General features: G+C 47.4%; 1 protein-coding gene across 2 annotated transcripts; it reads right to left on the bottom strand.

The window, feature by feature from the left end:
* Window positions 1–37,913: 37,913 nt before the first annotated feature.
* On the bottom strand, window positions 37,914–111,646 carry LOC142011603 (adhesion G protein-coupled receptor F5-like). Of its 2 annotated transcripts, none has more exons than XM_074991357.1 (21): window positions 111,347–111,646; window positions 88,458–88,587; window positions 74,366–74,429; window positions 70,507–70,668; window positions 67,240–67,413; window positions 65,866–65,981; window positions 63,898–63,956; window positions 61,945–62,093; window positions 61,091–61,303; window positions 56,177–56,392; window positions 55,011–55,175; window positions 54,631–54,840; window positions 53,434–53,646; window positions 52,173–52,325; window positions 51,552–51,757; window positions 49,082–49,261; window positions 45,913–47,316; window positions 42,636–42,677; window positions 42,479–42,538; window positions 41,572–41,656; window positions 37,914–38,047 (listed from the first exon to the last, which is right to left on the bottom strand). In XM_074991357.1, the coding sequence occupies exons 2-21, from the start codon at window positions 88,560–88,562 to the stop codon at window positions 37,971–37,973; spliced, it is 4,053 nt and encodes a 1,350-aa protein (XP_074847458.1). In that variant the 5' UTR covers window positions 88,563–88,587; window positions 111,347–111,646; the 3' UTR covers window positions 37,914–37,970. The 2 variants fall into 2 exon arrangements, with proteins under 2 accessions (XP_074847458.1, XP_074847459.1); XM_074991358.1 differs by having other exon boundaries at window positions 67,240–67,368.
* Window positions 111,647–144,179: the final 32,533 nt, after the last annotated feature.

The following is a 144,179-nucleotide window of genomic DNA, read 5'->3' as shown; positions in this document are numbered from 1 at the left end:
AATCTTCAAAATGGCCGTTAGCATGGCTATTTCGAAGATTTGTGCCAGTGTAGACATGGCCTATGTTCTGTACCAGCAGTGCTGCCTTTCGAGCTAGGTCCCTGGCCAGAAGCTGCTGCTCTGCAGCCTCCGAGTGTGGAATTCAGCACTGCCAGCAGCAGTGGCACACAAGGAAGAGAGGCAATACCATGCTGTGGCACCCTTCCTTCCTTTGTGCTCCTGGTGGCAGCACTGATTTTCTGGCTGCCCAGCTCGCAAAGAAGAGCCACCGCCAGCAGTGGCATAGAGGAAGTGGCAATACCATATGGTGTCACCCTTCCTTTTACCTTCCTGCTGGCACTGGCACTGCCTTCTCATGTAGGCACATGGCCAGTGGCACATGCTCTCTGGTCACCCGATGTGGAAGGCAGTGCTGCAACCAGCCATGGTGCAGATGAAAGTGTTGCAATACCACACCATGCTGGATGTCCTTCTGCTCTATTGTTGGTAGCAGCCCTGACTTCCAAGTAAGGTGGGGAGAGAGTAATGGCTGCTCGCTGGTCTGATGTTATTGGCTTTTGAGGTGAATGGGAAAAACATTTTTGCAACCACTGTTCTAGGTTTGCACCAAATCTTATACTAAGTGGGCCAAGTGAGGTGTCTACTGAAAGCAGATGATTTGCTGAATCTGTTTATACTGTTTATATCATTTTTATTTGTGAATTTATAAATATTGGCTCTGTGATTGTATTTGAAATTTTAGTTTCTGGGGGACCACAGCAGGAGGCGGGGCAGCCAGCCTGGCTTACCAGGAAAATCCTTGGTGAGGTTAAACTCAATAAGAATGCTTATAAGAAGTGAAAAGTTGGGCAAATGACTAAGGAGGAGTATAAATATATTGCTTGAGAATTCAGGGGAGTAGTCAGGAAGGCAAAAGCACAACTGGAATTGCAGCTAGCAAGGAATGTGAAGGGTAAGAAGAAAGGTTTCAACAGGCCCTGTTAACAGTAAGAGGGAGATCAGGGAGGGTGTGGGGCCCTTACTGGAAGAGGGAAGTGACCTAGTGACAGATGATGTGGGAAATGATGAAGTACTCAATGCTTTTTTAGCCTCTATCTTCACAGGCAAGGTCAGCTCCCAGGCTATGGCACTAGGCAGCAGAGTATGGGAAGGAGGTGGGCAGCCCTTGGTGAGGAAAGAACAGATTAAGAATTATTTAGAAAAGCTAGACATACACAAATCCATGGGTTCAGATTTAATGCATCTAAGGATACAGAGGGAGTTGGTAAATGTCATTGCACAGCCTTTGGCCATTATCTCTGAAAATTTGTGGAGATAAACAGAGGTCCTAGATAATTGGAAAAAGGCAAATGTAGTGTCCATCTTTAAAAGAGGAAAGAAGGACAATCCAGGGAAACATAGACTGGTCGGCCTTACCTCATTCCCTGGAAAAATCATGGAGGGGATCCATTCTGAAGCACTTGGAAGAGGGGAAACTAATTAGGAATAGTCAACAAGGGTTCACCAAGGGTGAGTCATGCCTGACCAACCTGATTAGCTTCTATGATGAAGTAACTGGCTCTGTGGCTTTGGGGAAGTCAATGGATGTGATATACCTTGACTTCAGCAAAGCTTTTGATACAGTCTCCCACAATAATCTTGTCCACAAGTTAAGGAAGTATGGATTGGATAAATGGAGAGAGCTGGCTAGAGGATCAGGCCCAATCGGGCTCAATGGCTCAATGCGTGGTTAGCTGTTGGTTTCAAGTGGAGTGCCCCTAGCATTTTTTCTGGGGATGGTATTGTTCAACATCTTTATTAATAACCTGGATGAGGGGTTGGATTGCACCCTCAGCAAATTTGCAGATGACACTAAGCTAGGGGAAGAGGTAGACATGTTGCAAGGGTACAGTTCTGGGGGGGCAGGAGGGAGTGAAATCCCAGAAGCCCAGACCTGTGTTCTAACTCCTCTTGGCCGAATCTTGGGCTCTATACCCCATCAGGGGCACAGTCCCTGCAGAGCCTCAGACACCTGGAGACAGGGTCTGATGGAGCAGACCTGGTGCATCACCTTGGCTCTGAAGTCCTCCTGTCTCAAGAGAACAAGGACCTGTCAGGGGCTTAATGTCCCCAGGAATCAGGAGGTTCATTGGCACCCTGGGATGGACTCATCTTCCTCTCTAGTGATCTGCAGTGTCAGACACTTCCCCACTCCCATTGCAGGAGGAGCTCCTGCCCTTATTCCTCTGCCTACCTATGACAGCTGTTCCTTAGCATCTGCTCTTTGGCAGATTTCTCTGCCTCATGTGGGTGGCCGTGTTGTTCCATTCCCATAGAATGCACCCCTGGGCCCACAGAATAGCAGGGCTGTCTGCAGTGGGGGTCAGTCTCAGAGGATATGGTGCGTTTTGACAGGGCTCCCATTACCTAATGGAGGACAGTCTGAGATGGGAAGTGGATAATTTTTTCTGGGGTCCCATTGCCTGGCTTCTGTCAGAGTCACTTTCTGTTGAGTATCTCAATGAGGGATAGCTATGTGGTTTAGCCAAGGCTGTGAGCTCTATCCTTGAGAAGGCCCTTTAGAGGTCTAGAGCAAAGAGATTAAAAAAAAAACTGTCAGGGATGGTGATTGACCCTGCCAAGAGGCATGGGACTGGATTCCATGACCTCCTGAGGTCTCTTCCAGATCTGTGAGATGTGTATCTCCCTATAGTGCTTCCCAGCTGGGTTTTCTTAGCTGTGGTGTGGCAGCAGTTTGCAGAGCTGGTAAATCATATCCCTGGAGAAGTCCTCATCAGAGACATGCTGTTCACAGACGATGCTGCTGTAGTGTCTCACACAGAAGACCAGCTTCAAAAACTGCTGGATCGGTTCTCCAAAGGGTGCAAGGACTTTGGGCTTACCATCAGCCTAAAGAAGACGAACGTACTCGGTCAGGATGTTGCTGAATCCCCATCAATCAGCATTGACAACTATATGTTAGAGGTTGTCCACGAGTTCGTTTACCTCGGGTCCACCATCACTGACACCCTGTCGTTGGACACTGAGCTAAATAAGAGGATTGGAAAAGCGGCCACAACTCTGTCCAGTCTCAGCAATAGAGTGTGGAATAACAACAAGCTGTACACTCACACCAAAATGCAAGTCTACGGAGCCTGCATCCTCAGCACCCTCCCTTCACTTTCTCCACACCATTCATGATTTTATATACCTCTATCATATCGCCCCTCAATCGCCTCTTTTCCAAACTGAAAAGTCCCAGTCTCTCTAGCCTCTCCCCATATGGGACCCGTTCCAAGCGCCTAATCATCTTAGTCGCCCTTTTCTGAACCTTTTCTAATGCCAATATATCTTTTTTGAGGTGAGGAGACCACATCTGCACGCAGTACTCAAGATGTGGGCGTACCATAGTTTTATATAGGGGAAGTATGATATCTTTTGTCTTATTATCGATCCCTTTTTTAATAATTCCTAACATCCTATTTGCTTTACTAACTGCCGCTGCACACTGTGTGGATGTCTTCAGAGAACTATCCACTATAACTCCAAGATCCCTTTCCTGATCTGTCGTAGCTAAATTTGACCCCATCATGTAGTATGTGTAATTTGGGTTATTTTTTCCAACATGCATTACCTTACACTTACCCACATTAAATTTCATTTGCCATTTTGCTGCCCAATCACTCAGTTTGCTGAGATCTTTTTGTAGTTCTTCACAATCTGTTTTGGTTTTGACTGTCCTGAACAACTTGGTGTCATCTGCAAACTTTGCCACCTCACTGCTTACCTCATTTTCTAGATCATTGATGAACAAGTTGAACAGGATCGGTCCCAGGACTGACCCCTGGGGAACACCACTAGTTACCCCCCTCCATTGTGAAATTTTACCATTTATTCCCACCCTTTGTTTTCTGTCTTTTAACCAATTCCCAATCCATGAAAGGATCTTTCCTCCTATCCCATGACCGCCTAATTTACATAAAAGCCTTTGGTGTGGGACCGTGTCAAAGGCTTTCTGGAAATCTAGGTATATTATGTCCACTGGGTGCCCCTTGTCCGCATGTTTATTAACCCCTTCAAAGAATTCTAATAGATTAGTTAGACACGACTTCCCTCTGCAGAAACCATGCTGACTTTTGCCCAACAATTCGTGCTCTTCTACGTGCCTTGCAATTTTATTCTTTACTAGTGTTTCTACTAATTTGCCTGGTACTTATGTTAAACTTATCGGTCTATAATTGCCAGGGTCTCCTCTAGAGCCTTTTTTAAATATTGGCGTTATATTGGCCGTCTTCCAGTCTCTGACAGTTTCTAAACAAACCCAGAGTGAAGTTTTGTTTGTTCCACACTGCTACTGAGAGATCCACCTTCACAGATAGGTACTGTGGTGGTGTAGTGGCTAGTGGTTCAAAGGATGGTGTGACATGTGTATGTAGGAAACTTTTACTTTTCTTTGCTATGTCTGCTTTATTTCTTTACAATCTGTGTGTTTTGCAGGGAGTCCCCTCTTATCAGGTAGTTGTCCTGATATGAGGAGATACATACTTTCTGCTTGGGCAGATGAGCTGCCACTATTGCTAGTACTTTGGAGAATACCCTGTGTGAAGTGGAGAGGCCAAAGAAAAGTGCCATGTACTGGAAGTGTTGTTCACCCACCATAAATCTGAGGTATTTCCTGTATACGGACTGTATGGCCATATGGAAATACACATCTTGAAGGCTGAGTCATCAGCCAGTTGTGGTACTGCAGCTGTGGACCCTTTATCCTGCCAAGTGGCAGGATAGGCACACATGCTGATGGGGTCAAGCATGCAGATTTGTTGGGCCAGCTATTTTGCCAATAGCAGGGCGTGATGTTTGTGCCAGTGATGCGATGGTTTTAGGTTTTTGAGATACATTAGTCTTAGGCTTGCCCATCCACTTGGACATGGAAGCCAGTACTTGCAACCTCTGGGGCGTATCAGGTGATGGTGGCTCCAGCAAGCTCTTGACTGGAACCCTCACAGGGAGAAAAACAGGCTTGAAATTGTGGAATCAGCCTCTTTTAGGTGAGGGGGGATTCCCTGTTAGCATCTACATTGATGTTTTTAGATGGTTTAGAAGTTGCAGAGCTTTCAGCTGGAACAGCAGCAGCTGCATTATCTAATGTCACCTTTGGCTACATCTATACTAGAATGCTATGTTGAAGTAGCTTATTTCGAAGTAGTGACATCAAAATAAGCCTCTTCAATGCGTAGTGTCCACACATCCTCCGAGGCTGGTGCCATCGACATTCAATGTCAATGTAGCGATGTGCAGCATCAAAAGGAGCCGCTCAGGAGAGAGTCTACACGCAAAAGCTGCCCCTTTCGAAATAAGGGGCCAGGAAAGCCTGCGGATGGGGTCACAGGGCAGATTAGCCCGTCCGGGGCAACAGCAAGCTGCTCCCTTAAAGGACCCCTCCCAAACGTACTTGGCCTGCACAGCATGAGGTCAGCAGAGCTGACACCAGAGTCACACACCCTGTGCATGCAGCCTTGGACCCGCAGCAGCAGCAGCAGCAGCCAGAAGCCCTCAGGACTGTCACCAAGGTGGAGCCGCCCTGCTTCTTGCTGCACAGTAGGCCGCCCAGCACTTCCTGGAAAGCGAGCCCTCCTCGGGGGATGAAGGGGCTGCCCCAGACCATGGGGTCCTCCTAGTCCCCCTCCCTCCCCCGGCTGGGTGCTCCGCCAGCTATGGAGATACCCCACCACCACAGACTGGTGGGAGCTCCTGGTTCTGGAGGGGTGGGACAATGACCACTGGCTCTGGAATTTTAGGATGTGCTGGCAGACATTCCTGGAGCTGTGCCAGTGGCTCACCCCCGCCCTGATGCACCATGACACCCGCATGCAGTGCGCCCTCACCATGGAGAAAAGGTTCACCATTGCTGTCTGGAATCTGTTGGACACTAATTTGGTGTGGGCAAGGCCACAGTTGGAGCTGTTGTCATGGAGGTAAGGAGGCCCAGCTGGGGACTCACTGGGAACTGGGGAGTCAGGGAAGGGGCCTGGGGAATGGGTGCCTGGGAAGGGGAGGGGGAGCCCAGGGGGGAGCCTGGGGAGGGGGACAGGGGAGGGGGAAGAGGGGACTAGGGGAGGGGAAACCCGGGGAAGGGGACAGGGGAGGGGGAAGAGGGAAAGAGGGGACTAGGGGAGGGGAAACCCAGGGGGTTGTGGGGGGCAGGCACACCCTGGACACTCTCACGGGTGCCCATGTCCTCCCCCTGCAGGTGGTCCGTGCTCTGAATGCCCTGCTGCTCCACAGGCTCATACAGCTGAGCTCCCTGTAATAGGGGCAAGCTCTGGGGGCAGCCCCTAGCTCAGTTGGTCATGTCCCAGGCCTGGGTGTAACCCTGCCACAGCTCCTTGACTTTACTCTTGATGTGGTCAGGAGTGTGGGCAGGGTGACCCCAGGCGGCCAGGCCCTCAGCCAGCTGGGCGAACGCTTCTGCATTCTGCCACTTGTTCCCCATTACCTGTAGCACCTCCTTCTCAGCCCAGAGCCCCAGCAGGTCTCAGAGCTCAGCATCCATCCAGGAGGGGCCCCACCACCTCTTCTCCCCCGGCTGGACACCTGGCAGCCCTGGGTGCCCTTGGGGGGGTGCCCTGGGGGCTCTCAGGGGGCTGGCTAGCTGCCAGGGGTGCTAGGTGGTCAAACTGGGGCCTCTGGAGGGTGTGCAGGGCGAACACATAAGGCTGCTGCTGCCTGCATGCTCTCAGCTTCCTGCAACAGGATATCCGGGTCTGTGGTGCTTTAAGGGCTGCTGCATGCAGCGACCACAGAGCCCCACAGGGGCTGCACAGCACATCTCAACCCCTCAGCTGATTGCCCCCATGGAGGACCCTGCTATTTGAAGTAGCGGGACACGGATCATCTACACACACCCTACTTTGACGTTAGATGTCAAAGTAGGGTGCTATTCGCATTTTCTGATGGGGATAGCGATTTTGACATCTCACTGCCTACTGTCGATTTCAACTTTGAAGTAGTGCACAGCACATGTAGACGCAATGTGCGCTATTTCAAAGTTGAGCTGGCTACTTAGAAATAGTTGGCTAGTGTAGATGCAGCTCATATGTAAGGTATAAACAGGATGTTATTCTTATTTTGTTTCTGTCTTACACAGGGACCTGAATGCCCAGCATGTAAAGGATAGTTTTGGAGTTTTTCAGGGAGTGCAAGGAAGTGTCTGTGGACTCCACAGGAGTTTTGGACATTCAAAATGGGAGTCTTCCAGTCTAGTCTGATCCACCTTTGGAAAATCAGAAACGTGGTGCCATGAGGCTCTCTTCATAACTACTTCCACTGCTTGGGAACATGTGGTGGTACAAGCAGACTCAAAGGAGACTGTAGGGCTGTCCTCGCTATGAATGAGCCACCATTAGTATTAGCTGTAAATTGCTCTCTTTTATTATCTAGAGTGGATTCAATAAAGGTAGGCTGTTGTTCAAATGTGTGCATGTATTTTGCCAGCAATGATGCATAGATTGATATACATAGCTGGAGGAAAGCAGAGGGGAAGGCCTTTCTACCCCAGCTATCAAGTTGCTACCACTCCCTAACGGGAGAAGTGGATTTAGTTAGAATCTGTTTATCCCTCTGGTTGGCAGCAGCAGCCATGAGGGAATTAGTAGGGGTGTATGTAAAGAGGAACTCCACACCCTGCAAAGAGACGTGTATTCTGTCTGCCTTGATGACCACTGGCAAAAGGTGGCTGGTGTTTGCCACATGAGGGTAATGCCAATTTTGCTGACAGCATAGGGTATGCTCATGAGTTTATGTTTGGTACCAGACTATGATGTTAGTGGAGTCTCCAGCATGTCGACCACCCTTCTAAAGAGATATTGTAATATTCTGAAGTCATCGCTTGTACATGGAGGTGGTAACAACAGTGTAACTGCAAAGGAGGAGAGCTGCAATTGAGTGTGTGATGAATCATAGGAGACATCATCACTGAGGAGCTCGTCTCACTCTGTTTGATGCTCAGAAACATCCAGAGATGAATTTGGACTGTGCCTTGAAAAGGGCTGAGCATCATGTTGACATTATTGTTGTGCTGGTAAGTTCTGAGAGGTACCCAGGGATCCCTGAAGGGCCAGGCTGGGAGCCACTGAGGCATCACTGATTGTAGCTGGTCCATTCCTTTGGTAGGGGAGTGATGCCTAGGCAAGACAATGTTTCACAGAGACACCACTTCCTCCTCACTGTATAGGGAGGGCGCGGAGCTGTCATGTTTGACAGATACAGCCTGGCCAGTGATGGAGAGGCATCAGTACCAAAAGGTAAAAGGCTATGAGTGAGGCATAGGTGGCAGGCAGTACTGCAGCTGCAGACATTTACCTTGTCGTGCAACAGGATAAGGGCCCACGCTGATAAGGTCAGTCATGGGCTCTGCTCAACCTGCCAGTTTTGCCAGTGGCAGAGGTCAGTAGCTGTGCCAGCAAAGCCATGGCTTTAGATTTTTGAGCCCTCAATTGGCCTAGGGTTGCCCACTTGTTTGGGTCTTAGAGCCAGGTCTTGTGACTCTTGGGGTGCAGTAGGAGATGAAAGCCCTGGCAAACTCATCTGGAGCCTCACAGGGGAATGGAGCCAGCTTGGTATAATGCGATTGTCCTCTCTTGGGTGAGGGGAATTCCCTGTTAGCATACATACCACTCTGTTAGGTGGTTTAGAGGATGTAGAGATCACAGCTGGAGTAGCAGCAGCTGCTTCTCTTACATCATTGTATGAATAGTGTAAGTGGGCTGCTGAGAAATATAGAAGCAGTAAAGCACTGATGCGCAATAACTGCTGTGCTGTGTACACACTGAAGCAAAACAGGGCTCACTCAAGAATATCTGGTATTCTCCGTGGCCTCCCCTCCTCCAGCCCCCTTCAGGCAAATAGAAGTCTCTAGTCTGGTAAAGATGGGCAGGCGAGAGCAACAAACTATAGGCAGCAGGAGCTGCAATAAGCCTGAAGTAAACAGAAAGGGTTAGGGATCGAGAGTGCCAGTCTGAGGTGGTCCTCTTCAGGTGAAAGGAAGAAAATGGAAACTGAAATGAAAAAAACATGTGTACAGCACTGCTTGGTGTTGGAGTAGGAGGCAGTGGTGTAACAGCCCTGTGTTCAGCCATTTTAGACTTGGGCTTTCCAGAATGCTTACCCCTTCTTGCCAGGTCCTCAGACCTTGAGGGAAGCTACAAATACTGCCCTGGTAAGTGCTTGTCCAGAGTAGCAGCGGGGAACAGAACTGGCTTAGACTTCAGGGATTGCCCTTCATTTATTGGAACGGGATTCCCTGTCAGCTGCCGAATGTGCTCTCCTCTGTTCGGAAGAGACAGAGCAGGCAGGTGATGCAGTGGACACTGTGCTGCCCTACATGGCCACTGGTGGTAGTGGCCCAAGTGGCAGTGAACTGTGCTGCACCTGCCAGGTAATACAAGCAGAGACAGAGTGCTTGTCTAAGGTGCAGCTGACAGTCTTAAAGAAAACGACGTTTGAGAGTAAAAAATAAATTGCTGTAATGTGTAAAACGCTGAGACAAATTAGGGCTCACTTGAAAATATCCCTTGTCCTCAGTGACTCCCCCTTCAGGCAAATGAAAAGGCTCTAGCCTGGTAAAAGCAACAGGCAAGAGCTGTAAAATATGAGCTGCAGCAGATGCTATAAAACTGAGGTAAAACAGAAAGAGCAGAGCAGGGGGAGGGGCTGACATATTTTCTCTGAGGTGAAAAGAGAGAAAAAAATGCAGCCAGTTGGTCTGGACTGAGGCAGAGGTGGTAGTTGCTGCCAGTGGAGGCATATGTAGCTTTCCTGAAGCTGACGCCTCGATAGCACTGACTGATGTGGCTTGCTTGATCTATGCCTCAGTTCTTCTGGCTGGGGTGGACCTGTGTTTCCTTGTGGCACCAGATACTGATGGTACCAGGGAATGCAGCACTGGTGGAGGAATATGTTGCTTTTCAGGAGCGGATGCCTCAGAGGTGCCCATTGGTGTGGGTCGCCTGGTCTCGCCCTCAGATCTCCTTGCTGAGGAGGACCTGTGCCTGTCTACACCCTGACATGGGTGGCACTGGAGGATGTGAGGCTCCCCGAAACTCTGATCCAGTGAAGTTGTCATAGCCTGGGAGCCTCTGTGGGGCAATGTAGCTTTTGCTGCACCCCCATGTCATTTGGTGTGTCCCCAGATGAGAGGGACTTTTGCCAAAGTAGTACTTTTAACCATGCTTCACGTTCCTTCAGTGCCTTGGCTGGCATACCCTGGCATGGGGGCACATAGAAATACTGTGATATTCGCTCAAGCATTCAAGGCATGAGGCGTGCCCTTCAGGCAAAGACATAGTGCCTGCACAGGTAACACAGTTGTTTGTAAATTCAGGCATTGAGGAAGTAGGGCGACTGTCTTTTTAAGACAAAGCTGCTTCCGCAAGAAAAAAAGCCACTGACACGGCTCCGCAGCGGCTGCTGATTGATTTTTTTTTGTGAGGTAAAAATGAATCAAAAATAAACAAGTATTAATAATCAGAGGAAAAGGAGGGATGCTAAACAAAAATCTTTGTTTTTCTTCAGTCAAGAAAGGAAGAGCTGCTCTGCGCCTGTCCACAGCTGAGGACGGTAGAAAAGGCCCTGACCAGGGCTGCGCCGTGCGCGTCTCTCTCCAGCGCGGTGATGTCACCGTCTGGCTCCTGTGCATGCGCGGCACATGGGGGGGTGGGCACTGCTCTGCACAGCTTTCTGATCCACAGCGCAGGGATGCGCTGACACCTATGTGGACCACGCTCAGGGAGCACTGGGAGGAGAGGATCCGATTCCCTTCAGGCCCTGCTGGTTCACTAGGAAGGTGTCTGGGCGTGGGGAGGGGTTAGGCAGTGGGTTGGAGATTGAGGCTTCTACTCCCGAAGCCGGCCAGGGTCCTGACTTGAATTTCCGTCTTCTTCCCTATCCTTGAAGGAGGCGGGGAACTGCCTAGCACTACACTGATGGCCCTGAGCAAAGATGGCCCCTGGGGTGCAGGCTAGGGGCTCTGACTGGAAAATGGACTTTTAGTCTCTCCTTTGTGGTTCCCCTCAGTTCTGAGGTAAAACTGCCCCTCGCCCCTCCTGACTGTGCTCACCTCCAGGATGTACTGGAGTCTGGCTGTGTCTGGGGACTCTGCCAGCAGGTTCCCCAGCACGGCCTGCCAGAGTCAGACAAGCCCTTGTGCAGAGCCTGCAAAGGAAGGGCAGCCATGGATCACAGCTGGGAAATTGTCTACTCCCTGTCACTAGCTCCCTGCTCAGCCAATCAGCATTGAGACTCTGAGAGGTGGGAGGCCGAGAGCTCTCACCAGAGGTCCCAGAGGGGATCCATCTCAGAGCAATTCCAGCCCCCTCTCTTTGGGCTGGCCTCCTACGAAGGCAGAAGTGGGAGGGGGTCTCTGAAGTTGCTCCTCCCCGGCCTTGCACTTCTGTCCTGCCTCGCTGACGTCAGAGTCTCTCCATTAGATCACCAAGTTCCCACCACCTTTCCCCAATAGACTGAGGTCCTGCACCAGGCCTTTGTGATATCACTGTCACATCCACCCCTCCCCTGCAAGGCTGCTGTTCTGCCTCCAGCCAGTGCCTTGGAACAGACTGACTGATCACAACACAGTGCTATCAAGTGGCCTATAGACCAACAATTGCTCATAGTCATTATTCAACAAGTACCTGAGAAGAACCGGCACATTAGAGAGAACCAGGAGCTGCACTGAGGCAGTAATTGCAGAGAAGCAATGCGATCACCCAAATCCATGACTGTTTGGGACTTTGTCAGTTTTTATTGCATTTTTTTTCTTTTTGGTCCTCTGTACTTATAAATGTCAGTCTATATTGGAAATCAAAACAAAAAGCAGTCAAGTAGCACTTTAAAGATTAGCAAAATGGTTTATTAGGTGAGCTTTCGTGGGACAGACCCACTTATTCAAGAAAGCTCACCTAATAAACATTTCTGCTGTTTTTGTTTTGCTGGAGTACAGACTAACACGGCTACCTCTCTGTTGCTTAGGACTTATTTGTCTGGTCTTAAAAGAGAAGAAAGAACCTGAGTCTCCCATGTTAATAGCCTCCTGCTTGGCCAATCAGCTTGGAGAATCTGAGGGAGGGGGGTCTCAGCAGACATCCCAAAGATGGCTGAGGTCACCACCAGACGGGATCGGTCTCAGAGCAATTCCAGCCACAGCTGTTTGGGATGGTTTCCCACAATGGCTACGTCTACACGTGAAGCCTACATCGAAATAGCTTATTTTGATGTAGCAACATCGAAATAGGCTATTTCGATGAGTAACGTCTACACGTCCTCCAGGGCTGGCAACGTCGATGTTCAACTTCGACGTTGCGCAGCACCACATCGAAATAGGCGCTGCGAGGGAACGTCTACACGCCAAAGTAGCACACATTGAAATAAGGGTGCCAGGCACAGCTGCAGACAGGGTCACAGGGCGGACTCAACAGCCAGCCGCTCCCTTAAAGGGCCCCTCCCAGACACAGTTGCACTAAACAACACAAGATCCACAGAGCCGACAACTGATTGCAGACCCTGTGCCTGCAGCATGGATCCCCAGCTGCCACAGCAGCAGCCAGAAGCCCTGGGCTAAGGGCTGCTGCACACGGTGACCATAGAGCCCCGCAGGGGCTGGAGAGAGAGCGTCTCTCAACCCCTCAGCTGATGGCCGCCATGGCAGACCCCGCTATTTCGAAGTTGCGGGACGCGCAATGACTACACGGTCCCTACTTCGACGATGAATGTCGAAGTAGGGCACTATCCCCATCTCCTGATGAGGATAGCGACTTTGACGTCTCTCCGCCTAACGTCGAAGTTAACTTCGAAATAGCGCCCAACGCGTGTAGCCGTGACGGGCGCTATTTCAAAGTTAGTGCCGCTACTTCAAAGTAGCGTGCACGTGTAGACACAGCTCATGAGAGCAACACACTCCTCTCCAGCACACCCACACCTGCACCCCATCAGCATCCTTGGTGGAGGGAGGGAAGAAAGGAAAAGCAGGAAAAAAATCAAGAAATGAAGACAAAGAGAGAGAGAGAGTGAGGAGAAGGGAAACAAACAGCCTGAATGATTTGACAGGAAAAACTAGTGATTACTATGCCTAGAATTCAGCTGGTCCCAGGAGGATCAAACAAAACAGGCACCTGCCTCCTTGGTGACTCTTACCTTTTAAACAGGCCACACAGTTGGTGGTGGAGAAGGAGAAAATGCTGACGAGGCTCCTTCTCAGGCTCATGTAGATTAATTCAAATTCACTCTCAGGCCCCAGGGAGAGACTGTGAGAAGGAGCCTGGCTGCTGCAAAGCCATGTGAGTCTCTGAGGTTGCTCCTGCCTTGGCCTCTGTCCTGCCTGGCTGTTGTCAGGGTCACTCTATGATGTCACCAACTGCCCACCCCACTGCTCCAATAGACTGAGGTCCTGCAACAGGCCTTTGTGATGTAACCACCACACCTACCCCTCCCCTCCAAGGCTGGTGTCCTGACCCTAGCCAGCCTTTTGGGATGGTTGAGTGGCTTCCCCTGGGTCATTCCATTTCATGACAGCTGAATCTGGGGAGCAAGCTGGCTGCAAAGTAAACCCCACAGGTTGCTCCTTAGGCCACATTCTGTCATTAATTAGTAGATGATAAGGCTGGACAGGACCAGAAGAGCACTGACACTGACCCCTGCATATGCCAGCCCTCTTGTTTGTCAGTAGCTAAGTTTTGATCTGAGCACACACCAGAAAGGCATCTAGTCACCATTAGAAGACATCTAGTAATGGAGAGTCGGTCACTTGCTTTGGTAGTTTGTTCCAAAGGTGAATCAACCTCCCTGTGTGGTGTTTCTGCTTTATCTGTAATCTGAGTGGTCTGGTTCCAGCCATTGCCCAGGCACTGGGTCTTGTTCTGCCTTTCTCTGTGCCATTAACCAGCTCTGTCCTACCCAACATGTTCTCTCCAGGAAGGCAGTTAGACACTTCAGTGACATCACTGCTCAGCCTCTTTTGTAGAAGCTAAACCCATCGGGCTCCTCCCAATAGCTCACAAGAAGGTGTTTTCCTCCAGCCCTCAAAACACTGAGTCCTTTTCTACCCCATCGCCAATTTTTCAATGTCCCTTTACATTGTGGCCCCTGAAGCAGGCTGCAGTGTCCAAGTTCAGTCTGACAGATGCTGCATCACCTCCCAGCCCTGCTCACTCTTTTGCTCCTGTGTCTGAGGATGGTCTTAGCCCTGTTCCCCACAGCATCACCCTGGGAGTGACTGGTGAGAGCGGTCATCTGAGATTGGTTTGGCATGCTCAAGTATGTATAAAGGGAGCGTCCGTCTCCTGAAACCAATGACTCGGCTCTTTGAGAACAGCTCAGTCAATTCATCGCTCACAACAGGGAGAAATTTTAATGCCAGTGAGAACCAAGGATGATGCTGGCAGTTATGACAGTTTTCCCGACCCCCACTCTGCCAGAGTGCCCCAGTGCAGACCTGCAACCCTCTGGGCTTTCCAGTGCCACCCTCCACAGCTGGCTTAATCTCCCTCATGCCCATTCTGCAGCCCCCGGCTGTCCCAGCCTAGGGCGCCCCACATGCATCTCTGCCAATGCCTCACAGTCCTGACCGGCAGACCCCTGCTATCCCATCCTCGGGCTCCCCCCACAGCTCTGCAGGTGCCTCCCAGTCCTACACCCTAGTCCCCCCACTGTCCCAGCCTGGAGCTCCCCATACAGCTCTGTCAGTGCCATCCCCTAGCCCCACACTACCCCAGCCTAGGGTTCCCCCCATAGCTCTGCAGGTTTCCCTCAGCCCCATCTCCCACTATCCCAGCCTGGGGCTCCCTATACAGCTCTGTGGGTGCCCCTCAGTCCCATCCCCTAGCCTCCACTATCCTACCCCTGGGGGAGATGTGCTTGGGCTCTGAACTTGCCCTGCCGTGGGAAGGAAGATTTGAGGCACAGTTGTGTGATTGTGACTCAGTGCTAACATGGACCCAGGGTGGTTTTCCAGCAATGCAGGATGCATGGTTCTGGTGTAGGGGTCAAGGAACCTGGCTGCAGGATGATCAAGCTAAGATCAGTGCTGGAACATAAAGACTGGCAAACCTGGAGGCTGCAGGACACGGGGCAGTGGGGTGAAGAAGACAGGAAGGTGTGAGAGGAAAAGAAAAAGACTGTTAAGAATTACGCCAGTGCATGTCTGGCTTTCCCCTCTCACTTTCTCTGCAGCCAGAGCATGGGGGCAATTTTCATGATGTCCATTTATTTGAGTGGTGCTTGGGGAAATTGGACAGCACAAGGGAAAAGCCGTAGTCTTTGTGTCTGTAGCACTGAGGGGAACTCCACTCTTCTGCACCTATTCCGAGAGCTCAGATTTGTGCTCTGAGGCTAGAAGGGCCCAAGGGCTGTGACACAAAATCTACTGAGCTGGGGCCCCCAGAAGAGTTAATCCAGCCCTGGGGAGGGAGACCTGAACTTCTGTGCCCCACCATGGGGAGTGAATGTGAAAGGAACCCTAGCACCGCGAGTTATGCAAGTAAGGTGAGTGTCTCATTTTCTTCTTATCAGTTGGGGGCCACATCGGTGAGGTGCTGAGTTTTTTCCTTCTCTCTTGCATGAGGCCTGACCAATTTTTCTGTGGGTCATTGGCCCCGATGTCAAAAGTGTTCCCCACCTCCAACGTAACACGTGGTGCGCTGCAGATGCATATCACCCGCTGCTGTAATTCCCTTTGGGACATTTTCACAATGTTTTATGATATATGAATGACTTATTCAGGGATCTCTGCGAGCTGAGGGTCAAGTTCCCAGCATGTTGCTTTCTCCGTCCACAGTACCATTCGTAGCCCATAATTTTCATGCCATTATTTAAAAACACCCATAAACCTGCCCAGTACTTTTCAGTCATCTCCGACAGAAGCCTGGACCATAGAGATCTGCACTGTTCTCCTGATTGTCCCAAACACAGGGCACATGATTCTCCTGTATTTCCAGGCCCTCAGGAAGAACCACAAGTAGGGACATGAGGCTGTCTTTGAGGACAGTTTGCTGAGGGACATATTGGAAACACAACTCCATCTTGTACTGGTGTTTGCACATTTGCAGCCATTTGAGCTCTGCTGCTGGGCCAGAGAAATGAGCACTGACTGGTCAGGTTGCATTGTGATGCAGATTTGCGATGACGAGCAGTGGCTGCAGACCCTTCAGATGTGAAAGACCAAATTCCCAGACCTGCATGTGCAACCCCTGTACCTAATGGGGCGATACCTCTTTAAGAGACCCCTGGAGGGGTGTAGGAGTGAGTTGAGTCTGGGTCATTGTTAAGTAGATTTAGCACTCTGAACTTAGAAGCTTTTGGAATTGGGTGAGGTAGTTGTGGGGTCTGCTCCAATAGGTTCTTTCGTTGCTGGGGTCAGACTCCATAAGGGAAAGCAGACAGGTCAGCTGCTGTTGTAAAGCCATGTGTGGGTGTGAGTTGGGAGATGCTGCGCTCAGGTGCAGACAGCAGGCTGGTGTCCCTCACTCTGAAGCACTTTGCAGCAGGTAGCGATGATGTTAACCCTCTACCAAGGAACATGGGTAATGTTAATGACAGCAAGGGGAAACCAGAAGGGCAAAGGACTTTTTCTGTCTTTAGGTGTATGCTTTGCATGTTGTTTTGCTGTTAGCCAAACTGTTCTAGTTAACTTTTTCAGCTAGTGTCATTAATCAACTTTTCTGTAAAGGTTGTAGTGTGAAAAGAGTCATTTCTATTTTGTTATTCTCAGCATTTGTAGTTTTTTGTAACAAAGTTTCATTTAAATCTGTATAATTGTGACTAGCCAATTACTCAGTTAAATCTGTTTGCTGGCTGTCTAGTCGTGATCTACAGGATAAAAAAAGTCTTCCCGGACTCCAGCTAAGTATCCTGATCAGCCAGTGAAGGGAATATGGTTCAGACTCAGCAAATTGTGCAGATTTGTTTATCAAAGACACTAACCAAGGCTTAGATGAACTAACCCTAAGCCTTTGGGAATGCTCAGTTTCTTCTTACTGTGTTTTGTGTGGACTGAACTGTTCAAGATTTACTTTTGTTTTCTCTTTGTTTTTTGCAGCTGTGAAAAAAATTTCTGTGGGTTATGAAATAGTTACGTTATGTTGTAAAAATTACGTGATTATTCGTTACTTCATCATATGATTTTCTAAAGTTATTTGATTAAATTATTTTCTTTAGTTCCTTTTGGGACCTGAATGTGAGGAGGCTGACCCTGTGCAATCCTTGCTGAAAATCCTTGGAGATGAACTCTGGGTCTCAAGCTACTTTATATGGGAATTTCTGAGGATTGCTCAGAGCTCACCTCTGAATTCTTTTGAGGAATATTGCAGTTAGTTATAAAAATATTATTGAATTTATATATTTTATTCTTATGGTAATGGAAACTTGAACCCAGTTAGAGTTAAATGCCTGTAGGACCATTTTAGTCAGTGATCTGTCCCATGTTGGGAGTTCAGCAGAAATCAAGAGTGCTAGTAGACTCTTTGGTCATGTGACTAATATGAGGTGGGTGAAGGGAGAACAAAAGGATATGATTCTCTGTGAATTTGCAGATCATGTTCTTATGATACACATAGGAAAAGAATCTGTGTTGCAGATGCTAGGGCATAAATGGGATGTAATTGCTATTCATTTTGAAATTTAGCCATTTATATCCTCTGGTTCAGTGTCCAGAGTACCTCAGTGCAGGAATCATGGATATTCTGTGCATTTTGATAGAGGGTTCAGGACTGAGACATAGGCATGATTACACCTGCATGTGAAAGACAGACGAGGTGTTTAACAGATATTATATCAGTTCAAGCCTGAGGTCCAGTAAAAACCTCTCTATTCCTGCTGCAGGACTCCTGATATCCAACATCTCTTGTTAGAGAAGGGGCTGAAATCTATCTGAGAAACTGTGACTGATGTGAAGTTTAAACTATAAAGTTTTCCAGGTAATTCACCCAGACCCAATCGAGAATTAGATTATCTTACCTGGCAAGCAAAACCCAAAGAGATGATGGAAGATAATGAGATTTCTGACAAAGTCAAAAGAGGGAAGATTATTGAAAGTTTATTTCCCCTAGCCTTGAAAGTGGCCTTAGGAGTTGGTGGCAAGAGGTCTGCTGTAGAATGCTTAGATATTTTAAAGACGGCATATGGAAGTGTCGCAAGTACAGCTAAGCTTACAGCTCAGTTTTCTGACCCACAACAATACACTAGAGAACCATCTTCTGCATACCTGATTAGTCTACATGAACAACACAAAAAAAAATAAACACAAGAAGTTTTGGAGGCTGGTGGCGTAAAAAATACTGAATAGACTCTTACATACAACATCAATCTTTTTTGTGGTTGTTGGCATGAATCTTTCTTAAATACACTTTTAATTAAAGGAATTATTTGTAGTGGTAGGAAAAAGAACATCTCTTACACCACACTCCTTTTTGAGGTGAGATCCATTGAAAGGGAGTACGCTGATAAACAAAAGAGAAAACTTTGACAAGACAGAGGAAAAAGGAAGGCCATTGAGCAGGGGTAGTGTGCAGTTGATAAAGTCATCTGAAATTACTTCCAGCACTGTGAGGGCAGGGGATAGACTTGATGACCTCTCTAGGTTCCTCCCGGTTCTAGTGTTCTATGATCCTATGAGTCTGTGGAGAAGTCCCTGCAATAGATTAGAAGGAGAAATATCTCCAAGCTGAGCAGCAGCTGGTGGTACTGCAGCTCACCCAGCCAGTGTTTGAAATGTCCGTTTCACATATGCATTTCACTCCTCAAAGACCTGAAGGATCTAACAAACACATAAAATCAAAGTTTAATATGTAACCCTTCTGCCAGGAGTTGGCAGCAACCAAGGCCGGGTTTAACATTTAGGGTTTCCTTTTCATCCATCTCACACAGAACTGGCTCAAGCCCCCACCCAGCAGCCTGGGAAATTCACACACCCGTGGGTGCCTCGGAGAGGCAATGCTTCCCCACTCGCAAGCACAGAGTCTGAGCATAGAAGAGAACTTTTCATAAAAGAGGCAGAAAGGTCAATTAGCATAAGCTTGGGAAAATACCACGCCCAGAGTTCATAACCAATCCTCAAGTAATTGTCCCAGCTCAAATGGATTGAACCATGTCCTTAGCCAGTTCAATACTGTAAACAGCCAATCCACACACCCAACCTTCTCTGTATCTCCACTTCAAATGCCCCACTTACAACTCAGTCCAGTCCGTGCATGCCCTGACACCTCATGCTGATGCATTCCCTCATGGAACCCTCATGGAATGCCACCTTTGCTCTGGTCTGGACTGCTGCTTACTCCTTGCCAGCTGCCACACGTGCCATCCATCACCCCGTCCATCGCTCCTCCCACCAGCTGGCCACCAGTCACAGTCTGCTGTAGGTTTGACCTAAGGCGAACCTGTGATTTCAGCTCTTAGGCTGTGGCCACACTTGGCCAAAACTTTGAAACGGTCATTTCAAAGATTACTAATGAGGCACTGAAATGAATATTCAGCATCTCATTAGCATTAGGACACTTCCAGCCATAGCACTTAGTGGCTACCCTCTGATTTCAGGCCTTAGCAGCTACACTGCGATCTCAGCTTACAGCATCTGCCACCATAGAGCTTTATACAAGATACAAACGCTAGTATCCAGCTCTACCTTCTAGCAGGTGGGGAGAGCTAGTTAAACCAGGCTCATAGCTATATGGCCAAGGCTTAGGCAGGGCCAAGGCACCCAGATAGCTGATTTAACCCATAGACCTCCCCCTTCTGCCTTATAATGCTTTAAATCAGGGGAGCCCTATGTAATCCATGTCTTATGTATGATGACTGTCCTGTCACCCACAATGACTTGGAGCATTGGTGAGATTTCACAATTCTTATACTGAGCGTTAGCATAATTATGATTTTACAACAATGTGTTTACAATACACAAAATCTCATAGGCTTTGTTTGCAAGGTATCACATATGCTTACCTTTGCATTCTCATGCAAATGATCTCTGGGAGACACTTTCCTCCCAGCCTTCAGCAGCATTGAGTTCCTGCTGGCACTTTCCTTACATGTTCCTCCCAGCTGAGAATTTGTCGTCCCGGCAAATCACACTTCTGATTACACCATACATGTGAATTCCCTTCTAAGTGTCTGGGAAAACCCACTATGGCTTCCAGAAGTCTGTGTGCCAGCTGTATTACATCCTCCCCAACCACTCCTGGTGCCTCATAAGTTAGTCTATTTACGGGCTTTATAACACTATCCTATTTGCAACTCTAACCTATTGAGCATGGGTATAACAGGAACTGTGGGAGCCTCTTCTGAGGACAGGAGCAAGGGGGGTCCTCCTGAGGATTCCCTTTGTCCTGGCATATGTCCTTGTATCTCTTGCTCATACACAGGGATATCCTGGACAAAAAAATCTCCATCTGCTAATTGAGGTGTGTCTATACATGCTTGGTTCTTCTCCAGACTGTCTGTAAGTGAGACAATTTCATCATCTCAGCCTTGTCTTGTAGTGGGAGGAGGATTTCCAGCCACAGACCTAAACACTTCTGCCTTGGGATTTAGCACTGAAGATGTTGAACTTTCCCCATGTTCCTGTGATAGGATCTGGGGACTCATTCCCATTCTAAGGTGCTCTAAGGGGGCCTCATCCTCTTCAGAGTCACTCTCAAAGGTGCTGGGTAAGGGTAGATTAGGTCCACAGTACCCACTGCCTGTGTTGTGTAGTGGATGTGGCCTTGCACTTTCTTTTTGCCCTGGTCTGATGTCATAGTCCGTCTCAGAAGGGGCACCAACCAATTCTCCCACTGGCAGTAGGAGATTTCTATGTACAGTCTTCATTGGCCCTGACCCACTCTCAGGTTTAATCTTGTAGACAGGCAGGTTCCTAAGTCTTTCCACCACCAGGTAGGAAGTTGCCTTCCATCTATCATCAATCTTGTGTTTGCCAGCAACACCTAGATTTCTCAGCAGAACTCTGTCCCCTGGTTGGAGGTCCTGCAGACACACTCTTGCATTATACCAGTGTTTGTTATGATTTGTGTTCTTGCAGACAGCTGCTGTAGCCAAACGGTAGGCATCCCGCAGCTTTTCCCTTAGTCAGGAAACATACTGTAGATGTGTCTCATAGCTTTCTCCATCCACTGACACCCCAAAGCATAGGTTTGGAGATAGTCCGGGTTCTCATCCAAACATCAGCAAATATGGGGTGGCTCTGGCAACATCGTTCTTTGTGGCATTATAGGCATGCACCAAAAAGGCAACAAGTTGACACCAGGATGCCTTCTGCTCTGGGCGCAACGTCCCCAGCATACCCAATAGTGTTTGGTTAAATCGTTCTGGCTGAGGGTCACCTTGTGGGTGGTAAGGGGTTGTCCTGGACTTTTTTATTCCTGCCACCTTCAGCACCTCCTTCAGGAGGCGACTCTCAAAGTCTCGCCCCTGGTCAGAGTGTATCCGAGTTGGGAGTCCAAACAGTGAAAAGTACTTTTTCCACAATACTCATGCTATGGTGATGGCTTTCTGGTCACATGTGGGGTAGGCCTGAGCATACTGGGTATAGTGGTCAGTCACTATGAAGATATTTCCAATATTCTTCCTATCCAGTTCTAGAGACAAGAAATCAATGCAAACCAACTCCAAGGGTTTGCTGGTCATGATCTTCTGCAGATAGGCTGCTCTAGTGGGCAGAGTTTTCTGTTGAACACATCGCGCACACATCTCACATTTCCTGAGAACATGCTCGGTCATCTGGGGCCAATAGAACCTATTGCAGGTAAGCTCAAGGTTTCTTTCCATACCCAACTGCCCAAAATCATTGTGCAGGACCCTCATGGCCGAGGCTCTGTACTCTGTTGGCAGTACCAGTTGTGTGCGCTGATTTTGCAACACCTACAAGACTTTTACCAAGCTTTTCTAAACCTACAATACCCATCTTAGGAACTGAAGAAACAGATTGACAGAACCAGATGTGTACCCAGAAGCCACCTGCTACAAGACAGGCTTAACAAGGAAAACAATCCTTCTGGCCATCATCTATAGCCCCCAGCTAAAACCTGTCCAGCACATCATCAGTGATCTACAATCCATCCTGGACAACAATCCTTCACTCTCATTAACCTTGGGAGGCAGGCCAGACCTTGCCTACAGACAGCCTGCCAACCTTAAACAAATTCTCACCAGCAACTGTAGACCACACCACAGTAACTGTAAACTTGGAACTAATCCCTGCAACAAACCTCGGCTCCAATTTTTCTCACATATGTACACCAGTGATATCATCACATGACCTAACCACTTCAACCATGCCATTTGAGGGGTCTTTCACGTGCACATCTACTAATATAACATATGTAATCATGTACCAGCAACGCCCCCACTGCAATATACGTTGGCCAAACTGGACAGTCTCTGTGTACAAGAATAAATGGACATAAATCAGACATCAGGAACGGTCACATGCAAAAACTTGTGGAAGAACACTTGAGTGTCCCTGGACACTCAGTAACAGATTTAAAAGTAGCAATCCTACAACAAAAAATCTTCGAAAGCAGACTCCAACGAGAAACTGCAGAGCTGCAATTCATTTGTAATTTGACACCATCAACCAAGGATTGAACAGAGACTGTGAGTGGCTGGCTAATTACAAAAGCAGTTTCTCTGCTCCTGATGTTCACACCTCTGCATTAGCTACTGATAATGGGCCACATTCTCCTTGACTGAATTGACTTGATTTCTCCTCTGCTGATGTTCACAAATCCAGATTAACTGCTGATAATGGGCCACATCCTCCATGATTGAACAGACCTTGTCAACCCTGGCCCTCCCCTTGACTTGACTCCCTCCTTTTCATAAACCCATATATTTAAACCATCCTCTGGAACACCCACTCAGACATCTGATGAAGCAGGTCTATACCCACGAAAATTTATTCTCCAAAATGTCTGTCAATCTATCAGTCTGGCTGTTAAAAGTGTGTATTTCAGCACTGCAATATATAGTGAAGGGACATTAACAGATTATGGCCCTAACCTCTGCCTCTTGCTTACTTTTCTGTATTTTGGGAGTGGGGTAAAGGGGGTGAGTAGACTTGAAACAACTGGCATCCTGTATCCAAACCCCCTTTTATGAAGCACTGGTATTATCTTAGAGGGCCTGCATCCTGTTGCTCACAGTCCAGCTCAGAGCCAAAGCTCAGAAGGAGCCGGTTGTCCAGTTTATTTTGGAGGGTGCAGAATCTTTTGAGATTTCTGTGCAGTTGAATCTGAACTGCAGGCCTGATCCCATCCTGAAATGCCACCTCATTTTAAACCTCTTCTAGAGCTAAAAGCTTATTTTATGGCCCGTCTGTAGAAGAAACCACTCTGAGCAAACTCCACGCCCCCTCCCACAATCCAGCAGGCAAGTATAATGGTATCAGCCCAAACACTTATGAGGCAGGGTGGATCTTACTATCCACCCTTACTATCCATCGCCGTATACATGCTATTATGTACACTAGCATTCACCATTAACCTCTCACGCTGGAATGGATGTGATCTCAGTTTAATATGCCTTTGTGAGGGGGGAGAGGAGTGATGCCAAGTCTCTAGCAAACAAAGGAATAACTCTTGTGGCCCTTCCCTTGCTCAGGATCAGGGTCAGGCTGTGGGCGGAAGAGGTAAAAACGGGTGCGAGAAGGCAAGGCTGCACACACATGGTCTGATTATGTATGAATCTCACACTTAGAAGGGGTTTGCTGGTTATATTTGTCTGGCTTATCATAGACCTTGCTGCAAACTGCTGAGTTGTCAGCTTATGTAAAAGCCTACCTTTGCAAGGTGACAGATTCAAAGATCTCTGTGTGTTTCTTGTCCCGTCCTATAAGCAGCATGCGGAAGAGCACTGAAGACTTCCATCCAAGAAACTCCTTGAAATGAACCAAAACCCTGGACCCGCACTCCCCTCACCTGTAAATGCAGTGCTGTGGACCAATAACATTAGACACAGTTGTGGAGAAGCCGGCTGTTACGTGCAGTATTTTTAATAATAGCCAATGCTTCTCACGTTATGTTTGAGCCTCACCTGCCTGGATGTCAGGAGTGAAATCCCAGGAGGGGATTGAGGGAGAGGCCCACAGAAACTAAAACCATGACACAGCTGGGACTCAAGGAGGAAACAACAGAATAGCGGTTGACAGGGGAATAGCCCTCGTCTGGCTCCTGCCAGGCTGAAGAGATTTGTGCTCTCCAAGGCTGAGTCTGGGATCAAAAGAATCCTATATCTGCAAAATGCTGGCCTTTGGGATGAGGCAAGGAAAGTGAGGGGTATTGCAGGATGAAAGCTGACACCTCCTGTGGTTGCCAGGCATCTGTTTTTTGACTGGAGCACCATGCTGAAAAATCGCCCTGGTGGTGCTAGTCCATAGCACAGCAGGAGCCTGGTGTTAGGACAAGGTGCATACCTACCCTGGCTCTCTCTGGTTCCCAGAAGCAGTGACCAGGTCTCTACAGCCAATAGGTGCAGGGAAGCTCTATACACTGCCCCTGCATGAAGCTGCCAGCTCTGCAGCTGTCATTGTCCAGGAACTGAGAACAATGGAAGCAAAAGAGGCAGCATCTGCACGCACAAAAGCAGTGTGCAGAGCCTCCCTGACCACTCCTGCATCGAGGGGTCACAAGAATCTGCGGTCAACTTCCTGGGATCCTTAGTATTGCTTGGAAACAGTACCCCAAGCACCCACATGTACCCCAGCCCTTTCTGCAACCCTCTCGCATCCTCATTTCTGCCCCATCTGGTTCTGCACCTCCAACCACAGCCCATGCACTGCTCCACATGCCCCATTCCCTTGCCCCAGCCTGGAACCCCTCTTGTACCCCAAACCCTCCTGGGCTCACCTCAGAACTGACACCCCAAGACAGAGCCCGCCTCCACACCACAACCTTCCCCAGCCTGCAGCCCTCTCTCTCCTGTGCCCTAAGCCCCTCACTTCTGCCCCGCCCACAGCCCACTCCCTGCCAGCCAGATTCATACAGCCCCCTCCTGTACTCCAGCCCCTGCCTCAGCCCAGTGAAAGTGAATGAGGGTGGGAGAGAGTGAGAGACAGAGGCAGGGGGTGAGGTGGGGGTGGGAGAGTAATGGGGGATGGGTTCTCAGAGAATGGGCTCTCCCAGCTCAAGTGATGGGAATAAACTACCTCCCAAGCTTGGGGCAGAGGGAGGCTAAGCACAGGAGGAGAAGTCTGTGTCTAAGCCTTTCCTGGTATTACTAAATGCGTTGTCCCTTTAAGGAATAAACAAATCATGATGTGTTTTGATTACTTTGTTTTGGTGTCACTGCAAATGGATGTCATCTGGGCCCCTGAAGGGAAACTCTCACAAGGGCCAAAACTGAATTAAGCCTGTTCATGGGCAGGACAGGCACCCAGGCACTGCAGCTCAGAGATCCAGTTGGAGACTGAGTGGACAGTGCAGTTCCACCACAAGAGACACCCTGTTGTCACTTGCACTCAAGTGACTGCAAGGCGTCTAAGGCAGGGGTGTGCAAACTTTTTACATCAGCCCCACTTTTTGTCCTAGCAATTAGCAGGGTCCCTCCAACTTGTCTAATGCAATCCAAACCGATGGAAATTTCGGTTTTGTTCATATGGAAAAACAAACAAACCTTTCAGCACATGTAAGAAAATAAGTTTGTAGAATATAAACACTTTATTAGTGGATATATAAAAGTGAATACACATACTTAAAAACAGTAACATATTCCAACATTTTTAATGAGATGGATGAGCCTGAAACCAAGCAGCTGATCAAGCTGTGCCTCCCCTTAGGAAATTTCACTCCACCAGAGGGGACCTGCTGCCCATTTTGTGCACCCCTGATCTAAGGCACAGTAGTCCTGACAGCTGTCATCTTTAAATAATATCCATCTCTGCTTGAGTTACAAACATGCAACCTGAGCTTCCCTGACCATAGTTTGTTTATTTTATGATACTGAGCATTGCAAGCCCACACACCTCAAGTCTCCTTTGAGCCCTATGCAAGCAACTTTCATTGACATTTAACACGGTAAGATACAGATGTGCACAGAAAGCATGGATACTTTCTCCTTCTTATACACTTTTAAGATACAAACTGTATATTATGGAGAATGTCATAGTACAAAAATAAAGCGCTCTTATTGGAAAGTATATAGACATTATCCTACAAAGGGAATGCATGAACAATTATGTCTACAAGGCTACATCTACACTAGCACACTACATCGAAGTAGCCTATTTCGAAGTAAGAACATTGAAATAGGCTACTTCGACGTCTATCATCCACACTTCCTCCAGGGCTGGTGCTGTCGACGTTCCACGTTGAAGTAGCAACGGGGAGCATTGAAAGGAGCCGCCCCGGAAGGAAATGTGGAGCGTCCACACACACAAGCGCTCCCCATTGAAATAAGGGACCAGCAAAGCCCCAAGCCGCTCCTTAAAGGGCCCCTCCCAGACACACTTGCCCTGCACAGCATGAGATCCACAGAGCCGACAACCAGTTGCAGACCCTGTGCACGCAGCATGGACCCCCAGCTGCAGCAGCAGCAGCCAGAAGCCCTGGGCTAAGGGCTGCTGCACATGGTGACCATAGAGCCCCGCAGGGGCTGGACAGAGCATCTCTCAACCCCTCAGCTGATGGCCTCCATGGAGGACCCCGCTATTCCGAAGTAGCAGGACGCAGATCATCTACACATGCCCTACTTCGACATTGATCTTCGGATGGGAATAGCGATTTCGACGTCTCACCACCTAACATCGATTTCAATGTCGAAATAGCACACAGTGCGTGCAGACGCGACGCATGCTATTTCGACGTTGTGCTGGCTACTTCAAAGTAGCTGGCTAGTGTAGACGCACCCCAAGAGATGAAGGGATGTAAAATAACACTGAGAGATGCTGAGCAGGAATTGGCCCCAAAGAAAAAACTTTTAAAACAATGGAATGGAGAGTGGTTATAGTTCTCCTAGATTTTTGAGTATATGTGATTATATATTTTTGAATTTAGACTTCATCTAGGGAAAGAAGGTTGAATTATCCAGACGGATGTTGGGTCATTTTCTAACAACATTTTCTGTTAGTTTATGTCAGTCCTTGAGAGACTGTGTGACTTTTAAACATGGGTTATATTTTTTCTTGACAAATTTACCTTTCTAAATGTAGCTGTTGGATAAGTGTGACTTCCTTGGGGCAATGTAACAAAACTACTCAAAGCTTACATGGCTAATATATGTTAGTGTAACAAAGAAATTATGGCTTAACGGTTTTCATAATTGACAGAAATGAAAGGTGAATTTTACAGTGTATAAACTCCAGAATTGTTGGGGGATTACTAATTCTGCAGGTGAGTTCCATGTAGGGAAATGTCTTTTACAGACAACTGCTGAGAGAAGCCAACAATTAGCCATTAGCTTCTAACACAGTCAACTGCAGTCACCTGAGCCTGTGTGTGTCTGTTTGTTTGGTATTTGGAGTGTTGAGCTGTCTGTTTGTTTGAAAGTCCGTGTGCTCAGGCTGGCAGTTGGAAGCTGTTAGCCTTGATTAGTTTTGAAATCTAAACTCTGCGTGCTGATTGGCTGAGCGGTAGTCAGAGGGAGGGGCTCTCAGGAAGGCCAGAGCTTTTTAAACCATGCTGGCAAGTGACCCAGGAGCTTGTGACCGGTGCGCTTGCAAACAGGGTGGTTGCTAACAGGAGGAAGTTTTGAGAGGGGCTCTCCTGGGCAAGGAGGGGGCAAACTACAGCACTTTCAGGTAAGTGGCTCCCTGGAGTGTGTGGGTGTCTGGGTTTGGGGGTTCTGAGCCTGGGTTTGTCTGTTTGTTTGGTGTTTGGAGTGCTGAGTTGTCTATTTGTTTGAAAGGCCGTGTGCTCAGGCTGGCAGTTGGAAGCTGTTAGCCTGGATTAGGTTTGAAATCAAAACTCTGTGTGTCGATTGGCTGAGCGGTAGTCAGAGGGAGGGGCTCTCAGGAAGGCCAGAGCTTTTTAAACCATGCTGGCAAGTGACCAGGGAGCTTGCGACCAGGGTGGTTGCTAACAGGAGGGGGTTTTGAGAGGGGAGTTTAGAGGGAGCTAGTTACTTCTACAGGGGTAAGGAGTGGCAAGATGGCGACAGCGGCGGCATTCCCAACTGCTGGCCAGAGCTGAAGGACCTGTGGCCCCCAGGGTGCAGCGCGGGCAGCAGGATGCAGGTGGGCTTGGGGGAGTGTGGGGCGCGGGGGGTGACACCGAGGGGTGTCGGTGGTGGGCATGTGGTTTGGGGGCATGTGGCACGGCTGTGCGGATGGCGGTGCACATGGAGGCTGGTGGTGGCACGCCTGGCTCAGATTGCCTGGGCTTTCAGGCCCAGTCCTGCGATCCCTGCATGCGCGGCCTACAGCAGCTCTGTGGGGCTTTGGGGGGCAGCCACAGCCAAAAGAGGAGTTGGTAGCTTTGGCAGGGACCCAGGGAGCAGCTGGGCCATGAGATCAGCTCCTTCCTGGAGGATGTGGGGCTGCAGCAGCGTGCTGATGGGTGCAGAGAGGCCAGGGGAGGGGGCGTCTGGGGGTGATGAGAGCTGATGGGGGGCAGTGTGGTGAGGTTTGGGGACATGGGAGTGGATGGGGGGCAAAGGGGCAGGGAGGGGGATCTGGGGGTAATGGTAGCTGATGGGAGGCAGAGGGGTGGGGAGGAGGGTCCTGGAGGGGTGAGGAGGTCATCAGGCCACGGGGAACTATGGGGACACATGGTGCCAGGGAGGTGCAAGAGGTAGTGGGATCGTTACCCACATTCTCCATGCCCCACTGCCTTGTGGGTTATCCTGAGAAGGAGCAAGGCTAAGGGAGTAAACCCTGACAGAAAATCCGGAGGGAAGTCCTAAGGCAGTTCTGTGCCAACTTCTGGCATTGACCCAGAGACTCCTGCAGCTGAGCTGGTACCAGACGTAGAGGTTATCTTCTCCTTTGGACTATATCAGAAAAGCTGAGATGGGGACACTAGCATCTGGGCAGCCCAGGGTCCCAAAAAAAAAAAATGCCCAGGCTCGCGCCTGGAGAGGTAGTTCAGCATCTCTTAACAGCGTTGAAACAACACGGGAGACAACAGATACCTGTTATAAGCTCTTGCTCGATTGGACTAGAGAACGAGCGCCGGGGTTGCCTTCGACGGTGGGAGAGATCGTTGCATCTCACTGGACAGTCACCACCCGCCTCAAGCTGGGCAATCGCCAGCCAGTAGGGTACTGTCTCGCCACAGTTCACCTGCCTCACTGGGTGCGTAAGGCTTAAGGTTCCCAAACCTGACAAGTGACTGAAATTTGAGCACCAGGTAAACCAATAAGAAAATCAACAAGAAAAGGAAACCATCAAAGTTTTAAGCTTGCTTGCTGGAATGTGTGGACCATGCTGACCAGTTTGACTGAAGATCTTCAGGACATCAGCGACACCCGAAAGACTGCTGTCAATGAGGAACTGAAGAGGCTCCAAATTGATATTGCTGCTCTGCAAGAGACGTGACTCGCAGATTTGGGATCTCTAAAGGAAAAGGACTACACCCTTTTCTGTCAGGGTAAAGCCCAAGAAGAACCCAGGGAGCATGGTGTTGGCTTTGCCATCAGAAACACCCTTCTACAAATGGTGGAATTAGTCATGGGTGGATCAGAAAGAGTCCTTCAGGTCATACTTCAAACTTGCGCCGGTCCTGTCCACCTGATCGGCACTTACACTCCAACCCTGTACGCCACAGCAGAAGTAAAAGACAAGTTCTATGACGTGCTTAGTGCTGCCATAGTGCAAATACCTGCTCGCAGACAACTGTACATTTTGGGTGACTTCATTGCAAGAATTGGAGCCGATCATGATTCATGGCCTTCCTGCTTAGGCTGCTTCGGTGTGGGAAAAATGAATGAAAACAGACAGCATCTGCTCGAACTTTGCACGTACCACAATCTGTGCATCACAAACAAATTTTTCCAAACCAAGCCACAGCACAGAGTGTCATGGAGACACCCACACTCGAAACACTGGCATCAACTAGACGTGGTCATCACTAGACGTGATAACCTCAAAAACGTCCTTCTGACATGCAGCTATCTTAGTGCCGACTGAGATGCAGATCACTTGCTAGTTTGCTCCAAACTCAAGGTGAGACTCAAGAAGCTGTACCACTCTAAACCAACTGGAAGGCCCCGCACTGCTGCCAGAAAGACAGCAAGCTCAGAGAGCCAAAAAGTTCAGAGAGACCCTCGAGGAGAATCTGCGCAGCAGCCCTGGGGGGTGTCAATGTGACATCCAGATGGCAGCTTCTGAGGGATACAATTTACAACACGGCCTTGTTGGTGTTTGGAAGAAGAGCTAGAAACACAAATGACTGGTTCGAAGCTAACTCCGATGAGGAGATTCCAGCCATCAAAAAAGCACACTGCACTCCTGGAGTACAAACACTCACCAAGCCGTTGTACCCTGCAAGCACTCAGAGCAGCCAGAAAAACAGTACAGCAGACAGCCAGGCGCTGTGCCAACAACTACTGGCTCGAGCTATGCAGCAGCATCCAGACCAATGCTGACTCTGGTAATCTCAGGGGTATGTACGAGGGCATCAAGAAGGCATTAGAACCCACCCAGAACAAGATGGCACCTCTGAAATCCAAATCTGGTGAAGTCATCTCTGACAAAGCCAAACAGATGGAGCTCTGGGTCGAGCAGTACTCCGAGCTGTACTCATGCAAGAACATTGTGATTGATACAGCCCTCAAAGCTGTTGAGCTCCTACCAGTAATGGATGAACTGGATCAGGAACCAACTGTGGACGAACTGAAGAAAGCCATTGACAGCATTGAGGTGGGAAAGGCCCCAGGCCAGGATGGTATACCACCAGAGGTAATCAAGTGTGCCACGGACACCCTCCTGGAACCCCTAAATGAGCTACTGTGCCTGTGCTGGAGAGAGGGAGAGGTTCCACAGGATATGTGCGACACTAACATTGTAACCTTGTATAAGAACAAAGGAGACAGAAGTGACTGCAACAATTACCGTGGAATCTCCCTCCTAAGCATCACTGGTAAACTGTTCGCTTGCGTCATCCTCGGCAGACTCCAGAAGATTGCTCAGAGGGTGTATCCCGAATCACAGTGCGGATTCCACCCAGATAGATCTACCATTGACACGGTCTTCTCTCTGAGGCAGCTGCAGGAGAAATGCAGGGAGCAGAGGAAGCCACTCTGTATTGCCTTCATTGATGTGACCAAGGCCTTTGACTTCATCAGCAGGAATGGACTGTTCAAACTCCTCCACAAGATAGGCTGTCTGCCACGGTTACTCAAGATGATCCAGTCTTTCCATGAAGACATGAGAGGAACCATCTAATATGATGGCACATTATTGGATGTTTTCAGCATCAGGAGCGGTGTCAAACAAGGATGCATCCTTGCTCCGACATTGTTCGGGATCTTCTTCGCACTCCTCCTGAAGCATGCCTTTGGATCTTCAAAAGAGGGCCTTTTTTTGCACACAAGATTTGATGGGGAACTGTTTAATCTTGCAAGGCTGAAAGCTAAATCTAAGGTGCGGGAAGTCCTCATCAGAGAGACGCTGTTCACAGATGACACTGCTGTAGTGTCACACACAGAAGACCAGCTTCAGAAACTGCTGGATCAGTTCTCCAAAGCATGCAAGGACTTTGGGCTTTCCATCAGCCTGAAGAAGACAAACATACTTGGTCAGGACGTTGCTGAACCTCCATCAATCAGCATTGACAACTATACGTTAGAGGTCGTCCACGAGTTCATTTACCTCAAGTCGACCATCACTGACACCCTGTCATTGGAGACTGAGCTAAATAGAAGGATCGGAAAAGCAGCCACAACTCTGTCCAGACTCAGCAATAGAGTGTGGAATAACATCAAGTTGTACACCCACACCAAAATGCAAGTCTACAGAGCCTGCATCCTCAGCACCCTCCTTTACAGCAGCGAGTCTTGGACACTGTATGCCTGCCAGGAAGAGAGGCTGAACATCTTCCACTTGCGCTGCCTCAGGCACATCCTTGGAATATCATGGAAGGACAGTGTCCAACACCGCCATCCTTGAGCAAGCTGGAATCCCAACCATGCACACCCTTCTCAGGCAGCAGCGGCTCCACTGGCTTGGCCACGTCCACAGGATGAATGATGGAAGGATCCCAAAATACATCCTGTATGGTGAGCTAGCCTCCAGCAAAAGATCTCCCAGATGCCCCCAATTGTGCTACAAAGATGTTTGCAAGAGGGACCTCAGGGAGGTAGGCATTGAGCCGGAGAGCTGGGTGGAACTGGCAGATGATCGCAGCAGATGGAGGAAGGAACTATGCAAGGGCCTTCAGAAGGGTGAGATGAGGATGAGACAGCTAGAGGAGAAGTGAGCCCACAGAAAGCACAGTAAGGACCTGCCAGACAACCATTACACATGCAACAGATGCAGCAAGGACTGTCACTCTCATGTGGGCCTTCACAGTCGACGCTGCAAATGATGATCCCAAATGGAACTACGAAGGGCGTGATCCAGGGTCTATGTAGACTGAAGGATGCCTACATCTACTATGTCTTATGGGACAGTGTCTTTTGTACTGGAGTATTTCAAAGCATTTTACAGCTGATGGGCTAAATCTGGTCTTTAGGCACATGCCTGAACAAGAGGTGGCACAGAGGAGCTCTGTCAAAGGTTAATATGCCTTTAGGTCACAGTTTCCTCCTTTGCCTCACTTCATTTGCTGACTTGGTTATGGTGGCCAAGGAGTTGGACTGATAGACCCAAGGCTCTGAGCATCTGACACCACATGCTCCAGAAAAGGAGGGAAGGAGCATATAATCCTGCTTGTACTCATGCATTTCGATCCAGAGTCCAAGCTATCCACGTGTGGGCCAAAGGGAGTTCTCACTATCCTTTCCCGTCTGCTCATACTTGTAATGTGAATCAGAATTGTTCCCTCCATTCCAACTTCCCAAAGGTCTTGGACCATTAATCAGTGAACAAATGTTTTGCTCCCAAACAGTTCCAGACTGAAGGCTATCACAGAATCATCTGTTAAAATGAATTTATGTATCACAGCTTCAGTGGAAGTGCTGGCTGAGGCTAACTGAGGGACACCACAAGAAATAACCATCAAGAGCAAACAAACCATTTCCAGTTGAAACTCTGGTAGGATTTACGTTAGGCAGGAGGATACAGTTAGGTAGATTGGTATTTGGCAATCTTGCTTAAAGTGACAGGTTTGTACTGACCACCAGGGCATTGGCTTGAATATCATCCAAAGCTAAGAACTCCAGCAGCCCTGTGTCCCTTCTCAGAGAGCTGACTGTCATGCCTCCTATTTAACATCACTGCCTGAAACACATTGGTTTTTATGTCGAGGCTTCTCATAAGGCAGGAAGGAGTCTCAGGTTCACCTCATTTGTGCATTCTGCCAAGAGCACAGGCAGAGTAGTGATGCCAACACAGACATTCCTTGCTGGGGGTGAAGCGGGGTTCAGGTCATCACCCCCTCTGCCTGGCAGGGATCCTTTGGCCAAGGAGTCTCTCCTGGCATCTTGTGGCCATGAGCTGGTGCTGCCAGGAGCTGAGACTTCTTTCAGTGTGCTGTACAGGACAGACATTCCATGCACCAGCTCATGGTGCTGCTTACTAGAATTTGGTCTGGCTGTTCCTTGGGAGGGGGGATGGAGGGATGTAAGAAGTCCTGGGATGCCCAGCCCTTGGCCTAGGGCAAGGCGGCCACCACAAGGGTTGTAACACTGGCCCGCACTCAGTTGGGGGCGGTCAGCAGTTCCCAGTACAATACAATACAGGCCCCAGCCCTCAGTCAAGGGCGGGGCAGCAGTTCTCAATAGTAGTACAATTCTGGCCTGGCCCTCAGTCCAGGGTGGGACAGCAGTTCACAATAGTATTACAATTCCAGCCCAGTCCTCAGTCCAGGGCGGGGCAGCAACACAAGGGGTCTGAGCACAGGCCCAGCCCTCAGTTTGGGGTGGGGCAAGAGCACAGGGTTTGAGCATGGGCCCAGCCCTCAGTTTGGGGTGGGGCAACAACACAAGGGTCTGAGCACAGGCCCAGCGCGGGCTGGCCCTGTCAAGGAGAGGGTAGGGGGTCGCAGGCCCTCCCACTCCACTGCGACCCGGCCCGGGGCCCTGGGGGTCGCTCACACACGACCATGGCAGTGGGGATCCAGGCCGCAACACACTGCCATGGGTTCGGGAGCGTCATTCCCCGGACCACTTCCTACCTCTCCCTCCGCTGGCAAAAGGTCTCAGTCCATCTGGTCGGGGGGTCCCTCTAGGTCGGTCTCCTCCAGGTCGTCCACCTTCGGGTGCTCCGGCCAGTCACTCATATCAATGTCATTGGGATAGTCGGGCGGCGGTAGCACAGGGGACCCGAGGCGATCCTGGGCCGGAGGGCTGTAGGGATCCGCCGGGACTCTGGGGCAGACCGCTTCTGGGGCTTCCTCCAAGGCGGGTGGCCTCCGCCGGCGTGAAGGTCCTGGCAGGTCTGGGAAGTCTGGGTAGTCCCCCTGGGGCATCTGGATCCAGGGTTGTTCGGAGCCGCTGGGGGCTTGCTCCTCCGGCCTGGCCGGGCGGTGACAGGCCCTCTGCCCTTGGCGCCAGGGAGCTCGTGCAGGCGTGTCCTCCCTGCCCAGAAGCTCAGGCTTTAATGGGTCCCGAGCCCTGCCCTTGGCTCTTCTAGCCCTGGGCCCCGCCCTCTGAGGGGCAGACCTCTGGTGTTCTGGCTCCAGACCCGCCCACCAGGGCCTCCGCGCAGCCTCCTCGGCCTCTGAGTCAGCAGGAGGCCATACTGACTCACTACAAGGGACATTTGAATCAAAGTGACTATGCGGCCAGAGCAATGCAGGCAGCAACACTATTGCTTGAGTACAAGACCCCTGCTTAAGGGTGGTCAGGCCATGCAGACTCCCACTCTTTTCTGCATCCCATGGTACGTGAAGGAGGTGCAGGGTGCCTTTGACACTCTCTTCACCTTCTTGCTTCCCCTTAACTGGCACCACTGAGGCCACATGGCTGCAGAATGTATCATGCAGTGTAACTGTACTATACACACATACATGGATCAGTTGTCTCAAGTTCACCATGAGGGACTGTCCCTCCCTGGTGTATGAAACTACAGACCCGCATTGCCAATACAGCGTAGCTACTTCATGGTGGATTAGTGCAAACAGAGCATGCAGGGTGGGTTTCATGTGTAACAAGTGTACAGATGCTTCTGAAAGGCATCTCTACTAGCATGCACAATAGTTTCAGTGCACATGCAGTACAGTTAAAACAGGCTCAGTGTTATAAAAGGGGGATCACATTCATGGCACCATGACCATCCTAGAAATAGGACTCTATTGTAAACCAGGCTATTCGCAGATATAGAAGGTGATGGAGTTGTGAGGTGAACAGAGTTGCAAGGCTAAATCCTCAACAGTGTGCAACTGCAGTGCAGTGGGAACCACCGGTGCCCTACCCAGCCCCATACCTTTCCTTTCTCATGCTCAGTGTAGGATTTATAGGGTAGGATTCAGATGATCACTCAGTGTCTTTCCATTGACTTTAATGGGCTTTGGATCAGGTCCTTAGTGCCCTTTACAAATACCTACTGAAAGAAGCCAGCCATTAGCCATTAGGTTCTAACACAAACAATGGCAGCATATTTTATACCGTCACACATCCCATGTGGTCTACAGGACCAAAGCATAACATGATCTCTTGTAACAACTTATCTCTAACACAATATGGAGTACTTTTACATATGCAGCATCTTTCATATGTGACATACATTATGTCCACATGCTTTGGAAATTGCTGTTTCCTTGCTAGCAGGGAGTGGGTATGATCAGCCACATGTGATGCTCTCTGATAGGCAGACAGTGCACTGGGCTCAGCTGTGGAGTCCCATTCCCAAAGGCCAGAAAGCCTGTATTACAAAATCCACCGTCGCAGTGAATCTGCAGGGGATTTGGCAGGTGGGCACCTAGAGGTGAAAGTGGGTATTGATAGCAGCTTAAGGTCAAAAAGTGATCACAACAGGGCAGGACTGGTGTTTTCACAATGCCACACCACTTGGCACCAGTGTTCCCTGTAAGCTGAATGCTTGGGTGGCTGCCCAGGAGAGATTCAGATACTGCTCAGCTGATTAGTAGCACAGCCATGGCCACCCACGGGTGGCAGCAGGTATTTTGACTGGTAGTGCACTTACCAAGATTTATTCCACCCATTAGAGGGAATACTGCGTGGCACTGCTCCTACATAGCAGAGAGTGCTCAGCTGCTTGTCTGAGGCAGCCTTAGGGAACTTAGGCAGCAGGGCTGAGGCTTTTGACTGTTATCTTCTCCCACATTCTTCTGCTGGGATATACTCGTTACATATTCTCCATTAGGTCCCAATTCAGCAAAACACTTAAGCATGTGTTTAAACCTGTCCCTGCTCAGCAAAGCCCGGAAACACCCTTGATGTCAGTGAGCCTGAAGGAAACACACATCTTTTGAAATGATGCACATCTTTTGTGCTCCTGCAGCTCAGGGATCACTTCTCTGGCATAGGGTCTTTGTTTTCATTATAAGCAGAAGTAATTTGGCAAGCATGAAGCTGTGCTCTCGTTAAAGCAGGGTCCGTCTCCTGTTAGCCATTAAAGCTCCAACCCATTTACCATACTGCACACCTATTCTAAGCTCTGACAGCCACCCTGCCATTTCAAAGATGAACTTTCACACTGAAGGAGACATGAAAGCAAAACTAAGTTACTGTTGGTATAAAGAATTTGCTTGACCTATACTTCTCTATTTCCCTTCAGCTATCACCCCACACCTTTGCACAGCAGTGACAACTCTTTCCCCACAACACATGTTCCACCCTATGGTACAGTCACAGAACCAAATTCATCATGGGACACATGGGCCTAATTTACGTCCTCTTATCCAAAACTTGAGTGAATTTGTGAAACCTTTATGCCAATTTTGCCTGAAGAATTCCTTTTATTGAAAATGAGGTTACTTGGCCATTAATGTTTTGCAAGTGATTCTCATATCCTGTGGGTAAGACATTAAGTTCTGCAGCTGTGGAAACAATTGAGAAGCTACAAATTCATCAGGGTAATGATAACTAACATAGCACTTTCCTACTGCCTGGCATTCAAAGTGTTTTATGGTAGCACTGATCCTTCAAGCCCACCAATTTTGGGACTACCATTGTTATCAAAGGAAGATCACCAACTATCTCCTGAAATGTTACAAACCAACAAAGAACAGTGAATTTTGGCTAGGGATATAAGGTAAACCATCCTGTTCTTAGAAAAGTCCTATAGAGGGTCTTCAGTGTTAAATGAGAGCAAAAAGCACTTAGTTTTTTCGTTTTTAAGTCACATCTGAAAGATCTCCCAGAAGTAATCACCAACTCCAGGTCTTAAATGGTCAGCTCTCTGAGTTAATCCTTCTGGGATTTGAATTTATCATTCCAGGGAGTCTAGATCAAACAAGCATAAAATGTAGACTACTAAGCCATCAGCCCCCTACAAGAGCAAATAATAGGGAGAAGATAGGCCTGGAGCCTCCCTGTATATATGTATTCATTTGGCATAATTCAGAAAATCAACAGAGGAAATGATTAGGACTGTGTTAAGGTTAATGTAGTGGAATTTCATGGCTCAATCCTGTATAGCGCTGACCACCTCTTTTTTGATACTGATGCCTTCAGCTGTCACATACATCAAGGGGAGCTTATCATAGGCTGAACCCTGTGTGGAATATTTTAAAATTTCTTTGAGCATTAATTGTCCCTTTAACATTCCACACCATGAAACTTCCATATATATTAAATAGAAGGGATGCTTCTTAAAGAATATGACAAAGAGCAGCAGCCTGGGTGAAGTCCACTTCTCTATGGTTCATAGAGATTTTTTTTCTTTCTTTCCTTTGATATATGGCTCACTAAACGATTCAGGTCCCTTCACAGATCCTTGGTTCAACATTTGCAACTCGTCACTGAATCGAAGAATATGTGCTGGAGTTGCATTCAGAAGATGAACAAGTTTCTGTGGAAGAAATGAAGTATTTTCCTGAAAAGAAAACCAAAATTTTGGATTTGATATACAATACACTAAACTGGTTATAGACCCATCTATCAATACCAAAGATTCCATCTGCATTGAGACTATGCCATGGACCACAAAAAAAAAAAGACTTGTAATTTGCGTGAGATGCTAACATAGGCAGATTGCGTTGACTCAGATTAGATTAGATTATTGCAAGTGACCACTGACTTCTGTTGTGCGCATTTCAGATACTGATATAAATTCTGCTCTTTGTTACACTTCTTCAAACTGACTGAGGCCAGGGCCCTAAAGTGGGTGTCCAATAATAAATTTCTCCATTCATATTTAGATAAGTCTAAATGATCTAATCATTCTCTCTGGCCTTAAAAGCTATGAATACTTAGGTAGCTAAATAGGTGACTTGATATTCAAACTGCCGAGCACCCAGCTCCCATAGAAAGCAAGGAGGCCACTTACGTAGGTGCTGGAATATGAATGTGGGAACATAATTTTAAACATTCATTTGGACAATCATGGATGGGCATTTAAAAAAAATAGGATAAATTCTGTTCAGTTGTACTTGTGCAATTCTGTGGCTTCAGTAGGCCCCAGTACGTGACTAAAAAGACACTTTTAAAGCATAAATGTCCACCATTTATTAAGAACCCTCATTTACTGCTATCAGCCCAAACCTTCTGTCATCTTCTCTGAGCTATAGTTGAATTAAAAAGTTTGCATCTAGAGGCACCAACTTATTATGAATTTAATTTAGAACAATACTTCCCTGAGGATTTGTCTCCACTACTTAGTGGATTGATGCAGCGATAGATCCATTTTCTGTCAGTTTATTGCATCTGCTGTAGACATGATAAATCGATCTCTGAGCTTGCTCCTGTCAACAACAGTACTCCAACAAGATAAGAAGAGTAACTGTCATTGACAAAAGAGCAGCCCCCATCAACCTTGCTACACGCAAAACACCGTGGTAGGTATGTCGATTTCACGTAAGGTATTTTTAGCTGAAGTAGACCAATGGTGCTGGTAAGCGTAGACAAGGACTAAGTATCTGATAAATTAGCCTTCATAACATTGCTACCAATAGCTAACAGGTGCTGTTTTCAGATCTTCTCACACCAGGTGATACAGTATAGCTCAGTGCTACATAAATTATACCACTTCATGAACACAAGACCATAATAATGGGCATGCTTGGTCAGATTGCTGGTCCATCTAGCCCAGCATCCTGTCATGTGAGAGTGGCCAGTGCCAGATGCTTCATAGGGAATGAACAGAAGAGGGCAATTTATAGAGTGATCCATTCCAGTTGTCTAGTCCAGGCTTCTTGTAATCAGAGTTTTATGGAAAACCAGAGCATGGAGTTGTGTTCCTGACAGTCTTTGCTAATGTCTATTAATGGATGTATCCCCCATGAAATTATCTAATTCTCTTTCGAACCCAGTTATACTTTTGGCCTTCACAATATACCCTGGCTGTGAACTCCGCAGGTTGACTGTGCAGTTCATGAACAAGTACTTCCTTATGTTTTTTTTTAAGTTGCTGCCTATTGGTTTCACTGGGCAAACCTTGGTTCTTGTGCCAAGTGAGGGGTAAATAACGCATCTTTGCTCACTTTCAGTACACCATTCTGTTAGCTTTTTTTTAACTTCCATTGGACATTGAAGCTTGATGTTCTCCCTCCACAAGACTTTTATCCACCTCAACAGTATAAAGACTCTTGGCCTGGGTATGGGACCATTAGTTGCTTCTAAGATCTGCACGTTGAGCATACTTATTCAGTTCTGAAGAGGTGGCAGTATTTTCAGTCTTCTGAGATTTCAGGCTCGCACAAAAGTAAATACAGTTATACATGACCACCAGTTTGCTGCTGACTATGCATTGTTGGACATTCAGTGAAGGATGCACAGGAGCTTTTTGATTGCTTTGTTACTTCTCACCACTTTGGACTCACAATGAGCCTCAAGAAGACAGAAGTTATGCCTCAGCCTGTTTGGAAAGAGCCCAGCACTCCAGTGATCCCTGCTGCTCATACAGTCACTAAGGCTGTTGAGAAGTTCTGCTACCTTGGAAGAATACTGTCCTCTAGCACAAAAATAGATCAAGACGGCTCTGCTCGATTAGCCAAAACCAGCACTGCCTTTGGAAAATTGACCAAACACTTACAGAATGGCCATGGTATTAAATTCCATACCAAGGTAGCAGTTTATCAGACAGATGCCCTGAATATCCTGCTCTATGGCTCAAAATCATGGGCAATATTCCTGCACCATGTTTTGAAACTCGATCAGGTCATATGTGCTGTCTGAGGAGGATTGCCCACCTGAACTGGTGGGACAAAATTTCTAATATGGACCTTCTTAAGATGTGTGGTGTCACAGGCATGGAAACAATGCTTATGAAAATACAGTTTTGATGGATTAGTCATGTTATGAGGATGCATGATACTCAGATACCAAAGATGGTCTTCTGTGCCCAGCTTGCTCATTGAAAGTGCTCTAGCGGTAGTCAGTATAAGCACTATATGGACATCTTAAAGGACAATGTGAAATTATGCAACATAAATCCTAACAATCTCGAAACTCTGTGCTGGCTGTTAATTGCTTTGAGAGTAAGTGTATCCAAGCACTACAGGAAAAGTGTTGGATCTGAAAAGAGCACACAATGCCTGCGGGTTTTTATGTGACATCTGTAATTGGCTCTGCTGATCTAGGATTGGTTTAGTCCTCACAAATAGTGTTATGGAAGGTGAGATCCATCGATTGATGGCTCAGTCCAAGAAGAAGATGTACTTCTCAGTCCACTTAGCTTCTTGAGTTCACAGAATCATAGAATCACCAATTTGGAAGGGACCTCAAGAGGTCATCAAGTCCAGGCCCCTGCCACAAGCAGGATAAACCCCAACTAAGTCATCCCAGCCGTGACTATGACAAGCTGGGCCTTAAAAATCTCTAGGGATGAAGATTCCACCACCTCCCTAAGCAATGCATTCCAGTGCTTCACAACTCCCCTGGTGAAGTATTTTTTCCTAATATCCAACTTACTCCTCTCCTTCTGTAATTTCAGACCATTATCCCTTGTTCTGCTATCTGTCACCACTGAGAACAGTTTCTCTCCATCCCTTTTAGAGCACACCTTCAGGAAGTTGAAGGCTGCTATCAAATCACCCCCAAGTCTTCTCTTCTGCAAACTAAATAAGCCCAAATCCCTCAGCCTCTCCTCGTAGGTCATGTGATCCAGAGTTCAGCTACTCTGGTCTCTAGAGCCTGTATTGAGTCTCTGAGGGACATAAGCTGCTTGAGATGATGGATTTCTTTAGAAAAATGTAATCTAATTAATATTTAAATAAACCTAGTAAGTCAGCTCTAGCTTCCAGTTATACTACTGTAAATCCAGTCATTCCGCTGGTTTCAGCTACTGGAAAATGGAACTACCATATGCAGTTACATAGACAGACACTATTTGAAAAGGATTTGAAAGAAAACAAAAATGCCCTCTTTCGTACTTGTTAGGATGTAGCCATTGTCACATACCTGATTTGCCCATGACGTTGTTTAGTGTTCCAGAGAGAGGAGAGCTCATGGAGAGCACAGGAGCAGAAACGTCCAGGGTCCCTGACTGTAAGATGGAAACTAGTTTTAGTCAAAAAAGGGGATCATTTGCTTTAGCTACATTTTAAGACATTATGGCTGGGTCTACATGTGCCCCTTCCTTTTGAAAGGGACATGTTAATGAGCAGGTTCGAAGTATGCTAATGAGGTGCTGCAATGAATATTCAGCGCCTCATTAGCATAATGGCGGCTGTGGTGATTCGAAAGTGCAGCATCCCCTGGTCTGGCTATGGTCTGAAGAAGTGGGTCTGTCCCACGAAAGCTCACCTAATAAACGATTTTGCTAGTCTTTAAAGTGCTACTTGACTGCTTTTTGTTTTGATAGCGTATAGACTAGCATGGCTTCCTCCCTGTTACTATATCTACAGGCTATTTGTAAGGTGCTTAGGCGAGCCTCACTACCATGGACCCTTAGAAATTCTCTGACTCCCTGAAGCTTGTGAAGCTCTATTACTCCCTGTTTGTAGTCAGTGGACACTTCTCCCAGACTCAGGCACTGCATTTGTTTCTGTGGTCCTTTCTGTGTGAAAAATACAGTTCGGTGAAATGTTTTGAATTAAAAAAAAAACACCCACACTTAAAATATATTTTGAAAAGGAAAAATGTTGATTAAATTTCCTCAACTATTGTTTTTGATAAACTATAGATCAAATTCTTTTAATTTAAAGGCTGATATTTTTTAAAAAAATCATTAATTGATACCCACAACTTTGCTTTTTTGAGAACGTCTAGTAAATAAGTAAGAGTATTAGACAGGTTTTATTAAAAATGCATCATAGACACTGCAGAGTACTATAAAGTAACTATGAAATCCATTCTTAGGATTAACCTGTGTCTGCTGAAAACTCCATTTTCCAAACAAATATTTCTTCAGCAAGGCTTCTTGTACCTGTATTTTACAAACAATCAATCAGTTAATTCATGCAGTCAATTCAAATGATAAGCTCATATTTGTCTCAGGTGCAGCACATTAGCTGAATTCTTACCTTCTTGTCCCTGAGCGTTCCAAACAGCAGAATGAATAGTCCCTATAAAATATGATATTAAAATATAAACAATGTATGTTCTTGTCCATATTTAATCACACTAGAGCATTCCTCTCCTACCATTTCTCTGCCTTGATTATTTAAACTAGAAGATCTTCATGGCAGGAGCCGCTTCTTGCTACGTGTTGGTAAAGAACCTAGCACAATGGGTTCCTAATCTTGTTTGAGGTCTGTAGGCACTGCTGTAATGTAGATAGTAATAATAATTCAGCTCACAGAGGTGACACAGATCAATACAGCCTTGCAATATCCACGTTGTCGTGGTCCTTGTGTGTTTAAATAATCTCGTTGTTCCTGGCAGTTGAGAAGAGGGTGCCCCGTTAAATAACTCATTGTGAATTTATAATGCAGTAGTACTTGTTCAATGTTTCCACATTAACTGCAATTCTTTTCTAGGCTGTCACTGGGTAGATAATATGTTGATATCAAAAAGTAGTGAGCAAAGTGACTAGGGATGTAAAATTTTGAAGACATGAGAAAACATACATTTTTCTCTCATTTCAGAAATGAAATTTTCTGAAAAATTGGAATAGCTGCAGTAGTTACTTGCTTATTAAAATTAAATTTAATTTACTTCTGTAAGAATGCAAAATGTTAAGGTCCATGTTATGTTCCTAAATAGAGCAGCTTATACTAAAATGACTTATAAAGGAGAATTAATGTCCAAAAGGAACAATGCAATTAGCTTGAGATACATTCACAACACATACAGTTCACACGTGTAGCACATATAATGTATCTATAACCCACAAAAAACAATATTAGAAATAGATCAGACAAGTGTGTTACTACTTCGACGTTGTAAATGGATTTGATGCACTTGATGATGGAAGCAGGGACACTTAAACAGAGTTAGGCAGAGGAGAAAGGAGATGGGATGGGGGAGTACAGTACAGGTTGTACCTCTTTTATCCAGCACACTTGGTACCTGACCTGAGCTGGATAACAGAATTTTCTAAAGGAGGGAAAGTCATCTTCCCGCAGCCCCTGCAGCCTGCTCCTGATTTACAGAAAGTCTTGGCAGCCAGGTCTCAGCTTCTGGCTGTGCCTGCGTCCTATCAGCCACCATCCACCTTGGCTCCCCCCTGCCCACAGATCCAGGCAGCTGGCAGCTGTTCACAGCCACTAGCCCAGCTGCCCACTGCCCTCGATACTTGCTGGCTCCCCATGGGTCCCATGGCTCCCTTCCAGTCCCCCCCACTTTCCTGTGGCTCCCTATTGACCTCCTTGGCAATCTGCCACCTCCCTGCCAGCCCCTTCCAGGTACCTGCTGGCCCCCCTGCATTCCCGCAGTTTCCTGCTTGTCCCCTGCTTGCTCCCTGCCAGCTCCCGCTGACTTCCTGTGGCTCCCCCTGGCTACCTGCCAGCTCCCCACTAACTCCTCCCAGCTCCCCGCCAGCTCCCTACTGACTCCCACAGCTCACTGGCTCCTCACCAGCTCTCTGCTGGCTCCCCACAGCTCCCCCGGCTACCTGCCAGCTGCCCTCTTATTGCTCCCATAGCTCCCCACCAGTCCCCCATGACTTCAAGGCTCCTTGCAGGGCTCCTGCACTACAGTGCTGCCACCCAGCCAGTTCAAAGCTCAGCTACATTCCTGGCTTTTGGTCCCTCAGCCCCCAAATGACGTAAGTGCGGATCAGTGTGACTTATAATGAATTTGCTTTTGTGATTTAATTAATGACATATATGTGAAACGACTTATAGTGATGTGACTTACAATGAGGACCACCCATATATGTATAATTTAGTTATCACATTAAAAATTACTGGTTGGTATATTTATGAAATAATAAGTATAATTTCTATTGTTTTTATTCAGGTAATAATAACACATACATCTAGAAATATGGATAAGTCTCAGCTGGACTCCAAGGTATTAAGGTGTGTTTTTTGCCCAGAAAAATGTTTTGGTCATTTTATATACTTATTATGTGAAAATATTTGGCAAGCCACAAGGGCAGCAGTAATGATTTTTTTTTTATAAACATGACTCTAAATTATATCATTGTTAATTCAGAGAAAAATATTCTATTTAATAGTCCTTTTTTGAATTTTTCCCAAAATTTACAAATTTTCCATACTGGGCAAATGAAGGAAAAAACAATCCTCACAATATTTATTCCAAAATTTCCTTTCCCCTTCTCCCTCAAATGCTTATTTATGTTATGTTCTGTTTTAAAAGGCATTTCACTAGGGGAGTCTGAGTGCTTTCAACATATGAATTATTTGTTGGCAGAGCTGTGTAGAGAATGAGAATTCCATTTCCTGGAGAATTTCATATTTCAAAATGTTGGGGTATTTTCTTATCTTCAAAGAAACCAAAAACTCCAAAGTGCTCCGTGAAAGGGAACATGGTCCCAGCTCTACAGGAATCTGGTTTCTGGGGATGCCATGGAGCAGAAAGCCCTGGGCAGAATCAAAAGCAGAAAGAGAACACGGACCCAGAATTCCCAGGTTACCTCATTAACTGTTAGAACTTATTCTGCAAATAAAAATCTCATCTCATGACTGGCAGAAAATAGTCAGATGGGTTGGCCCATTTCAGTTGTTTACTTCCCAGCAGCGGGTCCAAAAGCAGCTGTAGGCCCCAGGGCAAAGTGTAAGGTGGGCCCCAGCTCTGTGCCCCAGAAGGGGCGGAGCCAAGAGCAGTCAGCACTCAACACCACTTAGATTGCAGTGTTGCCCCTCCCGTCACCCTCAGCCATGTACAGCCAGAGCAGTGCTGCTGCGGCAGTTCAAAGTGTCCCAGAGCTCCAGCTGCCACCTTTACCATACTGGGCCTTGGGGCAAGTATACACTTTGCCTCACCCCCATCAGCAGGCCTGCTTCCCACTTATTAGTATTGCTCATCAACTTATAATGTCCAACTGCCATTCTACAGTCCCTAATTATTTGGAAATGATAACCTCCTAAAGTGGCACTTCAGAAAGTGGAGTCTGTTGGTGCCTAAAAATTGGAGTACAGCCTTAACCATAAAGGATATACATGCACAAAGTAGAGCGGTTTGCCTAATTTCAGGAAAGAATTATTCCACAACATATTGGCAGAGACTTTGGGGTTAGGGGTGTCACTTTCATCTGCAACCTGTCAGTAAGAAAAACAATAAGTTCCCTGTGTCTTCAGGAGCATGAGAGTTTCAGTGTTCCCTGTCTTCTCTTTCTATGAGTCTGTGTTAAGCGATCCTGAAAAAGTAAAGCAGTGCATACATGTTACTCACCTGGAAAGCATTGAGGAGATTAAATAGTATATGTATAACAACTGAGCTCTCTTCAATCATGATTACAAGTCCAAATCCCCAGGTGAAGCCTAATAGTGGCGTCAGAATGCCAACACTTTTGATGGCTTGAATCAAGGAGCTCCTCTCCTGCTTGCTTGGCTTGTCCCCAACAACAGGCCTGAGTATTTTGACTATGACAACAACACCAGCGATCAAATTCACAGCCACAATGATCAGTGCAGGTAAAACAAAGGCAAGGAGAGCTTTGCTTTTCTCCCAGTTGAGCCAGCAAGCTTGTTCCCTCTTGTAAGCGTAATGTGGCTGAGTGACAGCTATGGTGATGACTGATATAATGAGAGGACACCCATAACCCAAACAGAATACTACAGTTTTCTGGATGGTCTTGCTAGTGTCATGTAAAATGAAGACCAGGTGATAGAAGATCATGAGGCCCATGGCAAGCATCCAGAAAAAGACACAGAGGTAGAACAAGTGGATGAAAAAGGTGGCAGCTATGCAGACACCTTCATTCACTGTCTTCTTTCCATTTAGCGTGGAGGCAGCAACAATGAACCAGATGTCTGCAATCAGAAGAGACACAGCTATGTTCAAGATACAGACATGACGCATGTAGGAGGTTCTGTTTTTGGTCACATATTTCCATACCAGGGATTCAATTAAAATGCAGACCACCAAACTTGTCACAGATATGTACAGACCGATATAGGTAATGTAACTTAGTGCTTGTTCAGTTGCGTTAGAATATGCAGTTGTGTTGGAATCCATGTTGGGTGACATAAGAATTGAGAATGAACTCAAATGATTGCAGGTGCAAATGACACTGCTTCCGGTATCCGTAGATTCACAGCCGGTGTGATCCCATCCTCCTACACCTTCTGAGAGGGAGAAGTTCCAGAAGACACACTTGGGATTTCCCAGGGAAGCATTGCTTTTGGCAAAGGTCAGATTGATTTGAAAGTCCTGTGTGAGGTTTCTGTTCACGGTTGTTGTCATCACCAAGCCATTGACAACATCTGTCTCATTGGACTGGGGCAGAATGTATTTGAGTGTAGAGAAAGCCACACTGATGATGGTTGTGTTTGCTTCCAGCCTCTGAATCTCATTTGCACTAATGAACACATTACCACTGAGGTTTGCTGAAGTAGAGAAAATAAAGCTTGTGTGATAGTCCGATGTGCTGTTTTCTGTGATAACTGTACCTTGCAGCTGAAGGTTGCTGTTGATGATAGAAGGAATGGCATTATCAACTGGCTGGAAGGACTGGGAAAATTTCTCCACTGAATTCAGTAACTTGGTACTCTTTTGTGTTTCCTGGTTGTTCAGTTTTTTCCAGGAATCTATTGTGGAATTGCTGACAATAATGTCCACTGTAGAGAGGAAATTCTGTAATACAAAGCTTGGTGTTAATGAAGTTTTTTACGATCATTGCTCCTACAATAATAATGTCAAGATGTTCTGAAATCTGTCTTGCTAGCCCGGCCTCTTCTTTTGTCCAATTAATTCCTCAGACATTCCCTCTGGATGTCCTGTCTCAAGTTAGAGTCACTGGAAACAGGTGTTCATCTTTCCTTTTAATGCTGCTACTTTTTTACCTGGCTCCAGCCCTGACACCCAGGTTTGCAGCCTGTGTGTTTATCTCTGACTTGTCTCCTTTTTGCTCAGACATCCAGGGTTTTTAGCTGTGGAATCAGTTGGTGTAAGGCTCCTGTTGAAACTTGACATTCCTTCCAGCTAGGTAGAAAGTAAACCCTCGATATTATGGACCCCAATTTAACGGATTAAGGAAGCTGACATCTGCCAGCTCCACCCCACCCCCCGCCATTCCCAAAGTCTCCTGGGATCCATAAAATTCTAAATCCACCAGTCCCACTACCCCCCAAAAAAGTATGTCAGGTGACATACCAGAGCTACTGCTGCTGGAGCGACCACGCACTCCTCCCACCAGGGGTGGGGCAAGTATTGGGGCAGATGGCACTCACCTATGCGCCCCATCACTGGTGGGAGGAGCACATGGCAGCTATGGTGGCTGCAGCTCATCCAGGCCGCAATGGAGTCTCCAGCCATTGTGGGTCCTGCTACCGCGGCAGAAGTGGAATTTCTGGCCACAGTTGCGCTCCAAACAGCGATGGAGTCTCCAGCTGCGGCTCCAGTGGGTCTCCAAGCCACGGCGTCTCAAGGAGCAGCGGCTCTGGTGAGTCGTCTATATTTTTTTGTAGGGGAGACTGGGGCTGGGGGAGCCTGGTGGGAGTGGTGGGCGCGACGCATATACATAGTAAATCCTCAGATTTAATGGAATTTCGTGTTTAACGGACACCCCTCTCCCCCATTAGTCCATTAAATTGAGGGTTTACTGTATTACTGAAAAGCAGTCCTGTCCTCTCTAACGCCACTCCATGTCTGTTCCTGGTTCAGCTCTTGCAATTCACCTTTTTTTATTGTCATTTGCTTTCCCTGACCTGATCATGACTCTTCCACATTTAATATTCTCGGCTTTCCCATACCTACTCCTAACATATCATTCCTCACCATAGCTTTCTCCCAAATCTGCCATGCACATATTTTCTTAACCTCAACTGCCTTCTCCATTTCCATCATCTCAGTTTCATGTGGCACTTCCCCGCCCAGTAACTTATAACTTCTCTATGAACACAGTAATTTATTGAAGAAGCAATCACCCAGTTCCTGCTTTATAAATCTGAGGGAACTATCTTGACTTGATTAAATGTGTGACCACATCATCATAACCTCTGTCCTCCTCCTCTACGTGCTCCACTCTTTGTTATACTCACTGGAAGATAGTCTTAATTTTAGACAATCAGCTCAGCGTCAGAGACAGCATCTTCTATGTTCTGTAAACCTCCTAGCACACTTCTAGATGTTGTGCTGGTAGTAATCTTTTTCCCTCCCGTTACTTCAACTGTGTCACCCTTTTCATGAGCCTTTTCATATAAGAGTGAAGTTCATGGACCTCATCTTCAAGGCCATTCATAATCTTGCCTTCATGTGTGCGTTTGTTCTTACTGCCTTTTACTTTATCACTCCCCAGGCTCCTTCCTAGTCCATGCATTAACTGTTCAGGGAGTACAGTCCCAGCTGATGCAGAAGCCAAATAACCAACCAACTTCTGCAAGGCTTAACTGTAACTTACTTCCATTGCGCGTGGTTCTGTGTCTGTCACTTTCTCTGAAACCAAATCCAGGATGGTAATTAATGCCCCCAGGTTTTGAGGCGAATTGTTTATTTCTTGTTCTCCCTGCACTGCTCCATTGCGAAGATTCTCAAGATATGTTGGTATCTGTGCTGTTGTCTGAGGACCAGACACCAAAGACTAGAATAGAAGTTAGACATGATGTTACATATTTGCAATGCCCCTGGGGCTTGATCTTCACTTGAAATACACTGTGAGTATATAGGAGAAGTGTAACTCCCCCACCAGTCTGGACGGACAGAGGAAGAGGTGATTTCTAAATGAGAAGAAAAGGATGCAGCAGCAGCTGCTGTTGTTTCTGTTGGGGGGTTGGTCATAGACTCATAGAGCAGGAAGAGACCTCAGGAGGTCATCAAGTCCAGTTCCCTGCCCACAATAGGGAGCTGTTTATGATGCCAAAAGCAAAAATGGGAGTGTTTCTACCAACCACTCAACCAGACACCTTGCAGTGGGAAGTATTTCAAGACAGGGATTAGCTGACAGCAAGGGATAGCCTGGAACTACTTGTGAAGTGTAGCCAGATGTGCCTGCAAAGAGGGACCACTGTTAATGATCAGTGCAAAGGTCACAGCAGGACAGACCATCCAGCCATGGAAGTGTGAACAGAGGACAGGAACATGTTCATGGGTATTGCAAGCACACTGATTCACAGGCAGCACAACAGTAGAACCAAAGGCAAGGAGCATGCATTCTGCTAGGGTGGGACAGCCCTGGGGAAACTTGTCTGTCTGACTTTGCCATAATTGTGTGCCTTACTTCCTCTGACGGCTCTGTCTTGTGGTGGCCCTCGCTAGCTGTGGAGTGCCATTAATGCTCCAGTCAGAGCTACTCATGGTACATGTGCTATATACACTCAAGGCAGATAAAAGTCTGACTATTAACTGCTAAGTGTTACCTATTTTTAAGGTAAGTGGTAGCAGATTATGCTTGTGGCCCCAAGGTTGATTATGTGTAGTATAGCACATCGACTGTGAAGATGTGCATGGGACAAAGCCTTGATTCAAGACAACCCTTAAACACATGTTTAAGGATGTGCTGAAGTCTTGTTAAGGTCAGTAAGACTTCAGTATGTGCTAAAGGTATGCATGTGCTTAAGTGCTGTCCTGAGGGGGAATGGTTTTCTGAATCAGGACCTTTACACCAAGTCAGAGAGAACTGGACAGTCCTTTTTCCATGCTGCTTTACTATCTTGCAGACTGAGCCAACATTTCTCCACCTTTTCAGTGCATTTAGAATACAAAATTTGCAATATTTTGGTATCTTTACTGAAATGGAACTCAGTGTAATTGGTTTAATATCCAGCAGGAGGGATCTGTCCATTAAACCAATTAAATTGAATCCCATTCAGCATGGCAGGGCAGGGAACTGCCCGTGCTGCAGGTGGGGGGGAGTAGGACAGCTGGAGGGACCAACACAGAAGAGCCAGTGGCAGCCTGGTAAAGCAGGGTGCAGAGCGTGTGTGATGTATCGGGGGCAGTCTGGGGCTGAGAGGGATTTAACTGTCACCTCCAAGTACCATGCCCCTGCAAATAGTGACACCCATCCTCCCTACCCCTGTGCAAAGCACCACACACACCCATCCTCTGCGCACAGCACCACCCACACTCCTTGATCATGTACACACAGCACTACCACAGATACCCTGCCCTGTCTGTGCACAGCATTGCACACCTCCTGGCCCTGTGCACAGCACCACACTCTCCTTTGCTCCTGCACACAGTGCCACTGCCATCAGCACACTCTATGCACAGCATTATCAGTGCTTACACACACACACATACACTGACATTACACACAGCACTACTATACACACCTGTCCTGACACCTGCAAATATACTTTTTCAAATACATATTGATTGTTTTATTTAATTTCAATTATATAAATTTTAAGGGCGGATCCAGATGAAATTTTCATGGGATGTAAAAATGTTCAAGGAGGGTAAAACAGAATCGAGATTTATTAAAAAAAGAAAAAAATTCCCAGGGGAGAAAACACCTCTCCCGCCCTGCCTGCCCCACCCCCCCACTCAGTTTTGAATCGCCTTGGGTCACAAAGTCTTCCTGATTTGTCAGAATAGGTCACTGTCTTGAAAAGGTTGGGAACGGCTGCCTTAGACTGGAATAGAATTTTCCTTGCCTCGCATCCCCTGTCCCTTCAGTTGCCTTGATAAACACCACATCAGGTTGTTCTAAATTATTCTACCACTCAGAATTCCCCAGAGCCCATGGAACAAAGAGTTTATTACCTGTCCTTGAAAGCATTTTTAGTTGAACAGTTGCATTTCTCTAATACTGAATGTCTCTTCACTTGGCTAATACACTTGAAAAATAGAAACAAATTGAATGCACCTTCTACTCTTTATTTAATGCTACAGGAAAAAAAACATGAAAAGAGCACAAAGTTTGTTACCTCAGCATCACTGAACAGGGTATTTAGTTGGTCAGATAGGCAGCTGTTACTAGCAAGATTCCAGGTTTTGTTAGCACACACATAGATTAGGTTTCCTCTGATGGGGTTGCTCCTGACATTCACATATTTGGAGATGGGGCATGGTTTTATTATCTGTGTTCCTTGCTCTCCCACATCAAAGCCATCTGTGCACATACCTTTATTTTCTATATTAAGAAAAAGAAATAACTGCATGACATGGAATAGAACTGAATCATGGGAGATGTAGTACAACTACCACGGCCAGCCTATAGAGAATACCGGGGGCTTGAGGAAAAAGAACTATAATTCCATGAGGCATGAAGGCAGCTTAGATGGCATCAGAGATCACTGTCAAATTGTGCGAAAACAAAACACCTTGTTTCGGTTTTCAAGATTTTAGCAAAATTGACCTTTTCTTAGGAAAACCGTTTTATATACAAAAAAGAACGTTACACAGAAAATTCCCAACCAGCTCTACTTAGTGCTCATGCTGCTGCTATTAAGCAGCCCCCATTGAAACTACAAACGTCCTTTGATTTGGCAAGTATTTTAGGCTTGTACATTCAGTTGGTGTCTGTAATTAGGAAGCTTTCTTCTCACCTTTTATAACAGTTAGTCTCATCGGTGGACTTGTGACCTTATCCTGAAGGCGATTCATGAAGTCACAGAATACTGTTATTACATTTGTCACTGAGCTGCAGCTTTTTGTATAATTGTATGAATAGCACCTTGGGTTTCCTTCTCTTTCAGGCACTAGAAAGAAAGATTTCGGGAGTGTTAGTGTAATACTTTGGTCCCCTAATTAGAGTAGAACAGGAAGTGCTTGTGAAAAATTGCTTTCTCAACCACTTACAGAACAGCTTTCTGAGCCCTTCTAGGCATCGTCTCCTACTATTTCCAGATCTGACGAAGTGGCTCTGGTGTCATTTCCGCAGGCTTTGTGCTGTGCAGGCTGCATGCATTTGGGAGGGGCCCTTTAAAGGAGCAGCTTGCTGTTGCCCCAGAAGGGCTAGTCCGCCCTGTGACCCCATCCGCAGGCTTTCCTGGCCCCTTATTTCAAAAGGAGCTGATTTTGTGTGTAGATGCTCTCCGGGGGCCCCTTCCGATGTTTCCCATCGCTACATCAATGTTGAACATCGATGGCGCTAGCCCAGAAGGATGTGGATATACTATGCATCGAAGTAGCTTATTTTGATGTCTCTACGTTGAAATACGCTACTTCGACATGGCATTCTAATGAAGGAGTCAAAGCTGGGATTGGGGTGGCAGTTTGCAGGATGGGTGGTAAAGCTGGGGGATAGGGATAACTTAACTTTCTAACTGGTAAAAATCATTTGGTGTTTGCTGTTCTCAAAATAGGGATGACAAAAAGTACAGTTTGACTTTATTATCTTTTATATATTTATTAAGGACTGTCTCATAGTCACGTGCATTGTGGCTCTTGAAGTATTGATTTTGTAACTGAATTTGAAAAAATGTCTCTTATTGCTATTTTGATCGCAGGCTGCTGCTTATGGAAGTAAATGACAGAACTTCCATTAACTCCAACAGGACCAGGGTCAGACCCTTCAAGACTAAATTATGGGAGTGCACGATCTACACTGTGGCATGAACAGAAAGACACGTCTAGGAATCAAAAAGGTGACAATCCCAAATTAGACATGATAAAATGATTAGGGGCAACAAAGCACAAGGACATGAAGAACCTGGGTTACAGTAACAAGATAATACATTTGAAAACTACTTATACTATTTGTTCACCTATTGTGGGTATCATAGAAGAAGTGAATCTTATGGTGGCTATCCACAATTATCCACAACATTCAATACTGTTTTCAGAGTAAAGCATTAGCTTTCTTACCGCCTTTAAACTCCCTTTCTTCAACAGTGAATATGACATTGTAGTTTTCCATTCTGGCTGTACAGCATCTTAGGACCCGAGGTGTGTTGCATTGTATAACTCCTTGAATGGGATCCAGTATAATATGCTGCTTCAGAGGCAGAGGAACAATCTCAACTGTTGTATTAGCAGAACTTTGGAAAAACTTCTGAAAGAATGTGCAAATATAGGTGCCTGCAAGCCATTAAAGAAAACAGGCCTCAGCTGAAAGCCACTGAATGCAGATTGATGATCTGGTAAAATACCTATGTTACATTTTTATGAGCATGGTATATGTCTCTGGGGTTATGTCTACACTAGTGCAAAACTTTGAAATGTCCAGCAGATAGGAAGAAGGGAATTTTGAAGTTGGCGGGGTCCTTTCGAAAAGGACCCCCATCTGGATGAGCCACGCTGACGTGAAACATGGCCATTTTGAAAAGCCACGGCTGGTGGCGTACTAGTCAGGTGCTGAATATGCATTTCAGTGCCTCATTACTAACCTTCAAAAAGGCTATTTGGATGGCCATTTCAAAGTTTTGTGCTAGTGTAGACACGGCCTGTGTGGCTGTTTATGGAGGCTTGTGTGCCATGAAGACAGAGATCAGGAAAAGAAAAATGATGACCTAAATCAGAAGTGTACCTGCAAGCACTCAAGCACAATAGCCAGGTTAGTAGATGCCTACTGAATTGTGCACTGCAGGAATTGTGTAGATGCCTTTCTGAATTGTGCAGGAACTGACAGTGCTCCCTTCACATAGAAAAATTGTACTACTGAGACAGGACGTGAAAGATGCAGGCTCAAATCCCCACTCTACCTGATTTGCAGATAGGATTTGGATACAGGTCTCCTACCACTCCTGTGAGCATCCTAACCTCTGGGATACGGCTCTCTCAATCCCATTTGTTGGAACTGTTCCACTTTGCATGAAATACTTAAAGTAATTGAGAGAGTCACCATGAGACTGACACTAACCTGCTGGTCAAGGTTGGGAGATACAGTATCCATCCTGTTCTAGTGACTTCAGTGGGACCACTTGTGTGATGAAAGCTGAGTCTGTGGTTTAAGTGTCTTGATGGACAGGGGCTTAGGTGGAGTTCTAATTTTCAAATGGTTGGCAGTATCACCTACCTTCCCATTCTGCCCAAAACAAACTGTGGCGAGATACCTTCACTTACCATTCCATTGCTGAGTTGCACTCATCACTGTGAGCATGGACCTGGCTTCGGTGGATGAACTCGTGCTGACATATAGCCTCGGGTCTATAATTTTGGGCCCGATTTGCCAGGTGACGTGGTCATATTTGCTCATATCACTGATGCATGTTAGAGAAAATTTGCGTCCCTCAGAAACTTGAACTTTTGTGCTGGAGGATATTGCTACGTTTGCTGCAAAATATAAGATAAATGATACATTATTGTTATTTATTCTTTGCCTGTGGCACAATAGGTAAGCAGTGTGCCATATGGAGAAAACAGAGCCACAATCCGTTGCGCAAGGCACTTACACTCAGCTGTGTGCAATCAGATTCTAGCAGCATTCATCAAAGGCTCCTTACCTATTCGTAAAAAGGTCACTTGGATGCTTTTACTTGTGACGGTGCCATTTTGCCTCCTGAGCTCACACGTGTATGTTGACTTGGTACCAGACAAGTCACTTGGGCAATGAGACTGATTGGCTTGGAGAGTGTACACAGTGCAGTTTGCTGTGACGCTGGTGGTTCCTATAATCAAATAAACATTCCCAGGGCTGTCACTGCTGTCTGGCTAACCCAACAAGTAAAGCCTGTAGATACAGGATTTGTCCTGGCCATGCAAACCCTCAGTGTAGGTACACATTTTGAAAGTGAGACATTTTAAACTCACTCATCCTGAAGTCCACACTCAGCCTTTTCTTGGGCAAAAGCCACAGTGGACTTCAGGACTGGGCCAATGTGCATACCTAGTGGTGACTCTTGACATTTGCCCATTAACTAAGACACCCATTGGCCCAGTTCTACAATCCTTACTCATCTTGGGCACCACATACTCCCTGAGTCCAACAGCGCTGTCTGGGTGAGTGAGGAGAAGTCACAGTTAGTAAGCGTTTCTGACTCAAGCCTGAGAGAAGTATTTTGAGTCAGATAATCACAGTATTGGCAGATTCACAGCGTTTCTTATAGTAAGCAATGGAAAGTAAAAAGAAATCCTGCAAATATTAAAGCCATCTCTTTATCTGAGAGGAAACTAATATTTTGAAGGGCCACCTTGTAGCTCTATTTTGGGTGTCAAGAGAGGAGGGTTAGACATAATCAGGGCCATCCTTAGGATTTAAAGTGGTGCCCCTGAGCCCAATGGCTACTGAAGTAGGGGTGGGGAAGATTTTTGTAGAGATGTGATTTTATAATCTTCAGCAATACACTAAAAAGCTATTTTTAAAATAATTTCTAAACCAGGGGTAGGGAATCTACAGCCTGTAGGCCAGATTTGGCCTGTAGTAGCATGATTTGATTCAGGGTCTGAGGCTCTGGGCTGGGCTCCTGCCTCACAGGGGTTCAAGCTGCCACTGGCACTCCAACCTGGCTGTCAGGAGAGTTTTCACGGCTGGACCATCAGTGTCCACTTCCTGCTGGGGGGGCGGGGCAGGGAGTCCTGACCTTCATGGGCCTCATCCAGGCAAGCCGGGGCCAGATCTGGACTTCAGGCTCTGCCTGTTGTATGTGAGACTGAATATGTTCTGTCTTACCTGAAATACCTATTGCACCATATTGTATCCAGTTTCTAGTGAAGAGCTGTATATCTCTATCAATGCAGCAGCTCAACAATACTGTGGTACCGTTGCATACAACCTCAGTGTTCTTTGACGGCACAATATTAATTGGCGTGACTGTTATATTGTTTGTTGCTGTAACTGACACTTTGTAGCGCAGAGTGTGGTTTGTGAAAATGCAAGTGTAAGAACCTGCAAAGGAAATACAGTATCTTACTGCTGAGAACTCATTTGCCTTAATCTGCTAAAGCAACAGAAATAGGTTCAGCTATTCACCCCCAACCCAATAACAGATTTGTGTCATGGGTCCACTGCAGGAGCTATGTGTCATAGGCCCATTGGAACAGTGGTATGGGTTGAACCTCTCTAGTCCAGCTCCCTTGGGACCAGAATGGTGCTAAAGCAGAAAATTTGCTGAACCACAGGATTTCGGTATTATGTAGCACATTACCAAAAATTCCACTGCTTACTGAGCTCTCAGGAGACACTTAGGCATAAGTTACAGCTAAGTAACAGCACAGAGCACTGATACCCAGAACTGGTGGCTGTAAACAAAGTTCATGGGACCACAGGAAACTTGGCCAAACCCACGATAAGGGGTGTCCAGCTACTAAAATCACACTGGATTATGGATGTTGCTAGATGAGAGCCTCACATACTAGAGAGTTTCAACCTGTATTTTAGGGAGAACTGTGAAGTACTGCACATGCCTCTTATGTCATGTACTAGTAGTATCAGAGCTCCCAACTCTGCCCCTCTGTCTTTTTTCTCTATCATTGCTGGTCATTCCAATTTTTTCTCTGTCCCTCAAGCTTGCAGCCTAATCATCTCTTCTTCCTTCCAATAAATAGTACTGTGTTCATCATCATCATCATTAATACCCGTGGGCTCAGCACCCATTGGTGTCTGATGCCTCTCTCACTATTAACTTCCATCTTTCCCTGTCCAGTGCAGAGTGGCTTAGTTTCTGTAGACTAGCTCCACACCAATCTACTATATCATCTGTCCATTTTCTGTGGGTCTGCCTCTTTTATTTGAACCATCCATTAAGCCGATTACCAGGGTCTTGATTTTTCATTCATCATTGATTCTGTAAATATGCCCAAATAGTTGCAGTCTCCATTTTATAACCTTCTGCAGCAGGTGCTCTTTTGGCTGTATCTTCCTATATAATTCCTCATTGGTGACCTTCTGCATCCATCCTATTCTCAGAATCTTTCTATAACACCTCCTTTTGAATGCCAATATTCTTCTTTGCGAATCTTTCTTTATCATCCATGTCTCACATCCATACAACATGCTGCTGAATACAAACATTTTCAAGATACTCAGCTTCATTCCTAAGATAATCACTTTACTTTTCCACATCTTATCCATCGCCTTCAAACTCACTATTGCTTTTGCTATTTTAGTCGCTATTTCCTTCTTACAGTTTAGATCATACGTTATGGTGCTCCCCAGATGTATGAACTTCTCTATGTTTTCTAGTTCAATACCATCCACACTGATCTTCCTTCCTATTTCCTTATCTCCAAATACCATTGTTTGTGTTTTATCGATGTTCATAATCAATCCGTACCGCTTCCCTTCTTTGTTTAGCATCTGCACCATTTTCGCTAGCTTTTCCTCATCTTCCTCAATGATAACTATATCATCTGCGAACCTCAAGTTGTTAATTCTTTTCCCATGCACAGATATCCCTCCTACCTCTTCCTTGATCTTGTCCATCACTCTCTCCAGATGTGCAATGAAGATACTTGGTGATATTTGATCTCCTTGTCTCATATCTCTACTTGTTTTAAACCAACTTTCCAACTCCCCACATATTCTCGCTGCTGCCTCCGTATTGTCATTGATATCCTTCAACAACTGTATCAGTCTGCTATCCACTCCATACGACTCCAACACCACCCAAGTCACTTTCTGATCTATACTGTCAAATGCCTTTTGAAAATCAACGAAGCAACTGTATACATTCTTGTTCTTTCATCCAGCTTTCTCCACTACCAGTCTTAGTGACAATATCTGCTGTATGGTACTTCTATCTTTTCTGAACCCTGTTTGCTCATCTGCTATATGTTCTTCTATCTGTGATCTTAGTCTCTCAGTTAGTATCATCAACAGCACCTTGCCTAGATGACTCGTTAGGGCAATTGTTCTGTAGTTCTTGCACTACAATGTACTTCCTTTCTTGTGTATTGTCACTAGCACAGATCTTGTCCATTCCTTAGGCGCCTTCCCTTCTTTCCATGTTTTATTACATAGTTGATGTATTTCCTGAATCATGCTTTCTCCGCCATATTTGATCATCTCTCTCTGGATCTTATCATTTCCAGGGCTCTTGTTCTTTAGTCGTTTCGCTGCTTTTCTACTTCCTCCTTCGAAATATCGGTCTTGCTCTTGATGCTTGGTGAATATATCTCTTTCAAAAAAAAAAAGCAGTCAAGTAGCACTTTATAGACTAACAAAATAATTTATTAGGTGAGCTTCTGTGGGACAGACCCACTTCTTCAGACCATAGCCATACCAGGGTCTGTCCCACAAAAGCTCACCTAATAAATTATTTTGTTAGTCTTTAAAGTGCTACTTGACTGTTTTTTTGTTGTGATAGTATAGAGACTAGCATGGCTCCCTCTCTGTTACTATATCTCTTTCAGTTCTTCAATCAGTCTCTCTGAGACACTCAGGTCCAAGTATGCTTTGTGTAGATCAGTGCAATATCTCATTCATCATTTCACAATCTTCTCTCTGTTCATGAGCACTTCTTCATTCTCATCTTTGATCACCATCTGCTTCATTTGCCATTTCCTATTAATATCCCTAATTGTTTTGTACACCTCCCTAGTCTTACATTTATCATAACACCTCTCTATATCTTCACATTGCTCCTCTAACCATTTCTCCTTATCCTTTCTGTCTGCTTTCCTTACCTCATTACATTTCTCCCTATATTGCTGTTCCGCCATTTCAGAAACATCTCTTCTGATCTTCAACTCTCTCGTCTCTTGAACCAACTTCAGTGTCTTCTGAGTAACCCACTTCTTATTGATATTCTCTTCTTCTGGAACAGTCTGCTCAATTGACTCTTCTATAATGGTGGCTATCTCTGCGACTCTCTTATCTAGGTCTTTCTCTGTGGCAATATTCTTAATCTTCTCTTCAAGCACTGCTCAATATGCATTCCCTGTTTCTTCCTCACATAGCCTCAGCATATCTCTTCTTTTCTTAAACTGTGTCTTATACTTTCTTTGAGTTTTATCTTGATGTTTGTGACCACTAGACTGTGGTCTGAGTCTATATCTGGTCCTTGGAAAGTTTGGCACTGCTGTACTGATGTTATCCATCTTGTTATCAAAATCATATCTATCGTGTTCTTGGACTTCCCATCATTCAATCACCATGTCCATGTCCTACAGTCCTTTTGCTGAAATTTCATGTTGCAGATCACCATCTCATGCTCTGTAGCAAACTCTAGTAGTCTCTCACCTAATTTGTTTCTTTCTCCATATCCAAACCTTCCCTTGACTCTCTCCCAACCTTCCTTATCTGTTCCAATATTCGCATTCCAATCTCCTCCAATGATCAACACTTCTTTCTTTGGTATCTCCTCTACCGTCTTTGTCAAGTCTTCACAGAATAGCCCAATCTCTTCCTCCGTTCTGTCTGACGTGGGTGCATATGGCTGAATGACTGAGATGTTGAACAGTTTTGCTTTGAATCTCGCTACCATCATTCTGGCACTCACCGGTTTGTATCCTAATAATGCTCTTCTAGCTGTTTTGCTAAGAAGGAATCCAACTCCTGCTTCATGCTTCGTTTCGTTTCCTGACCAAATGACTTGGCAAACTGCATATATCTCCTGATCCTGTCCAATGCATCTCTGCCAGTCCAAGTATATCGCATCAGTATCTTTCCATCTCATTCCAAAGCAACTGTAATTTTCCAGTTGCCCACAGTGTTGGGACATACCATGTGCCAATGGATAGCATATGTGTTAGTTGTAATTTTCTTTCGGTAGCCAACTTATCAACCTAATCCCGATCTGTCCATTAGTATCATGGTCCTTTTTTTCTGGGCAATGTTCGAGCAGGCATCTTTTATCATTTAGTTGTACTGGCATCACATTTCATTCATATTGTTGTTTGACGGTCAGCGCATTGACACTCATCTGACCAACCCTCCTCCTTCATCCAGGCAAGGGACTGGCATGGAGCTTGTAGAGGATTAATGGAGGAGTTACTGAGTTCTCCTCCTCTTCTTCTCCACAGTCCATCTTCCCCTACTATTTCCTTTATCAGTCCAACATACCACTTACCTCGACCACTTCTCTGGCTTCCTGAACTGTCACAAGCCAACTTACCACTACAAAAATCATCTACATTGCCTGTATCTTTGATCAGATCAAGCCCCTCCCTCACTCTGATGGAAAGTGCTGCCTAATATTACTTAGCAGTTTACAGAAGTTTGCATCTGTAGATCTCAAAGCTCTTTGCAAAAAAGTATGTACCATCACCTCCTTTTACAGATGAGGTGAAGTAGCCTGATCAAGGTCACATAGTAGATCGCAGTTAGAGACTCCCTGTCCAGTCTGTTACTTGCCTCCTTAGTACTACACTCTAACAGATCGCCTATTTTTAAACAGCTCTCCAAACAGTTACCAAGTGAATTTGATATGGAACTCTAAGCTATTAATAATTATACTATAATAAATGCAGTAGGCTGGCACTGCTATTTAGAAGCAGATTCATTAAAGAAAATGAAAATATGGGAGGGAAAGGTACCTTTGTCCTTCTGTTTTAAATAAATAGAATCATTGTGTTCTTTGTTTCTTTTCCAGTTACAAAGAATATACTTGCATTTACAGCTTTAGCAAGAGGGATTCAGCCGTACCAGTATCATCCTGTGTAACATATTTTAATGTCAGAAATGACGTTGTAGTTTCATTTATATGTTGTGTATATATTGAACTCCAGCTGCTATTTGAGATGAGATGTCCAGAATGGTACCAGGACATGTTCTTTATGCCCAACTTTGTAGCACATTTCATTTTTACTGTATCACCAGAGAAAACGTCCTCAGAGGTCCCAAGTAAGCTGATTTCACCTAGCAAGGAAAGGAGAAGCTTGTATTATTTGTTTATTACTTCTGCTGGCATTTACCTAGCACCTGCCCTCTCAAAGGAAGCCTAAGACACGTCGCAAATTATACATATTGTACATTATTCATTATTGTATATTATACTTTATTTGTATTATCGCAAATTATATCTGCAATGACATGCAGCCGCCTCTGGGGTGCAGACCGTCAGCTGGGTAGATGCATAATACACAGCAAGAATAGTGAAATTTGCAACATGCACAGAGGAGATAGGTGTTTGGGGCCCAAGGTGCTGAGCAGACTCAGTTTTGATAGGCCTTGGGTTGCAAGTTCTTGCCTCCATGATCTCTTGTGATGAACAGTACAATGTTCAGTTTGTCTCCCTAGAAGAGGCTAGCTGGTCTTCATTGTTGTGGGGACAGCATTCTTGTTCTCAATAGGAAATGCTGTGTGCTGCACAGGCTAGCACAACTGGCTTGTTCATTTCCTCCATGGGAGCTGAGCTGCTTTGAACACCTGATTCCAAGTGCTTAATGGTATTGGGCATTTCTACAAATTATTCTTCCCAATATTGCTTGTATTACAAATGTTTGTTCACAAATTTTAAAGTAAAATTCATAGCACATATACTAGAGCTGAAATCTTACCTGGTATTTCTATTGAATAAAGAAAAGAATTAGGGTCTAATTTATATGATGCATCTATTGAGCGTAGTACATTTCTGCTAGCACATTCAATTTGGGTGAATGTTTCTGGGGAAGCTTTGACCTCATAATCCACAATAACATTTCCATTCCTAAACAGAGACAAGAATTGTAAAAAGAGTATTGAGTCTAAAACCTGGAACTTAGGTAACATTTCTGATACTCAGATCTGTGAACAACCACTATTGAGTCTCTACAACCTCTCTGGGAAATGTTAATGAGGTTACTTACCTTTTGCTTCCCATTGGGTGAAATTCCTTCCTGGGCAGAGATTCAGTGCAAAAGCATACCAATGAGTTTAGTCCTATTTTCAGGGATAAAGTGCTTCCCGTACTGCTTCAGGGCCCTGGATGGCACACACATCGCCATCTGGGCCCCGGAGCACAGATACAGGGCCTATGTAAACCACAAGGGCTACCACTCAGTGGTCCTGCAGGTGCTTGCCGACGCTAATTGTCTCTTCCAGGACATCTGCATGGGCTGATCCGGCCGCACCCACGACGCCAGGGTGTTCTGGAACTCAGGGCTGGGACGCTGCATGGCCTAGGGGACCTTCATCCCCCGGAGAGAGCTCCCCATCAGGGACACCACAGTGCCACCCTGCATCGCGGCGGATGTGGCCTACCCCCTGCAGGCCTGGCTGATGAGGCCACATACAGGGCACACACTGCCTAGCCAGGACGCTTTTAATGAGTGTCTGAATGGTAGACTGGACATTCAGCCACCAGAATGGATGTTTTAGTTGCCTTCACACTAGGTGGGATGTGGGCCGTCCCAATGTCCCAGCAGTGGTCGGGGCCTGCTGCACTCTGCACAAGCTGGTGGAGGTGAAACACAAGCCCTTCATGCAGGGATGGGCCGCCGAGGGTGAGTGTGGGTATAAATAGCCCCCCTGCTGCCAGGCCCAGCAGGATGGGGTGCAGGTATGAGAGGCCCTGCACCAGGCCTTTGAGCACGTGCCATGGTAACCCCCTTCTCCCTGCACACACACACACACACACACACACCCTGCACACATGCACACCCACCACCACACATGGAGAGAGGACAGAGGGTAAAAAGCAATCATAAACTCTTTACTGAACATAAACTGTGCCCCTCCATGATGGAGAGAACTATTTACAGGCAGGAGAGGGAACAGCTAATGGAAGGCCGGGGGGTACTATTCACAGGGGCACAGTGGCCCTGGGTGAGCACCCTGTGGGTCCCGGGGGCCAGGTTCGAGGTGAGGGACCCTACCCCTCAATGGGGCTTGATGGCCGGGATCCCCATTGTGCGCGTCTGTCCCTTCCTCCTTGTGTCCGGGGTCCCCTTCAGGGCTGGGCTGGAGCCAGCGGCACATGGAGGTGGGGGGCAGCTGGGGCACAGTCCCCACTATCTCACCAGGGTCAGCACAGGGGTAGCGGGGGGTGCGGGGGCGAGGCCTCCAGCTGGCCGGCCCTGGCCAGTAATGTGTGGGCCAGGTGCATGAAGCGGGCTGGTGGGAGGTGGGGTGGGAGCAGGGCCTCAAGGTCAGGCTTGTGGGGGGGGTGCTGCTGTGTGTGGGGGTTAATGGGGTGGCGTATTGGGGCACAGGAGAAACTGAAAGAGGGGTGGGAGGGGAGGGGATGGGGAGTGTGGGAGGGTGGCGGTGGGAGCGGGAGGGCAGGTGCAGGAGTGGCGCATGACGGGGCAGCGGCTGGGGCCAGGTGGCTCACCACTGCCTGAGTCAGAGTGTACAGATTGGCCGCCACCTGGTCCCAGGCCTTCCACTCCATGGCGAGCCACTCCTGCTGCACACCCCTTGGGTCCCATAGGGTCACCGTGTGGGCTGTATCCCCCACCTCCTCCTCCCAACCCTGGTGGTGCTGGTGGATGGTCTGAAATAGAAAACCAACACAAAAGCAGTTTCCTTACCTGAATCCGGTAACTTTTGCTGATATGAAATCTGGCAAAGATTTGTAGCTAGCAATAAACTGAAAAGGAAAAAATATATTGCACAATGGAAAACCTCTGTATGGTTTTTTTTTTTCTGGAAGCTTCAAATTTATCATTGGTAACTGGAGAGATGATTTGATTTCAGCGAATGGAAAGCTTGAAGGCAGGCTCTGAGACAAGGAGGCTCCTTTCATTTCTACACTATGATTTACACCAGGCTGATGGTGATTAGCATGAGGGCAAATAAGCTGACATTTTTAGTGCCTGTTATCCTGAAAGATCCTTAAATACTAAGCGTAGATGTGCATAGATGAAGTCAACAGGAATTTCGCAGTTGAGGGAGCCAGTTCCTGCTTGCACTGAGAATCTATCTACCTGATGTCCTTATCTGGCCAGCATTACTGTTGAATCAGTATCTTTAATGTACTTATCCTTACAGTGCCACAATGAGGTGGAGAGTGTTATTATGGCTATTGGATACATGGGAAACTAAGGCACACATATGCCAAAAGCCAGCCTTTTCAAGACAGTTAGGCTCCCCAAGGTAACGACTTGCATAGAAACCTTTCTAAAAGCACTGATATCAAAGGAAGTTAGGCACCTAAATACTTCTGCACATCACACCCGCTGCTGACTTTGGATAGCTCTATGCTGCAGTCTGAGACACGACTGCCATGTGGGTACACACACCTGCTAGCATTACCCACACTGCCATGCCTCAGACTGGCGGCATAGAGCTGAAGATACGTGCTTCCGTGTGAGCTAGCAATGTAGGTATGTATCTAGAGTCTCTGATGTGCTTGTGCAGACCACTTTGAAGCCTCTGGCACCACATCAACCCATCTATTTTTAGCAGCAGTAACTCAATTAAGGGTAGCGCAGCAGCAGTCACATCTCTGCCTGCAGCATACACATATCGTCAGAGGAGTGATGAGAGTGCCAGAAAGGTAGTTACTATATTAAATTTTAAGGAATTAATAGATTCAACTTTGTGCCAAATGGTGCATTGTTCTGAGATGTGCTCTCTAGGAACTACAGAAAGACCCTTAACTCACCTCTGTAAGCCACTAAACAACCCTGCGCCAAGTGAACGATGGATCCAAACACACCCAAACCATCGGGCTGTTTGAAATTTAAACTCAGATCTGGAGCTGTCGCAAATGGCCTTGCTGTTCAGAAGAAGGTGGAACAGTGCCCTGGCTCTGAATTCTTTCAAACTTTGTGTTAGTCTGGATTGGGACATAGTGACATGGCCCCTACCTCTGCCACTGGGGCTAGCTAGAGAGGATCTAAGCCAGATGAATATATCAGATGTGGAAGGTACTGTCATCCATTCACAGGCATCTTAGCTATGCCCAGCGGAGGTTGTGTGGCTTAGTTAACAGAGCACTGGACGAGGTCTTTCAGAAAACCTGATTTCTATTCCTTCATCATCATCATCATCATCAATAACCGTGGGCTCAGCGCCTGTTGGTGTCTGATGCCTATCTCACTATTTCCTTCCATCTTTCCCTGTCCAGTGTGGAGTGGCTTAGTTTCTGTAGACTAGCTCCGCACCTTGCTCTACTGCTATATGGTTTTGGCCAAGCCACTTATTCTCTGCATGCTTCAGCTTCTATATCAGTAAAACAGCCATAAAGATGCTGACCTACTTTGTGAAGAGGTCTGTGATCTAGAGAGGTAAGGGGTTTGATAAGACCTAGGTTTTCCTATTACTATGTTTGACCAAAGCCAGAGTATGTTCCCCCTTTGCCAAACTTTTGTATATCTTACAGGTTTGTGGAGAACTCCCGTATTGTCAACCAGTACAGTTATATCTTCCTACCTCCTACTTAAGATAATGTTCTCATCCCACAAGTAAGTCCACCCATTTGGACATGAACAGTCCTCAGATTATATAGAAAATGGTTTTGCAAATTAGTTTGATTTTAAAAGCCAAAGACGTACAGCATCTTCCAAGTCTCTTTTGTATTTTCTGTACAGCTCAGACGAGGGATTCCTGAGATCATTCTGGAAGATGACATTTAGCGTGACTGACATTTTTATTGAGATGGCAAAAATATCTGTAGCAAAACAAACAAAAAAGTAAACAAAAGTGCTTTGAACAAGAAAACATTAACAATCAAATTCTTTCAGAGTGAGTTCTTCCCCAAATAGAACTTTGGATCCAGCACACCTGAACCTTTGGGGTGTCTGAAATTCAGACGTGTCTGCATGGGATGTTACCGCATAGCAAACTCGGGTGCAAAGCTACTATGCAGTAAGGTCTTGTGTGGACACTGAGGGTACGCCTACATAGCAGCCCTATTTCAAAGCAAGAAATTCCAGAATAGCTGTTTTGAAATAGGGCTGCCACCCTTAAAAGCTGTGTCTACACTAGCACCCCCCTTTCGAAAGGGGGATGCCAATGAGACACTTCAGGTTATGCTAATGAGGCGCTACAATGATATGCAGCACTTCGTTGGCATAATGGCATCTGCGACACTTCAAAAGTGCCATTTTTTGATCACTCACCACTCACCTACATGGGGTGATTTTCAAAAGGGCCCTGCAGACTTTGAAATCCCCTTAGTCCTATTTGAAATAGTGTGTGCATAGGGTAGATGACAGTAAAGTTATTGCAAAATAAAAGCCGTTATGTCAAAATAACTTGGCTGTGTGTGGCGGTAGCCTGGAAGCCCTGAAGTGTGCTTTGGCTACTACAATATGTAATGTGGAAGAAGCCAAAACGAACTGCAGGACTTTTAGTGTGCCCGTGTAGACAAGCCTTTAGCTGTAGATCTAAATGTCTCAAAAGCCATATCCTGGGTCTGAATATTTCCAGACTTTGGGATTATGCTAGATCTGGATAGGAGGTTGGCTCATAAATCATGACATTAAAGAAAAGATAATAGCGGCTTCTTGTTGTTTGTATTCTGTTTTTGAGCATTTAGGGCTCACTCTGCTCATATTTTCAAGCTTTCCTCTGCCATCACAAGGATTAGAAATTTATTTGTTGTAGTGAAATCTGAGGTTAGCATGTAATTACATGACACCAGAAGCTGGGACTTTAAGCAGAACCCCAAATAGCCTGTCACCAAATAGATACTCCTGAAAAAATCATGAGTGCCAACAATGTTATCCCATGATCTGCATGGAGCCTAGTGGACCTTTTCATGCTGGGAGACGTAATTTTCAGGACACACTTTCCTATTAAAAATAACAGCTGGAGTATATTGTGCTTGATCCATAAGTCACATTTCAGACAGTCCCACTGATGCATAAAGATCATGTCTGTCTCCTGATTATATTTCATGCTATATGAGGCAAAGCACAACTTACTTCCATGGTGGAAATAGGATCCTTCAGAAGGCAGTTGTATGATACAGCCACATATCTCCTCTTCTGTTGGGATGATACTAGGGCAGACTGAGCTGGCACCACATACTGCAGTTGGCCATCCATAACCACCTTCACAAGAACACTGGATCACACTATTATTGCTGGGACTGCATACTAGTATAAAACAGAAAGCCTGTGGTGATGGTGTCTTATTCATAAAATTTTGCATAGCAAGGTGTTCCCTTAAATATGTCTACCCTGCAGGATGTGTATGCAAAAGGTTATACAATAAGCTCTGCACCTTACACATTCATTAGCAAGATATAAGTGTAAGTATCTGTTGCCCAGAGAATCCTGTTATGTTAGTTACAAGCAGTTAAATAAGAAGTGATGATAGTGTCATTAGGGACTAAGTTTGATTCATTGTTCTAAGAGTTATGTTTTGTTTTCAATATACAGCATGAACCAGGATGCAGGGGGAGCCAGCACCATGATTCAAGTGGCGATTAGGGTTGACTGCCCATTGCACTCTTGGTCCTGCCTGTTCCGGGGTCAGAGTTGGACCTCATTTCCATTGTGCTCCAGGACCCACAGTGGCTATTGGCTGCACTGGAAATGAACTGCGTATTACCCTGTTTCAAACTCTTGCATCTGTTGTGTTGAGGCTTGGATCAGAATGTTGAAATAGCCCTGCAGATCTATGACAGCAGTGATACTTTTAAGGTAAGAGGCTTTGCAAACTGCCTAGGCTAAAACAAAACAGAATATATCATCTAAACTCTTTTCAATTATGTGTTGTAGTGTTTGTTTCTAGCAAGATATTGAATCATAAAGTGATAACATTCTGATCACTATCTTGAACTTCAGAATTCAGCATAATTTCAGTGGGCACTATCAGAAAAATGATCAAGACATATATACTTTATGTCATGAAAAATCTTAAGTCCTGGTTTTCAAAGAGCATAAACCCATTTTAGGCTATTTCTGAGACACTGGCTGATAAAAATCAAAGTTAACTTTCAATGAAACACCATAAAGCATTAACAACATATTTTGAATAAACAAGATCACGTGGACAAAACACACGTGGAACTAGTACACGTCTTTTCAGTGCTCCTTGATTGGAGATTAAAAACAAACAAAAAAGCAGGTGTTGCATAACTGCAAATATACGGTGTCACGGGGACTGCCCATGATTTATCAAAATTGGCTTATGAATATGAGTATGCATAACTCAAAGGCACTTCAGGTAAAATGCATCACACAGCATTTTTAAAGTTACAGCATGCTGAGTGTTTGTATGCTATTTCTGTGCACGTATCACTCTTGTATGTGGAGTTAGAAATATGACGTGTGGATGTATTTATAATTCTAAATGAGCTTATGTGGGTCATTACTGATATACTGGAAACATAATGGTGTGGGAGTCAGGATAACAATCTGTAAGTGGTTTTGTTTTCTTGTAAGCCCAAACTGTGGGTGGTCACACCCACACGTGACCACACCCCCTCCACTGGAATCCATCTTGAATCTGGCATTCTTCCATAGGGATGGGAAGACTAAACAAAGGGTCCCTGCCTTGGGGAAAGAGTATTTAAGGAAAGGAAGGCTTTTGTCTTCAGCTGGGTTTTGAAATTACCTCCCCATTTCAAGAGGATACACATGAAGAAACCTGAAACCAGCATACTCTAGAAATCCGTGGAGAGAAAGAACAACTCTGTGTTGAAAGATATTACCTGAACCAAGGACAATGGGTGAGGAACACTGCTGAAACAATTTCTCTTAAACTGGGTCTACACTACAGAGTTCTGCTGACAGAAGAGACCTTCTGTCAACAAAACTAGGGAGCATCCATGCTACAAATGCATTTGGTTGAGAATCTCTTGAGAGAACGCAGCAGTTTTCCCAGAAGAGTTCTGTCTTGACTGCATGAGGCATAGCGCCCCACCAACAGATTCTATATATCAACTAAAAAATTAGTGTAGATGCACCAGGGGGCCTTCTGTCAACAGAGAGGCCTTCCGGTTCACCAGGCCTGTTTGCAGAGGCCTTCCGGTTCACCAGGCCTGTCTGCCCTGTCTGCAGAGCTTCTGGCTGGCTGGTCTGTTGACAGAGGCCTGGGCAGTCTGGCTGCTCTCTGACAACAGAGGGAGTTGATGGTGCAGCCTTTATTAGGTGTGGACGTGTTCTGTAGATAGAGGTTCTGTTGGGAAACTGTTGACAGAACTCTGTAGTGTAGGCACAGCTATAGTGTATTAGGCTTAATTACTGTATTTTGCTTATTGTGGCTTTGTGATTTACTTTTATGAGTCTGTTTTCACTTGCAATCATTTAAATCCTTCTTTTTATACTTAATAAAAACACTTCTGTTTATTATCAAGCCCAATGTAAATTATCATTACCTGGATGGGGGGCAGGGGAGAGAAAACACTGTGTTTATCTCTCTTGCATTGATTAAGAGGATGAACTTATCTGCTTTCTCTGTGTAAAACTTTTATACATAATAAGATGGATTTACTTGGGGGTTTGGTCCTCTCTGAGTCTGTTTTCCAGGGTCTTATCAACAGCCCTATAGCTGAGACCTCCCAGAGCTGAGTTGATTCCGTATCTGTGCTGCTCTCTTGGGGAACTGTTACCCCAACTCTGTGCCTTGGCTGGGGAAGACCAGAGCTGTCCCAGCAGGATAGGGTGGTGGGGTGCCCCAGAGGGCAGGTAGGTTGGCTCAGTTTTATAACCAGCACATTGGTAACAGCCCCAATGGATCCCCTGTGATCCCACCCATTACACACAGCGTGTTATATAATAGCAACTGGGGAAATAAAGGTTGTTTAATTCTTTGCCTGCTAATAATGTCCTTTGAAACTGGAATGGGAAGAAAAATAGGCTATGAAGTGTGTGTGATTTACATCCCAAATGTCATTAGAAGGAAGTAAACACTTTGAAAATCAGAACTGCTGCTTCCTTGAACATAGTAGCAAATCGTAATACCTTTAGTATTGTGGCATTAAATCATAACAGAATGTTTTAGCTCAGGGTTTCTTAGGCTCCCTCCCTTCCTTCTGCAGTGTCAGTGTTCTGTAAATGTGGAATGCAAAGAGCAGCAAGGGCCACTGTCTGTGAATTTTTCTCTTTTGCTGGTCTCTTCTCCATTTAGTAGGTGAGAGACTCCACTCTGCCTTCACTAATCGGTATGTGCAAATGTGAAGGCAGTCCAGTAATTGACAAACCATTGAGTTGTTCAGGACATCGGAAGAGCAGCCTACTCACCTCTAGCAATGTTGATCCTTGAAATGTTCATTGTTGCTTCTGCAGTGTTTACTAGGATGGGGAATTTAAGATTTGTTACATAATTTGTCATGGATTTCCAAAGAGATGAATCTGTAAAACTGATCTGAATGACAACAGTGTATTCCACAGGGGGACGGTCAACTGAAAAGAAAAAGGATGGATATGCTGGATTACATTATAATATCTGAAGGCTCCAGATTAGCACCTGTGCTCTAACAAGACCTAATGAGAGATTTAGCTAAGGCAAATAACTGTAACATTAGCCCTTCTTAGGCCATGACTACATTACCCAGAAGATCAATCCACTCAGGGTCAACCTTCTGGGGTTCAATTTTGTGCGCCAGGTAGAAATACATGAAATCAACCTATCAGAGGTCAGTAGTCAACTCTTGTACTCCTCTATCATGAGGAGTAAGGGAGGTCAATGGAAGAAACTGTCCCGTCGATCTTCCTCAGTGAGGATGGCCAAGTAAGTTGATTACAGATAAGTCAATTCTAGCTACACAACTGCTGTAGCTAGAATTGCATATCTGCAATTGACTAACATGACTAGTGTAGACCAAGCCTTATTCAGCAGCTCTGCCATGTGTTTGTCCTGTCTTCCTGCTTTGCTGACAGAGGGACCAGTCATTGTTTCTGAGTGGGAATACAAAGTCACTGGGAGTAACAGTAACTCTATTTTAGCGGTTTAGAATCTTATCAATCCTGAGTAAATATCCATTGGCCTAGATCTGCTAAGGGGTTCATTCCCCCTCTCACATTATTTACTTGGCTTACGTACCTGTATAATGAGAGTCTGAAAGAGCACTCCCCTGACATCTAGTGACACACTGGGAGAAAAGGCTTCAGGAGAAGACCAGATTTGTATAGGCCCACCTACTCTGCCAAGGTGCACAGAAGGATGGCCCTGCTTTGCCAAAATGATCAGTCTAATCACATAGCACTCATAGTATCAGATGCCATCAGGGACATTTATTTCGAACACATCACCAGATATTGGCAACAGTAGAAGTGAGGAGCTGGGGTGCGGATGAGGTGGTGCGAAGTAGGGACAGTAACTGAAGTATTTCCCTGATGGACTGTGTTTACTGAGGGCAACAAACAGAAACTTCTCCATTCCTGAGTGACAGTCTCACTGCTAGATTTGCTTTCCACAAGCTACTCTTTATGCAGTCTGGACCCAAATATTTGGATGCTAATATCTAAACTGTATTGCGACATTTTTTACCGAAATTTGGGATATTTATATATTTACAGATTCTGTCGCCTAAAAAACCAGACTTAGCACCATGTGCCAATTAAAGCCAGATATATGATCTCTTTTCCCTTCAAGGGCACCAATTTGGGAGGTCAAAAGGGTCTGCAGCTGCATGAACCAGGTTGCTTCTTGCTCTTCTTCCCCTTACCCTGACTGTCAGGAGTGAGGTGAAAGTATACAGCTTGTGTGAATTACTCCTCTGCTCTCTCTCCTCACTAGCTGGGAGTGAGAGCAAAGCACTCAAGACCTGTGTCAAGTCAAGGGACTGGGAAGAAGAGCAAGCAGTGACCTGGTACACATGGCTGCAGCCCCCCTGCCCTCCCAAAATGGAGCCTTTGTTTACCTTAACCTGAACATTAGATAATTTTAACATTAGCTTTAATTTAAAAATTATGTTTGAATGCAGGGTAATGCAATGTTCTTTTCTTTCTTGTATGACGAAAGGGCAGCAGAACTGTGCTTAGCGTCTGCTGAGAGAGGGAGTCACCCTAAAATGAGCTGCGCCACCTGTGCATGGAATTGGGGGGTATCAAATCCTCATGCCAATGAGAGGAAATAAGGACAGCAAATTCTAAAGTGGCTGCCTAAAGAGGTCTAGTCACCCCTGACTCTGCTCCTCTTCAATATTTAATGGCAGAGCAGACAAGCTCAATGGAGAATCTGTTTTGTTTTTATCAGAGAGGTAGCTGTGTTAGTCTGTATCTTCGAGAACAAGAAGTCCTGTGGCACATTATAAACTAACAGATATTTTGGAGCATAAACTTTTGTGGGCAAAGACCTACTTCATCAGATGCATGAGTGCAGGGATGGGGGTGGGGTTCAGAGGAGTATTTAAAGAGGTGGGGGTCCCAGTAAAAGTGAGGACCAAAGCTGACGAGGTCTATTCAGTCAGGGTAGAAATGGCCCATTATCGGTAGTATACATCAAGAGAGGAGAAAAAACAAGTCAGATCAGTTGTGGGTGGGGGATGTGGCCCATTGTCAAATTCTAATGTGGAGCTGTGCACTTCCAGAGCAGAGAAGCCGCTTTTGTAAGGGGCCAGCCACTCCCTGTCTCTGTTTAATCCTTGGTTGATGGAGTCAAATTTGCAAATGCATCGCAGCTCAGAGATTTCTCTCTCCATTTGATTTTTGAAATTTCTTCCCTTTGTTTTTGTTTTCCCCTTGAGCAGATGTCCATACTGAGCATGTGCAGAAGCTAAGCCTTATACTCTGTGAGGAGACAGTGAAAGACAACATAGAGACTTCAGTGGCTGTGAGGTTCCTCCTTTCTGCTTCCATCTCTAGGAGCTGGGATATGTGGTGGAGCCAGAGAACCTGAGGTTGCAGAAGAAGCAAGCAGCAGTGGACTGTGGGCAGCAGAGTAGCAGAATCTGGGGCACAAGGGGCAGCAAAGAGTGACGGCAGCGACACAGCAGCCAGGGGTGGCATGGAAGCAGCAGCAACTGAGAAGCAGCAGTGGAGAGAGAGCAGGAGCTTGGAGCAGGGGCAGGGGAACCTGCCCACTCCCGGGAGGAGGGTGAGAGGCAGGGGCAGCTGGGCTCTGGGCAGGGAGCTGCGATGAAGCTTGCAGCCCCAACGCTGCCCCTCTTCAGTCAGTGGAATGCTCGGGGGCTGTGGGGGGGGAATAAGCCCCACCAGCAAATGGAGGGTAATGTGGCTCTCAGTTAATTGTTGCGGTGGCTGTAAGTTGACTGCACACAGGTCAACTCAGGGCTGCCATGTAAAAACATCCTTAGTGTGCAGTCAAGGGCAGTAGATGTCATAGGCCAGGAAAGGCCGTGTCCCCCCAGATAGCCTGGCGTGTCCCTGGCCATGCTCAGCCTGCAGCCTGCTGCCTAGGACTTGGGGAGCCTGGGGCTGGCAGGTGCCTGCTCCAGGGCTGGGATTGGGGGTGCTGCTGGCAGCACTGCCTGCCCTGCACTCTGGGGCTGGGCTTGAGGGGGTGGGGGAGATCAGCTGCAGCTGTGTGCTCCCAGGCTGAGACTAGGGGGCAGCTGTGGCTGTGTGCTCCAGGGCTGGTATTGGGGGCTGGGGGGCTGGGGCTGAGTGCTCCCAGGCTGTAGCTATGTGCTCTAGAGTTGCACCAGGGAATGGCTGTGGCTGTGTGCTCCAGGGCTGGGGTTGAGGGCACTGCCGTGGCACTGCCCAGTGTGGGGCTGGGGTTAGGGGCATTACAATGGCACTCTCTGCCCTGTGCTCCAGGTCTGGGCTCAGGGGGCTGTGGTCAGGGAGTGCAAGAGGAGATGAAAAGGGAGAGGTAGGAGTGGGGTTTCAGGCGGAAGGGGAGGACATGGGGGGTGGGGTTAGCCTCCCCACACTGCCACTTCACCCGCTGCCCATATGTGCAGTGCAGAGCTATGCCACGTGACCAAGGTCAGGAAAGGCGGGAGGTATAAGCCATCCCTTTGGGGAGCGGCTACGTAGTACCATGAGTTCAGTCACTTTCCACTGTGACTGGCCACAGGCTTGCACCACAGTGATTCACATGCTCGCTCGATCATTGCCGCTCGCTATGTCTAGGAATGACATCCCAAGAGATGTCAAAAGGAAACCTGCTGTGACACCAGTGTTTACATACCGTTTCGCTTCTGCCTGTGCAGCTCTCCTGGGACATTCTTGGCCGTTCCATTTTCACTTGCTGGCTGGAAGAAGAAAGCAGTTGTCTGAGCTTTTATTTTATTGTGTTTATTTTACCTGAGCTGGTGAAAACTGAGAGGACAATGGAACTCTGCCAGTCTGTATCAGATAAAAGTTTTGTCCATCGTGTTTTGTACACACTTACATGGGTTAAAAGCCACCAGTGATTTCATGCTAATACACTTACTTCTGCTTATGCTCTTATATTTTAATTGATTACTTGCACACTCTCCTTAAGTGTCTCCCAGGGTGAAATTCACTCTTGCACAGAGGCTCAGCACATGGTCTTGGGGTCCTTTGCGTGTGAAAGCATCCTATGTACTTTATACAACAGATACACAAACATATTCCCTGTTTCAAAGGTTCTATCTATACTAGCAAGTTTTTTTTTTTTTCAAAAAGCCAGGTCTTTTTGAAAAAAACACAGAGTGTCTACACACAAAATGTGCTCTATTGATCTGAAATTGAAAGGACACGGCTCTTCTTCTGGTGACCATCTTCCTCTCCCAGATGAGGAAGAGTGCCTTTTTTCTGAAAGATATTTTTGGGAAAAAATGTGTGTAGATGCCCCGGGGGCCCTTTTTTCAACAGAACAGTCCTCATCGCACTGGATTTTTCAATCCCAGGCCCATTCTTTGGAAAGAGCAGGGGCTGTGTGACCACGCTCTATCAACAGAGCAGATCGATCTTTCAATCCACTTTTTTGTGTGTGGATGCGCTGTTTCAAAAGAAGCTTTTTCAGAAGAGATCTTCCGGAAGACCTTCTTTTGAAGGACAACCCTAGTGTAGATAGAGCCAAAGAGTTTTGTACCCTAGTTTAAAAAGTGACATGACCAATTAAAGTCCCACTCCACAGAGGGCATGGGGAAAGGAGTGACAAAGTTTACAGTAATAAGATCATGCTGTTACTCACTATGTGATCATATTTAAGGTTCCATTAATTGTACGCTTGTGGTAATGTAACCCACTTTTGTAGGTAAATCTTAGCTCATTTATAGTCAATAATTTATGGTACAAAAAAAAACTGTTTTGTACAGAAAGGTCAGTGTGACTGGGTTTGCTCGCACTCTCGTTAAATTTGACAGCAAAAAGTATTGGCCCCGCTGCAAGGAGCATTGTGGTCATAGTTATATGTGGAGTTTAGATGGAAAGGGATTTAGCAACTATGAGCAACCAAGTGAGATGTCCTTGTAACCTGAGAGCCTCCAGCCTGTCAGACAATGACAATCAACAGTGACAATGTCAGACAATTGACACAGAATCCCATCTCATTTTTATTACAGAGCCAATCAAATCAGATCATCTCCTGCCATGCACCTGGAACGGCTGGAAACGCAGAACACCAGGGATGGCTCTACTCACACCCTATGGACAAAATAGGATAAAACTGTCCATTTAAACTTACAGAACTTCACAATAATCCTCCCCACTTATGTATGTAAGGATCTTATGTGGTCTCATCACCACCGTATCTGTGTTTCCCCTCCCCTCTGACAGGACTGCTAAGTTTTAATGATCATTTCCTGTTCCGTTGGTGTGGAGACCTAGAAAGTGCCCACCTGAGCATGCTGGTCCCGTGCTCCAAACATTCTCCTACAGAGAACAGGAGGTGGTGGATGGCCTGGGCCTGTGGGGAGAAGGGCCTCAGCAGGCACAGCTCAGATCTAGCTGAAGAAATGTGGACATTTAGAAGCACTTAGATCATGGGGGAAGAGCTACCAGAGGGACCTGGCACAGTGCTGACTAGAAGCCAAAGAGCGAAGTCAGGCTGGAGGAGACCAGCAATGAGCACAGAGAGGCTCCAGCTCATCAGCATGCAGCATCTCGAGTGTGAACCCTGCCACACCTCCTCTGCTCATGCTGCTGGGGCCAGAGACTTGCCTAGCTCTGTCCAGGGAGTACTTAGTGTACTGGGCATGAGGGCTTGGAGTCTGAACTCCTAGCTCCGGGAGGGCAGCAGGGAGGAGATTGGGGAGCATATCATTCAGAGATCATAGCAAGCAGTGCATTTGCCATGATTCACTCACAGTGTAGTTCAGACAAGGGTGCCAAAAACAGAGTGAGAGGAACAACACAGGAAACCACATACATTGCTGGGGTGATCATTATTGAAACAATCTCTCAAAGCACCACAAGCCGTACAGATCCCTGTGTAGTTCTTCTTGTATTCATGGAATCTGACCGCTCAAAAGCAGCAGCCAGGTGATCCACTCTGCTCTCCAGGCTAGCAAAAATTTCTTTCTCTTTTTTTTCACAGATATTACAAAGCACGTGGTGAACAGTTAAGATCTTGGGATTTTTTTTTTCCACTGAGGTCCAAATTAATAACCAGACTGCACGAACACCCCTTCCAATGGCCACAGGCACTTTAACCATCATTCTGCACCTGTTGCACTGATTTGTTCAAATGCTTCTTCCTGCTGTGCAGATGTCCAGTGCCCAGCTTTGGAGCCACGGGAGCAAGGGATTGGTTGGGTCTCCCAGGATCAGTACGACAAGAAGTCCGGTGGCACCTCATGGACTAACAGATAATTTGGAGCGTAAGCTTTCGTGGGCAAAGACCCACTTCATCAGATGCATTAGTGGGGAGTGGTTTCAGAGGGGTATTTAAAGAGTGGGGTCCCAGTAAAAGGGGGGGCCAGAGCTCTCCAGGTCTATTCAGCAAGGTGGAAATGGCCCGTTATCAGTAGTACATATCAAAAGAGGAAAAGACAAGTCAGATCAGACAGGGGGATATGAGCCTTTGTCAGAGTGTGATGGGGATCTATTAACACCCAGGCAGAGAAGCTGCTTTTGTAAGCTGCCAGCCACTCCCAGTCTCTGTTTAATCTTTGGTTAATGGAGTCAAATTTGCAAATAAATTGCAGCTCAGAGATTTCTCTGTCCATTTGATTTTTGAAATTTTTTGGTTTCAGGAGTGCCACCCTTAAATCTGCCACTGTGTCCAGGGAGATTGAAGTGTCCCGCCCCACCACCACAGGCTTGTGCACATTACTGTTCCTGATGTCTGATTTACGTCCATTTATTTTTTTATGGAGAGACTGTCCAGTTTGGCCAATGTATATTGCAGTGGGGCATTGCTGGCACATGATAGCCGCGTATACACGTGCACGCTACTTCGAAGTAGCGGCACTAACTTCGAAATAGCGCCCGTTGCGGCTACACGCGTCGGGCGCTATTTTGAAGTTAACTTCAACGTTAGGCGGCGAGACGTCGAAGTCGCTAACCTCATGAGGGGATCGGAATAGCGCCCTACTTCGACGTTCAACGTCGAAGTAGGGACCGTGTAGTCGTTGCGCGTCCCGCAACGTCGAAATTGCCGGGTCCTCCATGGCGGCCATCAGCTGGGGGGTTGAGAGATGCTCTCTCCAGCCCCTCAGCTCACTGGTGGCCGCGTGGAGCGGCCCCTTAAAGGTTCCCTCCCCCTCCCTTCCTGTGCAGGAAGCTGAGGGAACGTGCAGGCTGCAGCCTGCACACGCGGCCAGCCTGCAGCTACCTCAGCCCCCCACCCAGCTGCGATGGCTGCCCGGCAGCCCCCCCAGCGCCCACAGGGGACCCCCCCCAAGGGGAGCCAGGGCAGCCAGGCTGGGAAGCGGCAGCAGGGCCCCTCCTGGACAGAGGCCGAGCTGCGGGACCTGCTGGGGCTCTGGAGCGAAGAGGAGGTGCTCCAGGTAATGGGGAGCAAGAGGCGGAACGCGGATGCGTTCGCTTGGCTGGCCGACGGCCTGGCTGCCCGGGGTCACCCTGCCCGCACTCCTGACCACGTCAGGAGTAAGGTGAAGGAGCTGTGGCAGGGTTACTCCCGGGCCCGGGATGCGGCCAGCCGATCTGGGGCCGCCCCCGTCACTTGCCCCTTTTACAGGGAGCTCAGGGACATCCTGGGCCCCCGGCACACCTCCTCCCCTCCGGCCACCCTTGACACCTCGGCCGACGAGCCCCAGCTGGCCCTGCAGACGGAGTCCGCCCCGGAGGCAAGCCCCGCACCCCAGGGCGCCCCCCCCCGCCCCCGGAGGCCACCCCCGGGACATCGCGGCAGGAGGAGGAGGAGGAGGAGGAGGGGGGCTCCTCCTCTGCAGAATCCGGGCTGCAGATCCTCCTCCTGCCATCCCGGAGCAGCAGCAGGGCCTCCGCCCCCCGGGGATCTCTGGACCGTGGGAGCAGACCGACAGGTAGGTACCCCCCTCTGGTGTACACCCCTGGGCTTGAGGGGCGGGGGTAAGAGATATGTGTCCAGGGCCCCCCACATGCTCACATGGCCATGGTCCCAAGGACAGCAGGGCCATGTCCCTCACAGCAGTGCATCAGCCCCTGCCCCGCCCCCCACCCCGCATGACAGTGCCATGGCCCATCCCCGGGGCAGGGGGGAGCGGAACCTCGAGGGGCCCCCGGGAGGAGGGGGTGGGACACCCCGCAGCAGCAGCATGTGATGGAGTTGGGGGAGTGCCAAAGGGAGACAGGCTACATATGAGCAACAAGAGCGGAATAGCTCCCAGGGGCAAAGAAGGATCCTGGGGCTACAGCTGGCAGGTGACACCTCTGCCCTGAACAAACAGGAGGGAGGAGCCGAGCTGGCTTGGACTTGGGGGGCGAGGGCGGGGCCCACAGGTAGAGGCTAGGGGAAGGGAGAGCTGGAAGGCAGCCAGCCTGAGGAGGGGGAAAGCTGCATCCCCGAGGGGCACCCCTTGGGGGTCTTCTCCCCAGGATGGGTTCGAAGGACTGTCTCTTCCGACAGCTGGTGCTGTCACTCCTGGGAGAAACTGGGCATCTGTGGCCTAAGAAACCTCTCCTGCTGTCAGACCCTGCGGGGTGAAGTGAGAGTCGCTCCCACCAGGGGACGGGGTGCAGGGCAGGGGGACCCCTGAACCCCATCCATCACAGCAGCATCTCCCGCGGACAGGGATGGGGAACCTGCAGCACAGGGCTAGGGGGACAAAGGCCACGGCTCGGGGCCCACACTAACGCCTGTCTCCATTCTTCTTCCCCCCCTCCTCTCCTGTGTCCTGCACCTGCACCATCAGAAGGACCGGAAGAGAGCGCTGGGACCATTGCTCCAGGGCAGCCCCTCGGCCGAGGACTGACCGGCCCCACGGCGGGCTAGACGGCGGACCCCGCGCCACCAACAGCCGACGGCGACGGACCCCCAGCTGCTGGCCATCCACCGTTGGCAGCTGGAGGTCGCGGAGAAGCACTTGCAGCTGCAGGAGCGGGCGCTGGCCTGGTGCCAGGAGGCATGGAGGGCCTACATGGAGACATTTAACCGCTTGGTGGACTACCTGGCCCCCCATGCCGCACCGGCCGCCGCATCGCCCGCCCTGCCTGCTCCTGCAGCCCCACCACCAGCTGCTCCGCCCGTCGCCGTCCCGTCCACTGTCGCCCCGCCACCCACCGCCGAGGGCCGGAGCGCCGAGGGACCCCTGGAGCCACCTGACACTCGCCAGCCATCGTACCTTCCGGTCCGGCCCGCCCCCACCCAGCCCCGGACAGGGCTGCGACCGCGGCGGGGCTCTCGGCCGCCCACACCCAGTGCCGGGCTATAGGGGCGAGGGGCCTGGGACATGGCCCCCCCCCTTGTATATAGTTGGACCCTGTTATTTTCTGCCCCCGGTTTGCCCCGTCCCCCCCATGTAAATAGTTCTCCCCTTTATCCTCCCTGGTTTTCTTTTTATTATTGAGGACAGTTGTTTCTTTGTATTGTTTTATTTTTGTACATATTAGTTTTTTTCAACATGTTTGTACGTACTTTGTTTTTGGTTCTCATATTTACAGTTAAAAAAAAAGGGTTCGGAAAGAAAAAAAAAAGTTTAAGTTCAGCCACAAGTGCGTGCTGTCATTTGTCCAGGACAAGTGGGAGGGGGGTGCGGTGGGGTGCTCCATGGTGCAGGTGTTGGGGCAGGAGTGTGGTGGAGGAAGGGGCGGGCAGTAGGGGGCCTGGGCAGAGTTCACTCCGCGGCCTGTTCATCAAAGTGGGCCCGCAGGGCCTCCCGGACCCGGGTCCCCTCGGGGTCCACCTGCCGACTGGGGGCAGCAGGTGGCTGGACGTCTGCCCTGCCGGCCTCCGTGGCCCAGCCCTGGAAAAAGGTGTTCCCCTTGCTCTCTACCAAATTGTGCAGGGCGCAGCAGGCACCCACAAACTGGGGGATGTTGTTGGGGCCCGCATCCAGGCGGGTCAGGAGACATCTCCAGCGTCCCTTCAGGCGGCCAAATGAGCGCTCCACCACCTGGCGCGCATGGTTCAGGCGCTGGTTGAAGCGCTCCTGGCTAGCAGAGAGATGGCCCGTGTAGGGGTGCATGAGCCACGGCCGGAGGGGGTATGCCGCATCTGCGATGACGCAGAAGGGCATGGTGGTGTCCCCCAGAGGGATCTCCCGCTGGGGGATGTAGGTCCCTGCCTCCAGCCGGCGGCACAGGCCCGAGTTCCGGAAAACCCGGGCGTCGTGGGTGCTGCCAGGCCAGCCCACATAAATATCCTGGAAACGTCCCCGGCTGTCCACCAAGGCCTGGAGGACCACAGAATGGTAGCCCTTGCGATTCAGGTATCGTCCTCCACTGTGATGCGGGGCACGGATGGGGATGTGAGTCCCATCCAGAGCCCCAAAGCAGTTGGGGAAGCCCAGGGTGGCAAAGGCCGCGATGGTGGCATGTGGGTCCCCCAGCCTCACGAGCCTGTGCAGGAGCATGGCGTTGATGGCACGCACAACCTGCAGAGAAAGCACATGGGACAGCACCAATGAGGGGTGAGCAGGGTGTGCGTGGCCCTGCCCTGTCCTGCCCTCCTCTGCCCTGGCCCCCCTGCCCTGCCCTGCCCTCCTCCGCCCTGGCCTCCGCTCCCCTCCTCCTCCCCTGCCCTGGCCTCCCCTGCCCTGCCCTGCCCTCCTGTGCCCGGGCCCCCCTCCCCTGCCCTGCCCTCCCCCCGTGGGTTCTCTTACCTCCATGAAGACAGCCCCGACGGTGGCCTTGCCGACACCAAACTGCTGGCCCATGGATCGGTAGCTGTCTGGAGTGGCCAGCTTCCAGACAGCGATGCCGACCCATTTCTGCACTGTGAGGGCACGCTGCATGGCGGTGTCCTGGTGCCTGAGTGCGGGGGTGAGCCACTGGCACAGCTCCAGAAATGTCTGCCGGCTCATCCTGAAGTTCCTGAGCCAGCGGTCGTCGTCCCACTCCCCAAGCACCAGCCACTCCCACCAGTCGGTGCTGGTGGGGTAGCTCCACAGCCGCCGGCGTGTGAGGCGGAGGCGGGCGGGCGGGGTGCTGCAGGGGTAGGGGTTGAGCCCTGCTGCCCTGGGGGCATCTCCTCCTCTGGGGCAAGGAGGTGCTCAGCTGCCTCCCGCATGGCACGGAGCAGGGCAAGCCCTGCTCCTGCCGGGAGGGCTGGGTGGACCTCTAGCTGCTGCTGCTGCTGCTGCTGCTGCTGCTGCTGCTGCTGCTGCTGGGGGTCCATGACTGCGTCGCCTGGGATCTGTGTGCCTATGGCTCCTCAGACCGCGTGCTGTGCAGGCTGCATGTGTCTGGGAGGGGCCCTTTAAGGGAGTGGCTAGCTGTTGCCCCGGAAGCGCTAGTCCGCCCGGTGACCCTGTCTGCAGCTGTGCCTGGCATCCCTATTTCGATGTGTGCTACTTTGGCGTGTAGACGTTCCCTCACTGCGCCTATTTCGATGTTGGGCTGCGCAACGTCGAAGTTGAACATCGACGTTGCTGGCCCTGGAGGACGTGTAGATGCTATTCATCGAAATAGGCTATTTCGATGTCGCTACTTCGAAATTAGCTACTTCGATGTAGCATGCACGTGTAGACGTAGCCGATGACATATATTATATTAGTAGATGTGCAGGTAAAGGAGCCCCTGATGATATGGTTCATGTTAGGTCCTGTGATGATGTCACTGGTGTAGATATGTGAGCAGAGTTGGCAGCGAGGACTGTTGCAGTGGCTAGTTCCAGGCCTAGAGTCACTGGCTTGTGATTTGTAGTGGCTGGTGAAGATTTAAGGCTGGCAGGCTGTCTATAGGCGAGGACAGGCCTGCCTCCCAAGGTCTGTGAGAGTGAAAGATCATTGTTCAGGATGGGTTGCAGGTTACTGATGATGCGTTGGAGAGGCCTTAGGTGGGTGAAATTGTCATCCAAGAGGCCGACAAGAGAGGTGCTGGTGTCATCATGAATAGGACAGACTACCAGAGGAAGGCTGCCAGGCAACTCTCCAATACAACATTCAACAAGCCTCTCTCTGTCTGAGGAGCCCACGGAAGAATACACAAAGAAACTACAGCTTCTGCTGAAGACCCTCGCTATAAAAACACAGGAACAGATTTAAACAGACACACCCCTTGAACCCAAACCAGATTTATTGTATCAGCTACCCAAGATCCATAAACCTGAGAATCCCGGATGCCCCATCATCTCAGGCATTGTCACCCTCACCACAAGCTTGTCTGGATATGTGGACTCTCTACTTAGACTCTATGCTACCAGCACCGTCAGCTTTCTGTGACATACCACCAACTTCCTCAGAAAACTACAATCCATTGGTGACCTTCCTGAAAACACCATCCTGGACACCATGGAAGCAGAGGCCCTTTACACCAATATCCCACATGCAGATGGACTCCAGGCTGTTAGGAACATGATCCCTGATGAGACCAAGGCACAAATGGTGGTGGAGCTTTGTGACTTTGTCTTCACCCACTAGTTCAGATTTGAGGTCAAATTATACCTTCAAATCAGTGGCGCTGCTAAGGGCACCTGCATGGCCCCACAGTTTGCCAACATGTTTATGGCTGACCTGGAACAACGCTTTCTCAGTTCTCATCCCCTAGCGCCCCTCCTCTACCTGCGCTACACTGATGACATCTTCATCATCCGGACCCATGGGAAGGAGGCTCTTGAAGAGTTCCGCCGTGATTTCAACAGTTTCCACCCCACCATCAAACTTAGCCTCGACCAGTCCACACAAGAGATTCATTTCCTGGACACTACTGTGCAGATAAGCGACAGTCACATTAACACCACCCTATACTGAAAGCCCACGGAGCGCTATGCTTATCTACACACCTCTGGCTTCCATCCAGAGCATACTACACGATCCATTGTTTACAGCCAGGCACTAAGGTACAGCCGCATTTGCTCTGATCCCTCAGACAGAGACAAACATCTACAGGACCTTTACCAAGCTTTCCTCAAACTACAATACCCACCTAAGGAAGTGAGGAAACAGACTGACAGAGCCAGACGGGTACCCAGAAGCCGCCTGCTACAAGACAGGCCTTGCAAGGAAAACGAGAGAACACCGCTGACCATCACGTACACCCCCCCCACACACCTAAGGTCTCTCCAACACATCATCAGTGATCTGCAACCCATCCTGAACAATGATCTTTCGCTCTCATAGACCTTGGGAGGCAGGTCTGTCCTTGCCTACAGACAGCCTGCCAACCTTAAATCTTCACCAGCCACTACAAATCACAAGCCAGTGACTCTAGGCCTGGAACTAGCCACTGCAACAGTCCTCGCTGCCAACTCCGCTCACATATCTACACCAGTGACATCATCACAGGACCTAACATCAACCATACCATCAGGGGCTCCTTTACATACACACCTACTAATATAATATATGCCATCATGTGCCAGCAATGCCCCACTGCAATTTACATTGGCCAAACTGTACAGTCTCACTGTAAAAATAAAAATGGACATAAATCAGACATCAGGAATGGCAATGTACAGAAGCCTGTGGGGGGAACACTTCAATCTCTCTGGACACTGTGGCAGATTTAAGGGTGACAGTCCTGAAACAAAGAAATTTCAAAAATCAAATGGACAGAGAAATCTCTGAGCTGCAATTTATTTGCAAATATGACTCCATTACCCAAGGATTAAACAGAGACTGGGAGTGGCTGGCCCCGTACAAAAGCAGCTTCTCTGCCTGGGTGTTAATATCTCCCCATTACACTCTGACTATGACTCATATCATCCCGTCTGATCTGACTTGGTTTTTCCTCTTTTGATATGTACTATTGATAATGGGCCATTTCCAGCTTGCTCAATAGACCTTGTCAGCTCTGGCCCTCCCTTTTACTGGGACCCCACTCTTTAAATACCCCTCTGAAACCACCCCCCACTCTTGCATCTGATGAAGCAGGTCTTTGCCCACAAAAGCTTATGCTCTAAAATATGTTAGTCTATAAGGTGCCACAAGACTTCTTGTTGTTCTTGAAGCTACAGACTAACACGGCCACCTCTCTGGTACAGGGTCAGTATGGGCATTTTAACATTTCCTGTGGTGATTTTGGTGGTTTGGGATGAAAAGTCTCTGCTTGCAGATTTCTGAACAGGACTGACTTTTTAAGGACACGTGTCATGCACCTTCTCATCCCATCCCATGTTGATGTCAGTTAAAATGTCCTCAGTGATCCACCAGTTTCTGTAACACCATGGAAAAATAGCCTTTTCTGCTTGGCTACACCTACACTCGCATTCCTCTCAAAAGAGGCATTCAAATGAAGGAAATAGATTTTTTTTTTTTGGAAGAAGTGTTCATTCGAAAATTGAGTTTATTTTCAAAACAGCTATGTCTACGCTGCTTTTCTTCTTTTGAAAGAAGATTTTCTAAAGAATAATATGCAAATGAGATGCCAGATATGTAAATCAGTGCCTCATTTGCATTTTTTTATTTCCTTCATTTGTACGCCTCTATTGAAAGAAGAATGCTAGTATAGAGGTAGCCCCTCTGTATCATGTGGCAATGTGGTTTTGTCCAAACCTGCTTGTCAGGTTTATTTCTCAGGACCAGATGGTGCTCCGTCATGTTCATTTACTGTATGACTGCAAACAGCAACTAGGCATTGTTTGTTTCTAAAGCTTCCAGTTGTTTGCTCCTGCTTTTCTAGAGATGGTGGGAACTTCTGAAAAGATGCAGAAAATATTATGGGATGCAGATTAAATTATCCTAAGGATGTCAATGCCATGATAAGGAAAGCAACAGCTGCATTCTTAAACTCTTAGAATCCTTGGGCTGGAAAGGACCTCAGGAGGTCTTTTAGTCCAGCCCCCTACCCAAAGAAGGATCAAGCTCAACTAAGTCATCCCAGCCAGGACTTTGTAAAGCCAGGATTTAAAAACCTTCAGGGATGGAGATTCCAACACCTCTCTAGTTAATGCAGAGCTGGAAGGGACCTCAAGAGGTCACTGAGGCCAGTCTCTTGGCCTCTCAGCAGAAACAAGCACCATCCCTGACAGATTTTTTTTAATCTATTTGCCCTAGACCCCTCAGTGGCCTTCTCAAGGACTGAGCTCACAAAGTCAGTGCTCAAACCATTCAGCTATCCCTCCCCTCTGTTCAAGACTCTCCATCCCATATGGAATTCACAAATAATATCTGCAAAGACCAAACTTTGGATTTTCAAAATGAATGTGAAGAGTGTGCTCTTGTATGGATGCGAGTACTGATGTTTTAAAAAGTCTTCAAACCACAAGCTACAGACATTCATGAACAGATGTCTGAGGTACATCCTTCACATCAAACGTCAGAGGCGCTTTGGAACAGAGCAGGACACTTGGGCTGTGTCTACAGTAGCCCAAAATGGCCACATTTCGAAGTTTACTAATGAAGCACTGAAATACATATTCAGCACCTCATTAGAATGCTGGCAGCCGCAGCACTTCGAAATTGCCGTGGTTCACCGCTGCACAGCTCATCTGTATGGGGCTCCTTTTCAAAAGGACCCCTGCAAACTTTGAAATCCCCTTAGTCCCATAAAAAAGGGAAGAAGGATTCGCTCGAAGATGGGGTTTACTTTCAAAAGAGCATTGTCTACACTGCTTTTCTTCTTTAGGACGAAGCTCTTTTGAAATTAGAACATGCAAATGAGGTGTCAGATATGCAAATCTGTGCCTCATTTGCATTTGTATTTCCCTCATTTGCATACCTCTTTTGAACGTGGAATGCAAGTGTAGACAGAGCCCTAGTTTCACAGCTGGAAATTTTGTCCCAAGACAGAGTGAAGTGGGAGATTTGTAGATGACCTATGCTCCACACGGAGTACAAAGGTTAAGAAGTAGTAGTAGTAGTGGATGAAATTACACGAGTGAGAAAAGTGCATCCTGGGACATCCATGCTATGTTCTTCACCCATGAGGCCTTGCCATAACACCCAGTGCTAGATGCTGGTGAGTTGCGCTGTGGGCTAGCTACCACTATGAGCTAGCTACTAGAGCTACGCACTGCTCTCTGCATTAAAGCCCTGCTAGTGAGGATGCACTGTGCATATATAAGGAGCATAGTATGGACATGCACAACCAATTTAACTACTGAGGCAGTTGTCTGTTGATTTAATTTTGTAGCATAGAAGTGCCCTGAAATAGGAACACTGGCCAAGGTCTAAGGGGCTCAGTGGGGTCCAGGAGAGAAACCTAGAGCTAAGGATATTGGCACTCAGCTGAGTTTTTTTTTTTTTAAATCTTGGGGTCAGGTTTTCTCCATCCCTATGGCAGGAATACTGGGTTTTATCAGCTCTTTCTGGATCCTGGCAAGTGAAGGACCACTTGGCATCCCAGATAGTTGAAACTTCTTTGCTTCAGTTTAGGTAGCAGTTCAGACACCGATTTCACAGGCCATCACTAGCATATGTGAGCCAGAGGTGAGATGGCACAGGAGACACAGAGCTTACAGGACAGCATGCGTTAATTGTATATCATGCCCTAAAATGTATTGGCACCATTCTCAGTGGTGCGTGAAAAAAACAAGCAGTGACACAAAAGCAGGTAATTTCCATCTTTGCCAGTATGTGGAACTTAACTAAAACCTTTATTTACAGAGCTGGCGAATAGCCTAGCAACTCTTAACAACATCTTACACAGAGGAACAATCTGGAGTGTGATTAGAGCTTGTTCCTTCTAAGATTTCATCAGTGCTAATTGTAAAGATTCCCAGCACATATAGTGCTGCACCAATAGGGATTCTTCCTTTCTCCTGGCTGCATTTCAGCTCTAACAGTTACCTGATGATTACGTAAGCTCCACTTCCTCCTTCAGTTTGAAGTGGAGAAAGACCTCTTACATTCCTAAAGGATCATTTTTCTGCTGGGCACTGCTAACCAACTGACATGTTGCACCAAGAAGAGAATGCAATTCAGGGGCCGTGTCTACATGAGCCCCAAACTTCGAAATGGCCACGCAAATGGCCATTTCGAAGTTTACTAATGAAGCGCTGAAATGCATATTCAGAGCTTCATTAGCATGCGGGCGGCCGCAGCACTTTGAAATTGACGCGCCTCGCCGCCGTGCGTCTCGTCCCTACGGGGCTCCTTTTCGAAAGGACCTCGCCTACTTCGAAGTCCCCTTATTCCCATCAGCTGATCTGGTCAAGGAAGAACAGGGACATAGGGACGAGCCGTGCGGCGGCGAGGTGCATCAATTTCGAAGTGCCGCGGCCGCCCGCATGCTAATGAAGCGCTGAATATGCATTTCAGCGCTTCATTAGTAAACTTCAAAATGGCCATTTGCGTGGCCATTTCGAAGTTTGGGGCTCGTGTAGACGTAGCCAGGAACTGGCTTGTTTTCAAAGCGCTTTGGGATCCTTGTAAAGTGGCTTGTTTTCAAAGCGCTTTGGGATCCTTCTGGATTAAAGTTGCTATGTGAATAATAAGTGTGGGGTATTGAAAATTGTGTAAAAATGTCAAGCTGTTGCATTACATCCTAAAGGATCGCTTGGTGCTCCTCACCCCTAAGGAAAGTGACTCATGTCCTTTGCAGAGGGCCAACTTAGAGTACAGTGGGGTGAGCTGGACTTCTCTGCTTTAGGGAGCAGATGGCTTTGTCTCTCTCTCTCTGTTTTGCAGATTCCCAAACATTGTTCGCTGACTATACATGATTGAAATCTAGTAACTCCTCTTGTTCTTCCTTGACCAGATGGAGACCTATTAGACTTGTGTTCCGATCCCACTCTCCTTTGAGACTGATGGAAGGAAAAGTGCTCCATACAAGTTAAGCCTTGTTGTATATGACCTAAAAAATCACCCTCAAGTTGGAAGGTTACTTACTGAGTAATGGATAAATAGGTCAAAATTGAAGTCCTGCAAAGCATGGGAAGACGTGATGATGATCAGAAGTAGGAAACAGGAGACTGTAATGCCCAGTGGTGGCATTTCACTCAGTACTTTAGTGAAGAACCTGAAAAAAATACAGCAAAAGGTGAGGATTTTTCTATTGAGTTATGTATTGAGAATCATTTATAAACTCCATGGAGAAGAGCTATTGTCACCTCACCTCTGTTTCATCTCCCACTCTTTGTCTTCTGTACTTAGGGTATGTCCATACTTACGGGAGTGCATCTACTCAGCCTCTAGTGGCAATTTAAAGAATCTGGGGCTGTGGCCTCCTTCACTGCAGTGCTGGAAGCTGGGAGCCCTGGGTCCTTTTGAATCACTGGGCCTTGGGGCAGCTGCTTCCTTTGCTGCACCCTCTCAGTGGGTCTGACAGGAAGAGAGCAGCTAAGAAACGTCTGTGTCGCTGACAGGGAAGAAGAAGGAGAGAGCTGTAGGAGGTGAAGGGGGAAGGCAGGGAGGAGCAGATCATGTCTCTTGGAAGGAATTGGTGAGAGCCTGTGTGGAGACAAAGCTGAGGCAGGAGGAAGAGAGGGTTCGAGGGGCGAGTCAAAGGTGGGACTGCAGGCATGAGAGTGGATGAAGGGGGAGCAGCTGGCTTGCTTAGCTGGAAAAAGGCAGAAGTGAAGGTGAGGAGAATGAATTCAGTGTAGGAAGTCAGACGGTGCTAGCACTGCTGCTTTCTGTGAGAGCAGGTGCGGAGGGAGTGGGTCCGGGGGGAGAGCTAGTCACATTGGTGCAAATCCAGAGTCACTCCACTGGAACAGCTCACTCTGCACTTACTTTGGTAAGACAGAGCTGGGGCCAGTGATGCCCAACTATACAGACGTGCTTGCCGTTCTGTCCTATGGATGGTGAGGAGCTGCTGTTCTGAGTGGCTCCTTCTCTGCAGACGCTATGGAAATCATGAGAGACAAGCCCAGCTCAGTTCCTCATGCTGTGCACCAATACCAATATAGGAAGCAGCATCTTTCACAGCAAGCCAGAACCTCTGTTCAGTGCTGATTGTAAGGGCAGAGTGCTCCCTGTTGACTAGCAAGCCCCACTTCATGAAGGCCGTGTCTACACTAGCCCAAATCTTCGAAATGGCCATTTCGAAGATTACTAATGAGGCACTGAAACCATATTCAGCGCCTCATTAGCATGCCGGCAGCTGCAGCTCTTCAAAATTGCTGCTTTTTGCTGTTGTGCGGCTCGTCCAGAGGGGGGTCCTTTTCGAAAAGACCCCGCCAACTTCGAAATCCTCTTATTCCAACTTCTCCCCCTTTATCCACTCTCCATAGGAATAAGGGGATTTCAAAGTAGGCGGGGTCCTTTTGAAAAGGACCTCCCTCTGGATGAGCCTCACGGCAGCAAAAAGCAACAATTTTGATGAGCCGTGGCCACCGGCATGGTAGTGAGGCACTGAACATGTAGATGTAGCCAAAATGTTACGGAAGTGCTTGGACTCTCCCATCCCACTGTTGAATTAGCCCAGACCTGCTTGACTTGGGAGTATGCCAGGCCCACCACACGTTGAGGCTGCAGGCCACACAAACTCACATCCAGTGTTCGCTGTGAGCCGAGTGCTTGGACAGCCCCTAGGAGAGATTTAGGGACCACCCAGCTGATTGGCAAAACACCAACAGCCACTCACAGTGGGCAGCACCTGTTTCTAAAGGTGATGCCCATCCGCCCATGCCTTTGGGCACATAACAAAAGTTATTCTGCTCATGTTTGGAAAAAAATAGTCTGCATGCCCACATTCTTTGAGGTCTGTGCAATTATGTGTAGGCATATGCTATTAAGTGACAGAGACACTCCAGACGGCCCTAGGTGACAGGACTGTTCTCTCCTATACACAGCCTCCCGAACTTATGAGGATTCTCACTAGCAACCACAGGCTATACTACAATAATACTAATCCTGGAACTTTTCCTTGCACAAGACCCATTGCCAGCTTTGTCCATATATCTATTCTGGAGATACCATCACTGGACCTAACCATGTTATTCACAGAATCATGGGCACATTCTCCTGTTCCTCAGCTAAAATCATAAATGCCATCATGTGCCAACAATGCCCACACGCTATGTATATTGGACAGACTTCAAACAGTCTTCAACAAAGAATGAATGAACACAAGACAAACATCAAAAAACTCCACTCACAAACCTGTCAGCCAGCATTTTAATGGAGTGGGCCATTCTGTTAATGATCTGAAAGTCTACGTTTTACTGAAAGGGAACTTTAATGATTGATTACAGAGTGAGTGCTCAGAACTCTCATATATATTCAAATTCGACACTAACACGTGGTTTCAACCAGGACAGCAATTACCTGGCCCATTATAAGGACTCTTTTACACACTTCATTTTATCTAACTCTTGACTTCCCCACCCCACCCCAACGTTCTCCCTCCCCTCTGCTCATCTGTTTTTCCAACTTTGAGAACAATTTTTCTGATTTCTCAATCTTGATAACAATTTTTGGACCTCTGCCCTATATATATTGTCTGTTCTGGTATGGCTGTTATCTGAAGAAGTGTCTGTCCCATGAAAACTCATCACCTAATAAATTATTTTGTTAGTCTTTAAAGTGCTACTTTACAGCTTTTTTTGTTTTCATATGCTATTAAGTGTAAGCATATAAATAAATCCTCAAAACATAGACAAGTATAGTTATTACCAATACTAATAAAACCCAGAGATCAGGGCTCTGTGCAATACACTGTACAAACATACAACAAAGAGGCATTCCCCGCCCTGAAGAGCTCACAACTGAAAGAGATAAAGCAAACAGATGGTGAGTGGAACCAATGCTGATCATCATGAAAACCAGCACAACAGTGCTCGAGGCTAGACTGTGCCTTGTGCAATTTTCGTTCCTTCTTTCACAAATTTGTGTGCAGCCACAAATGCTCTGGGCCAGACTCTTTGTCCAAATGCATCATCAAAGCAGCCACATAACTGAGAACAAGCATCCAGTTAGCTGTATCTTTAGTAAGTGCCTCCCTCTTGTCAAGGCAGTCACAAACTCATTACATTATTAGTGCATTGCATATATTTCTGTATTAAGTAAACACTGAGCTGTTCATTTTAATTATCCAGTATAGCAAAATGGGTGTTTACAGTTGTCTTTTAATTAAGCAAATTTTTTCTGTGTAGGAAGGTACAAAGAGCTTTCATTGCTTTCTTCTTTACACAGAAAAGTGTAGTAAGAAAGATTATTTTCCTGCTGAACAAGTGCATTGTTTTGATATTCTTTATTTTAATATTTCTTTCCAATACATTGCATGATATAACATACCATTAATAAACATGGACCTAAATTTCCTGGGATTGCACTAAATGTGAAATTAAGCAAAATTACAAGGCAATGCCATATAAGCAAATTAACAAAACCACTGGTTAAGGTCAGCAAAATGTGCTTATCACATTATATCATTCATGTTGGAATAGCACAAAATGAAACTGCAGAAAAGCATTACAGTAGACCCCCGACTCATGCCTCTTCAGCTTGCACATATCTTGCATTAATGCAAATAAATATTAAAACTCAGATTGAACAGTACACCCTGAGATGTGTGTCATTTGTGTACACATGCAAACGCCTTCCAAGTTGAGTTACGCGCTCCTGTGGTTGACAAGTACAATTTTGGAGGCTTCTTTAGTCTCTGTGCCATCCTCAGTTAGGAGCTTCCACTAGAAGCTCCTGTCACAGGGACCTGGCCAGGGCTGGGGATCCTGGCAGTTATGGGGCTGGGAGCTGGCTGGGGCATGGAGCCCCACCAGCAGCTCCAGCTCCCGGGACCTCAGCTGGCTCCCCACTCCTTCCCCTTACCAGCATTCCCACAGCTGGGGCTCCTGGTGGGGCTCCGTGCCACAGCTGGCTCCCCACTGAGGGGCTGCTGGGGCCACTGCCACCGTCAGGGTCCCGAGGGCTGGAGCTGCTGGCAAGGCTCTGTGCCCTGGATGGCTCCCAGGCTCGGGGCCGATGGTCCCCCCTACCATCCCCCTGGCAATCCCATCTGGGGCTGCCAAGGCACTGGTATGACATACACCAGCACAAAGAAAGCACTGGGCTAAGAAAAGTAACTCCCACCTCAAGTTGTGCTAAATTCTACTTACACCAGGTTTCCCAGGAATGCAGTGTAGGTGTAAGTCAGGAGTCTACTGTATTTCTGCGGACCATGAATTTTCTCTCTCAAATGCCTGCTGTATCCACAGTAATGCCCGACAGCCTTGTGTTTCAAGATTGCTTTTAGGAATAATAGTGATTTATATGTGCCTGTAGGCGCCCGGGGCTATGGCAGTGCCCGTAGCTCCGGACGGGACCGCAGCCACACCGGCTGTCCTGGGAAGCCCAGCCCTCAGTTCAGGGCGGGACAGCAGCCCGTCGAGGAGGGGAGGGGGGGCGGGGGTCGCAGGCCCTCCCACACCACTGCGACCTGGCCCGGGGCCCTAGGGGTCGCTTACATGTGACCACGGCAGTGGGGATCCAGGTCGCTCCACAGCACCATGCGTTCTGGTGCAGCGTTCCCCGGGCCACTTCCTACCCCCACCTCCATCGGGGCAGGGTCCCAGTCCACCTGGTCAGGGGGTCCTGAAGGGTCAGCCCCCTCCAAATCGTCTACCTTTGGGGGCTCCGGCCAGTCAGTCATCTCCACATTGTTGGGGTAGTTCGGTGGCAGTAGCACAGTGGGTCCGAGGTGATCCTGGGCCTGGGGGGCTGCAGGGGTCTGCTGGAACTCTGGGGCAGGCCGCTCCTGGGGCCTCGTGGTTGCTAGCCGCTGCCTGTCTGGCTGGGCCTGGGGTTTCCTCCAAGGAAGGGGTCCTCTGCTGGTGTGAGGGCTCCAGCAGATATGGGAAGTCCAGGTAGGTCCCCTGGAGCATCTGGATCCGTAGCTGTCCTGGCTGGTCTGGGCCGCTGGGGGCTTGCTCCTCCCGACTGGCCGGGCAGTGGCGGGCTCTCTGCCCCTGGCGTCCGGGAGCCCACGAAGGCGCTCCCTCCTCGCCTGGAGGCGCAGGCTTTAATGGGTCCCAAGCTCTGCCCTTGGCCCTTCTCGCTCTAGGCCCCACCCTCTGAGGGGTGGGCCACCGGTGTTCTGGCTCCGGGCCCACCCACCAGGGCCCCTGCTCAGTCTCCTCTGCCTCTTAGTTGGCGGGAGGCCACAGCGGCTCACTACAGTGCCTTATTAAAAAAAAAACCAGTGGCTAGAGGTAAGAAAACTTTTTAGAACCATTTTGTCAGCATGACAAAGCGAAATCAAATAATGTCCTTGGAGACTGAGAGCACAATGGGAGAACACAATAAACATCAGTATTTTCTTACTTCCTTCTCCCCCCCCCACGTGTAATCTAGATCTAGTTTTGCTTAGTTTTGTCCCCAAAACAATTCAAACAAGGTCTAAGCAACATCTAAGCACTTTAATTTAGGGTTCCCTAGTCCTTCCTACCTCCTCTCGCAAACATTGCTTTTGTGTTTCTTGCATTGTGACCATGGGTGACTAAAGTCCTAACAGAGTTGGGCAGAAATTGATTTTTTTTCCTGCAGAAAATTTCTGCAAAACCAAAAAGTTGCTTTTGTCTCAATTTCAAGCAGAACATTTCAGCTGTTACTGGCAAAACAGAGAACTAGAAACCCCAGCCCCATTTTGTTTTCAGCAACCCGAAACAGATCCTCTAAAAATGCATCAAAGATTTTCCAGAAAAGCAGACAGCTTCCACACATTCACTCAGCCTCCCAGTTTTAGTTGGAATAAAGCTTTGGAGAGAAATGTTTGATTCGCCCTCACTCTGACTTTGATGCAGACGTGTTGGCTGGCAAGGTGTCTTCACTCTTCCCTCCAGAGTATAAATCATCTTCTCACCATCTCCAAAGTTCAACAGCTCAGAAAGCAAGAGAGACACAACTTTGCTTCCATTTCCTGCACTAAAACATGCATGTTTGCTGCCAAATCACTGTCTGAAAATAAATCTGACTCTTGGGTACAACCTAATCCTAGAATACATACACCAAGGAACCAGTTTGGGCTAGAAGAGGGATAGTCTGACTCTCCATGAGCCAAGAGCTCAGTGTCAATGAGTCTTTAACATATCAGAGGGGTAGCCATGTTAGTCTGGATCTGCAAAAGCAACAAGGGGTCCTATGGCACCTTATAGACTAACAGAAATGTAGGAGCATAAGCTTTCATGGGCAAAGATCCACTTTGTCAGAAGCTGCGTCTGACAAAGTGGGCCTTTGTCCACGAAAGCTTATGCTCCTACATTTCTGTTAGTCTATAAGGTGCCACAGGACCCCTCTTTGAGTCTTTGAAGTGCCATCTACAAACCCAACCTCTTTCTGTCCAATGAAACAGCTGTAAATGAAACCCGGGCAAGTAATCTGCTTTACCCGTCCAGTTTTCCATGAGACAAGCTCCTTGAATTTGATTTGTTCTGTCTTAAAAGTCTATCTCCGCTCATCTAGCTGTCTGCTCCCAGCTCAACATGTTTGATGAACTGGTTGGATTGTGATTGTTTCCTAAAAAATGGCTGGGGTTTGTGGCTGGGACTCCTTTTAAAGCAACCAGAGAGGCATTTGTCACAATCAACAACACACCAGACACTTAAAGAAGTTGTTTCCTGATATGTCTTATCAAACAACTGTCTTTTTCCCTACACAAGATCCAACTTCTCTGAAAATCACTCAATAAGTGGTCTGACTTGTTCCGTCAGCATGACTCACTCCGGATTAAACAAAGAAGGGTGAAAATGGTAATTGACTTGAGAAAATGAGGTCTGTAATTGCAATAGAATATGTGCTACCTTTCATTTAATTGACAAGGGGAAACTATAAGAAAGCCACACTCATAGACCATCAGGCTGGTTGTTTTTAAAAATTTTCAGAGTTCGAGCAGTCCTGTACATAACAGGAATATTTACAGGTTGTTGAAACATCAGCAATGTTGCAGCTTGCAAAGCAGTACCATGTTTAACAAAAACCCAATCCCAGCATTCCCAGGGGCTCATGCTTCTAGGGAACTGGCTGCCATGAGCTTACAAGGCTTTGCCTTATGTATGCACAAAACACAACTTTGTAACATGACTCCAAGTTCGTGTCATAAGCATCAGGGGAAAGAAGCCTCCACCATTAAATCCAATGTGAAAGCATTAACAGGAGCTGTCAGGGCTAATGGCCAGACACACCTTCTAAGTGAGTTTTCCTTAACTCATTCATAATTTACAGTCACGTCTCTGGAGGCAGTGCTTGTTCCAGTCTTCTACCTTTTCAGACAGATCTGACTGGGTTACAATTTGGATGAGGCAAGCCACAGAAATCCCATGTGCTGGAGGAAGGGTTGTCGATGAGTCTGGAGGTAACAACCTGGTCTCTGAGTTGGCTGGTGTTAATTTTAAGAATTTCTGTAATGGCCACGAGCCAAAGATTACCATGGGTTATACTGGGCACTGCCCAAAGCCACAGCCTCAGAGCGCTTAAACATGAAAAAGGTGCAAGAATAGATTAAGAGCTCAGGCTGGGACTGTGACATACCAGCAAGCGAGCATGGAACACTTCAGTTAATCTTTGTTAATGCCACAGCTTGCTGGTATCAAGAGTTAACAGTGAAGTGAATGCTCAACATGGTGTTTGGGAATTCTCCTTTTTGTCGGTCACTCGATCACAAGAAGAATGTCTTCCTGTCACCCTCCTAGTTCTGAGTCCATTGATGACTGGCCAGCACGATTCTGAAGCCGCAGGTATTATCGCAGAAAGGGCAGGTGATAGTGGTTGTTGGAGGGATGTGGAGCAATTTTTGAACTCTTTTCTCTTTCTCCCCCTCCTCATCTGCGCTGTGGCAGGACCTCTCAAATTGCTCCACACCCTCATGGATTACTGTTCTCCAATGGGGACTATCTTGGGCAAGGCTCTCCCAAGTCTTGACACCGATGCCATGTGTTTTCATGTGTACCTTCAGCTTGTCCTTAAATCACTTTCTCTGTCCCCAAAAGCTCCTTTGTGCTACCTTCAAATCAGAAAACAGAATCTGTTTTGCAGGGTGCTGATCAGACACATGGACCTTGGGACCAGTCCAACAAAGCTGTTGGTGAACGATAATGGCTTCAATTCTGGTAATGTTCAGCTCTTCCAGGACACTAGTGTTCAGGTGCCTATCCTCCCAAGAGATATTTAGGATTCTCCTGAGGCAGCATTGGTGATATTGTTCAAGTGTCTTCAGATGATGCTTGTTTGTTGTGCAGGTTTCGTATGCGTACAGTGGTGTTGGAACAACCATCGCATGGTATACAAGAAGCTTTGTCTTGGCACAGATGTCCTGGTTCTCAAAGACCCTTTGTCTCAAAGACCCTTTGGGACACAGTGCTGCTGACTGCCTCATCTTCAACCACTGTGCGCAGCTGGGGCAGTTTTACTCTTTGGTGCAATAGTTACCTGCCCTTCATCTCTATGTGCACAGTCAAAAGCGTCACAGCAGGTGGATGAACTGCAGCATGGCCACTGGGCCACTGGGCCTGTAGCATCTCCAGGGGGCAGCAGAGGTTATGGAACTGGTCCAGATGGGCAGCCAAAGCAGCTGCCTGGAAAACTGCATGAACTTTTGGACATGATACAGGAGACAGAGCCCCTCTTACTTGCGCTGCTCCCACCCATAAACCAAGGCACTGAAAAGTATCAGCCATCACTTTCACTGTTGCCTCTATGGGCATCATTAGCTAGATGGGGGTTACTTTGGAGCCCCAGCTATTTAGGAAGCATTAGCTAATGGGTGATTTGATGAACACTGTAGTGGCCAGCAGCAGATAGGTGTCTCATTAAGAAACTGGTTCCATCCAGGTTTTCCAACCAGGAACAGGAGAGAGAAATTAAAGTTGTGTGGTGCATGATACTGAATGCAAAAGCCACTGTCCTCCAAAGCTTGATATGATAAGCACCACACACAATCAGCTAGCCTGGGGTGGGAACTGCGTCAGTCCTAGTTTGCCTAACATTTGCTAAATCGTTTTATTTATTGTTTTCAAACTGCTGTTTTTTGTTCCCAGACGCTTGCTCGCATGCAACACAATTCATTGTGTTCTATTAAAGGAAGGAGAGAAAAAGGCTGCAAATGCTTTGATTTTTATCAGGCTGGTCCAAATCCAATGCTCAGTGAAACAAGTACATTGACTTCACTCAGGCTTGCAATGCCTGAATGTCTGTTTACATAAGACAAGAAAAACATAAGAACAGCCATACTGGCGCACACCAGAGGTCCATCTAGCCCAATGTCTTGTTTTCCAACAGTGGCCAATGCCAGGTGCCCCAGAGGGAATGAACAGAACTTATAATCAAGTGATTCAGTTCCCCCCCCTCCCCCCACCCCTCCTGCATTACCATTCCCAGCTGTGGACAAAGAGAGGTTAGGGACACCATTCCTCCCCATCCCGGCTAATAGGCATTGATGGACCAATCTTCGGTGAATGTATCTAATTCTTTTTGAACCGTGGTAGAGTCCTGGTCTTTACAATGTCCTCTGGCAAAGAGTTCCACAAGAAGTTGTGTGTTGCATGAAGAAATACTTTTGTTTGTTTTAAACCTGTTGCCTATTAATTTCATTTGGTGACCCCTAGTTCTTTTGTTATGGGAACAAGTAAATAACTTCTCCTTATTCACTTTCTCCCCACCAGTCATGACTATATAGATCTCTTCCAGATCCCCCCTTCATCTCCCCTTTTCTAAGCTGAAAAGTCCCAGACCTTTTAATTGCCCCTCATATGGCAGCTGTTCCAGACCTATGATGTTTTGTTTCCCCTTCCTGAGCTTTTTCTAATGCCAAGATAGTTATACCTGTTAGCCTGCCTAGTTTGACTTTGTCTCCTATGGCACAAATCACTGAGACTGGGCCTTCCATGTGAGGCTTCATTTGCTGTGCCTCTGGAAGGGTTCCCTATAGAGGGTCTGGGCTGTAAAATTCCTGACAGGATCCAGATCCCAGTTTCCCCCAGAGTCTGGATTATTCTAATGTGGGGTTCCCTCAGTCTGACCCTTTGACACTGTTCCACTGGGGATAAACGATAAAAGGCTGCCCACTTTTTTGCTGGAAAATTATTGAAATGTTAATTAGAACAAAATGTTGTGTTTGGATTCATTATAGTCTTATCCTATAGAAAAATCAAGATAATGAAGATGAAGTGCTCTGCCACTATCAGAATATTTCCTGTTAACATCATCATCATCATCATCACCATCATCATCATCATCAATAACCGTGGGCTATATCTTCACATTGCTCCTCTCTCTTCTGATTTGGAATGAAACAACTTTAATATATCGGCTTTTCCTGGGACAGAGGAAAGCTGCTTTCCAGCCAGCTCCTATCAGAAACACGTGTAACTGGCATAAATTCACCTCTGGACCAGAGGGGAGATAGGTCATTTTTTGTCCTCTTTCAGGTGCCTAGTGGTGCTGTCCATACTAGCTCCATGCAATCCCTGCACCCACCAAAATGTAAGCCCTGCAAGTATGATCGGCCCTTACATGGTGGTATTAAGGCAAGTGAATGTTTCATGAGCCCTGCCGCATACGTCCCACAGTGGACTGTCATAATCTGATAAAATGATGGCATAGCCTGCTGACTGACACTCCCCTTTATTGCTCACCATTCGAAAGGACCTAGTGTTGCTCTAAATAGTTCATTGTTTTGTTACTGAATTTTATAAAATCACATCTGTTAAAAATCTGTGCGTAGAGTTTTACAATCTGAATACTCAGCTTTAGCCTTAAAGACTTGGACCTTCAGACACATCGGTTCAAAAGACCATCCTTGTCTAAAATACACATTTTAATTACTATAATACAAAAACCTACTTCCAAAGAGTTCAGTTATTTCTCTCCATCCCTACCCTCCTTTTGCCCTCCTGTTGAAAAGAGCTCTTAAAGCAGAGATGGGAAAACCTTTTTAGGTCAGGGACCACTAGCCCAAAGAAAAATCAGTTGGGGACACAAATGTGACCCCTCCCCTGACTGTGAAGCAGAAATAAAAGGCATTCACCTCACTATGCTCAATGCTCAATCCAAAGGCCTAGGAGGACTGGGGCCGGTAGATTTTGTGGGCCCAGGCTAGGCTCTGGGGTATGGCCAAAAATGAAGGGTTCAGTGCATGGGAGGGGCTTCCAGGGAGTGGAGTGAGGTGCACAGCATGTGGTCTGGACAGGAGGAGGGGTGCAGGAGTGGGCTGGGGTTGGGAAGGTTGAAGGGAGGAGCAGGAGTAGTGTACGGTGGGGATGAGGGGTCTGGCCAGGAGGGAGGGTACAGGATCAGGCTGGGGGTGAGGGGTCTGGGTGGGAGGGAGTGTGCAGGAGGGTTTCAGGATGCGGACAGTGGCTGGGGACCAACCAGGCCAATGGGAGTGATGGTGGGGCAGTGCCTGTACAGAATGCTTCCCTGTAACACAGGAGCTTTTTCCCCCTGCCAGGGAGCTACTCCACCCCCCCACCCCCATCAATCTGGATCCAACCACAGATTGCTTAAATTGGGCCCATGACTCATGGGGCTCTCCCTACCTCACAGTGGTGGAGCTGATTTCCACTGGCACGCCAGCCATGGTAGCCCCCTGTATGGCTGGAGTGCCAGTTCTGGCTTGCACCCCTGGAGAGGGAGGGAAGTTTACAAGCCATAGGTTCTCCACCCCTGCCTTAAAGGGACAAAAGACAGTTATCTGTTCTGTAACTGATGTTCTTCAAGATGTGTTGCCTATGTCCATTCTAAGTTGGGTGTGCGCTGGTGCATGCCCAGTCGCCGGAAGCTTTTTACCCTAACCAGTAACCACAGGGTCGGTGCGGCACCCCTTGCAGTGGCGCCGATATGGTGACCAATATATGCATTGCCCAACCCATCCCCCACTGCTCAGTTCCTTCTCGCTGAGTACTCTGACATAGGGGAAGGCGGGAGGGTTTTGGAATGGACATGAGCAACACATCTCCAAGAACACCATTACAAGTTAGGTGAATACATGCCAATACCTAGGAGGTGGGGTTGGAGCCTCAAATGGGCTGTGAGACAGCCCTTCCTACGGCAGCATCTTCCAGTGCATGTTGCATCAAAGCATAATGTGCTGTAAGCATATGAACTGAGGACCAGGTGGCCACCCTAGAGATGTCCTGGATAGGCACTTGCACCAAATATGCCACAGAGAATGCCTGCACTCTCATGGAGTGTGCCCTAACTGGAGTGGGAGGAACCCCCGTGAGCTTGCAACACTCCTTGATACACATCACGATCCAGGAGGCAATCCGCTGGGAGGAGACCGGAAGGCCCTTCATCCTGTCATCAACTGCCACATTCTTCTAAAGGGCCTAGTCCTGTCCATATAGAAGGCCAGCACTGTTTTAACTTCCAAGATATATAAACATTGCTCCCTTGGGGAGGCATGGGACTTTGGGTAAAATACTGGAAGGGAAATGTCTTGGTTAACATGAAACGCAGAGACCACCTTAGGCGAAAATGCGGGATGAGGTCTCAGCCTAACCTTACCCTTGTGAAACACTGTGTATGAGGGGTCCACTGAAAGTGCACTCAGCTCAGACACCCTCCTGGCTGAGGTGAGTGCCACCAAAAATGCTGTTTTGTAACTCAGAAACTGCAGAGAGCAGGTAGCCAGGAGTTCAAAGGGGGCACCAATAAGCTTGGCTAACACCAAATTTAGATCCCACAGGGATAGTGGTGCCTGAACCTGGGGCTTGATTCTGTCTAAACCTTTCAGAAACCTTTTGGCTATGGGGTCTGAGGACCCAGAAGATGTTCCATGACCCAGGTGAAAGGCTGAGATAGCAGCCAAGTGCACCCTAACCAAAGAGAGGGACAAGCCCTCCTATACCAGACCCCATAGGTAATGTAAAACCAATGGGACGGGGGCTTGCCAGGGAGAAAGCCCTCTGTGAGACACCCACACCAAAAATTGTTTTCACTTAGCCAAATAAATCACCCTCATGAAGGGTTTTCTACTATTTAACAATACTTCCTTTATGGGATCTGAACAGGCCAGCTCCCCGTCCCTCAGCCACGGATCATCCATGCTGTGAGATGCAGCAACTGGGGACTGGGATGATGCAGTCTCCCCTCTTGCTGTGTCAGCAGGTCCAGAACTCCAACGGCCTGGCCCTGTGCCTCGTGAAATGCCCACAGGGACAAGAAGGACCACTGCTGAATTGCCTACGAAGCTGGTGGCCAACTCTTATTGTCCGAGCAATGACTACAGTGCCTGCAATGGCTATGGTGCAACCTTCTTGAGCTCCCATTCTGTTCAGAGCTTGAGTAGAAGGAGTCCAACTCTGATGTCAATTCAGAATCAGATGACCAAGGCAGGCCCATTGGAGCCAGCGCCAATGTCATGAGCATCAAGGACGGTGCTGGTGCTGGAGTATAGGGCACTTGAAATTGCCCCGCAGTCTGCTGGGTCAGCACCGGAGCTCTCGGCACCGAATATGGTGTTGGATCTGGTGTTGACATGAGCGCAGAGGATGGCGCCAGTGTCATGCCCAAAAGCCCTGATCACTCCATTTTAGTACTATAGCACCTGTCCTCCACAGACAGAGAAGGACCCAGCACCATCATCTGAAGGAGTCCTTGTGCTGCTTGAAACACCTCCGGTGCTGAGGACAAGTCCAGCGCCTATGAGCTCCTGCTCTGCACCAACTTCAATGTACGCACCTCCTGCCCTTTGTCAGCAGGCGCCAGAGCCTTGGACTTAAGGCCACCCTCTTTGACTTCGGTGAGCGATACCTCTTGTGCCTCATCCTCTTCATTGGCACTGGACATTGACTCCTATAGCACCGAGAAGGTGATGGTGCCTGCACCTGCTCTCGGTGCTGGAAGTCCTTAGGTGACACTGTGGTTGATGGCGCCGGTACGCTCTCCACACCTTTTGGAGACTCTGGAGGCTTAAGAGCCACCTCCATTAAGAGGACTTTAAGGCGATGGGCCCTATCTTTCAAAGTTCTGGGCTTAAAGGCCTTATAAATTGGACAGTGTCCTTCCCCCAAGCAAACATACAACACAAGACACGAGAAGGCATTCTCCCGCTCTACTCTGCGCTGGTTAGGCCTCAGCTGGAGTATTGTGTCCAGTTCTGGGCACCGCAGTTCAGGAAGGATGTGGGGAAATTGGAGAGGGTCCAGAGGAGAGCAACAAGAATGATCAAAGGTCTAGAGAACATGACCTATGAAGAAAGGCTGAAAGAATTGGGCTTGTTTAGTTTGGAAAAGAGAAGATTGAGGGGGGACATGATAGCAGTTTTCAGCTATCTAAAAGGGTGTCATAAGGCAGAGGGAGGTAACTTGTTCTTCCTTGCCTCTGAGGATAGAACAAGAGGCAATGGACTGAAATTGCAGCAGGGGAGGTTCAGGTTGGACATTAGGAAAAAGTTCCTAACTGTCAGGGTGATCAAACACTGGAACGAATTGCCAAGGGAGGTGGTAGAATCTCCATCACTGGAGATATTTAAGAAGAGGTTAGATAGATGGCTTTCAGGGATGGTCTAGAAAGTGCTTGGTCCTGCCATGAGGGCAGGGGGCTGGACTCGATGGCCTCTCGAGGCCCCTTCCAGTCCTACTCTTCTATGATTCTATGAAATCAGACAGGATGAATGGGGGTCACTTTTCGGCACACGTTTGCTGCATTTGAACAAGTCTTAAAGCCTGGGGAGCCAGGCATTCCCCAGTGCCAAGGCGCTGAGGGGGACAGAAGGCCGTGCTTCGGCTATTAGTTAAAACACTCAGACTAACTATCAAGTACTAAAACTATTTACACTTCTTCAAGAACTATTTGCACTACAATAGGCTACAAGTTAAAGATTTGAGCAGAGAAAGCAAGAGCTCCAATGACCTGCAGCAGCTCAACGACGCTGTGGCTACGGGTTAGGGCAAAAACTTTCTGGTGACTGGGCGTGCGCCAGCACACGCCAACTTGGAATGGACATGAACAATCACTTGAAGACGAACTTTCCTTTTCTTCCAGGCAGCTGGGAAAATGAGTTTCCCGTTCTTTACTTCTGACTATTTGATGAACTAGTTCTAAGGGACTCCTCCACCAAAACCAGTGTCTTACCAAGATAAAATCTTTTCCTGTGCCTAAAATCTTTGGAAATGTATTTTTAACAGAAATATATGGTGATTTTTCATAAACATGTCAATTGTTATGAAGATCACACAAAATAAATTACAGGAAAACCTACAAATACACGACTTTGAGTTGCCTACTCCCCCCAGCCCAGGCTCAACTCCACCCCTGGCCCCATGCAGCCCCACTCAACAACCCCTTAGGCTTGCGCACCACCCATGCACAGCTCCAGCTCACCCCCTAGCCCCACGCCCGGCTCTGGCTCTGGGTCACCACTCCTCATGCATGGTTCTGGCTCAGCCCCCCTGGCCCTGGTTCAGACAGGCCACTGGCTCACCACCCGAGCAGGATTCCAGCTCACCACCCCCGTTCTCAGCTGCGGCTCAGTTCCCCTGCCTCAATTCAAGCCCCCAGCACGTGGCCCAGTTTAAAACCCTTTAGCCTGGCTCACCACACAAGCATGGCTCCATCTTACCCCCTCCCCCACACATGGCTCTGGCTAAACTTCCCCCACTCCAGTTCAAACCTCCTGCTCACAGCTCTGGCTCACCATCCCCATGTGCAGCCCTGGCTCAACCCCCTGCCTTGGTTCAAACCTCCTGCACACAGCCCCAATTCAACCCGCCCCCCCCCCCACGGCCTGGTTCACCACCCCCACATGTGGTTCTAGCTCAACACCCCCCACACCCTGGTTCAACCTCCCCCCATACCCCATGCATAGCTCCAGCTCAACTCCATCCTCACTCCCCTGCAGCACTAACCCACCCCAGGCTTAACCTCTCTCCCATGGCCTCAACCCACCACCAGGCTTAACCCTCCCCAGCTGCCCCCCCCCCAACTCCAGGACTCATCTTTCAACAGGAGCTCCAGGTGCTCCTGCTGCTTCCCTGACTGCAGAACGCGCATTCTGCCAGGGAAAAATGCCACCCCCTGACTGATGCAAAATTCGGGTTACACAAGGATGTGCAGGAACAGAACCCTTGCATAAATCTAGGGATTACTGAATGGTCCCTTTTTCTAAAAGGAATAAACTTTGCAATGTACCTACTAAACTGCTTTGACTGATTAATTTAAAATAATGTCTTTTGCAGTGCGTTAAATATGTGGTTATCTGGAATGATTACTTTATGAGGGCTTAAGAGTACATTTAAAATAGAAAATCAGCTTCTAAATATTGCTTAAGAAAATGTAAAAAGGAGAGGAGCTGCATTACATATTACATAATATTTACTTTCGTATTCAGCAAGACAGCTGACTTGCCCTAACTATAAAGTTTTTCCGAATAAATCTTTAACAAACTTCAAGGTATGTGGAATAACCTGTGACTGACATTTTTATTCCCAAATTCATGCTTTTAATTAGGCCCCATCTGCATGTCTGGCCTTCACAATCTCGCATGCAGTGAAACGTATGCTCCATTTTCCTTCGAATGAAATTTTAGAAAAGCATTTTTTCCAAGTATTTGCTAAATTTGGGTTTGGGGATTTGGCTGGAAGGGATGAGCAGAGAGGGTGAGGTAAGAGAAGAGTGACACAGGGGAGCAGGGTGGAGCCGAGCAGAGAGGAGGAAGGAGCTGGGTGGAACAGGGGTGGAGTATGAACAGGACCATAGGCTGGGGAGCTTGCCTCCCCGAGAAGCAGTTTTACTGTGTGCAGGTCCTTACACATAGAAAAGAGATCTGATACAAGAAATACTAAACCAGGAACCTATCCCAGTAACAAACCCAGTTGCCCAATCTGTCCACATATTTATAATAGAGACGCTCACTGAACCTAACCAGATCAGCCCACCATCAGGGGCTCATGCACCTGTATATCCACTTATGTGATATATGACATCGTGTGCCAGCAATGTCTCCCTACCATGTGCATTGGACAAACTGGACACTACCTGCACCAAAGGATGAATGGACATAAATCAGACAACAGGAACACTTCAACTTCCAACAACATACAATAATAAACCTTAAATTGGCCCTCCTGTTACAAAAGGATTTTGCCACTGGATTACATAGGAAGACGTGTGTTGGAATTCATTTGAAAATTTGACACATTTAACCTGGGACTTAACAGACATCTCAATTATCTTAGGGCATTACAAGGACAATTTTCCCACCGCTGATATTGACAGGACTGGAATCCATCCTACTTAATTTACTACTTCCACGGGTCCTATTAATAACTGCTGACGCCCCCTTCTTTTTTTCCTCCTTCCTTTTCCTCCCCTTCTCCCCACTAGATATACTCTGGATTCTTATTTTTACTCCAAATCTGATGCAGTGGGTCTTATCCACAAAAGCTCATTACCTAATAAATAAAATTCTTAGTCTTTAAGCGCTACAGGACTTCTTGTTTTTGTTTTTTTGTTTTTGGTTTTTTTTTTCAGAATACTCTGTGAAACTGCCAATGGCTAAACTCTGCCTCAAGTGGGAAGGCTTTTAAGGCTATTGGATTGAATGGTGTCTGAGATTTAATTCCAGCGGAGGTTAAAGTGATAAATAACAGTAGATGCTCCTGGCTGAGTTAACGTTATAACCAGGTCACAAAGGAGATATGGTTCTGAGGGGGATATCCTGGCTGGTGACCAAGAAGAAGACTGAGCAGACAGATAATGTCTCACTGCCTTGGCCGTTTGAGGGGTCAGAGATGGTTCTAAGCTTGAAGGAAACCCATTAAAAATTGCTTATGACACAGCACAATTATGTGGCCCTAGAGAGAGCCAGGAATGAGGCTCAGGGTCATGTCCATGCTGGGAAAGGGAGAGGTAGGATGTTTCCATGCAAGATAGTTTGTTGTATAGAGAACGGTCTGTGGGAAGAAAGCATCCCCACGCAGGGGTTTGCAAACAGCTTGTGATACCTGAGGGATACTGCAGAGATTTTTAAAACTAGCTCAGGATGGTTCATTTGCAGGGTATCTCGTTGTAGGCAAAACATGTGACAGGCTGAAGCAAAATTCCTACTGCCCTCATCTTCTTAGGTCAGTGAGAGCGTATTGAAGGAACTGTGAACTATGTAAGAAGCGTAAAGGGGGCCTAGCAAGAGGCTCTTCCAGACTCTGCCCCTTATGGGGGAGGCATTTGACCAGATGTTGTAGATTGTGTGGGACCACTCCCAAAATCTTCCAGGCATGGGTGGAAAAACGTCCTTGTGATGGCAGATTTTTCCATGCTCAATTCTGAGGCTGTAGCATTGTTTTAATAGAGAGGCAGAGGCAGTGCAATAGCCTTGTTCAATATATTTAGCAGAGTGGGTTTCCTTAAGGAAATGCTGTGTGTGTAATTTTACGTTAGCTGTTTTTAAGCAGTGGCAGGAGTCACATGGGGGGAAAGTACCTCAGTGCCTTTCTCCACTAGCAGACGAATGGTTCGGTGGAACAGGCCAATGGAACTTTGAAAGCTATGCTGAAAATGTGTGTGAACAGGCACCAGAATGACTGGGACATTATGCTGCCATATCTGTTGTATGGCTACTGGAAAGTACCCCAAGAATCTACAGGGTTTGCTCTATTTGAACTGTGTGATGAGCTGGATCACAAGAGTCCCCTTTGGATTATCGTCCAGTGTGCTAGCCACAACACTGAGTCCACCTCCATATCCTCTGGGTCACCCCTCCACCCTGTCCTGCTGGGTCAGAAGCTCTGGTCTTCCCAAAGCAGGGAAGAGAGGTGGGGTAATAGCCCCCCAACAGAACAACACAGGTGCTGAACCTGCCCCAGTCTGGGAGGCCTTAGTTTTAAGACCATTGACAGTACCCAGGAACACAACCCTCAAAAGGGACCAAAACCCCAAATAAATCCATCTTACTCTGTATAAAAGTCTTACACAGAGAAAACTTGTAAGTTCAGCTTCTTTATCAATGAAAGTGAGATCTGTACAATTATTGCTCTCCACTTCCCCAGTAACAATTATTTCCACTGGGCTTGATAATAAACAAAAGTGTATTTTTTTAAGTAGAAAAAGTAGGACTGAAGTGATTGCAAGTGAAAACAGACAGATCAAAGTCAGTTACTAGTCCAAAATAAATAAAACACATCAGCCAATCTTAATATATTAAGAAACTTGTTACATGCAAATTCTTACACTAACAGTTGTTCTAATCATCCCTTTCACAAGCTAGGCAGCAGCTTAGCTTGGGTCCAATCCTTCCTCTTGTTGAGTCTGAGTTGTTTCCAAAGGTCATATTGGGTGATAAGTGGGGGTCTCATGGCATCTGGCCACTCCCTATTGTTTGGTTCCCCTCTTTGTATCTTTCTTGCCTGAAGCAGGAATTCTTTGTGTTAAGCTCAAACTTTTTCTCATCTTAACTGTAAAAGGACCAGATCCAAAATAGGTGCCAGAATTAGGTGGTCTGGTCATATGTCTTTGTAGGACCAAGCAGAGTTTAGGCTTACGGGAAAAACAAAACCATTCACAGGTTGTTGACTTGGTCACCCAGTCATTAACTACCTAATGTATATTAATATCTTTTACTAGAATACCTGGACTAATAAAACAGGTTCCCACTTAATATTTCTAATTTCACATACAACAAAGATACTTTCACACAATTAGGATATACAGATTCAACACATTACAACTTTTAAAATAACATGTTACACAATGGACTTCTCATAAAGCATCTTTGAATTATACATATTCACATTCATAAGCCAATTTTCATAAAGCATGGGGGTCCACCATGAGAAACTGCTATATGGGTGGCCAGTTGGGGAACCCCTAGATCTGGTTGGTAATTCTTGGGGAGGGAATGTTGAGGGAGAAGCAGCTGGGTATGTGACTCATTTGGGGAATTTAGCAGGATATATTATATTTGGTTCATCAGAATCTGAAAGAAAGCCAAGAAGCACTGAAGGCATCATATGACAAACAAGCTGAAGAAAGAACATTTGGAATAGGTGACATGGTGCTGGTGTTAGATCCGGTGAGGAAAATTAAAATGGAAACATTTAGAATGGACTTTTTGAGGTAGTGGAAAGACTTAGTGAGATTATCTCTGATGTGACAGGACCCCATGGTATGGGAAGCGTGCAGACAGTGCACGTTAACAGGCTGAAAGCATACCATGAAAAGGAGGTAAATATAGACATGGTCTGTTGTGCTGATGAAGAGACAGCATAAGTCCATTTAATTGGTATGATTGCTGAAAGCAGGGGAAAGATGCCTCTTGAGAGCTTTGAGATGAAGAAAAGCTTAACTCCAGCTCAAAGAAAGGAAATATGAGCTCCATTAAAGCGTGTTGGCAGTGGGAGTATTCACCAAGTCCAAAAGCCCCTTGGCATCTCCTACAGTGATGGTGCCCAAAAGGAGAAGACAGTGAGATTCTGTGTGGCTTATAGAAAGTAAATCCTATCGCTCAGGCTGATCGCTACCTTACACACAGAACTGAGGCTCTGTTGGACATGCTGTGGGAGAGCAAAGTTTATAAGTACCCTGGATCTGACTGGGGGATACTGGCAAATATCATGGAATCATAGAATCATAGAAACCCAGGGCTGGAAGGGACCTCAGGAGATCAACGAGTCCAGTCCCCTGCCTAAAGCAGGATCAATCCTAACAAAATCATTCCAGCCAGGACTTTGTCAAGCTGGGATTTAAAAACCTCTAGGAATGGAGATTCTTTCACCTCTCTAGGCAACACATTTCAGTGTTTCACCACCATTGTGGTGACATAATTTTTCCTAATATAAAACCTCCCACTCCCCCTCTGTAACTTGAGACCACAGACCTTTTTATCTGGCCTGTGGTGCTGCTGGCAGTGCCATTTTTAAAAGGTGGCTGACCGGCTCCAAGCCACATATGGCTCTTTAAGGAGCTGTTTGTGGCTCACGCAGTTGCTACCTGACTCCTCCTGCCTGCTGTGCTGAAAAGTGTAGCACTCGATTTAATGTGGGAGGTGCAGCACTCAGGGTTGTGGTGTGAGGGGAGTGCAGGGCAGGGTGTGGCGATGTGGAGAGATGCAGGAATCAGGGCTGGGGGCTTGGCTGGTGGGGGACTCGGGTCTGGGAGGTGAGGGGGAGGTGTTCAGGGTGGGTAAGAAGCTGCTTGTCCTTCCCATTCCTGTCACTGTCAGGGAGCGAGAGCAAAGCGCACAGCTCATCTGCCCCATCCTCCCCCGTCAGAATGGGAGCAATGCAGAAATCTGTGAACTTCCCCCTTGCTCCCGGACGGTAATGGAGGGGGAACAACAGCAAGCGGCATCCTGGTGTGAGCTTGAGCCCCACTCCTCCTAAAATGGCGCCCTCAGTGGGGGGGGGTCAGGGCTGGGGTAGTCCCAGAGAAGTGTGGGGGGGGTGCATACTACTAGCCAGCCCCTTTCATCTGCCTGACTGCTGCTGCTTAACAAGCAGCCCGCAGGAGGGTCCTGGGAGGCAGGCTGGGAACAGGTCACGTTTCCTCTTACAGCCAAACACCCCAGCCAACTAGCTCCTTCTTGCGGGAGTGGCACACCAAGGTTTACTATCTTTCTTTCACCTCTGGGCTTGATGCAGAGCTACCTGAGTGAGGTTGTATCACCTATGCCATACGGAAGATCTGACTACATGAGACTACAGTGTTGGAATCAGCCTCATCAGAACCTCCCGCCAGGTGCATGTCAAAAGGAACTGATTTTCCCTGTCAGAACAAAAAAGCAGTCCAGTAGCACCTTAAAGACTAACAAAATAATTTATTAGGTGAGCTTGCATGGGACAGACCCACTTCTTAAGGTCATAGCCATACCAGAACAGACTCAGGCACAGAGACCCAAAAATTTGATTTTCCTTGAAAGCCTGTGGGCTTTCGCAAAGGCTCACAGCTTGAGGATGGCTGCTTTGCTGGGATAGAACTTAACAGGAGATAAATGGATGTTACTAAAAATTAGGGAAGGGTAGAAAAAGTGATGGAAAATAAAGATAACTGAAACCCAAAGGAAGTCTCCTGTTAAGGTTTCCTGTGTTTCACTTACTATCTCTGGTTCCTTTCCTTTAATACCCTGCATTATCAATGTGAACACAACAAAGCAAGAAGGCAAGAGGTAATGTTTAAAAAAACAATTATGGCATAATCTGAATGGACTATGTCATATTTGTCTGCACTGCAAATCCCACCCAGAGGAGATGTTGAGCAAGGACACATGATTTTGTCATCGCCGAGAGAAACAGTCAAACTCTTTAAAATTTTTGAAAAGTCTCAGAGGTTGATAATAAATTGTAAGCAACAAGGTTTGTTTTGTTTTCTACATAGAAGCAATGCCTGCTTAATACAGCACCTCTATCTCCGCTGCAGTGAATGTCACCTAAGTCATTGTCTCAGATAAAACCTACACAAAAGGTTCACTGAACAGAGCAAAAGAACACAGTTTAGTTCCCACAGCCCCAGGCTAAAAATACCGTGCTGGAAGCTGTCATCTTATCACCTTAAAACAAAACATACAGCAATTATGCTTGTGTAAGCTTTCATGGGCTTCATTGACTGAGTTACTCTGCAAAAAACAAGCAGTCCTGTGGTACCTTAAAGACTAACAAATGAATTAGGTCATGAGTTTTCCTGGGCAAAACCCACCTTGGCAGATGAAAAATGGAGATAAGAAACAGATTCCAGGTTTATGTAGTGGGGGAGGAGGAGGAAATTGTTACCTGTCATTAGCAGGACCAGTTAACGAAGCAAATGAAGTAGGATGTGTTGCACAGGTTTGCACCATAAACTGAGAGTTTGGTCCTGAAAAATGTCCTGACCAAAGGAGTTCCCATATTGAGGGGAATGGCTGTTGTCCTTACCTGAAGGAAAGCAAATGCCAAGCTCCTCTGAGCAGTTTTTTTCTCCTGCAGTAGGTAGGACGCTCCCTGTCCAAATAAGAACTTCTCTCAACTTCTCTCCTTTGTTTTTCCACAGATTCCTGGATAGCTCAGTTACAACAGCAAGGCAAACCTGTGTTGAACCATCTGGGAAAAAGAGAACAACCTGAGAGCCGTTCTCAGACAGAGACACTCAGACAGGAAGAACCTTTGGGTTTAAATGAACAAATCAAAATAACATCCAACACCGACCCCAGCCTCCCTTTCCTGTGGCCAATGAGGCTGTGACCCATCCTTTGCCTTTCAGGGTGGAACTCTGTAAACACTGTACGGGACTGAATGGCTCTGTGCCTTATGGGCAGGGCCGGTTTTCCCCAGCGTCTCAGTTTTCATGAGAACAGAGGTGTGCTGCCTTCTGCTGCTGTGGCAGGCCTGAAACACAAAGTTAGCATTTGGCCAGGAAAGAGGGAGGGAACCCAAGGAAATGTCAGAGTGAAATTGTTTTCTGAGGGGTTTCCTGTGCTTGTGGGAAAATGTGTGTGTGTGTGTGTGTGTGTGTTGAGGAAGGAGGGTAATGCCAATGGAAGTGGCAGACAATTTAATTTCAACACAAGGCAAACACTCTTTCTCCTTTTGCCTCATTTTTGGGTAATTTGTGGGTGTGAAATGGAAAAGACAACTGGCTTAGGTGCAGTGTTCCTTGTAAGCTGAGTGCTGGGCAGCCAACCAGGAGAGAACCAGGTGCCACCTAACAGCTTAGAATAGCATACTCGGCTGCTCTCAGTCAACAACATGAGTGTCTATAAGTGGTGCATGCAGCCACAGATGCCTTGGTGCACATAACAAAATGTATTCTGCCCCAAATGGAAAAAATTAGAGGCAACACTGCGTAGGGGCTGAAATCCTGCTGTCAGATGTGACCAGGACACTGTGGCTCAATCCACACAGGAGACCTAGACTCAGTATTGCAATGCCGAAAGCTCAAGCACCTGGCTGCCTCACAGAATGTTCAAGTGCTGGGGAGAGATTGACTGCTAGGAGCGGGAGAGGGGTGTGGTATAACTCCTGCCCCTCTGCTGAGATAGGCAGCCAGCTCTCAGTGAGAGGCACATACCACCTCCTTCCATTAGGTATCACAGCTGGTAACTCCTTCCTGGAGGCAGGCACCTAAGCCGGGTCAGCTCTCTAGCCACAAATGGTAACAGCGCAACCCTTCTGTCCAAAGTCCCAATGGTTAGAGAACTCAGTCAGGATGTGCAAGGCCTGGACTCAAATTCCTGCTCTATCCAATGTGCAGTAGGGACTTGAACCCATCTCTCCTGCTTCTTATCTGAGTGCCCAACCACCTGAGGAGAGTGGAGCTCTCAGACTTGCCTGTTGAAATTGTTCCATTGTCTTAACAGATCAAGAGGAAGTGATCACAGATCTAAAAATTAATAGTAATGAGGTACAACGGATCATAACTTGCTCACATTTATGCGTTCAAGCACAATAAAGTCCATACCAGCTCCAGAAGACATCTATTGCTCGTTTACATGGAAGGCGAGTGGGACGATGCCAACCATTGGAAACGCATCTTTCTCTGTTCCCCAGCGTACAAACTGTATGCTAACTGCCCTGTGGCTATGATCACACACTGGCCCATCCTGCTCCATCGAGAAGGGCTTCATGTCATGCAAAAGCTATTACACACACAACTTTGCCTTCAGAATGACAGCCACATGGCCAGGAAGACACAGAGACATAGCATCACTCCACTCAACTAATGCTTTTGGATCCATGAACCACCATCACGTTTTGGCCATGCTACAGGATGCCTGAAAACATACTTCAAGTGGTCTGGGAACTTAGTGAAGGCTGCACCACCACCATCTATTCCATGGAAGGAAAGATTCCTGACATTCCTATCCACGGTTGTGTGAAGCCAGGCTGTCCCCTCAGCTATATCATTTTCTACTTAGGTCCAATGACTGGTTCCATGTCCTATGTCTTAGGTGGTTTCAACCTATATGCCCACAGAGTGAATATCATGGCCTGTGTCACCAGCCAGGCTCCCTGGTTCAGTGCTAGGAAGTGCACTTCCCTGCATATAGATGGCAGTAGAAATGACTCGGTGCAGACAATTCCATTTCAGATCCATGCCACCTTAGGGATTCATGGCCTTCTGTGAGGATGGGCAAGCATACCAACATCTCAGTATGCACATGGGTTACTGCTTCCAGCAGACACCTGAGGATCCTATCACAAAGATTCTATGAGAAGTGGCCAGGATTGACTCCTCCCTACTAGCACCAAGGCAGAAGACCAATGCCTTAAATAATTCCCTGATCCCACGTATTTCATTCCTCTGAAGACTGGCTGCCGTGGCAGCTAGAGCAGGAAGGGGTGGCTCTCTCCTGAGAGTCAGAAATGAACTGGTGTACATCTTGCATAAGCAAGGAGGTTCCAACGTCCCTCAGATAGGTGATCTATGCACCATAATGGTGATCACTGGTGCCTTCCACCTTCTGACACATCCAGATGCGTTGGTGAGGAGCATCATGGACTACCGTATGCACAGTGTCGCCAGGATTCCCGCCAACCAAGATCTTGCCACCTACTGAAGTAACTCCCTGGAAGGCAAATTTGGCACAGACGGAAACTTTGCTTCATTTTGGACTTGTGTTCACAATGCTTTGTGATGATTGGATTAAACATGTTGGATGTGGTGTGATGAATGCCAGGAGCTGGGATTCCTGGTGCCACCTGTGAAGAATACGAAGAACGTGCTCATTATTCAGAGAGCAGAACTATGCAGGAGACAACCCCGATGGACGCCACCCACCGCCAGTATGTGGAAACCCTGAAACAGAAACAGGACCTAGACAAGACCTTTGAGGTGTTGTGCAAGCAGGACATAAGAAATCACTTTGTCAAGACAGGACTTAAAAACCTCCAGGAATGGAGTTTCCAACACCTGTCTAAGGCTACGTCTACACGTGCACCCAACTTCGAAATAGCTTATTTCGATGTTGCGACATCGAAATAGGCTATTTCGATGAATAACGTCTACACGTCCTCCAGGGCTGGCAACGTCGATGTTCAACTTCGACGTTGCTCAGCCCAACATCGAAATAGGCACAGCGAGGGAACGTCTACACGCCAAAGTAGCACACATCGAAATAAGGGAGCCAGGCACAGCTGCAGACAGGGTCACGGGGCGGACTCAACAGCAAGTCGCTCCCTTAAAGGGCCCCTCCCAGACACACTTTCATTAAACAGTGCAAGATACACAGAGCCAACAACTAGTTGCAGACCCTGTATATGCAGCACGGACCCCCAGCTGCAGCAGCAGCAGCCAGAAGCCCTGGGCTAAGGGCTGCTGCCCACGGTGACCACAGAGCCCCGCAAGGGCTGGAGAGAGAGTATCTCTCAACCCCCCAGCTGATGGCCGCCATGGAGGACCCCGCTATTTCGATGTTGCGGGACGCGGATCGTCTACACGTCCCTACTTCGATGTTGAACGTCGAAGTAGGGCGCTATTCCCATCCGCTCATGGGGTTAGCGACTTCGACGTCTCGCCGCCTAACGTCGATTTCAACTTCGAAATAGCGCCCAACACGTGTAGACGTGACGGGCGCTATTTCGAAGTTACTGCCGCTACTTCGAAGTAGCGTGCACGTGTAGACGCAGCCTAAGTAACACATTCCAACGCTTCACATTGGAATGTGGGGCTAACTTCGGCACTGACTCGGTGGGTTCGCCAGGGCTGGGTTGTGCTTAGCACCCACCAGCAGCAAGCTCCCTTCCCTCCCACACTGTACTGCCTCCTGCCTGCCACCAGCTCTGCTGATTAACTCTTCCCCAGCACCTCCCGCCCTCCAGGGATCAGCTGTTCCACAGCATACAGGAGGCACTGAGAGGGAGCGGGCAGAATGTAGGGTGACCATACAGCCTGTTTGGGTCAGGCAGTCCTTTTTCTAGACTCTGTCCCAACTTTCTTGGTAAAAACAGTCATGTCTCCTGTTTGCTCCTGCCAGCTGGCCAAGTCAACAAGAGCAAATGAAACAAATGGTCACTCTTGGTAGAAAAGTGGGTGTGGAGGAATGTGCTGGGATTGTGCAGCCCCAAACAGTCGGGGGGGAGGCAGGTCTTCCTGCTAATTTTTCCCATCCCTGAGCAGAATCAATTTTCTAAGGTGCACCAGTGGGGAGTGGATGTACGACATATCGCCTTCATATCAGTGCAGATTACAATGTTTGTGCGGTGGGACTGGAGTCAAGGGGTTCAGAGTGTGGGAGGGGGCTCAAGCTTGGGACAAAGAGTTGGGGTGCAGGATTAAGAAAGCTCCAGCTGGGGCTGCAGGTATTGTGGTAGGGCTGAGGTTGAGGGGCTCAGAGCTGGGTCAGAGGGTTGGGGTGCAAGGCTGGAGATGAGGAGTTTGGGGTGCAGGCAGAGGTATGGGCTCTGGATTCAAGATTGGGGGGCAGGCAGGGATACAGGATCTTGGTTGAGGGTGCAAGGTCTGGAGTGGGGCTGAGGTTGAGGCGCTCAGGGCTGGGCCAGAAGGTTGGGATGTGAGGACTCTGACTGGGGATTCAGGCTCTGGGGTGAGGACTGGGCTAGAGGAGGGGGTACAGTCACTGGGCTGGGGGTAGGCTTTGGGGTGCAGAAGGACACTCAGACCTGGGGAGGTTCAGGTGGGGCAGGAGGTTGGGTCTCAGATTTACCTGGGCAGCTTCTTGCTATGGATGGCAAGGAAGATCTCCTTTCTCCTCTGCCATGGCAGCTCTTGGCCAGGGAGGGGTCCTTTCCCTCCAGCCCAGGCAGCTTCAGGGCTTGGAGGACTGACATCTCTTGGGTGAATGTGTGGTGCAGCATGCACATGGGAGTCAGTCAGGGCTCTGGTGAGTGGGAAATATGGTCAACCTAGAGGAATGAGAACGGGGTGTATTCATGGGAGGGGTGAAGTGGGGGCAGAGCCTGGGACTGAGCAGGGCTTGAGTGCTCCCAGGGAAAGTAGGTAGCTGGTGCCTGTGCGGGAGGGAGAGAGTGAAATGTGGTTATCCTTGTGATATGAGTGAAGGGCAGCAGGACTAGACTTACCCTCCCTACAGCACCTCCACTGCACCTCTGTAGTGCTCCTGGTGAAGACACTCTAAGCAGAGAGGAGACGGCTCTCCCATAGGACTGTGTCTACACTAAAGAGGTAAATTATGCCACAGCTAATCAGCTGCAATAATTACATGGTTTGTGCACGTTCATACAATGTTCCCTGTAGTTCTCTAGCACCAACAGAAAGAGCAGTGCATTGTGAGTAGCTATTCCACTGTGCAACTTGCCACCTTCTGCTGCTAGGAGTTGAGGAAATGGGAGTGGGGGATGCAGTGCATCACACTGGTGGGCTCACTGCCCCATGATACCATTTTTTTCGTCCAACCATTCCAGGAGTGTCCAAATGCCTCTTGTGCTGGTTTTCACTAGTCCCTGTAAACTGAGTGCCAAACATCTCTGCCTGAAACCATGGAGTTAAATCTTAGTCTTTTCATAAGTATTATGCACACAGCATGACTGACTGCAGTATTTCCTGAGCTGCAAACATGAACAGAAATCCGTGGTCCTTGCCCTGCTCCATGCCATGGGAAGAAACACCACCAGATGCTTTTGGGCATTCCTGGAGCAGCTACACACAGAGAACGGTCATTTCTGGGCTTGGGAAAGAAACACTGAGTGATGGAACTGCATCTCTGTCCAGATATGGGATGACAAGCAGTGACTGCAATATTTCCAGATGCACAAAGCCATTTTCCTGGAACTGTGGGCAGGGCTCACCCTGCGATTCAAGGACACCAAGGTGAAAGCTTCCTTCTTGATGGACACATGTATGGTAATTGTTGTGTGGGTGCTGGAAACTCCTGACTGCTACTGGTCAGTCACGAATCAGTTCAGAGTTGGGAAGTCCACTCTGGGTATTGTGTTCAAGGGAGTCTTCAGGGCCATTAAGCACACCCTGGTGAGATGGACTGTGACTCTGGGAATGTGTGTGACACAGGGGGAGGCTTGGCAGCTCAGGCATTGACTAACTGCAGCAAGGTGAGAGCCAGCACGCATATTCCAATTTAGGCCCCAGACCATCTTGTGATGGAGAAGATCCATAGAAAGGAGCACTGCTCTACGGGACTGAAGGCATTTGTGGATCACCATATCACAGTTGTTTTACCGATATCCAGGCAGGGCAGTCAGGGAATGTGCATGACACATCCATCTTCAGGGACACTGGCCCATACAGAAAGCTGCGAGCAGGGACTTTTCTTTCCAGACCAGAAGATTTCAGTGGAGGGTTGTTGAAATGCCTGTTGTGATCCCCAGAGACCCAGCGTACTTCTTATGCCCATAATGCCTCATAAATACTTACACCAGACATCTGGGAAGCAGCAAGGAACATTTCAACAACAGGCTGAGCAGGTAGCACATTTCTGTGTGATTTCAGCATCTCAATTTGGTCCACCATCACTTTCATCATTTGCCCCAAGCCCTGCTTTTTCTCCTGGCTATGTATTCTTAGTATTTCATTAATTGTCTTTCCCCACTTCCTGTGATCCAGCATCAGTGAATTGGGGCACCCCTTTAAATATGCCTTCCCTAGTCCTCTGGGTACGCTTTCTTATCTGGCAGAGGTGCTCCAACAGGGTGCAGGAAGTTCCTTTAAAGGCCACAGAAGCATGATAAACAGGCATGATTGTGAGGGCACTCACAGCACTGAATCATACTGGTTGAATACAGCTCTTTCGCATGATCTCTTGGTAATTATACAGCTTAGTGGGCATCCTAAACACGAGCAATTTGTCCAGGAGAAAAGGGTGCTCAGGATAAGGTAATAGATTTTTAAGGGGATCACTGCCAGCAACTAAGGACAATATTCTAAATTCTGCCACCGTTTTCCGTAGATGGGAGTAATTGGAGCTAATCCTGAGGGTTAGGAAGGAGGAGAAGGTGTACCTTCTGCACGCATGTGGCTCTGCTCACTTGTGTGCCGCTTTGGTCCCTGCACAAGTGATTGCTGATCGGCGTGGGAAAGTTTCCTACAGCAGGGGAAGGAACAAAGCAACTCTGCCAAGGAATTTTTGACCAAGAATTGGTGCGTACCTCGAGGAAAGATTCCTAGAGATCGCTTGAGAGCAGTGTTTCTTAAACTTTTTGAGACCACAGAACACCAAGCAACAATATTTTTATTCAGAGCACTCATGAAAATTTTCTTTAAAAAATTATTGTCAGACCCAAAACACCAAACAGCAACATATACAGCAAAAAACAAAATGGAGCCATTTAATCAGGTATCATAGCAATAAAGAAGTAACATTGTACCTGGTTTTAATAACAGAAATATAGACCATCAGTGTATGATATTAAAAAAGTGTCAGATGCTCACGGCACACCTGTGTGTTGGTCACAGAGCACCAGTGTCCCGCAGAATATAGCTTAGGAAACACTGCTCTAGACTGTTTCCCTAAAATCTCAGTGCTTGTTAACACACTTTTTCTGCAGGGCCCCCCACTGCATAGGGGAATGTGAAACAGAGACAAACACAGCTGGTCTTGTACCTCTCTATCCCTTAACCCAGTTCAAGCATATAATGAAGCTCTACTTCACGTCACTGAGCTGAGCAGCATCAAAGCAAAATAAGCATTTACCAGAACTCCCCTATCCCACATTATGCATGTCACAGATGGACTGCTGGGTCTGGCTGGAACCCTCTGGGGTCAAGAAGAGGTTTTGTCTTGCCAACATCCCAGACAACCCTCATCTGTCTCATCTTGTCCTCCAACTCCACTTCATAGTCCATCGCATTGTAGGATGGCAATTTCTAAGGCAGATTATGGTATTCTGCTAAGACCCCCAATTTGAATTCTAAAGTCTGGAGCAGGCCTATAAACCTATAGTACAGAAACCCACTTAGTTTGAGTGGAAGGTTACCCTTCCTTGCTCAGGTCCCTTCCTTCTCACTCACAAGACCCAGTGAAGATCGTCCTAACTCAGGCTGGGCCTAGGAGTTTGGAGGGAGGGATAGTTGTGCTGGCAACCACATTCCAAGAAAAGGCCCTGTATAAGGGAACTGAGATATGGCTTCCTCTCATCCGCTGTCCCAGGCTGGTACATAAAAACAAATGTGCGAGTGTCACTGTGACTGTCTTTTGCTTTAATCTTCCAGATAATGCACCCATGGAATATGCCCATGCGAAACTGCCATCATTACTTGGGTAGACACGTCATTGCTCCAATAGACAGATAGTTGTCATTAGACGTTTGCTTTGTTTAAGTAACTTGTTAAGGAAACCCACCTGTACTAGAGATAAGGTGCTCTGCCAGCCATGGGCAGAGATGCTATATAACCTTTTTAGATTATTGGCTTATTGTGCTCTTTTCATCTTGCTGCTAGAACCTATCCAGGCTTGGGACACACCCACGACATTGCTTCCCTCTGCCCATCAGCATTCTATGTAATCAGTTGTAACCTATTGACTAACAGTGTCCACTGAGTCTAGTTAGCCAAGTGGCACGCCGCCAGCGCTGTGGGTAATAAACCCTCCTGCTCACTTCATACACAGCGTCCAGACTTTGGTTCCAACAATGTCATCCTTGGGATTTAGCCAACTCCCTAGCTCCTGCCTTGCTGAAGTATCCAAGAGACTCTTGGTAGTGGATGTCCAAGAGTGGTGTGCAGTTCCTCATACAAGTGGCAAGTCTTTAGCTTTGCACCATAGTGATAGATTGACTCCTTTGTCTTCTGGTACATCTTTCTCAGCTCCTTCAGCTCTGCACTGCATTGATGCCTGTCCCATTCGTAGCTCTAATCCAACATGCCTCCAGACATCTTCCTGCAGATATCTAAGTTCCTGCACTGCACTGCACACCCTCCTTTTCCCACACAGCCAGCAGATCCAACAGCTCCAGTGCACTCCATGTGGGGAATTGTTCAATGCATAGCGACGCCCTGGTGCATTGGAAAGAGACTATGTAAGGGCTTAATGCTGAGCAAACAGAATGTGGAGTTTCAAAACTTCCAGCTCCTGTAAAAGGGAGATGTGTAAATGCTTGTGTCCTGGGTCCAGGGCAGCAGAGTGCAAACTGCTGACCAGAGCAGTCAGGGATGGGCGTTGTGGGACACTTCCTGGAGGCCTTATATGTCAACCTAACCAGACACAGTGTCTACACTGACACTGAGTCAAGCTACTTTGCTGCTAAAAGCTCTGCAACTCATTGAGGTGGTTTTATTTTGTTGGCATAGCAAGACAGCTATGTTGGTGGGAGGAGCATTGTGGTGTGTACGTCTCCACGGGCTTGTAGTCGAAAGCTGACTTGCATTGACCATGCTAAGTAGTATAAACAAGGCCTAACTCCTGCCTTCTGCCTTTTGAGGAGTAAAGGGACTTCGAAGTTGTCCAGGCACTTTGAAGGACCGGTGGCTGAGCCACGGCTACATGCAAGCCGGCACTTCAAGGTTTAACACTTTGTTGCGGTCGTGGGGGACAATTAGTTTAATGAAGTTCTGCATGTGCAATGCAGCACTTCATTAATAATCTCCCAGCACCCTACTTACCATCCTCCCTTTGAAGTAAGGAGGTAGTGTAGACAAGCCCAAAGTCTGACATTTTTAGATCATCCTGCCTAGCTAACTTGCATTTAAGAGTTTTAAAAGAGTTTGCTGAGGAGGTTGTTGGACCATTCATGCTGCTTTTCAAAAAGTCATGGCGCACTGGGGAAGTGCCAGAAGACTGAAAGAAAGTCACTGTTGTGCCACTTTTTTAAAAAGGTAAACAGTATCTGCCAAACAGGATGTAGGGAAAAGGAAAAATACGTAATAAGAATGGGAGGGGTGGGGAATCACCAGTCATTAATAGGACCTGTGGAAGGAGAAAATTAAGTAGGATGCGTGGCAGTCCTGTGCCTATCGAAGGTGGGGAAACTGGCCTCGTAATGTGTAAATTATTGAGAACTTTTAACAATGTGTCAAACTTGCAAATGAATTCCAATTCAGCTACTCCCTTTGCAATCTAGTGATAAACTCCTTCTTTCCCTCTCCTTCTTCCTTCCTCCCCCACCTCCCTGCTATATACACACCCGGTATATTCATTTTTGCTCCAGAATCTGGGGGGTGTCTTACCTACAAAGCTCATTCCTTAATAACCAATTGTGTTAGTCTTTAAGGTGCTACAGGACTGCTTGTTTTTTTTTGTCTTATTGTTTTTTTTTGTTTTTTTGTGAAGCCACAGACTAACATGGCTACCCCTCTGAGACAGCTTAGGGGAAGTCTGCACAAAGACTGAGTGAACTGCAAGTGGGAATGTGAATCTGCAGTGCACTAGCATGCCACTCACGAACTGGCCGTGCGAACTTTGCTACTGTGTATTAAAGGTTTCATTATGTGCTTGGATGCAGTTAGTGTGGAGGCATGGATCAGTGCTCATGTTGCACTCTCTCTCGGTTCTCACCCCAAGCCAGGGCAGCGAATGATCTGCCCAGAGCACCAAATTCAGTGATGAATCACCTGCCACCTGAGGCACACTGAGCATCTACTAAGAAGCAATGCATAGCAAGCTTGCACTGTAGATTCGCTCTGTGGCTTGCCCTGCATTAAGCTGTGGGGTGGACAGGCCTTAGCTACAGATCTGTGTGTTCATTTACATTCAGAGGGCAGAGCTGCGGGAGGCCCCAGTTCCTGCCCCTCCGGGAGTCTTTTACTTTTTTAAGAGAAGGATGCATGTTGCATGCTCTCCTGAACCAGCATTGCAAACGATCAGATGGGGTCAGCTCAATGACTAGCTCAGAGATCTCAATGCGTTTTTAGAAAATAGGATCTCTCTTTGGCAAGCCTGTCAGCACCAAGACCCAACCAAGCCCCTGGCTATGCAACAAGACTGGTTTTACTCTCTTCACAGGAACAGAAGCTTCATCACTGAGGCAAGTCTCATCAGGTCTCACCTCATTTCTGGTGGGCAGCGAAGTAGCAATAAGTTAAACTACAAAAGGGTCCACTGAAATAATCCTGCATCAGGAATTATTTCAGTCTCCTGAGAGTGTCAGATTGGTTGTGTTGTTGTTATAAAATTGAGGTGGGTGGGCGTGTGCTTAGACATGGGTAACAATAATCCATCTTACGGGTGTATCTCTGTACCCTGCAAAGTCAGGTAAGTGCCTTGTTTTACACATGGGGAAACTGAGGCACGGAGTAGTGAAGTGAGTTGCCCAAGATTACACAGAGGGCCTGTGTGAGAGCCAGTAACAGACCCTTTGCCTGTGGAGAACAGGTCAACACCTCTTAACCATTTAACACCCTGTCTCCCTGGGATGAAGGTGAGGTTGGACACAAGACAGGGAACATGTTTGGCAGTTGGATCAGGCTCTTTTGTGAGACCGGTAATATCTTGCAGATCTTGTAGGGCAGGAAGTAGCAGAAAAATGGCTTAGTCACATGGTTTCCAACACTTTTGAGCCAAGCCACCCCCAGGAAGGGCAAAGAGAAGCAAAAAGAAAAAAACATCATTTCAATGTTTCAAACTTGCAGTTTATTTGGCAAGACTGGACTAGATTCGAGGGCCAAGTTAGAGGTGATCTACAGAGGAAAAAACCAAATCAGGTGATGGCCTTTTCTTCCTTATTATGAATTATGTTGCATGCAAGAGGCTGAAAATGTGGAGGCTGAGACCTAATCCTGCAAACACAAACACACTTCCTTAACTTTATGCACAGGATTAATTCCACTGAGCTCTGTGGGACTCCTCACAGGAGTACAGTTAAGCGCCCACATTAGGGTTTGCAGGATGAGGGCCATTGACATCAACTCAGTGGGGCAGATCCTTAGTTGATGTAAATGATCATAGCTCCATGGATTCCACCTGAGCTCTCACTGCTTGCATCAGCTGTCACTGTGCAGGTGCAGCGCTCCTCTTCCATACCACACTTTGCAGGACTGCAGGCTGTGTACTTTCAAAGGTTACTTTTCTTGCATGTTGGTTACAAAAGAAATTCCAAACTTGCCCACACTGGGAACACTCTATAGAGGGTTGGCAGTCTGATAGCATTGTAGAAAATCCATTTATAGCACAGAGAAAGCTAGAGATGGAATGGTCTCACTACACCCACAAAGCCCTCCAAGAAAAAGGGGAACCCCTGACTTTACAATCCTGCCTTCATATTACATTGGTGCATCCTGAAAATATATGGGCTGTGATGTAAGTACGTCAATTTTTATCGAACTAAAACAGTGTTTCCCAAAGTGTGGTGTTACCAACCAGCTCTGGGTGTTTGGGGAACCAGAGTGTGACCACCTGTCAGCCCTGTGCTCTTGGGGAGCCAGGAAGTGATACTCAAGGAAAACAATCCCCTTCCCCCCAGGCCTTTGCTTGAATCAAAGACAAAGCACTGAAACTGGGAGGGGTAGACACAGCTAAATGCCACCAACAAGGGAGACTGGATTAAGGAAACACTCCCAGCCTCATCTGCACTGAAGGTAGAACGGAAGGACATCTCCATTAGCACAAGGAATGGAGAAGAGCTCTTCCAAAGCAGGAACTGCACTGAACTATGGGGCACCAAAAGCAGAGAAGCACTGCCTGATGAGAAATCTCTGCTTCAGATGCTAAGGAACCCAGGCCTGCTCACACCCTATTTAGTCATTATCAGACCAATTCTAGTAATGGATCCTATTGATACCCAAAATACTGAAGCTGTCTAATTGCATTGTGAGCCTGTTCAAGGAACATCACCCAGAGCCAAGCATGATCTGTCTCTATTGTCTCGCCTCTATTTACCCATAATCAAATCCAGTGTTCTTGAACTATTGTCCTGTCTCTTCAAAAACACCTACCCTTGCTCAAGAAACTTGTCTGAGTTCTGTATGTAAACTCTGCCTCAGTTCCATTGAGACCTCACCATCTCCTACCTGATTGTGCTGGGGGTTCTGCTTGTCTTCTGCCCTCTGGATCCCCCAGCTACCATCAACATCAGGGACCCCTGATCAGTGCAGGCTCCATGGAGTGGCGAGAGCTCTCTTTCTCTCTGTCTCTTTAGCTGAGTCTACACTACAAAGTTATGTCTACAGACGTCACTGTTGAGAGAGTTTTGCCAAAGAACCTCTGTCTACAGAACACATCCACACCTAATAGGGGGTCCCTCTGTCAACACCCTCTGTCAACAGAGTGGCCAGACTGCCCAGCCTTCTGTCAACAGAACTGCCAGCCTGAAGCTCTGCAAACAGAGCTGCCAGGTGAACTGGAAGCCCTCTCTGTCAACAGAGGGGCCCCCAGAGCATCTACGCTATTTTTCTGTCTACAAGGGCGCTATGCCTCAGACTTTCAAGACATCTCTCTGCTGGGAGAAATGTAGTATTCTGTCGACAAACTCTAGACAGAACACATTGGTAGTGTGGATGCTCCCTAGTTTTGTCAATGGAAGGCCTTTTTTGTAGACAAAACTTTAGTAGTGTTGATACAGCTTTTCTCTCTCTCGGCATAGCCTCCTCATCTTGCCTTATATGATTAGGTGTATACTAGCGCTAACATTTGAAATCACTTTATTTACTATTGTAACTGTTAAATATATATTCACTGCCTAGAAATAAACCACTTTCCTTATTAAACTGGTTGCTTCTCTCTTTTTCTTTCTTTCCGGTTTGCTTTTCCTCAGGGGTGTTGTTTTGGCTTCCCCATTCACTCTGCAACATTGCTTCTCCTACCTATTGGCTAAAGAGCCCTGTAGCTCCCAGAAATCCTGTGGGGTTTGCGCATTGAGTTGGTTATTAGTAGAAAAAGTGTGCTGTGAATATGGGGACCAGGGAAGGGTGCTGAACAGGGGTGGTATATGAGGGTGGCCGCGGAGAGCGCAGGTTAACACAGCCAATGAGACCAAGGCACACAAGGGCCACAGCTTGGCACCACTATGCAACCCAGCCCCTGAGTACAGGGACATATAAGGTGTCAGCTTGTAAGTGCTGATTAACCGGTCCTCTCAGACCAGTTCTGGGAGAGATAGACAGAGAGGGAGAGCGTTCACCTGAGTCCATGGTGGGACGAACTTAATCCTGTAGACCTTGGGTCAGGCAGAAAAGCTGTATTGGGAGGGAATTAGCAGAAGGGAAAAGTGAAGCTCCTTAGGAGCACTAGTAACACAAGCAGCACACTGGCAGGATTATTCACCCCTCTCTCCTCTGTAACTGTGAATAAATGAGCACGCCCCGAATCTGGTAACAGTGGTAACATGTATCACCTGTGATACTCGAAAGGATTTTGAGGGCTACATGGTAGAAAATAAATTACTAAAAATCAGGAGATAAGCACTGGGATGGCAGTGGGAGAGGGGTGAACACCGATAGGGCCGAAGTCCCGAAAAGGATACGCAAATGTTTTAGGTTTGGGAAACGCGGAATAAGAACCTCTGGAACTTTATCTGTTCAAGACTTGGCTTTCTAGCTTCTTAAATATCAGAAAATTAAAGAAAAATAGTAAGGTGTTATATGCAGTGAAATAAAAAATACTCCCATCAGTTTGAGAGTGGGCAGCAGTGTTCCCTGTAAGCTGAGTGCTTGGGCAGCCCTGCAGGAGAGATTGGCATCACTCAGCTGATTAACAGCTGGCAGCACCTGTTTCAGCTGGTGGTGCACATCCTCACATACGATGGGGCACAAAACAAAATTTATTCCCCCACAGATGGAAGAGATGGGAGGGAACTCTGGTGGTTAAGTGTTGTACTGACTGGGGAGTGGGTGCTAAAAACGTTGCTGGATCTAGCTGAAAAGAGCTTTCTTGCCCTCTCAGAACATTAGGCTCGATTCTTCTCTCAATTATACCGGTTTCACATCAGTGTAATTCTATGAGAGTCAGCGGAATCACTCATTTACACACTAATCAAGGACAGAATCAGGTCCACAGGCTTCACTAACGTTCAGTGTGTTAGTGAGTGACGTTAAGGGAGTGGCCACTCTCCTCTGAGCCCGTAAGTGTCTGCTGACCCTGCTTGGAAGGGTATTAGCACCCAGCAGAGCCTGTATCACTCCAGCAGAGAGGTGATCTGTAGTAGGACCTGAGCCACACAGCTCTAGCTTTCTTTTAGATACCCAGCACTGCTCAGGAGGGCCATGAGTTGTTTTCTGGTGGAACTAATGTAGATTTAACTTGTTGCGCCTGAACCACTTCTTTCTGGGAGTTGGGGGTCAGCCTGTACCTATCAGGGCATGTCTCCACTGATCCATAGGAACTGAACTATGCTCTAAGGGCTTGGACTAAGGACCCTATGAGGTGGGAGGGTTCCAGGGCTCAAGCTGCAATCTTAATCTGATCCGCTACACTGCAATTAAATAGCTGCTGAACCCGAGCCCAGATCACTTGGCACAGGCCTGCTGTGGGTGTCAGACTGCAGCACAGACAAAGCCCTACAGGGGAGAGTGTGGGAGGAAGGAGGTGTGAGAGTCTGAGCTTCCTTGTGCCCTTGGTGCACAAATGGGCCAGGAGAGATCCAGCTCTGGCAAGCGGTGTGTCCTTTCTCCCCCTGCCCCTGCAATGTGTCTATTTCCCGTCGGTGTTATTTACCCGCTGCCCATGCTTATAGGGGAAGTGCTGGGGCATATATCTTTAGGAAACCGTTATGTTTTGAGCAAACTCCTTTCGCATCAGGCATCCCCAGGACTGGGAGATTGCTGGATTTTCAAATGTTCCTGATGGCAGAGAGGTTCCATGTGTGCCTGTAGGAAGCTCTCCTTCCAGTCCTGCTGCAGTCAGGCGGTCTCCTCATTCGGCTCCTCCTTCCCCAGCTCACAGCCGGCCAGCAGCTCCTTCTGCTCATGGCTCAGCTGGTGCAGCAGCTTCTTCCACTGCCAGCTGCACCGCCACTCTGCCCTTCTTCACTGGTGCTGCCTTCTCCCAAGCTGCCTGCAGCAGGGCCTCACAATGCCACTCTTGCACCCATCACACCTGCCCTGAATGGTGGGGCTCTTCGCCTCCCCTGAGGTCAGTGAGCTGCTAAAACTATATGTAATCCTCAGGGGGCCAGAGGATCGTCCAGTGTGGAGAGAGCACCCCAGGCTTGGGACACCATGATTCCTGCCCTAGGTAACCACAAAAGGTTGAAACCCCAGAAAACCTGGGTCCAGTGTTGTTGGGGTAGGAGGACTCTCACACACAGGACAGTGGAAGGAGAGTTGTTGAGATCATGGAGGCCTCTGAGTAAAGGAAGTGGGAGTGCAGACTTAGAGCCTTTCACTGGCCCATTTTACCGCAGTAACGTAGAAGCCAGAAAGGTTCCCCTCAGTGGTGGAACCATTTCCCCACTTACACATACAAACTTCAGCCACCTTCTGGGTGTCTGGATACTGAAGCCCCAGCACAATGCACAAACTTCAGGAATATTGGAGTTCTTCTGTCCACCTGGTCTGCAAGGTCTGATCCAGTACACATTCTCGGAGTGTCATACCAGAAAAAAGAAGAAAAGGGTTTCAAAAATGTAAAACCCCCACTTTAAAAAAAAAAAAAGAAAAGTTTTCCAGTGGGAAGAAGTTGCAAAACAATAAGAATGTGTGTGAGTTGAGTTTTTCCTACTTTTAGACATTTCCCCCAATTTCTCCAGAGTAAAAATTGGAGAGGTTTTTTTAAAATGGAGCTAAAATGTATGTGGGAGGGGACTGCAACCAAATCCAAGTGCCGTGTTTCTAAAAACTGTGTCGTTTAGAGAGTCATACAAACACGTTCAATGCTTAGGGGAATTCTTGTAAGTTACAGCATGTGTTAATTTCACTTGCAATATCCATGCTATACAGATGATACATATGTGTTGCTTTATAACTGTAAATATACCTGTTCTGAGCCTGTCATCTCACTCAGGGCAAAGGTCCACCAATCATTAAGGATGACTATGAAAACTTAACAGGCCTTTGTGGAAAAATCACAATACAAGTACCTGCCTAATGACCCTCTCACACCCATGAAAGTGATAGATGGCCCAGGGGATCAGCCTGAGCTGAGGAAATAAAAATAGCTGACATTAACATTTTTCATCTCTTTGCTATTTGGACTGTCACACAGCTGGAGCTATGATGCAGAAGCAGAGATTTCCCAAAACCAACTTGAGTTATTGCTAAAAAACATTCAGGGCTGACTGACATTTTGGAACATAAGTTTTCGTGGGCAAAGACCCGCTTTGTCTGATGCATGAGTGCAGGGGCTTCTGGAAGCAGATTTAGAGAAGGAATCTCAGTCAAGAGGAGGGCCAGAGTTGAAAAGGTCTGTTCAGTCATGGAGGATGTAGACCATTATCAGTAGTTAATGTGGAGATGTGAACATCAAGAGCAGAAAAACTGCTTTTCTAACTGGCCAGCCACTCCCAGTCTCTGTTCAGTCCTTGGCTGATTGTGTCAAATTTGCAAATGGATTGCAGCTCTGCATTTTTTGTTGTAGGAATGCTGCTTTTAAATCTGTTACTGAGTGTCCAGGGTGACTGGAGTGTTCTCATCAGGACTGGTAACATATAAAACCTCTGAAGAGAAACTGCAGAGCTGCAATTCATTTGCAAATTTGACACCATCAGCCAAGGACTGAACAGAGACTGTGCGTGGCTGGCCAATTACAAAAGCAGTTTCTCTGCTCTTGATGTTCACACCTCCACATTAGCTACTAATAATGGGCCACATCCTCCTGGACTGAACTGACTTGATTTCTCCTCTCTTGGGCTACATCTACACTAGCACACTACGTCGAAGTAGCCTATTTCGAAGTAAGGACATCGAAATAGGCTACTTCGATGTGTATTGTCCACACTTCCTCCAGGGCTGGTGCCATCGACGTTCCACGTCGAAGTAGCGAAGGGGAACATCGAAAGGAGCTGCCCCGGAAGGAAATGCGGAGCGTCCACACATACAAGCGCTTCCCATCGAAATAAGGGGCCAGCAAAGCCCCAAGCTGCTCCCTTAAAGGGCCCCTCCCAGATACACTTGCCCTGCACAGCATGAGAGCCACAGAGCTGACAACCAGTTGCAGACCCTGTGCACACAGCATGGACCTCTAGCTGCAGCAGCAGCAGCAGCCAGAAGCCCTGGGCTAAGCTGCTGCACGCGGTAACCATAGAGCCCCACAGGGGCTGGACAGAGCGTCTCTCAACCCCTCAGCTGATGGCTGCCATGGAGGACCCCTCTATTTCGATGTAGCAGGACGTGGATCGTCTACATGTGTCTTCGGATAGGAATAGCAATTTCGATGTCTCACCACCTAACGTCGATTTCAATGTCAGGATGACAGGATGTCAGGATGACAGCCATGCCCCCTCACTGGAGGAAGACAGGCAGAAGCAGACAGGAAACTGACCAGTTCACCAGGGCTGGTCAGTTTCCCCATCCCGCAAGCAGAGGGGGTGCTGGGAACCAAGTGGCAGCCTGGTTCCCTCTACCCCAGCTTGCATGAAAATTTGAGTTATGCTGGTATTGCAAGAATGCAACCCCCATGTAACTCAATGGTTTACTGTATATAGAGTTCAGGAAGGCCTTTGTTAAGGCGCCCCTTACTAAAGGCTCTTAAACAAAGTAAGATATCATGGGATAAGAGGGAAGGTCTTTCATGGACTGATAACTGGTTAAAAATAGGAAACGGTAGGAATAAATGGCTGGTTTTCAGAATAGAGATTTGTAACTAGTGGTGTCCCACAGGGGTCCATACCTGGCCCAACCCTATTCAACATATTTATAAATGATCTAGAGAAAGGGGCAAAGAATGAGGTGGAAAAATTTGCAGATGATACTAAACTACTCAAGATAGTTAAGTCCAAAGCAAACTATGAAGCGCTTCAAAAGGTTTAAAAAAAAAAACCTAGGTTACTGGCCAACAGAATGACAGATGAATTGTAATGTTGATAAATGAAAAGTAAAATGCATACTGTAAAACATAATCCTAACTATAAATATAAAATTATGGGGCCTAAATTAATTGTTACCACTCAAGAGGGAAAAATTCAGGCAGTTGGGTAAGGTCTATTGTTTTCAGATTTAGAAATTATGTCTCAGCTGATTATTTGTTCCTTTTGTTCTTTCCTGTAACCAAAAATCTGACCCAGAGAAAAATCCCTGTGTTTTGTTTTAATTAATGTTTTTTTTAAACACTAAGTCATTTAAAATACTTGCAAATATAGTCTTGTTTCAGTAATAATTGTTATTTTTTCTTTGTTAACAAGTACTCATGGATTCTATGTGTCTTACTGGGGCTTAAAACTACATGCCTGGCCACAGACATGTTACCAGAGAGTTCTCAGCTGGGTTTTTGGTGTGGGTACTCTTGTTATTTCTTTCTAACTCCTTGGGAAAAGAGGAGCAGGGGGAATTGCCCTCCGGGAAGAGATTCCAAGTGATTTCTTTGTTGGAAAGGGGATTTTGTAGACTTGTTGGTGGCAGCTACTGACTGATTTCAGGGAAAACTGAAATCATGAAAATTTTTCTGTTTCTGGGAACTGCAAAGACAGGTTCTAACAGTGATTTATTTGACAAGCCCACCCCCATTACCATCCATTCAAAGTACCAGTGTCACAGCTGATTCCTTACCTGGCAATCTCTCCAGCAGAATGGAGTCCAGTCCCCTGCTACTCTGGGAAACTCCATCACATAATCCTGTACAGAAATTGTTCATCCATAGAAACTATACAAAAACAATTTCTGGTTTCCTTTCTGAAAGGTTGATTCAAAAGTAGAGGTTTTTGTCATGTTTCTTCCAAGTGCAGTGCTGTTGCTCTTGCTGAATGAAGTTCCACAGAAAAATCTGTTTTGACAAACACACTTTCTAAAGGGACAATCTTTGAGTAACTTTTTGACTGGCGCCACTGCTCCCATTTGAAGTGTCAGAGTGGGGATGGAGGTGAATAGCATCTGACCAGGCTATCTGTCACAATGAGTAGTGATCAGGCTTTACTGGAATCAGACCAAAGCCACCCATGACCCCATTTGAGGTAATGTTGTCATTTTCTTAACAAGGATTAAAGCCTCGCATTTGGGAGTTGAGATCCTTGAAGTGCCAAGACAAACTCAGCTCAAAATTCTCACTTTTGCTGAGTTTCCTCATGGAGCTGTTAGATCTACTTGGTCAAAAGGTTTGTGAAACAGAAAACTCTCCCCATGAATTTGGACCCTTTCTGCTCAGTGATAGGGCAGTTCTAACTACAAAGAGAACTGATGCTCTCCCAAAAGTCATCACCAGAACCGGCTGTGCATACTTGGGGCTAAACGGGCCAGAACAGATGAAGAAAGGCTTCTTGAAAAACAACGAGTAGGAGGCTCTAGACAAGAGTTGCTTAATAAGTGGCAAGATATAAAACCTGACTTATTATAGAGCAAGAGGATCTAATAAAAGCATGTTGTCTATCCTGTTAATTTAAGGCAAAACATTTCTAAGTAAATAATATTCAACGAGGAGGAAAACTTTACATACTGTATCTCACTAGGTTGCCAAATATGTAGGCTGCCAGTATGGCTGGATGATAATTTTGAACTGGTTGCTCATCTAGTAGTTTCCACCCAGGAATCATTAACTCCACTTTATATATGGGGAAACTGAGGCACAGAGTTGTCATGCTACTTTCCTGAGGTCACCCCTGAAGTCACCAGCAGAAGAACAAGTGAGACACAACAAAAACAAAAACAAACCTTCAGTGACCTGGCTCCTGGGTAAGGAGAAAAAAGACAGACACTGACTTTTTTCTCCTTACCCAGGAGCCAGGTCACTGAAGGTTTGTTTTTGTTTTTGTTGTGTCTCACTTGTGTGTGCCCCAACTGCTTTTTCTGTGCGTCACTGGCCCTCCACCCAAAAACGATTCCCTACCCTTGCTTGGGAGCATCCCTGACAGATGTTGTCTAGCCTCCTCTTAAAAATCGCCTGTGAAAGAGACCTCACTGTGTGCCAGCACACGATGAGCAGGGGGATATGGGAATGGGGAAGTAGTGGCGGGAAAGGGCTGGGCCCCAACTCCCACCACAGAAATCTTCAGGGTCTTTGTCAGAGCCTGCAAAGGTGTCAGCTGGGGCAGAGTCTGTGGAGCAGCTCCCCAGCCATTCTGTGACCTTGGGGGAAGGTTTTGTGCCCTGTTTCAGCAGCATCCAGCTTGGACAATGTGGGTGTGACTGTCCAGGCATGCTTGTTTCCGTTTGTTGGAAGGAAACTGGTGTATATTTTTTATTTCAAGCCAAAGAAAAGTCCAATATCCAGCACACTGGCCTTCCTCTGACCTACGCAAGCCAACACAGGCCTTAATTGAAATTCCCTCTGCCAAGAGAAACTGAAGCCACTTCACAGTGGTTTCCTTTGTTGGCCCCACCTATGACATTTTCAGCCAATTTTGCTCTTCCAGCTAATGCTCCTTCAAAGTATTCACATACAGGAAAACCAGCTTAATGAGCTTCAGGAACTCTCAGAGACAGGCTAGTCATAGCACAGAACACTGAATAATGAATACAGCCTCATCAGCAGTAACAAGCAACTCACATGCTAAACAGTTACCACAGGCAGCCCCTGCAGAACTGAACATGATGGGGTGAGCTCAGCTCTGCTCACTGCCTTGTCCAGCTCACGGTTTTAATTCATTTCTCCATGCAATATAATCACAAAATCACAGAATCACAGGGCTGGAAGGGACCTCAGGAGGTCATCTAGTCCAGCTCCCTGCTTCAAGCAGGATCAACCCCATCTAAGTCACCAAGCCAGGACCTTGTCAAGTTGGGACTTAAAAACCTCGAGGGATGGAGAATCCACCAACTCTCTCGGCAACACATTCCAATGCTTCACCACCCTCCTGGTGAAGTAGTTTTTCCTAATATCTAACCTACACCTCTCCCTCTTCAACTTCAGACCATTACTCCTTGTTCTGCCATCTGACCCCACTGAGAAGAGTTTTTCACCCTCTTCTTTAGAGCTCCCCTTCAGGAAGTTGAAGGCTGCTATTAAATCACCCCTAAGTCTTCTCTTCTGTAAATTAAACAAGCCCAAATCCCTCAGCCTATCCTCATAGGTCATGTGCTCCAGACCCTTAATCATTTTTGCTGCCCTCCACTGAACCTGCTCCAGCACATCCACATCCTTTTCATACTGGGGGACCCAAAACTGGACACAATATTCCAGATGAGGCCTCACCAGTGCCGAATAGAGGGGAATAACTACTTCTCTAGATCTGCTCAAAATGCTCCTCCTAATGCACCCTAGTATGCCGTTAGCCTTCTTGGCTACAAGAGCACACTGTTTACTCATATCCAATCTTTCATCCTTCATAACCCCTAGGTCCCTTTCCGCTGTACTGCTGCTAAGCCAGTCGGTCCCCAGACTATAACAATGCTTGGGATTCTTCCACCCCAGGTGCAGGACTCTACACTTCTCCTTGTTGAACTGTCTGTCATCTGCATATGGGCTATTACGTTCAAAGGAGCTTTGCTTTCTGCCCAAGACACGTTACTGTTTTTCCAAGTGAACTGTGGAACGTGCCAGACTGAGACTAGCACTGGTCTCTGATTAGCCCCAGAATCAAGTCAGCCCATCAACAGCTGTATTAGTTTCCCCCACACAGGCCTTCACTGTTAACCTGGAGACAGCATCCAGATTTAGAGGGTGCATCTAGTTCATTCTCTGCAAGCCACTCAGTCCTCGATCACCCTGCCAAGACGGCCTATGTCTACGCTGCAATAAAAGCCTCACAGCACCACAAAGTCTCAGAGTCCAGGTCAGCTGACATGGACATGTGGCACTCAATCTCAGGGGATAAACACTACAATGTAGACAGTCATACTCAGGTTGGAGTCTGGGATCTGCACCCCCTCATGGGGCTGGAGGGTGAGGGGAACCCTGGTGTCCTGAGTTGCATGAGTGAATAGAGTGTTTCCTCTTTTTCTGATTATTAGTCGGAGGCCATGTCTGTAAGGGGTTTTGTTGTTATTGTTTGTTTGGCTTCTCACCTGCATGTAGCCCCTGACTGATTTGTCTGGGGGGGTCAGTGGCCCACCAACCAAAACAAGTTTCCCCACCCCTGCTATGCATTGTATGTGATCTTGCTATAAGCTAAAGAAAATAATTAATTTATCCATACAAACTGGGGCAAATATTTGGAACCCATTTAATTTAGATATTAATGGACTTCATAGTGTAGGAATCTTGGCATTTAGCCAGAAGAACAATATGGTAGCATGCCTGTTTCCTTTTTCATACCGCACATTAAGTCTGGAATGTCTTTTCTCCTGTGAAAAATACCGAAGACTGCTTATGGGCACTAACTGTGAAATATCAGTCTCACAAGTGCTTCTAACATAAAGGCTATGTCTACACTAGCACACTACGTCAAAGTAGCCTATTTTGAAGTAAGGACATCGAAATAGGCTACTTCGATGTGTATCGTCTACACTTCCTCCAGGGCTGGTGCCATCAATGTTCCACATCGAAGTAGCGACGGGGAACATCGAAAGGAGCCGCCCTGGAAGGAAATGTGGAGTGTCCACACACACAAGCACTCCCTGTTGAAATAAGGGGCCAGCAAAGCCCCAAGCTGCTCCCTTAAAGGGCCCCTCCCAGACACATCTGCCCTGCACAGCACGAGATCCACAGAGCTGACAACCAGTTGCAGACCCTATGCATGCAGCATGTACCCCCAGCTGCAGCAGCAGCAGCCAGAAGCCCTGGGCTAAGGGCTGCTGCACGTGGTGACCATAGAGCCCTGCAGGGGCTGGACAGAGCATCTCTCAACCCCTCAGCTGATGGCCGCCATGGAGGACCCCGCTATTTTGAAGTAGTGGGACGCGGATCATCTACGCATGCCCTACTTCGACGTTGAACGTCGAACTAGGGCGCTATTCCCATCTTCTGATGGGAATAGCGATTTCGACGTCTCACCACCTAACGTCGATTTCAATGTCGAAATAGCACATGGAGCATGTAGACGCAACGTGTGCTATTTCGACGTTGTGCCAGCTACTTCAAAGTAGCTGGCTAGTGTACACGCACCCAAAATGTCATCTAATGTATTACTATTAACATGCTTTGGGGTTTTTCTCAAGCTTGTGCACATCATGCACTTTTACAGTTCTTGGTATCAGTAAGACATTCATTACAACATTCAACATCAGCAATAACAAATCCATTACAAGTGTACATGTAGCATTCTTTTTTTCCATAGCTCACTTTTCACTCATGTTGCCAGAAGAGTTTTGGTATTTTAGGGTTAACCAGTTGCTTCCCTTTGCAAGATTAAGTTTCCCCCTTCCTCTCTGTCTTCCTGTAAGGTCAAATCTTGATCTTTCTTGCTTAACAGAGTCCACTGGTTGGCCGGGTGTCTTTGCTAACAATTTCCAGCAAGTCTTTCTTCCTCTAGTTTTTAATTTGCATCAACACATACACTAGCCTGTTTACCAGTTTTCAGATCCTTAACTCTTACCAATCCCAAGGCTGGACTCTGTCTTAAAGAGATACCATCCATTTTTACTGGCATGCTTAGGCTGACCATCCATCCCGTATTAGGCAGGATGGTCCAATATTTGGGATGCCAAAAAGGCGTCTCTACTTATTTTTTAAAAGAGACTAATTGTCCAATATTTGGGACCTCTCCCCACTGACCTTTTCTGCCAGCAGCTGTACTGGTGGCTGTCGCTTCCCCGGGGCTCCAGGGGCAGGCCAGTAGCTGCTGCTTCCTTAGGCTCCCAGGGAGGGCCAGTGGCTGCTGCTGCCCCAGGGCTCCCAGGAAGTGCTGGGGGCTGCTGCTTCCCTGGGGCTCCTGGGGAGGACCGGTGGCTTCTGCCTCCTTCCCAGCCCCCCAGGGCTTGGTGGAGCTGTGAGGAGCTGCCTCTCCCCCACTATCTTCCTGTCCCATATTTGGGACAATGAGATATGGTTGCCCTAAGCATGGTATACTCACAATTATTTTGTCCTTCCATTATCAACCTCTGCTTCTATGTGGAATCAGATGTCCAGTCCACTGAGACTACAAGATATAGCAAAAGCATACAGAGATGAGAATTTACCTGCCATCCCCTGCATTCTCAAGAGATTAACTGCACAGCCGTTCTGCTGTGCACATTCAGCTACCTAGAGTTCCCCATGAACCTGACATATACACTGTCCACTTACAAAACCTACATGGAATCATTCCTTTACCAACAACACCATCTTCTCAGCAAGCTAGTAAAATACAGCCCCTTGCTGACCAAGTAGTTTTTCATTTTCAGATTCCCTGAGAACCTTCATTTCTTCTGCAACAACTTTTGTTCCATTTGAAACCTCCTAAATGCTATCCATTCTGTAAAGAAAAGTCAATTGATCCATTTTCAGCAGACACACTAGTATAAGAATCATTTCCTTTTTCCTCCTTGTTACAAGTTTCCACACTTTCAGTGGATATCTCAATCAAATCACCTAAATGCTCTCCTTGTGCTAGGATATCAGCCAGATCAGCCAGAGTTGTTACACCTTAACTAGCAACACACTAGCAAGAGGCAAAATACAAGCAACAGAAGTGTTTTTGGTCTCTGGGATTTTGTATTGACACTAACAACTAGGATATGATGTAAACTAGCTACAATGTCATTCTTCCTAGCAGACAGGATCACTCCCTTCCTGGGCGTTAGCTGTACTCAGATACCAACTCTAAGGCTACGTCTACACTGCAGGCTATTTCAACATTACTTATTTTGATGTTCCAATGCCGGGGTCAGCAACCCCAGCACACTGTCAAGAGTGGCACATAAGCCAATTTTCATTGGTACACGAGGTGGGAGCTCAGCCCTGCTCCTCCTCCCCCATGCAGCTGAGCTCCTGCCTTGTGTACCACTCTTGGGGGGCTGCTGACCCCTGATCTAGACAGTGCAAGGTCCTGCCATGAGTGCAGGGCATGGACTCAATGACCTCTCAAGGTCCTTTCCAGTTCTACTGCTCTGATTCTATGGTTCTGTATTTGATTATTTATGGCTGCCTGCAAACATGGACACTCAGAAAGAGTAATCTAAATTACTTAAAGGTGAGAATTAAATGTTGATTTGTTAAACTGCACTACAGTCTTAATTTGGTTTTGCTTAATTCACTTTAATTCTGAATGAGAATGTCCATGCAGGGGCTTAACCCAGTTTAACTAATCCACTTTAAATTCACATCTTAAAATTCATATATCTTGGTAAATCAGATTAATTTTCTTGAGTGTCCCCAAGTAGACAAGCCTTCCGTCAGACATCACTGAATCAGATGAAGATACAGACAAACACGGCTACCTTTCTCAAATGCAGTGGGTCATGTTATGGTTTTCTTAGCATCAAGACTACAGACTTACTCAAAAAAAACTTAGATATTGGAGCACAAAAGCAAGTCAGACAATGACACACTCTGCTCTCAAGTGACTCTCCCTCATAACCCTGTTTATTCAGTTGTAAAATTTGATAAGACCAGCTTAAGCAACTGCTATGTTGAAACACAGAGACAAGATCTAAACTCTTGCCTCTGCCAGTAAAATCAGCAGATTATTCAGTTTACTGGCACTCAGAAGTACATCCAAGAAGTTGGCCGTTTGGTTTCAGAATAGTGTATGTGTAGTGCAGAGGCTCGTTAAGTTATTTTGAAATGACTCTGTAGTGTACATGTAACCTCAATAAAACACAGAACAATTTTAGATGTCCCGAAGTCCACCAATATTCATATAATTTTCATCTCATCTTACTAAGTGCTCTACAGACAACTCACTCACTGGAGTACAAGTTAGGTGACAGACAGACAGCAATCATGTCATCCTGCACTAATATGTGGGTCTCTCTGAGGCAGAACACAGCATTAAATAACCATGCACAAGGAACACTAAGGTTTGGGTAGCTCATTTATGACAAGTGCTGCAGTGGATGACATAATAGAATGTAAGGGGTAAATTAAGGCTGTCCATAGGATGTATGGAGTACTGCACAGTACTATTAAACTGGTGGCAATCTGCTCAGCCTGGGAGGAGAGGGGAATGAGGATCTTTTAGAGATGTGATTCAGCACTAATGAGATATTTTATTACTGCGTTGCTGAGATGTTCAGCAACACAATAATGCCATATTTTAAGGCAAATTTTAAACTTGGGCCTTGTAGAACTAGCACAGTAAATCCAGAAACTGGCTGTATGTACCTGGAGTTGGCAAATGCCTGTTAAATGGCTTCATTACCATTTGATTGGCTCAATGTTCTGCTAATAGATCCAGCAGACTTTTTCACTTTCAAGTTAACCAGATCCTCCAAGGAGGAAGCAGAGCCACAGCAGAGGGAGAAGAGGAGGCAGATGGCCGGCATTAAGACCCTGTGGTACCCCAAACTTCCAGATGCCTTATACAGTTGCATATTCTGTGTATGGGCAAGGATGGTCTGGGGTAAATTGGCACTCTGACATACTTGCTGATGGAATGCCACCCATAATAGTGTTGCTCTTCATCTCCTGATACCACCGATGTCTCTCTGGTAGTCAGTAGCAGATATCTAGGGTCTTCCCAGTACAGGAGAAACCAGTGACACAGAGTCTGGTTATTCTTTATATGTAGTTTGGTTTATATCTAGAGACACACATATATCAGTCCTGGAACAGAGGTGCTCCCAAAAGAAAGTAGGACAACCTGTTCTTTGAGGAAGCTCAGACCAACACCAATAGTTTATTCCCATGGAATAAATAAAATTTTATTCCCAGGTATTCAAGAAATGAGTCTGACGAGGCACTAAAGCAGAGAGCAAGCTCTCCTGCTCCAACAAATTCCTCGACCCAGAACTTACATAACAAAACAGGCTGAATACTTGTTCACATGCTGAGAACTTAGAAGACTGTCTCAGGGCGCCACCTGGTGATATTGGTCACAGTATGACATCATAGCTACGAACTCCTCTACAGTCTATGACACTAATGCTACCCTTTACCTAACACTCACACTCCCCACTAAATAGCAAGACTGCTCTCATTGGGAAGTAGCAGTCCACACAGAATTGTTTTAACCCAATCTCAAATGTAAATAGGAAAAGGAGCAACGCAAGACTTACAAAAGGCCAAACTAAAAATGCAAACAGAGATTCTTCCTCGAGTGTCCCTGTGGGTGCTCCACGATAGGTGTCGGGCTTGCCCCGGCGCCGCAGGTTGGATCTTTCCAGCAGTTTCTGCCAGACCGTGCATGCGCCGGCGCATGCCGCTCCCTTGCATGCTCCCAGCCACGTGCGCGATCCGGTCCCCGCCAGTTCCTCTTTAACCGCCATTGGCTGCAGATGGAATCCGCTCAGGCTACGGCCAGAGTTAGCGTATTTAATGTTTTTAAAGTGTTTAGAGTTTCTTTTTCAGTCTTTTAGCTTAAGTTAGCTTGTTATTGTTTTCAAAAAAAAAAAAAAAAAGAAAAGAGAGTAAAAAGTAAAGTTTTACAGGCTTAGTAGCAAGTGGAGCAGTGGAGGCCTGGGGACGTAAGGCCATTAAGCCTCCTGCTGGGCAGGCTGAGTCCGAGAGGGGAACAGGCACAGAGAAGGTGCTAAGTACCCTATTAACAACTCAAAGACTCACCACAATGTCCTCTTCAGGATTCAAAAAGTGTGAGTCATGTCGCGAAGCGATGCCGCCTCCAATGGGCACAGTCAGTGCATTAGGTGCCTCAGGGAATCTCATGTCACCCAGAAATGCTCCTTCTGTGCAAAGCTCACAGCCAGAGCAAGGAAGGACAGAGAGATGTGGCTGAAAATGCTGCTCTTTGACAAGGCCCTCCAGCCAGACGTGCCAGAGCGGCCTCAGCAGGAGGGACCCACAGGGGCCCATAAAAGGAAAGCTGCTTCCCTAACCCCATCAGCGCAAAAACGGAGGAAGCTTTCACCAACCCGATCCCTGCTGGCAGCCACAGCAAGCGGGACTGGTGGAGCGCATAGCCCCCAGCCGTAGTCACAGCTGAGCGGCGGCGGCGCGGAGACGCACGTGGCAGAGGCTGAGCCTCTGATAATCAAACAGCTGCACCGCACCGCGGGCAGGGTGGCGGCCAGGCAAGCGCCAGAACCGGCGGCACCGCAGCTAGCGGCACCAACCCCCGGGGAACCGGCGGTGCAGAGCTCGCAGGCACGCGGCCTGCAGGCACTGGGGGAGACCACCTGCGCGGCACCGCAGCGGAGCATGCCGAGCGCAGCGCAGACAGCGGGGCCGAGATCCCTGACGTGGAAAGGGGCGGAGCCAGCCCCACAGGGGAGGGGAAAGGCAGCACAGAAAACCCAGCACCGCAGCCCTTCTCCAGACAGGGCTGCAGGGCTACTCGCTCTAAGCCCTCCACTTATGCTGCAGACTCCAACGAGGCAGCTGGGGTCACCTCCAGTATACCCTGAGCCCCCATCCCCGTTCCCACAGCCAGCATCACCATGGCTCGGACCACCATCGCCCTTCCTGGGCTTTGAACCCCTGGAGTACTGCCACAAATCAGTCTCTCCATTATCTCAATCACCCAAACAATCTCGCTCCCCCTGACGCAGGGGGTATGCGCCTCCAGAGTGGTCCAGGTCTCCATCTCCGGAACAGTGCCCGTGTTGCCATGGTCGCCCCTATCACGCGGGGCATAGACGCCATAGGCATACTCCCAGGGACAGATCCCCCCCAGACGGTTCAATATCCCCGAGGGCAATCGCGGACGGGGACGGAAACGCAGATATCTCAGGGGGAGTTGATTCTGGAACCCTGAGATTTTCCCTCGCAAGTATCTAGCGAGAGGATGTACCACCGTCAACAGGACCCAGAGGGGTCCAGAGAGGCTTACCCTAGCGGTTCCTCGCTATCTTCCCCTGACGAGGCCACGGCCCCAGGGGACGTCCATCCTCCGGATGATCTCAAACAGTTCCAAGAGCTGTTTAAAAGGGTGGCCTTCACGCAAGGCATCCAAACAGCAGAGGTGCAGGAGAAACACCATAAGCTCCTTAAAAACCTGAGACCTCCGGCCTCTTCCAAAATAGCTATTCCGCTTGATGAAGCAATCATGGAGTCTGCCACCACAATATGGCAGACTCCTGCGTCCACTCCGCCTATAAACAAGAGAGCAGATAAGAAGTACTTCGTCCCGGCGAAGGGCATGGAGTTCCTGTTCAGCCACCCACAACCAAATTCTCTGGTGGTGGAATCGTCTCAACAGAGGTTGAAAACTTCTCAGTACAAGACAGGGGGAATGGACAAAGTTGCCAAGAAACTAGAGTTGTTCGGCAGAAAGGTCTACTCCTCCTCTACCCTACTGTTGAGAATGGCGAATTACACAGCGCATCTAGTGAACCATAATTTCGACAGCTACTCCAGGCTGACTTCCCTCATGGACTAGCTTCCAGAGGACAAGAAGCCGGTGCTCAAGGCCATCGTGCAGGAAGGCTACGCAGCCTCGAGGACAGGAGTTCAGATCGCCCTAGACGTAGCGGATACGGCAGCATGCTCAACAGCTACGGCAGTGGTCATGCGCAGGGAGTCCTGGCTCCAGACATCGGGTATCCCGAGGGATCTGCAGGCGAAGATCGTTGATCTCCCCTTTGACACGTAGAAGCTGTTTGCTGAATCAACTGACTCGGTCCTTCATTCCAGTAAAGACTCAAGAGCTACTCTCAGGACCTTGGGGATTTACACCCCTCCATACAGAAAGAAAAAGTATTACCCCCAACAAAGACGATACCAGTATCAACCACAACGTCCCCAGTACCACAGGGGCTATGAGCAAGGGTGACATCAACAGCACCAACAGTACACAACTCCCAGGCGACGTTCTCAACAGAGCCGTGTGTCCTCGGGGCAGGGCCAAAGGCCACAAGTTTGACACACAGATCGAGGGCTGCACTATCACTACCATCACGCAATGTCATCCAAAGCTACTATTCCACCATTGCCTCCGACCATTCTACGACCCGTGGCAAAAGATCACCACAGACAAATGGGTACTGGAGATCATAGCCACGGGTTACGCGATTCCCTTCCAGTTGCTCCCACCACCACGACCTCCACCCAGACCCCACCTAAAGGACGCCTCCCATGAAGCGAGACTCAAGCAGGAGGTAGACCATCTTCTGCTTATAGGGGCAGTGGAAAGAGTGCCGGAGCAACTCCAAGGGAAAGGGTTCTACTCAAGATACTTCCTCACAGAGAAAAAGACAGGAGGCTGGAGGCCCATCCTAGATCTTCGAGGCCTCAACTGGTACTTGCGCAAGCAACGCTTTCGGATGATCACAGTCGCCTCTATACTTAGGCACTGGACGATGGAGATTGGTTTGCAGCCCTCGACTTACAAGACACGTATTTCCACATAACTATTCACCCAGCTCACAGGCTTTTTCTCCGGTTTGTGGTAGGCAAAGAACATTTTCAGTACAAGGTTCTGCCGTTCAGCCTCTCCTCGGCCCCCAGAGTCTTCACCAAGACCTTGGCAGTGGTGTCAGCCTACCTGCACAGACAGGGGGTGTTTATATTCCCATATCTGGACGACTGCCTGCTGAAAGGGGCCTCGAAGGAGGAGGTACTTCGCATGATACGCGTCACAGCAGACACGTTTTCTTCGCTGGGCCTGGTCATCAATCTGGCAAAATCAAAGATAGACCCCGCACAGGACATAGAGTTCATAGGGGCACTTATAAATTCCATCACAGCAAGGGTTTATCTACCAGATGCCCGCTTTCGCACCATTGGTTCCCTCGTGCAAGTCATCACCTTCAGCCCTACGGTGCCGGTTCTGATGTGCTTACAGCTGCTGGGCCACATGGCAGCAGCAACATTTGTGGTACAGAACGCCCGATTGCATATGCGCAGCATGCAGCACTGGCTGGCGAGCGTCTACAAACCGGCAGCACACACTGTCCACAGGGTGGTGTCACCCACGACAGAAGTGCGCAGATCCCTGCAATGGTGGGTGAACCCCAAGAACGTGCTAACAGGGGTGCCCTTTCACCAACCACAAATATCTGTTTTTCTTACTACTGACGCCTCCCACATAGGGTGGGGAGCACACATGGGCGAAAAGGTGACGCAAGCACTGTGGTCCTCCACGGAACAGTCACTGCACATAAATATACTGGAGCTCAGAGCAGTGTTCAACGCCTGCAAACACTTTCGAGACCATATACAAGGCAAAGTAGTCAGGATCAGTACAGACAATACCTCCACCATGTTTTATATAAATCGGCAAGGAGGAGCTCGGTCCCGTGCCTTATGTGCGGAAGCAGTCTGATTGTGGAACTGGTGCATTGCCAACAATATAACCTTGAAAGCCTCATATTTACCAGGCGCTCACAATGTGAAGGCAGACCAGCTGAGCAGGTGCTTTGCACTCACACACGAGTGGCAGATCCGTTCCGATCTGCTACGACCGATTTTTCACGCATGGGGATTTCCCCAGATAGACCTGTTTGTCACTCAACACAACAAGAAGTGCCCACAATACTGCTCCAGGGCAGGACTGGGACGAGGGTCCTTGGGGGACGCATTCGCGATCTCCTGGAGGGGCCCCCTGCTCTTCGCATTTCCTCCCACAGTGCTTATCCACAAAGTCTTGCAGAAAGCCAGGAGAGAGAAAGCCGAATGATCCTAGTAGTCCCAACGTGGGATCGACAGCAATGGTTCCCCTTCCTCCTGCGCATGTCGGACCGTCCACCGATGCCCCTCCCGGTGGCGCCGGATCTGCTCACGCAAGCCCAGGGGTCCATAGTGCATCCACACCCCCGAGGCCTGTGACTGCAAGCATGGTTAATCCATGGCTCAGCTCCCTAAAGAGCACGTGTGCGGAGGGAGTGCAACAAGTCCTAGAAAGTAGCAGGAGGACTTCCACCAGGAAGACCTATAAGCAAAAATGGACTCGATTCACTGCATGGTGTTCTACC

Source organism: Carettochelys insculpta, chromosome 3, assembly GCF_033958435.1.
Source record: "Carettochelys insculpta isolate YL-2023 chromosome 3, ASM3395843v1, whole genome shotgun sequence".
Taxonomy (NCBI): domain Eukaryota; kingdom Metazoa; phylum Chordata; order Testudines; family Carettochelyidae; genus Carettochelys; species Carettochelys insculpta.
The sequence above is the reverse complement of the archived record's forward strand: the minus strand, read 5'-3'. Positions and strand labels throughout refer to the sequence as shown.

Bases quoted from the DNA above. Each gene is read 5' to 3' on its own strand.
- LOC142011603 (XM_074991357.1), bottom strand. From the start codon at position 88,562: ATGCCACCACTGGGCATTACAGTCTCCTGTTTCCTACTTCTGATCATC. The intron at 61,304-61,944 runs GTAAGATTTCAG...TTTCCTTGCTAG, and splicing joins TTATTCAATAGAAATACCAG to GTGAAATCAGCTTACTTGGG. The intron at 42,678-45,912 runs GTGAGTAACATG...CATATTTTATAG, and splicing joins ATCTCCTCAATGCTTTCCAG to GGACTATTCATTCTGCTGTT.